Source organism: Macaca mulatta, chromosome 11 (assembly GCF_049350105.2).
Source record: "Macaca mulatta isolate MMU2019108-1 chromosome 11, T2T-MMU8v2.0, whole genome shotgun sequence".
NCBI classification, from domain to species: Eukaryota; Metazoa; Chordata; class Mammalia; order Primates; family Cercopithecidae; genus Macaca; species Macaca mulatta.
In genome coordinates, this window is record NC_133416.1 from 53,780,949 (window position 1) to 53,925,127 (window position 144,179).

The window sequence follows — 144,179 nt, forward strand, 5'->3', positions numbered from 1 at the left end:
TCGTGGTCTTGCCTTGGCCTCCCAAAGTGCTGGGATTACAGGCATGAGCCACTATGCCCGGCCTTATTTTATTCGTTTTATTTTGATTCAAGGAATGCATGTGCAGATTTGTTACATGGGTATGTTGTGTGATGCTGAGGTTTGGGCTTATAAACATCCTGCTGCCCAATTAGTGAACATAGTACCTGGTAGGTAGTTTTCCAACCCTTGCCCTCACTTCTGCCATCCCACTTTTTGGAGTCCCAGTGTTTATTGTTCCCATCTTTGTGATTGTGTATACCAAGTGTTTAGGTCTCACTTGTAAGTGAGAACATGCAGTATTTGGTTTCCTGTTTCTGCATTAATTCACTTAGGATAATGGTCTCCAGCTGCATCCATGTTGCTTCAAAGGACATGATTTTGCCCTTTTTTATTGTTGTGTAGTATTCTATGGTGTATATGTACCACATTTTCTTTATCCAATCCACCATTCACTTGCACCTGGGTTCCATGTCTTTGCTATTGTGAATAGCGCTGTGATAAACATATGAGTGCAGGTGTCTTTTTGGTAGAATGATTTATTCTCCTTTGAGTGTATAAACAGTAATGAGATTGCTGAGTTCAATGGTAATTCTATTTTCAGTTCTTCAAGATATCTCCAAATTGCTTTCCACAGGAGCTGAACTAATTTGCATTTCCACCAACAGTGTATAAGCATTCCCTTTTCTTTGGAGCCTCATCCACATGTTACTTTCTGACTTTTAAAACATTTCCATATCTACATACATTTACTGAAATCTATGAGTTCACACTATCTCCAATATAAATTCAACACCACAGTATTCATTCTAATTTTCTCCTTTCCTCTTTTCTTTTTTAACTTTTATTTCAGGTTCAGGGATACATGTGCAAGTTTTTTTTGTATACATATAATATTTCTACTGTTAAGTCAGCTCTCTCTCTCTCTCTTTCTCTCTCTCTCTCTATACACACATACACACACACACACATATATATATAATAGAAACTGCATGTCACAGGTGTTTGGAGTACAGATTATTTGTCACCCAGGTAATAAGCATATTATCCTATATGCAGTTTTTTTTTTTATCTTCACCGTCCTCCCACCCCCCACCCTTAAGTAGGCCCCAGTGTCTGATGTTGCCTTCTTTGTGTCAGTGTGTACTAAGTGTTTAGCTCCCACTTATAAATGAGAACATGTGGTATTTGGTTTTCTGTTTCTGTGATAGTTCACTTAGGATAATGGCCTCCAGCTCCATTCATGTTCCCACAAAAAACATGATTTCATTCTTATTTGTGGCTTCATAGTGTTCTACGGTGTTTATGTATCACATTTTCTTTGTCCATTCTGCCACTGATGGACACTTAGGTTGATTCCATGTCTTTATTATTGTGAATAGTGCTGCAATGAACATACACATGCTGTTTCTTGATGGTTTATGGCTTGCATCCTCATGAGTGGTGGTCTGAGATGTATCTGAAGCCCTTTGAGCCAAGGCCAGAGCTGGAGTGGCTGGGATGTGAGGAGCAGTGTACTGAGAATAAGCAGGGCAGCAGTGCCTTGGCCCCTGAAACCACTCTTTCCTCCTGGGCCTCTGTACCCATGATGGGGAGGGCTGTCCTGGAGACTTCTGAAATGGCTTTTTCCTCATTGTTTTGGATATTAGCATTTGGCTCTCTTTTGGTCATACTAATCTCTCTAGAAAGTGATTGTTCCACACCTGCTTGGATTCTTTTTCTACCAGAGCCTGACTGCAAATTTTCTGAACTTTTATGCTCTGCTTCCCTTTTAAATATGGTACAACTTTAAGTCACTTCTTTACTCCTGTACCTGATTATAGGTTGTAAGAAGCAGCCACCCTACTCCTTGAATGCTTTGCTGCTCAGATACTTCTTCCACCAAATACCTTAAATCATCACTCTTAAGTTCAAATTTCCACAGATCCTAGGATGTAGACACAATGCAACCAAGTTCTTTGCTGAGGCATAACACGGGTACCTTTGTTCCACTTCCCAATAACATCTTCAATTCCACATAAGACCACATCAGCCTGGACTTGACTGTTCATATCTCTGTCAGCATTTTGGTCACAACCATTTAACCAGTCTCTAAGAAGTTCCAAACATTCCCTCATCTTTCTCTCTTCTTCTGAGCCCTCTAAACTCCTCCAACCTCTGCCCATTACCTAGTTCCAAAGCCACTTCCACATCATCAGGTACCTTTATAGCAATACCCCACTCCTTGGTACCAATTTTCTGTGTTAGTCTGTTCTTGTGTTGCTATCAAGGAATACCTGAGACTGGGTAATTTATAAAGAAAAGTGGTCTATTTTGGCTCACAATTCTGCAGGTGAGACTGCATGGTGCTGGCATCTACTCCTGGTGAGGGCATCTGAAAGCTTACAATCATGATGGAAGGTGAAGAGGGAGCCTGCATGTCACATGACGAGAGCAAGAAAGCAAGGGAGAGGTGGCCCACTCTGAAAACAACGAGATCTTGCATAAACTAGCTGAGCAAGAACTCATTCATCACCAAGGGGATGGCGCTAAGCTATTCATGAGGGATCCACCACCATAATGCAATCACTTCCCACCAGGCCCCACTTCAAATATTGGGAATCACATTTCAACATAAGATTCAGAGGGGACAAACATCCAAACCATATCAGGGGCAGAAGCAATATTTTTGAATTTTCCCAAACTGACCAAAGATATCAAAACACATATTTTAAAGCCCTATGAGTCTAGGATAAATAGAAAGAAAACCACACCTACATATACAATAATCAAATTGTTAAGAATCAAAAAGTTTTAAAAGCAGTTCAAAGAAAGACACATTACCTTTAAAGAAATGAAAATAATCCAGAGAGCTGATTTAACAATAGAAATAATGGAATCTGGAAGACAAAGATAACATTTTCAAAGTGTTGATATCAAGTAAAAGCCAAACAAGTTTTGTACCTAAAAAAAAATGTTTTTGAAAGAACAAAGCTAGAGGCATCATATTAACTGACTTCAAACTATACTGCAAGTCTACAGTAACCAAAATAGCATTGTACTGGTACAAAAACAGACATGTAAACGAATATAACAGAATAGAGAGTCAGGATATAAAGCTGCACACCTACAATTATCTGATCTTTGACAAAGTTGAAAAAGACAAGCAATGGAGAAAGGACTCCCTATACAATAAGTCAGGCTAGGATAACTGGCAATCCATATGCAGAAGAATAAAACTGGACCATTTCCTTATACCATATACAAAAATCAACTCAAGATGGATTAAAGACTTAAATGCAAAAGCTAAAACAATAAAAATCCTAAAAGATAACCTAAGAAATACCATTCTGAACATAGGTCCTGGCCAAGATTTCATAATGAAGATGCCAAAAGCAGCTGCAACTGTATTAGTCCATTTTCACACTGCTGATAAAGACATAACCAAGACTTGGAAATTTACAAAAGAGAGAGGTTTAATAAACTTACAGTTCCTCATGGCTAGGGAGGCCTCACAATCATGGTGGAAGGTGAAAGGCACATCTGACATGGTGGCAGACAAGAGAAGAGAGCTTGTGCAGGGAAACTTCTCCTTATAAAACCATCAGATCTTCTGAGATTTATTCACTATCATGAGAACAGCATGGGAAAGACCTGGCCCCATGATTCAATTACCTCCCACCAGGTCCCTCCCATAACACGTGGGAATTCAAGATGAGATTTGGGTGGGGACACAGCCAAACCATATCAGCAACCAAAATAAAATTTGACAAATGGGGACCTAATTAAACTAAAGAGATTCTGCACAGCAAAAGAAACTATCGACAGAGTAAATAGACAACCTACAGAATGGAAGGAAATGTTTGCTAACTATGCATCCAACAGAAGTCTAATGCTCAGTATATAAAGAACTTAAACAAATTAACAAGCAAAAACCAAACAACCCCATTAAAAAGTGGGCGAAGGACATAAATGGACACTTTTCAAAAGAAGGCATACACACAGCCAACAATCATATGAAAAAATGCTCAACATCACTAATCATCAGAGAAATGCAAATCAAAACCACAATGAGATACCACCTCACACCAGTCAGAATGGCTATTACTGAAAAGTCAAAAAACAGATGCTGGAGAGGTTGCAGAGAAAGGGGAATGCTTATACACTGTTGGTGTGAATGTAAATTAGTTCAGCCAGTATGGAAAGTGGTTTGGAGATTTCTCTTTTTTTTTTTTTTTTTTTTTTGAGACGGAGTCTTGCTCTGTCACCCAGGCTGGAGTGCAGTGGCCGGATCTCAGCTCACTGCAAGCTCTGCCTCCCGGGTTCACGCCATTCTCCTGCCTCAGCCTCCCGAGTAGCTGGGACTACAGGCGCCCGCCACCACGCCCGGCTAGTTTTTTTTTGTATTTTTTAGTAGAGACGGGGTTTCACCGTGTTAGCGAGGATGGTCTCCATCTCCTGACCTCGTGATCCGCCCGTCTCGGCCTCCCAAAGTGCTGGGATTACAGGCTTGAGCCACCGCGCCCGGCCTGGTTTGGAGATTTCTCAAAGAACCTAAAACAGAACTACCATTCAACCCAGCAATCCCATTACTGGGTATATATCCAAAGGAATATAAATTGTTCTACCACCTTAATTGTAATTTTTGTCTCTCCAGGAGGTGAGATTTCTGAAAGCCTTTATCTTCTAAAGACTGTTAACCATTGCTTTCTACTTAGCTAATGCTGCTTATGCAAAACAAATGCCTCAAAGGAAAAAGTAGAGTAGACTATTGGGCTCATCTCAATGATATTGTTTTCTCTCTGGGATTTTGATCCTCAAGTCTTGACCTTCTGGATAGTTCTGCAGTTTCAAAAAGAAATTTTCAAACTTTAATCCTGCTTTTCTTGTTTTGCTTTGTGAGATGGTTGGTTTCAACAACTGTTATATTATTTTTAAATGTTTGAATAATTGAAATAAATAAATTTAAATGTTAAATGTTGTTTCAAAGTACAAATGTGTGTTACTTATTTTTTAGAAACAGTTTTCTTTTAAAAAATAGTTTTTGAATAAATGGGTCATGGTGGTTTGTGTCTATAGTCCCAGTGATCTGGGTCGCCGAGGTGGGATAATTGCTGGAGCCCAGGACTTTGAGGCCAGCATGGGCAGTATAGTGAGATACCATCTCTTAAAAAATAGTTTTTGAATAGAACTATGAGATATGTTTACCAATGTAATAAGCCATTTTATCAGAAAAATGTATAAATTTTCATGATTTCCAGTGCCCTCTTTCCCTTTCAAAACTATCCTCAGTTGGAAATACACCATTGTGTAACAAAAATAATTGTGAATTTTAAAAACAGATGCCTGATTTGAATCACTTTAGTAGAGAGTCACAGCCTGTTATGCAAGTTCACTGACCCACAGTCCCTTGAGGAAGGTCCTTGCAGTAATGTCACAAGTACATGCTATAAATATGCTTCTTAGCTTATTGTATAAAAACCAAGTGGAGTTTCCAGGAGCTCTTCTTCCATAACAAATAGGAAACATGAAGCAATATTGTGTCCATTTAACTCCCCTGTGTGACTGTGAAGTATCATGAGCTTAATCATGTGCTATCTCTAATTGCAGTGACTATTCCTGATCCCTAGTATGTGGCTATTATTCTGGTTATCAGCACCTTTCTCATTAGTCTATAGATTCCTTCTATGCTATACAAATTAATTTTTGCATCTCAATTAAACTATAACTCATATTTTAAGACAATCAACCTAGGAAAAATTAGAATCACTCCTGACTGCTCTAGCTAGCATATTCAATCAAAAATCTCTGAGTACACTCATATCATTAAATTCAGCCAAGATAAATTATATTCCTCTTGCTTCAGTCTACTCTAGCACCATTGGAATTAATTTTCTCATATTTTCACCAGTTTAGTTTTGTTATTGTTGTTTATCCTTATATATGGTAGGTTAAAGGAATGGCTGCAATTTATTTGCACCATCTGTATTAGGAGGTGGAGTGTATTATTCCACTTTTTGAAAATGAGCAGTCTTCTGACTAGCTTTAATGAATAGAATATGGAGAAAGTGATACTATACAAGTATCTAGGCTTCAAGAAGTGTGGCAGCTTCTGCTGTCACTGGGAAACATTCCACTACCATTTGAACATATCTAAGCTAGCCTTTTGCAAAAAGAGAGTATATGAATCCACTGCCATCCCAGCAATGCCAGCTAAGGACCCAGAATGTAAGCATACCCAGCCACGAATAGCTGATCCTGGCCCAGATCAGAAAGATTACCCAGCTCTTCTCAGCCCAAATTGATAACATGAACTCATGAGCTAGATAAAATTTTTATTTATTTTATTCAAGTCAATAAGTTTTGGGGTGGTGTGTTATATAGCAATAGATAAATTAGCAAAGTTTTATATTTTCTTTTTAGCATGTAAGTGTGCTCCTCTTGGATTTGACTTTGTGATTGGTCTTCAGGGGCATTCTGGAGACCAATCATGTATTGCTGTAGTTAAAAGTCTAAACACAATGAGAGGTGGTGCAGGTGGAACATGAGGAAAACAGGTCTTTTTTTCAAGAAAGGAAAGAACAATTTCAGGAAGTGAATGACAAAGTGATTATTCTGCAGTTAAAGAGTGTTCAGCAGTGTTTGGGAAAACCCGTCCCTCTCAAATATCACCATTCTAATTCTCATGGTTTCTCTCTTTTTTAGTCAATGCTCTGCTTTCACATAAGAGATGTTGTGAGACTGAATTCTCCAACTCACATGATGACACTCTGTGTCTGAGTTTTGGCAGCATCACTATTATTTTATTTTTATTTTTTATAATTTCAACTTTATTAATATTTTAGATCCAGGGGCATATGTGCAGATTTGTTACACAGGTATACTGCATGATGCTGAGATTTGGGATACGATTGATCCCATCACCCAGGTAGTCAGCATAGTACCCGATAGTTTTCAGCCCTTTCATGCCTCCTCCCCATCCCACTAGTAGTTCCCAGTGTCTATTGTTGCTATCTTTATGTCCATGAATACCCAATTTTTAGCTCCCACTTGCCACCCATGTGGTATTTGGTTTTCTGTTCCTCTGTTAATTAACCTAGGATAATGGCCTCCAGTGCATCTATGTTGCTGTCAAGGACATGCTTTTGTTCTTTTTTATTGCTATATAGTATTCCATGGTGTATATGTACCACATTTTCTTTATGCAACCCACTGTTGGTGAGTACCTAGGTTGAGTCCATGTCTTTTAGATACCTTATTCTTGAGATGAGATAAGAAATTCTTTTAGGATAACCTAAGACCCTCCCTAGTTCTCTGACCATGTCTTGATCCAAAAATTGACAATGCTGAGCCTTGAATTCTCTTTCTTTAAGCTCTGAAGTGCAGTTAGGAGCATCCAACCCTTGGTAAAGGTTTCATATTTCTTGTGCTTCTCATACTGTGCTACAGAAGTAACCTCTAGCTGCCAAAATCATTTCCCCAACACGCACTATTTCTGTATGGCTATAGGTGATAGTTTTAGGAGTTATTTTGCTGCTGCATATTGTGAATGATAAGTATTTCATTCTTCAATGGCAACTGAATCTTCACTATCCTCCAACCCAACCAGATCAGATAACCAGGCCTAGTTAGTCAAGGTACTACGGTCTGAGTAGCACATAAGAGAATCTATTCAAGGCAGTTTAAGCAGAAAGAGATTTAGCACAGAGGATAGGTGCTTATAAAATTGTGGAGGCTGAGGAAGCAGACTATAAACTCAGCTTCCAGGAATGACTCCCAAAATGATACTGCAGAAATTGCCCACCAAGTGAGCTTTTGTCCTATAACAATCAGGAAGTTGGGGAAACAAGAAGCTGCCATCATGTTTACTTGTCCACCCAAACCTCTGCCACGATGTGGACTAAGTATATGGACACCCTGCTCCTTGCCTCTCAACAGCCATAAAGCTAGGTATGGTCCTAAGTGAGCGGCTTCTCCTATAGCTGATACATCAATACCTCCAAGGCACTGTTTTCCAGCAGAAGTAACAGAAGCATAGCTTTGACCTCACTCCATAGCCTTGAATCTCCCAAATCTCATGCAGGTATGTCTGTGTGGTCCAAGCTATGGAACTAGCTGTGCTATAAAAGAATTAGCAAAACATAGTCTTTCACTCTTCACCCTCTATTTCCTGACTACACAAAGTATATCTGTGGTGCAGTGGCATAGACATCATCTATAAGGGAATAGAGATGAGCCAGCTATTCTGCAGAATGTAACACAAAGGTTAAAATGCATGTAATATGCCTGGTGCAGTGCCAGTAAGAGAGTTTACTCTCAATTCATGTTCATTGTTATTGTTTTTGTTGTTATTGCCTGGCATTGCTCATTGGTGGGGGGGGGAAAAAACCAGACACCAAGTTAAGGGGAACCTGGAGCTTCTTCAGGACAGAATAGCAACACACCTTTCCTTTTTTTTTTTTTTTTTTTTTTCTCATTTTGCTACCAATGCCTTGCTTATAAAAGACTCCCAAAATACCAGTGCTGGAAGGGGGTTAATTTTTGATGAGTAGCTTTTCATACTGTCCCCTTCGGGTTATTAACTCTCTTCATCAATTACATACTTCATCGGAAAAAAAAAAAAATCTCTGGTCTCTCTTCCCTCTTTATTCTGCTTCTCCTCTTTGTTCCTTTTTCATGTCTTAAGAATAGGATTTTTAAAAGATTTGAGCCCAGGCACAGTGGCTCACACCTGTAATCCCAACACCTTGGGAGGTCGAGACAGGTGAATCACATGAGGTCAGGAGCTCAAGACCAGCCTGACCAACATGGTGAAACCCCATCTTTACTAAAAATACAAATTAGCTGGGCATGGTGGCAGATACCTGTAATCCCAGCTACTTGGGAGGCTGAGGCAGGAGAATCGTTTGAACCCAGGAGGCGGAGGTTTCAGAGAGCTGAGATCGCACCACTGCACTCCAACCTGAGCAACAGAGCAAGAGTCCATCTCAAAACAAAACAAAACAAAACAAAATCAAAACACCCACATTAGATAGTATTAGTTTTCTAGGGTAAAGCCCTTTGAATTCACTATAATGATCTAATATTTGTAAAGAACTTAAAACACAGCCAGGCACATAGTAATCAAGGTTCAGATATTCACTTTTATTTATTTACTTTTTAAAAAATGAATGTAGTTTAGGCATACTCTGGGGCCCATCTTGCTTTATAGTGATTTTCTTTTAGAACTTCAGGAATTAAACCACTTTGGATGGTATCCAAGATAGATCTATTTTATATTAAATCTTGCTTTTCAGTGAAAAACATGAAAGACTGACTGATATACTTGATAACATGACAGTTACCAAGACTGAGATACTAAACTTCATTAATGTTGCAGCTAATATCTTACAAGGGGAATAATTTGATGCTGAACATCAGGTCTAATATTATATAACTAAACCTCAGCATTATAAATAAATGTAACTCCACTGTTTTAGAAGCTAAATTTTTTATGTTTTGTAACACCTGGTTTCACACTTACCTGTCCTTCTGCTTAACAAGATTGGATAGTGGTTTTCCAGAAAAAAAAAACAAGGAATAATTGAAAGAAAAGTGCACACCTATTCATCACATATGTATTTTATTTGGGACAATTTTAATCATCTCCTAAGTGCGGGTTTTTAAAAAGACCTTGAAGACAGCAAGAGCGCAGAGGCACACTGATAGAGAACAGGCACTTGCAAGTCTGAGAGAATATGCCAGAGGCGGTGTTCAAGGAACATTCTGCAAAGCCCGTAGACTGGAACTCCTTGTTGGTTGTGCTTTCATTTAAGACTGGCAGTGGGCAGGGGCAGGGGTTATGGGTGGAAAACCCTGAGTGTGACTCACCTGTGGTCTTCACAACTATTAGCTGCTTTCTTTTACTGAACTTCAAGCACAGTTGGGTTTAATAAGACAGTTTTATGGTCTTTTTGTCTGCTCATGCTTTCTGATGTTTTCTTCAGTTGTGACTGGCCCATGTGGACAATGTATGCAGAGCTCTCAGGCTCTGAGGTGGCCATTTTATTTCTTTAGTCCCTTCAAAGGAGGGTTTTACAACCTCTGCCTCTCAGCTTTTGAATGTTAGGAAGTGATCATTTTAAACAAAGGTCGAAATAGACCTCAAACTTGGCACCTTCTTTGTTATATTTAACTACTTCAGGAGTAAACAGGATGGAAAATAGGTAAGAATGACAATTAGCAGAAACTTGATTTAAAAACCAACAAATCCTGATGTTTGCAAACCATGCATTACACAGAAGTACATACATTGTAAAATGAGCCTTGCAGGGATGGTGATGAAAAACTATGAATGATTTGTGGCCACACAAGGATTCAGCTGTTTTCTCAGACCTAGCAGGGCTCCATTCAGTGCAGTCAGCATGACTGACAGATGGCTGCCTAACAGGATGACCATTTAGCCCCGTTTTCTGGGACAGTCCTGATTTGTGCATATTTCCTCTGCATCCATGCAGTTAATAGCCCCATTCACTCTCAAACATGTCCAGATTTGGATGAGACACCTTATGGCCAACTTACTTATAAACAAATAAGAGTCAGGAAGATGTCACATTAGGATATGGAACACCTGCTGTTACCCAATAGGGTTCGAGTAATTCTGAGTTCTGAGAAATAGTTGTGATTTCTGCTAATTGAATTGGGGACTTAATTGAATCTTAGTAACAACGGCGGAGGGAGTGGGGGCGGCAGAGTCTCTTTCACTAATCTGTACCATCCTGAGCTCTGTACCCTCCCTGCTTTCCCCTAAACTATACAGGATCGGACCACTGGCACCATTTTACTGCTTTCCTATCTCCTAGCTCCCTCTGCTTTGTCTTCTAGATCCTGTTGCTGCTGCTGCTCCTCTTCCTCCTTGAAAATATTGTTCCAAATTGTTTTAAAATTATATTTTCTATTTTAGGAATCTTTGCTCAACCATTAGAATACATGTTACAGGCCGGGCGCGGTGGCTCAAGCCTGTAATCCCAGCACTTTGGGAGGCCGAGACGGGTGGATCACGAGGTCAGGAGATCGAGACCATCCTGGCTAACACGGTGAAACCCCGTCTCTACTAAAAAAATACAAAAAAACTAGCCGGGGGAGGTGGCGGGCGCCTGTAGTCCCAGCTACTCGGGAGGCTGAAGCTGGAGAATGGCGTGAAGCCGGGAGGCGGAGCTTGCAGTGAGCTGAGATCCGGCCACTGCACTCTAGCCTGGGCTACAGAGCGAGACTCCGTCTCAAAAAAAAAAAAAAAAAAAAAAAAGAATACATGTTACAGCTGCACCGTGAGGAGTTATTTGTCTTAATCATATACTTTACTAATGACTTGTTCTCTACTTTTTGTATCCCATGTCCCGCTTTTTCTTGGATTACACTTTTATTTGAGTAATATTTTCAGAAGGATACGTGGGTGGCAAAACTTCTAAATTGATTGCATGTTGGAAATGCTCTTCGTTTTGCCTTCAGACTTGAATGATAATTCAGCTTGTAGAGTTTCCAAATCCCTTTCCTTCAGAATATCTTGGCTGTTTCTTCAGGGTTTTCTAGCGTCTCCTCTTGCTGAGCAGCAGTCTGGTGCCAGATTTATTCTAAGTCCTTTGTAACTTTCCTTCTACCCCTCCCCCTCTTTGAAGGGCTGTATCATCTTATTTTTATCCTTGGAATTCATAAAAATCACTAAAATGTGTTTCTTCATATTTGCGTGACGCACATGGTGGGCCCTTTTGATCTGAACACATACTTTTTCTTTAGCAAATGAAAAGTTCTTCCATGATTTCTTTGATTTTATTTTTCCTTCCACACTCATTTCACTAGGTAAATACTGGATCTCTGGATATTGCTTCATTTTTCTTAACTTTTCTCTCATAGCTTTCATTTTTCCTTTTAGACCATGATCTTGGAATAGTCCTTAGAGTAAGCTTCCTGGTGGCTAAATATGGCTTTAGCTCTCTCCATTCTTCGATTCAGTCCTTGTACTGAGATTTCATCTTAGCAACCAGATTTTTAACTTCCAAGAATTGTTTCGTGTTCTCAGGCTTAAATTTCACACTATTTCTTTCTCATTTAATGGATGCACTTTTATTGAATTCTCAGAAAACATTTCTGTGATTGTTAGGATTTATTTAGTTTTTTCACTAACTGTGCTTTCCTTGAGGTTAATCCCTCTATTTATGTCACTTACTGACTTGCTTTCTATTTTTTCTCAAATGTCACAGCCAGGTTCTCTTGTTAGTGAGTGGGCCTGTGTCACTGGTGGGTTTCCTCTGAAGGCCAAAGAAACTCATTTTCTGAGTTAGGGGCTCCCGGTTTACAGTGAAGCCAGAAGCAACTTGGAGCTTTACCTTACTTCTCTCTTCAGCCCCAGGGCTCATGCTGGGCATTCCTAGAACTAAACTCTTATTATTTGCAGAGGTATTCTCAGGCCTTAGACCCCTTAGACCGGGAGTAAATGCTCTACATAACTGCTTAGAAAGTGGATTTCCCACAAAAATTAGCCAGTTATGGTGGCACATGCCTGTTGTCCCAGCTACTCGGGAGGTGGAGGGAGGAGAATCACACTTGAACCTGGGAGGCAGAGGTAGCAGTGAGCCAAGATCACACCACTGCACTCCAGGTGGGTGACAGAGTGAGACTCCATCCCTTAAAAAAAAAAAAAAAAAAAGAAAGAAAGAAAAAGAAAAGAAAGAAAGAAAGAGGAAAGAAAGAAAGGAAGGAAGGAAGGAAAGAGGATTTCCCCACTCTGTCAGGTTTTGCCAATACCCAAGACCATCTGTTTTATATCTTGGAGGAATTCCTTAATATTCTGGTCTCCTAATGGCACAACTTTCTGGTTTTCCAGTGCTTCTAAGATTTGTTCTTTTTCTTCTTCTATGACATTTAGAGAAAGCAATAGGTTTTCTTTAAGACATACCAACTCAACAACTATGCTAATCCCAAATAAAGTTTGCCCAAGGTTCAGATTACACCTCTTGTAATGTGCTTCCATTTGTCATATTCTAATTGTATCTCTAATTTTTCTAAGTTCGATTCATTTGTGTTAGGACTTGTAATTCCTCCTCTCTCTCATGCTCCCTCTCCCCACCATACCTCCTGCCAAATTAGTCTGAGCTTCTGCCTAGACTTCAGCATGTTAAGTAGGAAAGTCATAGTGTTCAGGGTAAAATAACTCTATGTCAGGATCCCAGTTTCACTGCTGATTAGTTGTGTAATTTTGGCTGTTTTTGAAATTTAGTTATCTTTTACATGAAAATGAAAGTAGTAGTAAGTACCTCTCAGTGTTATGAGGAGTATATGAAAGTGAAATTGCTTGCTGCATAGGAGTCACTCAAAAACTGTTAGGGTTCTTTCCCCTTCCCATGAGGACATGATCTGTGTCTTCTGCTTTCCTTCTGTCTTCCAAATACTTAGCACGGTTCTGAAAATAACTGATTATTCAAATAGTTCCTCTTTTCCAAAAAAACTTAATTTTTAATTGCATAAAGAATTTTATTTATTTTTTAATTTTTATTATAATTTGAGAAATTATAATTGCATATATTTGTGAGACACAAAATGTGTTCCTCCTGTCTAAAATATTTTTATTTTTAATTGACAGATTGCACATATTTATGAGGTAAAATATGATGTTATGATACATGCATACAATATAGAATAATTAAATCAAACTAACATATCTATCGCCTCATGTACTTATCATTTTTGTGATGAGGACATTTGTAATTTACTCTCTTAAGAACATTGAAGTGTACAGTACAATATTATTAACTACAGTTACCACGCTGTGTGATAGATCTCAAAAACATATTCCTTCTGTCTGACTGAAACTTTGTACTCTTTGATCAACATCTTCCCTCTCCCCATTCAACCCATAGGCTTTGTTAACCACCATTCTACTTCCTGCTTCTATGAATACTACTATTTTAGATTCCACAAAAAAGTGAGATGATGTAGTAATTGTCTTTCTGTGTCAGGTTTATTTTATTTAGCATAATGTCCTCCAGATTCATCCATCTTGCCACAGATGACAGAATTTCCTTCTTTTCTAAGGCTGAATAGTATTTCATTTAGTATATATGCCACATTTTCTTTATCCATTCATCCACTGATAGACATTTAAGTTAATTTCACATCTTGGTTATTCAATATAATGCTGTAATAAACATGGGAGTGCAGATATCTCTTTGCCATATTGATCTCCTTTCTTTCCCCAGTAATGGGATTCCTCAATCTTATGGTTGTTTTCTTTTTAGTTTTGTGAGGAGCCTCCATAGAGTTTTACATAATGGCCATACTAATTTACTTTCCCAACAATAGTGTACAAGGCTCTCTTTTCTCCACATTCTCACCAATACTTGTCTTTCATTTTTTGTGATAAAAGCCATCCTGAAAGATGTGAAGTGATAGTTCATTGTGGTTCTTATCTCACACAAAATATAAAAATCAACTCAAAATGGCTTAAAGACTTAACCATAGATCTGAAATCATAACACACTAGAAGAAAACATATGTGAAAAGCTTTTGACATTGGCCGAGGCAATAATTTTTTGAATATAACTCCAAAAGAACAAGCAACTAAAGGAAAAGTAGACAAAAATACACAAATGGGATTACACCAATCTAGACAGCTACTGCATAACAGAGGAAACAATTAGCAGAATGAATTAGCAACCTATCAGTTGAAAAAAAAGTTGCAAACCATGCATCTAATAAGAAGTCAGTATCCAAAATACATAAGGAACTCAAACAATACAATAGCAAGAAAACAAATAAACTGATTTAGAAATGGGGAAAGGGCCTAAATAGATATTTTTCCATTTCTTAAAGGAAGATATAAAAAAATCAAAAAGTATGTGAAAAAACTATTAACATTACTAATCATTAGTGAAGTACAATTTGAAACCACAGAAAGTACTTTTGACTGGTTGCCTCCAGTTGCCAAATAAAAGTAAGTGTATTGTTCAGGGTTCTCTAGAGGGACAGAACTAAAAGGATATATACACACATATATATGAAAGTTTATTAAATAGTATTAACTCACACAATGGCAAGGTCTCACAATAGGCTATGTGCAAGCTGAGGAGAAAGGCAGTCAGTGCAAGTCCCAAAGCTGAAGAACTTGGAGTGCAATGCTCGAGGGCAGGAAGCACCCAGCATGGGAGAAAGATGTAGGCTGGGAGGCTAAGCCAGGCTAGCCTTTTCACGTTTTTCTTTTTTCTCTCTTTATTTTATTTTATTTTTTTTTTTTTTGAGACAGAATCTCGCTCTGTTGCCCAGGCTGGAGTGCAGTGGCTGGATCTCAGCTCACTGCAAGCTCCGCCTCCCGGCTTCACGCCATTCTCCTGCCTCAGCCTCCTGAGTAGCTGGGACTACAGATGCCCGCCACCTCGCCCGGCTAGTCTTTTCACGTTTTTCTACCTGCTTTATATTCTGGCCATGCTAGCAGCTGATTACACGGTGCCCGCCTAAATAAAGGGTGGGTCTGCCTTTCCCAGCCCACTGACTCAAATGTTAATCTCCTTTGGCCACATACTTACAGACATATCCAGGATCAGTATTTTGCATCCTTCTATCCAGTCAAGTTGACACTCAGTATTAACCATCACAAAACCACCCCTTGTCAACTTGAACCCATACACATCTCCTGAGATCATACTCTTCAAATAGAGACAATAATAAGGTCATAATTACACCTAACATAATACAACTATCCTTCATACAACCAGAAATGTACCAATCCCCAACCCAAATACTATTTACGTAACGTTAACAATACTTAAATGCTGATATGAAGTCAATAAATCTTACACCACATGATAAAGGAAAAAGGAAATAAAATGAAGATATTTTCTTAGTACAAGTGTATACATGCAAAAAATGTTTTTAACAAAAGAAGGTGGAAATACTTATGACAATTACAGTCCTTGCTTCTGCAGCTGGTCACATGGTGATAGCTGGTATTGTTGACTACCTTCTTCTACTACCCATTTTGTGTTCTCTTTGCCTTCAGCAAGCACCTCAGCAGGTCATTTTTGTTTTCGTTTTTTTTTTTTTTTTTTTTTTTTTTTCTCTGGTGGAGTGATCCAAACCTTCATTCCTGAAAGGTCTGAGTTATTTATAGCCTTGCCTGGAATAGGTTGTTGTAGTTTCCCATTGACCTTAATCACAAGGCATGGTAATACTAAGAGATGTCCTAATGGATCTCTGATATTCCATGTATACTCTTCCTTACCTTCGTTGTGGAGTAGTAGACTGATTTCATCTTGATAGTTCAGGTCAATCACCCCAACCAACACTGTAACTTCCTTCTTAGCCTGTTGACTTAAAGGTAGGAGGAGCCCAAAGTGTGCGGGTGGCAATCTTAACTTCCAGTTTAATGGAATTGTTGTTGTATCTCCTAGTGGCAGCATTCCTCTCTCTGGAACTAAGACCTCTAGGCCAGCAGAAGGGAATGTGGTGAGAACAGGAAGCAAAAATTTTGCTAGTGGATCACTAGGGGTGATGGTGAGTGGTGCCACTTCCACTTCCACCCCTTGATTCCTGGACCCATGGATCTTGGCTATGGGAGAAACAGTACCATATACTGGACACTGATTCAGAGCATACAAGACCTTCTGGATAACTTTGCCAAACCCTGCAAAGTATTGTCACCTAGTTAGCATTGTAATTGTGATTTCAGAAGGCCATTCCACCATTCTCTCAATCCAGCTGCTTCAGTATGATACGGAACATGGTAAGACCAGTGAATTCCATGAGTATGCCCACTGCCACACTTCTTTAGCCATAAAGTCAGTGCCTTGGTCAGAGGCAATGCTTGTGGAATATCGTGATGGTGGATAAGGCATTCCATGAGTCCACGGATGGTAGACTTGGCAGAAGAATTGCATGCAGGATCGGCAAGCCCATATCCATATTAACTGTCTATTCCAGTGAGGAGAAACCTCTGCCCTTTCCATGATGGAAGAGGTCCAGTGTAATTCACCTGCCACCAGGTAGCTGGCTGATCACCCCGAGGAATGGTGCCTTACTGAGGGCTCAGTCTTGGTCTCTGTTCCTGGAAAACTGGGCACTCAACAGTGGCCATAGCAAGGTCAGCCTTGATGAGTGCAAGTCCTTGTTGCTGAGCCCATGCATAACCTCCACTCCTGCCACCATGGCCACTTTGTTCATGGGCCCATTGAGCGATGACAGAGGTGTTGGGGAAAGAGGTTAAGTGGTGTCCACAGAACATGTCATCCTATCCACTTGATTATTAAAATCCTCCTCTGCTGAGGTCACCCATTGGTGAGCACTCACATGGGATACAAATATTATCACAATTTTTGACCACTCAGAGAGGTCCATCTACATACCTCTTCCCCAAATTTCTCTATCACCAATTTTCCAATCATGCTTCTTCCAAGTCCCTGAGCATCCAGCCAAACCGTTGGCTACAGCCCATGAATCAGTGTATAATCACACATCTGGCCATTTCTCCTTCAATACAAAGTGCACAACCAGGTACACTGCTTGAAGTTCTGCCTACTGGGAAGATTTCCCTTCACTGCTGTCCTTCAGGGATGTCCTAGAAAGGGGCTGCAGTGCTACAGCTGTCCACTTTTGGGTGGTGTCTGTATCTCGTGCAGAACCATATGTGACCAGGCCATAGTCTTCTTTTCCTCTATCAAATGACCATAGGGAATTCCCCATGAGGACATTGGTGCAGGCTAGGGGAGAGAAGGACGGGCAGGGGAGTGGAGACAATGGGCATATGAGCCACTTTCTCTTGTGCCTTCAGGACCTGCTCGAGCCTGATCATATATATACTGCTTGCTTTTGATGATGGAATGCTGCTGTGCATGACCCACTTTATGGTTATATAGGTCAGAAAGCACCCAGCTCATGATAGGCAGTTTAGGTCGTATGGTGACTTGATGACCCATGGCCAAACTTTCAGTTTCCACCTAAGCCCATTAAGAGGCCAAAAGCTGTCTCTCAAAAGGGGAGTAGTTATCTGCAGAAGATGGCAGGGCCTTGCTCCAAAATAGAGGCCTCCACTGTGATTCACTTATGGGGGCTTGCCAAAGGCTCCAAACAGCATCCCTATTTGTTAATAACACCTCAAGCACCATTGGATCTGCTGGGTCATATGGTCCAAGTGACAGAGCAGCTTGCACAGCAGACTGGATCTGTTGCAGAGCATTCTCTTTTTGTGGACCCCACTCAAAACCGGCAGCCTTTCAGGTCACACAAATGAGGAATATATTGCCATCACAATCCAAATAGGGCCACTAGGAATTGTGCCAAGAGGCACAATGGTTGTAGAAGGGGCCAAATGCAGCAACTTATCCTTCACTTTAGAAGGAATACCTTGACAGACCCCACATCACTGGACCCCTTGAAATTTTACTGAGGTAGGTCCCTGAATTTTAGTCGGATTTATTTTTTTTCCTCTCTCATGGAAATGTCTCACCAATCAGTCCAGTGTGTTTGCTACTTCTTGTTCATTGGATCCAATCAGTATAATGTCATCAATGTAATGGACCAGTGTGATATCTTGTGGAATCAAAATTGATCAAGGTCTCTTGGAATAAGATTATGACATAAAGCCAGAGATTTGATATAACCCTGAGACAGGACAGTAAAGGTATATTGCTGGCCTTGCCAGCTGAAGGCACATTGCTTCTGATGAGCCTTATGGACAGGAATGGAGAAAAAGGCATTTGACAAGTCAATGTCTGCATACCAGGTACCAGGAGATGGGTTAATTTGCTCAAGCGATGAAACCACATCTGGTACAGCAGCTGTAATTGGAGTCACCACATAGTTAAGCTTATGATAATCCACAGGCGTTCTCCAAGATCCATCTGTCTTCTGCACAGGCCAGATGGGAGAACTGAATGGGGATGTGGTGGGAATCACCACCCCTGCGTCTTTCAAGTCCTTGATGGTGGGACTAATCTCCACAATCCCTTTAGGAATGCAATCTTGTTTTTGATTTACCACTTTACTAGGTAGAGGCAGCTCTAATGGCTTCCATTTGGCCTTTTCCACCATCATTTCCCTCACCCTACCAGTAGGGAGTCAATGTGGGGGTTCTGCCAGCTGCTAAGTATGTCTATGCCAATTATACATTCTGGCACTGGGGAAATGACCACAGGATGATTCTGGGGACCCACTGTAAGTCAAACCTGAGCTAAAAGTTTATTAATTACTCGACCCCTTATAAGCCCCTGCTTAACTGGAGGACCACAGTGACATTTTGGTTCCCCTGGAATCAAAGTCAGCTCAGAGCCAGGGTCCAGTAGTCCCTGAAATGTCTGATCATTTTCTTTTCCCCATTGCACATGTACCCTGGTAAAATGCTGGAGGTCTCCTGGGGAAGGCTAGGAGAAAGATTAAGCGCATAAATTGTTGGTTGTGCAGTGAGGTCCTTCCTCAAGGGGACCCGGCCTCCCCTTCGTTCAAGGGGTTCTGGGTCTGTAAACTGGCTCAAGTCTGGAAATTCATTGAGGAATTTTGATTCTCTGTTTTTATAATTCAAATTAGTCTTTTGTCCATTTGACCTGGAGGTTTTCTGCTTATATAAATTAAGTAGGAATGCAAGGCCAAGAACTGCGGCTCACATCTGTAATCTCAGCACTTTGGGAGGCTGAGTCTGGCAGATCACCTGAGGTCAGAAGTTTGAAATCAGCCTAGCCAACGTGGTGAAACCCCATCTCTGCTAAAAATACAGAAAAAAAGCGGTTGTGGTTTGTGCACCTGCAGTCCCAGCTACTCAGGAGGCTGGGGCGGGTGAATTGCTTGAACCTTGGAAGCAGAGGTTTCAGTGAGCCCAGATCATACCACTGCAGTTCAGGCTGGATGACACACCGAGACTCAATCTCAAAAAAGAAAAAAAAGTTGAAATGCAGTAGGATTCCTATCAATTTCACTTCTATGAACACCATGATTAATTAACCAATGCCATAGTCTGATATGAGTCAGACTATTCTGATTGCTGCTTTGCCTGTGCTGTCTATTACAGTAGTTACACCCACTTTGCCTTTGATGGTTGATTGCCACCACTTGGCCCCTGCCACCTTGGGATTCAATTATTCCCACTGTATTTACATTTTGTAGTTGAGTGACTAGTTCCCACTGTTAGATCTGACAAACAGAAAAGAGCAATTACAGGGCTTCTCAAAACTGCAGGTGCTGCTCTCACAAATCTATTTCGCAAAGCATTGGTTATGAGTATATCTTCTAGACCCTCCCAGCAGGGATGAGTAGATCTAAAGTGACTAATCCACTCCACCATCCCAATCTCCCTAAGCCTTTGGATTCCTTCCTCTACATTAAATCAAGGGAGATAAGGCATTTCCAGCTCACTAACAGTGGGCCATCTTTTAATCTATATTTCAGCTAACCAAGAAAATAAACTGTTAGAACCTTTTTAAACTCCCCATACTGCAATGCTAAATGGAGAGTCCCTAGTTAGTGACCCCAAATCAATACATTCAGCCTGATCCAACTCTATGTTTCTTCCACCATTATCCCACACCCTTAATATCCATTCCCATGCCTGTTCTCCAGTTTTCTGCTTATATAAGTTAGAAAACTCAAACAATTATTTTTGAGTGTAGCATACCTCCTCGTGGGTCAGACTCTGAACCTCGCCTCTAGGGGCCCTCCAGGACTTTAGTCTAGTTATAGGCCTAGAAGCAAACAGAGGTGTTGGGAGTGGCTTCTGAGGAGAATCAACATTATCTTGCCTTTTAACTGCCACAGGGAAGGCCATCATTGTTGCCTCAGGCAGCCCAGGGTTTATCTCCTCATACAAAGGTGTAAAGGCTGATGGCAACATGGGTTAGGGATGTTGCCATGGGGATGAGGAAGCTGCTTCTGGCAAAAAAGGTTCATCAGAGTTTACAAGTTCAGTGTCCCCAATTTCATTAGGGTCCTCTCACCTTCCCATTCTAAGTTTCAGGGTCCCTTTCTTTTCCAATCAATGCCCTCACTTTAACAGTAGTCACCTGGCGAGGCTGTGCATGCACCTTTCATTGCAGGTCAGCCATTCACATGATGAGAGCTTATGTCTATTTTCCCACAATTTCAGCTCTTTCTCTACAGCAGATAAGACTCTCACTCAGGGCAATCTTAGCAGATTTGAGACTCATATCTCAAGTATTTGCTTCTGAAGCCAGAAGTTAGAATCTCTGTCATCATTTTCTTTCATCACTTTGTCCAGTGAACTTAGGAGCAACCAACCAACTTTTCTTCTTCATTATGTCCCTTGGTTCTCCACATATAGTCAAAGGCATTATGTGTAGAGTAACTAAACTCCTTGCCTCTCACGAGTGGTGATTCAGGCATGTCAAATGCATTTATTTTGCATAACTCTTGAAACAGTTCATACCAAGGACTATCAGTGTTCTCCATACTATTAGAAGTAGAGTCCTTAGCATTTTTGGGTCTAATCATATTAGGCAGCCAACTCCAGAAACCCCAAAACCAATGAAAAAAACTCTATCCTTAATATATATATTTTTTTATCTAGAACCACTCTTGGTAACAAAATCTGTATTATTCAGGGTTCTCTAGAGGGACAGAATTAATAGTACATATAAACTCCTATATTTATAAGAGTTTTACTAAGTAGTATTAACTCACATGATCACAAGGTCCCACAATAGGTCATCTGCAAACTGAGGAGCAAGGAAGCCAGTCTGAGTCACAAAGCTGAAGAACCTGGAGTCCAGTGTTCAAGGACAGGAAGCATCCAGCATGGGAGAAAGGTGTAGACTGGGAGGCTAAGCCAGTCTAGCCGTTTCACGATTTTCTGCCTGCTTTATATTCTAACCATGGTGGTAGCTGATTTGATGGCACCCACCCAAGTTAAGGGTGGGTGTGCCTTTCCCAGCCCACTGACTCAAATGTTAATCACCTTTGGCAACAGCCTCAAAGACACACCCAGGATCAATACTTTGCATCCTTCAATCCAATCAAGTTGACACTCAGTGTTAACCGTCACAGTAAGCATTTTTTTTCCAATATGTTTAGTTTGTGCTAGGCACCATGCTAAGTACTTCACATGCATTGACTCAGTAATCTACAAAAAGTGTTGCTACCTAGAACTTACAGTTGAGGAATTTGAGGCATAAATAATTTAGGAAAGTTTTCCAAAGTTGCAAAGGCAGTAAGTGGCAGAGTCAGTATTCCAACTCCTGCAACTTCAGTTTATAGTCCTTATGTTTAACCTCTGCACAACACTGTCTCTTTTCTAGTCAATCAAATATGTTCATCTTTAACACTTTTTTTTACTGGTTATTACCTCTATGTAGATATATGTACAAATTCCCTCTATTCCTGTCTTTCCTCACCCACCTCCCAGACTTACACTTCTCAGCCAAGCTGCATCTTTCCCCACATCACTCAAGATTCACTTTTCATTTTTTTCAAAGATGGTGGATTAGAGGCTTTTAGCATTTTTCAGCCACGTGGAAACAGCAAAATAGTGCATAAAGATCAACTCTGTGAGCTTTCATTGAAGAAAAAAAATAGTAATCCACTGGAATCATGAAGGACATCCTAGATCTCAGGGAGAAGAATATGGGCAAACAACCTCCATGACAGTGTCTAGCTGATAAAAAGAGTGTGGTGAAGCATGACCATCCTCACCCCACACCGAGGCAGATCTCCAGGCATTCAGGGCATCTGTCTATACAGTTAACAGCCTGAGGCACCCCTCTCATCCTCTGCAGAGAATTTGGTGTAGTGGGAGCCCCCTACACTTCATGCCCAGGAAGATCTCCACACGTCTGAAGTACCCATTCTCCTGTATTTTGAGTTTAGGCCACCTTGACTTCCCAGGCAGAAAAACTGGGGCCAAGGAGTCTTCCTAGCTTTATGTCTAGGCACATCTCTGGGTGCTTGGTGACCACCCACTGAATTCTCCTTCAGCACTAGTGCTTGTGACTACCATCAGGGAACTTATAGATGGTTCTGTCTGGTTCAGCTCCACCCATCTTGCCCCCACTCCTGGGCTGAGCAGGGTGCTCAGACCACTGTGCACTCCAGGATCAGCCCATTGCCTGAGGTAACAGAGAACTTCTTCCAATAGACAAGGATAAAGTATATACCCAACCCTATTGGCTGCAGCCAACTCTTACCTATAAGAATCATCTATGACTTCTAGGTCAAACTGCACAGCCCAATATAAAACCTGCCAACAGAAGTTGTTAGGGCTATAGAAACAAAGCCAAAAGACCATATCCAGGATTCTCTCCAGTTACATCCCCTAGGGAAGTGGGGAAAGAGAAAGAAAAAAAAATATTATATGGGAAAAAAGAAAGAAACCAATTTCAAGCAGATCTCTCAAAACCACTTGATTATATGAAAATTAAACAACTTGCTCCTGAATGACTTTCGGATAAATAATGAAATTAAGGCAGAAATTTTAAAAATTTTTGAAATAAATGAAAACAGAGACACAACATACCACAGTCTCTGGGATGTGGCAAAAATAGTGTTAAGAGGAAAGTTGATATTGTTAAATGCCACATCAGAAAGTTAGAAAGATCTCAAATTAACAATCTGTCATCACACATAGAGGAGGGAAAGAAACAAGAACAAACTAACCCCAAAGCTAGAAGAAGAAAAGAAATAACTAAAATCAGAATAGAATTGAATGAAATTGAGACCCTCCAAATCTAGAGAATCAATAGAACCAAAAGTTGGTGTTTTGAAAGAATAAATAAGATTAATAGACCACTAACCAGATTAACAAAGAAAAAAAGAGGGAAGATCCAAGTAACCACAATCAGAAATGACAAAGGTGAAACAGAATACATAAGATCCTCAGAGTTTTTTATGAACACCTCTACACACACAAACTAAAAAATGTAGAGGTAATGGATAAATTCCTGGAAACACACAACCTCCCAAGATTGAATCAGGAAGAAGTTGAAACTCTGAACAGACCAATAGCAAGTTCTGAAATCAAATCAGTCATAAAAACATACCAACTCCAAAAAGCCCCAGACCAGATGGATTCACAGCCAAATTCTATCAGATATACAGACAAGAACTGAATTAATTCTGCTGAAATTATTCCAAAATGTCAACAAGGAGGGACTCCTTCCTGACTCATTCTATGAAGCCAGAATCACCCTGCTACCAAAACCTGACAAAGACACAACAAAAAAAGAAAGCCACAGGCCAATATCCCTTACGAACATAAATGCAAAAATCCTCAACAAAATGCTAGCAGACTGAATTTGGTAGCACGTCAAAAAGGTAATTGACCATAATCAGGAACGCTTCATTCCTAGGATGCAAGGTTGGTTCAGCATACATATATCAATAAATGTGATTCACCACACAAACAGAATTAAAAACAGAAACCATATAATTATCTCAATTTACGTGCAAAAAGCTTTTGATAAAATCCAACATCCTTTTATGATAAAAACCTCAACAAACTAGGCAACAAAAATACAAACTTCAAAATGATAAGAGCTACCTATGACAAACTCAACCCAATATCATACTGAACAGGCAAAAACTGGAAGCATACCTCTGAGAATAAGGATGGCCACTCTCTCCACTCCTACTCAACATAATATTGAAAGTTCGAGCCAGAGCAATTAGGCAAGAGAAAGAAATAAAAGACATCCAAATAGGAAAAGTCAAATTATCTCTCTTCACTGATATGATTCTATACCTGGAAATCCCTGAAGAGTTGGCCAAAAGGCTCCTAGAACTGATAAATAACTTCAGAAAAGTTTTAGGATACAAAAATAAATGTACAAAAATCAATAGCATTTCCATATACCAATACAATTCAAGCTGAGAGCCAATTAAAGAAATACAGTCCCACTGACAATAAAATAAAATACCTAGAAATACACGCACACAAATAAAACACCTAGAAATACATCTAACCAAGGAGGTGAAAGATCTCTATGAGAACTAGATGTGAAACCCTGCTGAAAGAAATAATGAACAACACATACAAATAGAAAAACATTTCATGCTCATGGATCAGAAAAATCAATATTGTTAAAATGATCATATGGCCCAGAGCAATCTACAGATTCAAAACGATTCCTATCAAACTACCAACATCACTTTTCACAGATTAGAAAAAATTGAAGTCATATGAAACTAAAGAATTGCCTGATTAATCAAAGCAATCTTAAGCAAAAAGAACAAAGCTTAAGTCATCACATTACCTGGCTGCCAACTATACTATAAGGCTACGATAACCATAATAGCATGGTACTGGTGCAAAAACAGAAACATAGACCAATAGACAGAATAGAGAACCCAGAAGTAAGCTACATGCCTATAACTATCTGATCTTTGACAAGTTGACAAAAATAATCAGTGGATAAGGGACTCCTTGTTTAATAAATGGTGCTGAGACAGGTGGCTAGGCATTTGCAGAAGAATAAAAGTGGACACCTACCTCTCACCATATATACAAATTAACTCAAGAAGGATTAAATATTTAAACATAAGACTTCACCTGTTAGAACCCTAAAAGAAAACCTAGGAAATACCATTGTAGACATCAGCCTTATGAAAGAATTTGTGACTAAGTACCCAATGAAATTGCAACAAAACCAAAAATTGATAAGTAAGACCTAATTAAACTAAACAGCTTCTGCACACCAAAATAAACTGTCAACAGAGTAAACAGCCAACTTATAGAATGGGAAAAAATATTTACAAACCATGTATCTGACAAAAGTCTAATATCCAGAATCTGTAAGGAACTTTAACAATTCAACAAGCAAAAACCAAATAACCCCATTAAAAAAAAATAAACAAAAGAAATGATTAGACACTTCTCAAAAGAAGACATGTATGTGCTCAAGAAACATATTAAAAAATATATAACAATTGGCCGGGCCCATTGGATCACACCTGTAATCCCAGTGCTTTGGGAGGCCGAGGTGGGCAGATTGCTTGAGGCCAGAAGTTTGAGACCAGCCTGGCCAACTCGGCAAAACCCTGTCTCTAATAAAAATACAAAAATTAGCTGGCATGGTGGCAGGTGCCTGTAATCCCAGCTACTCAGGAGGCTGAGGCAGGAGAATCACTTGAATCCGGGAGGCAGAGGTTGCAGTGAGCCGGGATCCCGCCATTGTACTCCAGCCTGGGCAACAGAGCGAGACTCCGTCTCAAAACAAAACAAAACAAAACAAAACAAAAACACTAATCATCAGAGAAATGTAAATAAATCCCACAATGATATGTCATCTTAATGGCCATCAGTCAGAATGGCCATTATTAAAAATTCAAAAAATAACAGAGAAAAGGGAATGCTTATACACTGTTGGTGTGAATGTAAATTAGTTCAGCCACTGTGAAAAGTAGTTTGGAGATTTCTCAAAGCACTTAAAGCAGAACTGCCATTTGATCCAGTAATCCCATTACTGGGTATATGCCCAAAGAAAAATAAATAATTCCACCAAAAAGACACATACATTCATATGTTTCTTGCAGTACTATTCACAATAGTAAAGACATGGAGTCAGCGTAGGTGCTCATAAACAGTGGATTGGATAAAGAAAATGAGCCTATGCACACAAACTAGGAAACCTAGAAGAGATGGATAAATTCCTGGACACATATACCCTCCCAAGACTGAACCAGGAAGAAATTCATTTCCTGAACAGACCAATAATGAGCTCTGAAATTGAATCAGTAACAAATAGCTTACCAACCAAAATAAGTGCCCAGGACCAGATGGATTCACAGCCAAATTCCACCAGATGGACAAAAAAGAGCTTGTCTCATTCCTAATGAAACTATTCCAAAAAAATTGAGGAGGAGGCACTCCCCCGCAACTCATTCTATGAGGCCAGGATTATCCTGATACAAACACCTGGCAGAGACAATTAAAAAAGAGAAAACTTTAGGCCAATATCACAGATTAACTTTGATGCAAAAATCCTCAACAAAATACCTGAATCAAAATACCACAATCAACTAGGCTTCATCCCCATGATGCAATGTTGGTTCAACATATGCAAATCAATAAAAGTGATTAATCACATAAACAGAACTAAAGACAAAAAACACACGATTTTCTCAATAGATGCAGAAAACGCCTCTGATAAAATTCAACATTCCTTCATGTTAAAAACTAATAAACTAGGTATTGAAGGAACATACCTTAAAACAAATCCACAGCCAACATCATACTGAATGAACAAAGGATGAAAGCATTCCCCTTGAAAACCAGCACAAGACAAGGTTGCCCTCTCTCACTACTCCTATTCAACATAGTGTTGGAAGTCCTTGCCAGAGCAATCAGGCAAGAGAAAAATAAAGGGCATCCAAATAGGAAGAGAGGAAGTCAAACTATTCCTGTTTGCAGATGACATGATTCTATATTAGAAAACCCCATAGTCTCAGTCCAAAAGCTCCTTCAGCTGACAAACAACTTCAGCAAAGTTTCAGAATACAAAATCAATGTACAAAAATAACTGGCATTTCTATACACCAGTGATAGCCAAGGTGAGAGCCAAATCAGGAAGACAATCCCATTCACAATTGCCACAACAAGAATAAAATACCTAGGAGTAGAGCTAACCAAGGAGGATCTGTACAATGAAAATTACAAAACACTGCTCGAAAAGTCAGAGATCATACAAACAAATGGAAAAACATTCCGTGCTAATGGATAGGAAGAATCAACATCATGAAAATGGTTAGAATGCCCAAAGCAATTTTCAGATTCAATGTTATTCCTATCAAACTACCAATGATATTCTTCACATAACTAGAAAAAAACTATTTTAAAATTCATATAGAACCAAAAAAGAGTCTGAATAGCCAAGGCAATCCTAAGCAAAAAGAACAAAGCTGAAGGCATCATGTTATCCAACTTCAAACTATAATATAGGGCTATAGTAACTAAAATGCATGGTACTGGTACAAAAACAGGTACTGGTACAAAAGCAGGTACAAAGACAGGCACAAAAACAGAATAGAGAACCCAGAAATAAGGCTGCACGCCTACAACCATCTGATCTTCAACAATGCTGACAAAAACAAGCAATGAGGAAAAGATTCCCTATTCAATAAATGGTACTGGGACCACTGGCTAGCCATGTGCAGAAGATTGAAACCATACCTTTCCCTTACATCACATAGGAAAAATAACTGAGAATGGATTAAAGACTTAAATGTAAAGCCCAAAACTATAAAAACCCTTGAAGATAACTTAGGCAACACCACCCTGGACATAGAAATGGGCAATGATTTCATGACAAAGATGCCAAAAGATATAGCAACAAGAGCAAAAATGGACAAGTGGGCTCTAATTAAACTTAAGAACATCAGCACAGCAAAAGAGACTGTCAACAGAGTAAATAGACAACCTCCAGATGGGAGAAGATATTTACAAACTATGCGTCTGACAAAAGTCTATACAGCATCTATAAGGAGCTTAAACAAATGTACAAGAGAAAAACAACCACATTCGAAAGTGGGCAAAGGACATGAACAGACACTTCTCAGAAGAAGAAATACATGTGGCCAAGTATTTGAAAAAAAGCTCAATATCATTGATCATTAGAGAAATGCACATCAAAAACATCTCACATCAGTCAGAATGGCTATTAAAAAGTCAAAAAATAGCAGATACTGGTGAGGTTGTGGAGAAAAGGGAACACTTACACACTGTTTTTGGAAGTGTAAATTAGTTCAACCGTTGTGGAAAGCAGTGTGTAATTCTTCAAAGAGCTAAAAGCAGAAACACCATTTGACTCAGCAATTCCATTACTGGATATATACCCAAAGGAATATAAATACCATAAAAACACATAGATGCAAATATTCACTATAGCGCTATTCACAATAGGAAAGACGTGGAATCAGCCTAAATGCTAATCAATGACAGATTGGATAATGAAAATGTGGTACATATACAGCATGGAACGCTATACAGTCATAAAAAAGAATGAGATCATGTCTTTTATGGGAACATGGATGGATCTGGAGCCTATTATCCTTAACAAACTAACGAAGCAACAGAAAACTAAATACCACATGTTCTTACTTAAAAGTGGGAGCTAAATGACAAGAATTCGTGAATACAAAGAAGGAAACAACAGACACTAGGGTCTACTTGAGGGTGAAGGGTGGGAGGAGGGAGAGGAGCAGAAAAGATAACTATTGGGTACTAAACTTAATAATTTAGTGATGAAATAATCTGTATAGCAACCCCTCCTGCCCGTCACATGAGTTTCCCTATATAACAATCATGCGCGTGTACCCCTGAACCTAAAATACAAGTTTAAAAAAAGAACAGTTTGGCATAAATTATACTGCAACTAGAATTGTATTTGGTAGAGTTTGTCCAACATTTAATGTGTGAATATAATTAACCCTATCTGGTAGGCCAATTCTTTCATCTACCTATGAGAATACTTTTAAGATAACCCACAATAATAGGCCATTTTGTTTCCATTCTTCTAAAACCTAAAAATAAAAGTGAAATGGCCTTTTAAAATGTGGTATATGTGCACTGTGAAATACTACAGAGCTGTAAAAAGGAACAAAATCACGTCCTTTCCGGCAATATGGACGCAGCTGAAGGCTATTATCCTAAGCAAATTAACCCCAGAGCAGAAAACCAAATACATCGTGTTCTCACTTACAAGTGGTAGCTAAATGTTGGTTATCCATGGACATAAAGATGGGAACAATAGACACTGGGGACAACTAGAAGAGGGAGAAAGAACAAGGGGCAAAGGCTGAAAAACTACCTATCAGGTATATGCTGACTACCTGGGTGATGGGATCATTTGTACCACAAACCATCTCACACAAAATTCCCATGTAACAAACCTATATATGTATGCTCTGAATCTAAAATAAAAATTGAAACAAAATTTAAAAAGAATATATACAGGTAAGTATGAATGCCAAGTGTCAAAATGGCCTGAAACTGTCAAAAATAATTCTGGCAAAATCCATGTGGATTTGTAGAGAGGGATTTGGGTGGAGAACAACATAGAGCTGATATAGTAAAATTAAATAATAATCTCATTGGAATAAATTGGGAATTGGGGAGATAATGAAATCAGTTTTGGAACCGTGCAAAACTTTATCTGGCGAAGGATTGAAAGCTGAGTCTCAATAAACAAAGAAGTAGCAGTCATAATATAATTTACAGAAAGAAAACACAAACAGCAAACAAATATAGCTTTAAAATGTTCAGCCTCTCTAGTGGTTCAAGAAATAAGAATCCAAATGATCTTAAGTTACTATTTGCTACTTATTAAAATAAGAACAATAAATATATAAAAACAAATATTGTGCATATGTAAGTAAACATATGTGTATATAGTATTTATATATGTATGTATATATAATGTATATATAGTGTACCTGTATGTATGTTTGTGTGCATGTATATATGATATACTGCTAACAAGCCAGAGGGAAAATGGTATATTCAAATCCTGTTATTCACAATAAAAACAGTTACAGTTCAAAAACCAAATGAAAAGAAGAAGGATGGATGGAAGGAAGGAAGGAAGGAAGGAAGGAAGGAAGGAAGGAAGGAAGGAAGGAAGGAAGGAAGGAAGGAAGGAAGGAAAGAAGGAAGAAGGATTGGCTCACTTTCCCAGGAAGTAACCTCTGGTTTAGAGTGGGCCCCACAGCACTTCTATGCTTATCTACACCTTACATTGCTGACCTTATTACTCTTTAGTGCTATTAAGTAATGATCTGTGTGTGCTTTGTATTCCCTGAGTCTCTTCAAAGTAAATCTCTGTGCTCCCCATTTATTCCACAATTCCTTCTCCAACTCAGTTGTGACCATGATTACCTTTGTTCACTCAAAACATTCAATTACATGCTTGCTGAATAATAGGGGAAAATCTTGTGGTTATTTCCACTTAGATTTGGGAGGTAAAAGCCAAGGTAACATGATAGAAGGAGAATTTGCTCCATGTAAGAGTTTTGTATGACAGAAATGGCATTTTCAAGTCAGAGAAAAAACAACTGATTACCTATGAGGAAAAAAAGTATGCTCAATCTTGATACCATATTCAAAAATAAATTACAGATAAAGTCCTAAATATTTTTTAAAGTTTAAAACAACATATTTATTTCTTTGGGCTTGGAAGAAAAATTAAAGTAGAAAAATGATAAATTAGACCACACCAAAATAAAAAGCTACCGTATGAAAAAGGACATTTTAAAAGATGCTAAAAATCCAGAGATGGGCTTTAAGAAAATATTTGTCATATATGACAGGCAGTTATTATCCAGGATATATAAAAGTATGAATAGGTAAGAAACATTCTAGTTGGTCAGAATGTAAAATTGTGCAGCCACTATGAAAAACAGTGTGAAGTTTCCTCAAAAGATTAAAAATGGAATTACCATATGACTCAGCAATCCCACTTCTGCATTACATCCGAAAGTATTGAAAATAGGATCTCAAAGACATATTTGCACACCCATGTCCATTGTAATATTATTCACTATAGCCAAGAGGTAGAAGTAACCTAAATGTGCACAGATGAGTTAACGGATAAAGAAAATGTGGTATATACATACATATAAGGGAATATTATTCAGCCTTATAAAAGGACATCCTGTCATAGGGTACAACATGGGTAAACCTTGAGGACATTATGCAAAGTGCAATAGGCCAGTCACAAAAATGATAAACCTTGAGGACATTATGCAAAGTGAAATAGGCCAGACACAAAAAGACAAACACTGCATGATTCTATTTATATAAAGTATGAAAAGTACTCAAATTCATAGAAGCAAAAGGTAGAATGGTGGTTGCCAGGGACTGGGGATAGAAGGAAGAAAGGGGGAATTGTTCAATGGGTATAGAGTTTCAGTTTTGCAAGATGAAAAAGTTCTGGAGCTCTGTTGCACAATAAGGTGCTTACAGTTAACACTACTGTACACATAAAAATGGCAAGATAGTAATCTTTATACTGTGTGGGGTTTTTCCCACGATTAATAATCAGAGCTTTAAATCTCAGTTTGAGAGAAGTTTTCTATGTAAATACTCCAGGAAGAAGGTAACATTTGGCTTATATTCAGCCATAGATATAAATGCATGATATAAGACCTTATTCTAATAGCAGGTTTTCATACAGGAAGAATGGCTGAGAGCGTGAAACTTTGGGGCTTCTGAAAGGGTAAGTGGGTGCAACAGTGATCCAAATGGGTAAGCAAATGCCCTTGCTGATGGAGTAGGTCAGCGACGTCTGTAATGGTGAGGAGGGCACATTTAGGCATTCACCAATATGTTTGATTGGTACATCATGTTCCTACAAAATTTTCCAAGGAGTCAATGAATGTTTGGAAAATAATTTTTTTTTTGAGTCAGGGTCTTTCTCTGTCACCCAGGCTGGTGTGCAGTGCACTATCATAGCTCACTGCAGCCTCCAATTCCTGGGCTCAAGCAACACTCCAGCCTCATTCAGCCTCCTGAGTAGCTGGGACTATTGGCATGCACCACAATGCCTGGCTAATTTTTCTTTATTATTAGTAGAGACGAGGTCTTGCTATGTTACCCAAGCTGATCTCAAACCCCTGAGCTCAAGTGATCTGCCCACCTAGGCCTTCCAAAGTGCTGGGATTACAGGTGTAAGCCACCATGCCTGGCCTTGACCTGCTTTGTTTATTTTTTCAATATCCCTAGTCACCTAATTTGCTGAAAGCTAAATTTAAAAACCCTCCGCGTCACAGGATAATACTTAATGCTGTGCTAAGTGTATGTTTCCCATCGCAAAGCAGTATCATCATACTTAGTATTAAGGAGGTTATAAAATATCAAAACTTCAAATGAACTAAGAAAGTATGAAAATTATGGAATACTCACTCATCTTTTGATGGAAGAACATGAAAACGAAAACAGGACACTCAAATCAATTTTTCTTAAACTATAACTTTATTTGGGCAAGATAATTTTCCTTAAATAAAGCTATCATTTTAAAACACCTCAGGACAAACTATTTTTTCAAATAACATTTTATGTCAGCATAGTCTTGCTTCAGTAGTTGTCTATTCACCTGTCTTCTCATTATTATGAATATTTGCTTTATTGATATACATATCTCAGTTACTCCCTGTGACTAAACTGCTCTCTCTACTTGAAATCGGAAGACTTATTTTAGGTAATTTAAAGTTTATATTAACACCATGTCTGTAACAAATTGGTAATGCAGATTTATGTAAAAAAAAAAGAGGAAAAGAAGCATTCTAACAGAAAAAATGGTCAAAGAATATAAACAAGCACTTTCAATGATTAAACAATGACTGTAAATATATTGCTAAATATGTAATTAGCTTTATGCAAATTAAAACAATGAGATACTCTATCTAGCCATCATAAAGGCAAATATTAAATAATAATATTGGGGAGTTAAAAAATTGTGTGAAAAAACAACTGTTATATACTGCTGGTAAAAGAAAAAATTGATGCTTTTTTTTTTAGAATAATTTGGCGGCTTCTATTAAGTTAAAGATGTGCATGCTATATGATCCAGCTGGAGAAACACTTGCATATGTATATGTGGAGATGTGTCATGATCTGCATAATTCCATGTAGTATTTTTGTAATAATGAAAAAGTTATGAATAATGAATGATCATTACTTGAGGAATAGTTAAATAAAATGTGATATATTTATACTCTAGAATTACAGTAGTTAAAGCAATCAATTACACCTGTATACTATCAACAGAATTAAATCTCCAAAAATTATTACCAAATAAAAAAAGGAAGTTATAAAATAGATACAGTGTATAAATTTATGTTATAAAATGTCATAAAACAGAAACCAGTCTTTGGCAGCAATATAGCTGGAACTGGAGGTCATTATCCTCAGTGAAATAACCCAGAAACAAATTCAAATACCATGTATTATCACTTATAAGTGGGAGATAAACAATAGGTAAACATGGACATACAGAGTGGGATGACAGAAGACTACAAACGTAAGAGGAGATGAGGACTGAACAAATTACCTGTTGTGTACAATGTTCCCTCTTCAGATGATGGGTACACTAAAAGTCCAGAGTTCATCATGATGCAATATATGCATGTCAGAAATCTGCACTTGGACCTCCTAAATATATACACAGGAAAAATTTTAAAGTAAAAATGACATAAAATGATTGTATTTTTAATCTATGATATGAACATATAAAAAGAGGTCTGGAAGGGTGCACAGCAAATTCTTACTAGTGGCTTCCCCAGAAAGTGTGAAAGGGAAGCATCCACTTAAATGCCCAGAAGTGACACATGGTCACTTTGAATACATTCTATTGGTCAAAGCAAGTTAAGGTCAGTCCAGCTCCAAGGTGGCTTCCCCCTCTTCATGGGAGGAGCAGAAGGAGGGACATGCGCCTGCTGTGGGGTGGTGGAGTTGATGGCAACTATTTTTGTAAATTGTCTACTCTATTTTCCTTCCCCCATTTTAGGCAATTGGCATTCTCCAGCTCTTGGCTCCATTGCTTCCCTCTGTATCTCCCATCAAAGTTTGCTTTAAAGAAAGATCTTGTAGGAATGTTTTACTTGAATTGTGGATTTGAAACAAGACATGTCACTCCTAACAGGACATTTACATTTGATATCTCTCTCTGATCATGGAAAGAAATGATCTATCTCTCTTTAAGGCAAGTTCAGGCATCAGCAAGTAGAGCTTCTTGGAGTCTTGCTGTGAAGTCTCATCTCATCGTTTTCTAAGTGCTTCGCCTCCTCCACCTTCTTAAAAGTTGGCTGGAGATAAAAGGGTAATGTCACCCTGGAAGGACTGAGCTCTTAATTCACAGATGTTGCTCCAGAGCTTGAGTCCCAGCTTCTGATGAGTTGTTCATTGTTATCTGGAGCAGAACTGTCCTGTAACCACAATCCCATGGCTTTATGATCCACAATTAGGAGATTGACTATGTCAGATACCAAATAGAAGGAGAGAGATAATAAGAATTCATTTAGTAATCTAACTAAATATATTCATTGAGATCAATGTAGCTGAGAGCTATGCAAGGTACTGGGTGTACCGGTAAAAAACAAGATAGGCAGCATCTGCCCTCACAGAGCTTATGGTCTGGTGGGCTATATAGACAAGGAGAAAATATGGGTAATACATGTTAGGAATAAATAAAAAGAAATTATGAGGTGTTATGGGAAGACCATGTGGAGTCTAATTAGTGGTATGCTTAGTCTAATTACTGGCTCTACCAAAAAAAATTCAAAAAGGAAAAAAAAGAAAAAAGTTCCTGATTTATAGTGCTTGTCCATTTCCATGGTGTAAAGATTCCCACCAATTTCAAGCAGCAACATGACATCACTGAAAGGAGTTACAAAAAAAATGAACAGTGCTTTTTTCTATCCACAGGGGCTATATTCCAAGACCTCCAATGGATGCCTGAAACCATGGCTAGTACTAAACCCCATGAATACTATGTTTTTTTCTCTACATACATGCCTATGGTAAAGTTTAATTTATAAATTAGGCATAGTAAGTGGTTAACATCTTATAATGAAATAGAACAATTATAACATTATACTGTAATAAAGTTATATAAATATGGACTTTCTCTCTCTCAAAATATATTATTGGATATAATATTTTCAGACTGTGGTTGACTGTCAGTAACTGAAACTATGGAAAGTTGAACCATAGATCAGCAGGAGCTATTGTATGACCCAACAACAGGGCCCTATCGGATCTAAGCCAGTTAGGGTAGAAGAATGGGGATGTCAGGAAGGCTTTCTGGAGGAAGCACCATCTAAGATGAGAACTGAAGGATGAGGAAGAATGAGTCAGATGAAGATGGTCACAGAGAAATATTCCATGTGTCAAGGCCAGAAAGGTGAGAAAGGACCTTGTAAACCTGGAGAATGACCAATCAATGTGGATCAAGGGCATGGTGCTGAGTGATATGTGTGTGTGAAGGTAGATGGTGAGAGGCGTGTGTACATGAGCTTTGTATGTAGTGTGGTGTGTATATATGAATGAAATTGCACATATGTGTGTATAGTATGTTATGTGTGTATTGTACGTGTGCTTATGCACATGTGCATGTAGTACAATGAGAGTGTATGTGTGTGCATGCATGCTGGTGTCTTTTTTAACTCCAGCTGCCAAAACAAAATACCATACACTGGGTGATTGAACAGCAGATATTTATTTCTCACAGTTCTAGAGGGTGGGAAGTCTGAAATCAAGGGGGGTGTGGATTTGGTGCTTGGTGAGAGCCTCTTCCTGGTGTGCAATTGACTACCTTCTCACCATCTTCACATGGCAGAGAGCGAGCTGTGGTCTCTTTCTCTTCTTATAAGTACACTATTCTCATTACAGGAGCCCTACTCTCATGACCTCCTCTAAACCTGATTATCTCCCAAAAGCCCTGCTTCCAAATACCATCACTGTTATGGTTTGGCTGTGTCCCCACCCAAATCTCATCATGAACTGTAGCTTCCATAATTCACTCATGTTGCAGGAGGGACCCACTGGGAGATAATTGAATCATGGGGGTGTGGTTTCCTCCATACTTTTCTCATGGTAGTGAATAAGTTTCATGAGATCTTATGGTTTTATGAGGAAAAACCCTTTTCATTTGGTTTTCATTCTTCTTTTGTGGGCCACCATGTGAGACATGTCTTTCACCTTCTGCCATGATTGTGAGACCTCCCCAGCCATGTGGAACTGTGAATCGATTAAACCTCTTTCTTTTATAAATTGCTCAATCTTGGGTATGTCTTTATCAGCAGTGTGAAAATAAATTAATACAATAAATTGGTACCAGTAGAGTGGAGCACTGCTGAAAAGATACCCAAAAATTTGGAAGCAACTTTGGAACTGGGTAACAGAGGTTGAAACTGTTGGGAGGGCTCAGAAGAAGACAAGAAAATGTGGGAAAGTTTGAAATTTCCTAGAGATTTGTTGAATGGCTTTGACCAAAATACTGATAACAATATGAACAGTGAAATCCAGGCTGATGTAGTCTCAGATTGGGGTAAGGAACTTGGGAACTGGAGCAAAGGTGACTCTTGTTACATTTTAGCAAAGAGAGTGGCAGCATTTTGCTCCTGCCCTAGAGATTTGTGGAACTTTGAACTTGAGAGAGATGATTTAGGATTTCTGGCAGAAACAGTTTCTAAGCAGCAAAGCATTAAAGAGGTGACTTCGGTGCTGTTAAAGGCATGCAGTTTTAAAAGGGAAACAAAGCATAAAAATTTGGGAAATTTGCAGCATGGCAATGTAGTCGAAAAGAAAATCCCATTTTCAGAGGAGAAATTCAAGCCAGCTGCAGAAATTTGCATAAGTAATAAGGAACCAAAAGTTAATCCCCAAGACAATGGGGAAAATGTCTCCAGGGCATGTCAGAGACCTTTGCAGCAGCCCCTCCCATCACAGGCCCAGAGGCCTAGGAGGTAAAAATGGTTTTGTGGGCCAAGTCCAGTGTCCCTCTGCTGTGTGCAGTCTAGGGTCTTGGTGCCCTGTGTCCCAGCTGCTCCAGGCAGGACTAAAAAAGGCCAAGGTACAGCTCAGGCCGTGGTTTCAGAGGGTACAAGCTCCAAGCTTTGGCAGCTTCCACTGGTGTTGAGTCTGCAGGTGTACAGAAGTCAAGAACTGAGGTTTGGGAAGCTCTGCCTAGATTTCAGAGGATGTATGGAAATGCCTGGATGTCCAGATAGAAGTTTGCTGCAGGGGCAGGGCACTCATGGGGAACCTCTGCTAGGGCAGTCCAGAAGGGGAATGTGGGGTGGGTGCCCCAACACAGAGTCCCCACTGGGGCACTGCCTAGTGGAGCTGTGAGTAGAAGGCCACCATCCTCCAGAACCCAGAATGATAAATGCACCAACAGCTTGCACTGCTCACCTGGAAAAGTCACGGACACTTAACACCAGCCCATGAAAGCAGCTGGGAGGGAGCCTGTACCCTACAAAGCCACAGGGGTGTAGCTGTCCAAGACCATGGGCACCCACATCTTGCATCAGCATGACCCAGCTATGAGACATGGAGTCAAAGGAGATCATTATGGAACCTTAAGATTTGACTGCCTCCCTGGATTTTGGACTTGCATGGGTGTAGCCCCTTTGTTTTGGCCAATTTCTCCCATTTGGAATGGCTGTGTTTACCCAATACCTGTACCCCCATTGTATCTAGGAAATAACTAACTCGCTTTTGATTTTACAGGCTCATAGGTGGAAGAGACCTGTGCTGTCTTGGGACTGCACACTTTTGAGTTAATGTTGAAATTAGTTAGGACTTTGTGGGACTGCTGGGAAAGGCATGATTGGTTTTTAAATGTGAGGATATGAGATTTGGGAGGGATTGGGGCAGAATGGTATGGTTGGCTGTGTCCCTACCCAAATTTCATTTTAAATTTTAGCTCCCATAATTCCCTCATGTTGTGGAAGGGACCCAGTGGAGATAATTGAATCATGGGGGTGGTTTCTTCCATACTGTTCTCATGATAGTGAATAAGTCTCATGACATCTGATGGTTTTATAAGGGGAAACCAATTTCATTTGGTTTTCATTCTTCTTTTGTCTGCCACCATGTGAGAGGTGACTTTCACCTTCTGCCATGATTGTGATACCCCCCTGGCCAAGTGAAACTGTGAGTCCACTAAACCTCTTCCTTTTGTAAATTGCCCAGTCTCTGGTATGTCTTTATTAGTAGTGTGAAAAAAGACTAATACAATCACATTGGCGGGTCGTGCTTCCACATATGAATTTGGGGGAAACACAAACATTCAGTCCATAGCAGTGTATGTGTCACTGGTAAGAAAAACACAGGGCTGGGATTTGAAGAGTTGTATAAACCAGTAGGTCATATCTGGACCCTCTGCTTTAACACAAGATTCTGCCCAATCTGTGGGGCAATCTGTCTTTCAGGGAGTTATTGTTGCTGTTGCTGTTGTTGTTGTTGTTTTCTTGAGACAGAGTCTTGCTCTATCGCCCAGGGTGGAGTACAGTGGCGCAATCTTGGCTCACTGCAACTTTGCCTCCTGGGTTCAAGCGATTCTCATGCCTCAGCCTCCTGAGTAGCTGGAATTAAAGGTGCACCACCACCCCTGGCTAATTTTTGTATTTTTAGTAGAGACGGGGTTTCGCCATGTTGTCCAGGCTGGTCCCAAACTCCGGACCTCAGATGATCTGCCCACCTTGGCCTCCCAAAGTGCTGGGATTACAGGCTAGAGCCACTGCACCTGGCCTAGGTGATATTTTAAGATATCATAGGAACCCAGCTGTTTCACAACTCTCACTTGATAAATTTCCCACTAGCTGCAGCCTCCTTTTTTGACCCAGAGAGTCTCTCGGGATGATCCAGTTCAGTTCCTTGGTGTTTTCTGATGGTAGAGATTGGATGGAGGGAAGGGCTTTCCCAGGATCACCTGGCAGGAGGTGCTGACTAGCATTCAGACTTCCAGAGCCTCAATCCTTGGTTTTTTTTTTTTTTTCTTTTTCTTTTCTTCTTCTCTTTCTTTTTTCTTTTTTTTTCTTTTTGAGACAGAGTCTCTCTCTGTCACCCAGGCTGGAGTGCAATGGTGCGATCTTGGCTCACTGCAACCTCTGCCTCCCAATTCAAGCGATTCTCTTGCCTCAGCCTCCCGAGTAGCTGGAACTACATGTGCATGCCACCAGGTCCCGCTAATTTTTTGTATTTTTAGTAGAGATGGAGTTTCACTGTGTTAGCCATTCTCCTGACCTCATGATTTGTGCACCTTGGCCTCCCAAAGTGCTGGGATTACAGGCATGAACCACTGCACCCGGCCAGTCCCTGATTTTTCTACTCTCCCATCAGAAGAGCTGGAGTCAGTAGTAAAATAATATAGTTGAGTCAACCCTTGATTCTAAACAACTTTCCAAAATACTAACAAAGCATGACTAAACAGTACTTCATTTTATCACATTTTAAAATAGAAAATGGTCCATGTGATGAGTACTTTTCATAGGCAAGTAATTATTTGGTAAAATAATCCAATTTCATTTTTTCCATTTTCTGCACAGCAAAATGGGGAATTCTATTATCTTAGCAGCAGCTTTACCCTTTCATCAATCCATCAGCATAGTTTCTTGCTATGGGAACTTAGATTGCTGGCTTGAGAATTTTCCTCATTTCTTTTTTTTTTTTTTTTAATTTTTATTTTTATTTTTATTTACTTATTTTTTTGAGACAGAGTCTCTCTCTGTCGCCCAGGCTGGAGTGCAGTGGTGCCATCTTGGCTCACTGCAAGCTCTGCCTCCTGGGTTCATGCCATTCTCCTGCCTCAGCCTCCTGAGTAGCTGGGACTACAGGCACCCACCACCACACTTAGCTAATTTTTTGTATTTTTAGTAGAGATGGAGTTTCACCGTGTTAGCCGAGATGGTCTCGATCTCCTGACCTTGTGATCCGCCTGCCTTGGCCTCCCAAACTGCTGGGGTTACAGGCGTGAGCCACTGTGCCTGGTTGACTTTTCCTCATTTCTAATACAAGCATTTAGTGCTATCAGTTTTCCTCCTAGCACTGCATTGAATGCATCCTCCATATTTTAATATGTGACTTTAAAATTTTCATTCAGCTTGAGGTATTTTTAAATGTCATTTGATACTTCTTTTTTGGCCCATGGGTAATATAGAAGTGTGTTGTTTAATTTTCATTTATTTAGACATTTTGCTATTGCCTCTTACTGATTTTTAATTGATTCCCTTATGGTCAGAAAAAAACTCTATATTATTTCAATTTTTTAAAATTTGTAAGGTTTGTTTTATGTCCCAGAATATGGCCTATTATGGGAATATGAAAAAGCTGTGTTTTCCACTGTTGCTGGTAGACTGTTCCATGTTCTCTCTCTCTATATATATCAATTGGAACCTGTTGGTTGATTGTGTTGTTTATATCTTCTATATCTTTGCTAATTTTCGATCTAGTAGTTCTATTAGTTTCTGAAAGGTGGGTGTTGAAGTCCTCAACTACAATGCAGATATATCTACTTCTCCTTTCTGCTCTATCAGTTTTTGCTTCGTGTGTTTTGAAGCCTATCACTTGGTGTGTGCATACTTAGGCTTATCTCTTCCTGATTAATTGATCCTTTATTCTTATGTTCATGATAAGAGGGACACCTCTTGCCTGTAGTAATTTTATTTTCTCTAAAGTCTATTTTACCATATATTAGTATAGATACTCCTTCTTTATATTATTATTAATTTTTTAATGTATATTTTTTCCATCCTTTTATTTTCAACCAGCTATGTCATTGAATTAGAAGTAAATTTCTTATAAATGGCATATAGTTGGGTCATGGTTTTTATTCACTCTCCAATCTCTGTTGATTGGTATATTCATACCACTAGCTTATAAGGTAATTATTGATATATTAGTGTTTAGGCCTACCATTTTATTATTTGTTTTCTTTGGTTCTTGTTCCTGCTTTGCTTTTCTTGGGTTCCAGGGCGTTATTTAACATTTTTTATAAATTCATCTTAATTGATTTATAGTGTTGTTGAATGTACGTCTGTGTATAGTTTTTATAGTGGTTGTTTTGTATATTACATTAGACATATGTGACTTATTGCAGTCTATTGGTATCAGCATTTAACCACCTTGAATGAAGTGTAGACACATTACTTCTATTTAGGTCCCTTACCTTCCCCATTAAAAGAAACTTTGTCTTGAATATCAGTAATTTTTTCCAATCAAAAATGTATTTATAAAACTCATTAAGAACAGAATAGTCTTATGTATGTGCCCATATTTCTTATCTTTCCTTCGTTTCTTCTTCTTTCCTGATACTCCAACATTTGTCCTTTTATCATTTACTTTGTGTTTGAAGAACTTCCTTTAGTCAATCTTTAAGAGTAGGTGTGCAACAAATTAAAGTTTAGGATTTAAGTTTGGAGGATAGGAGGTGTATTAGTTTATTCTCATACTGCTATAAAGAAATACCAGAGACTGGATAATTTATAAAGAAAAGAGGTTTAATTGGTTCATGGTTCTGCAGGCTGTACAGGAATTATGATGCTGGCATCTGCTTAGCTTCTGGGGAGGCCTCAGGAAACTTACAATCATGATGGAAGGTGAAGAGGGAGCTGGCACTTCACAAGGCCAGAGCAGGAGGAAGAGAAAGAAGGGGGAAGTGCCACACACTTTTAAGCAATGAGATTTTGAGATCACTCACTCGCTTTCACTATGACAGTACCAAAAGGGATGGTGTTAAAGAAAAACCACCCCCCTTATCCAATCACCTCCCACCAGGCCCTACCTCCAACATTAGAGATTACAATTCTACATGAGATTTGGTGGGGACACAGATCCCTACCATATCAAGAGGCTTCTGAGGCTTCTTTTTAAAATTTCTTTTATTTTTTTCTTGGTATAGTTTTTGCCTTGTGGCTAGCTTTAACGTATGCTGATCTAGTTTGCTTTTATAAAGATGTTTAATTTAAAATAAGTTTTTCTAAGTATTATTATTATTATTATTTTTTTTTTGCATCTTGGTTAGATGATCCATTCCTACCTATATAGGCCCAGGACATCAAAACATTTAATTATGACTATACCACTCTGATTAATCTTATCTCATTAAGACATAAATTGCAAACCTTTGAGCTATACTGACCTGTCCCCAGGAAGATGTGATTAAGACACCTTTAGGAAAATAAGCAACCATACCATAGACTGGGAAAATATATTAGCAATCTGACAAAGGACATACATAGATCCATATTTAAAGAGCTTCTACAAATACACAATAAAAAGACAAAACCTAAATTTTAAAAATGGGCAAAAGATTTGAATACACACTTCACAAAAGAAGATATATGAGTGACCATTAAACACATGAAAAGCTTTCAACATTAGTTGTCAGAGAAGCAGAAATGAAAATCACAATGAGTCACCATTTCAGACCCACTAGAAAGGCTAAAGTACAAAAGACACCACCAAATGTCGTCAGGGCTGTGGAGTCAGTGGAAGTCGTATGTAGTATGGGTGGAAATGAAAATGGTAGAAACACTGTGGAAAACTATGTGGAAGTTTCTTATAAAGTTAAGCATATACTTACCCTATGACTCATCAATCCCCCTAATTTTTCATTCATAATCAATCCTTAGGACTCGCATGTTTTCCCTGCCTCCATATTTTCTCTGCTCTTTATTTTACTATTCACATGTTTCTTCTATTCTCTCATTTTCCATCTTCAATGGATTCTTTTGAACTAACCATAAAAGACTCATTTCTTCCAAATTCACTCTAAGTGGTATACATGTTATACCAAAATTATAATCATAATAATTTAGGATTAAATATCTATTTTGCCAAAATAAGATGGCAATTATTTTCATGATGATGGCTATAAATGTTAGTTTTGTGTCAAAGGTAACAATGAAAATGGAACATACACCAATATAAGAAAGACAGTATTTGGATTTTAAATTTTGTTTCATGTACAAATAACACAGCATTCTTTTAACAATAGATCAAAAATCACATCATAGTCATTTGAAAAGTTAATTTATTATATACCAATATACACTTTCTGTAATAAAAAAAGAAGCCTCCCAATACATTGAGCCATCTTATAAATGAAATAAGAAAATAAAATTTTCATCTGTTTACAAATGGGGTTAATCAGCACAAGTTATAATATGTATGTCTGCCCTGCAGTATATATTAATTTTAATCTTGGTTATGAAGAAAAAATGGTGCTTTATTATTTGGCAATATAGGATGCTCTTGAACATTCAGAAGATACCTTTTTCCATTTTCTATTTTTGTATACTCTTTAGATGAGTGAAAATGTAAATATTTCTTAATGATGCTATTTGGCAGATTTTTTTCAAATAATAGTAGCTCAAAAGTTATGATACTTTCTAGTAATGCTCAATTTCCATAGCACAGTGCACCATTTTATGGTATTATACCTCTAGAAAATAATGCATAAAATCAATATATTTTCTTAGGCACAGTCCAGAAAGTTTATTGAAATATGATTTAGTATTATCATACATGTATGATACTTGTATTTCATAATTGGCTTTACTAAAATATAAAATACGCAAGTGTTCTTACTATGATTTGAAAATAAAAGTAGTAAACTCCAGAAATTTTAGGCTGTGAGTAGGAATTTTTAAATCCATTTTATGTAAGTTTGTTATAGAAGTGAGCGAGAATGATTGTGTGCATTTCTTTGTAGTGTTAGCACTTACACTTTAATGGAGAACCACTCAACATTGTATTAAATGGCCAATGAATGTCAACAAACACCTGTGTGAGTTAAACTGAACTAAATCCTATTTTAGACATGCTAAATTAAAAGAGCAACTTTAGTATTGATAATAATTTGCAAAAAGGAACTTATTTTCTTGTAGATCATCCTATTATTGTAAATATTGAAGAAGAGCATTGCCGAACTATATATAACTTAGGTTTCAAATTTAAATTATCCCCAGACATTTGTAGACAGATACATATGAATGGATTTTTGAGCCCACCAACTTAATTCCCTGCACCCACCCCCAAAAATATAAATGCTTTGTGAAGAAAGAAAACTACACATGTAAAAAATAAAAATCAAATGTACCATACATTAACATTCTGATGACTACAGAATAAGATTATATACATAAACATATAGCAAATCACAGTTTCCTGCACTGAATATTTATCAAATAAAAATGTATCAAACAATACTGGGTAGTGTATTTCCACATGATTGTGGTCTTCTTAAAATTCTGAATGAGGATGGAAGACGAGAGGGAGAGCATTGTTCAATGACAAAAGTATGACAAGAGGATTTAGGAATAACATGAAAAAGCAGATGCTCTCTAGAACAGGCAGTTTAGCTATCAGCATTATTTTTGTTGTTGCTCTATGATTGAAATAAAACCCCTCTCTATATTTAGTGTTTTAACATTTAAATATAGATGTTTTAACGTTTACAAAAAAAAATCTATTGAATATAGAAGTCACTAACTCAATGTCACAAACAGGGTGGGCAAAATAACATTTTGCTGTTGACAGTAAGATGCTCTAGACTGGTGTCTGACCATTCATGTACCTTACAGAAACAGTTCCTAAGACATGCCTTTTGCCTCTGTTAGTAAACAGACCAGAGAGTTTGGTGCAAGACTGAGAGAAGGCGTTAAATGGTGATAGCTTTGCCACCAGGACATTTTTGTTTGATGTTCTGAGAATACAAATGTTTGGTACTTTTTTAGGGAGTGCAGGGTGAGGAGACAGCAGGGGAAAGAGTACTATCTGATGACTGTTACATGCAGTTACCCTTATTCTGCTCGTAAAGCAGCAAAAATACACCTTCATCATCTCACACTGTTCTAGTAAGACCTGGGTAGAAATGTGCACCACAGGTTTTATTTTAAACACTCACACAACCTTCCTTGACAAAAACAGTGATTTTCCTCTTCTACAGGTGCCTAGTGATATTACTGGTAAACGTCTTTGGAATCTTCCTGTTATTTCCTATGAATAACATTCCAATCAAGATAATTCAAATGTCTTTTGGAGTATAACTTGCAACCATTTCCAATAGAAACAGAAAGTATTTTTCCTTGTGTTAGTGATGCTTGGAATTTGGAGGATCATAAATCCAGTCCATTATAATGAGCGCCATGCTTCCAATCATGAAGATGATTCCAATCACAAGGAAAATTAAAGCCTATAATTCAGAGAGACTTTGTTAGGAACACAGAAACCATACTTAGTACAATTTGTTTTTTAGTTATTTACATAATATGGCAATCTGATCTATATATTGAGCCATATTATTCTTAATAGCTCAGATGCCCAGGCCTAACTGATCAGTCAATTTCGAATCCTAATTGGAGAAGGAAGACGAATACAGTGGAGAGATACAACCTATAGGTTCAACAATGGAGTAACAGTTAATTGATTTGGTACGTCAAGAAGATGGAATACCCTGTGATTATTAAAAATCAAAGAACAGAAAAAAAATTCAACAATCTAGAGAATGCTTACAACCTTTTAGGTGAAAAAGAGCAGGTTATAAAAGAATAGCCTATATGATATGATTCTAATTTTATAAAGCAAACAAAACCAAAAGCTTAAAAGATGTGGCAACAAAAAGTGTATGTGTGTGTGTGTGTGTGTGTGCATACATATAATATACACACATATATATAAAGACATATGTACATACCTACATATAAAATTCTTCAGCATTTTAACACTAGAAGAGGCCTTACATTTTATCACATACCTCCTAATTCTACATATAAGAAAGCAGCAACTAAAAATTTTTCACTAGAAAGGGTCTAGGAGGTAATTGTACTCATTTCACAACTGGCCAAACTGAAAGTAGGTCACAAACAGGACGAGTAATTTGCCAAGTTCACACTGCTGTAAAAATCCAAGCAAGATGGGCTACATAGAGTTAAAATTTGGGGGCAAGCTGCTGGATGGACCTTTTGATACCAAACTATCCTGAAGTCCCTGAAACATCCCAAAGGTAAATGACTTCAAGGGAAAAATTCAGAGTGATTCAGTAAGAAATATTCTTTTCAAGTCTTAACATGACTTTATTAAGGAGTGAAAGATAGTGTTTCCTTATTGGAAAAACAATTATTTCTAGCATTTGTTTCTATAGTAGTCTTATGGAAAAGAAATGTATACTCCCTGATTTAACAAGACCGTATTTTGTATCTAAAGAAGTTAACAGAACGATGAATGGTTCTGTGCTGGATCTTAGTCCACACCAGGGACAACAGGCACTACGGAGGGGAAAATAAAAGCAACATCTTTCTTTTGGCTTTGCAAAACTAACAACCATGACCAAAATATTTAAATTATTCCATAACACCGCTAGAGAGTCTAATTCCTTCTTGCATGATTTTCTGTGGATAGTGCAACAGCAGCTTGGTATTGGACACTGCTATGTGCCTGAAGCTCATGTGCCTGTGGGAAAGGCTACAACTATTTGACATGTATGACAGACTCAACACAGGATATTTGAATTTGAAGTAGAATCATTTGAGTTTCAGAATATATCTCCTTTCTCTGCTACCAGAGAGTTCTAGCACATTTTTGATTTTTGGTTCTTGTATATTGATTCATTTTTCTGAACTATGTTATTTTCCGGTTTATTCTAATTACTTGGAAGAACAACTAATAATGGGGGAAATTGCAAGGTTTACTTACCCCGACCTTTTGGGGTGACCTAAAAGGTTCTTTCTTGACAAGTTTAAGATAAAAAACTGCTGGAAGAATAAAAATCAGCATAGTGGCAGAAGAAGCCCCTGAGAAGACAAATACAGGGCAAGGTCAATGTCTTACCCAGCAGGTCTTAGTAAAGGAGATGCCAGCACACACTTTAAACAAACCAAATATAAAGCTATCCTATACTTAGCACTAAAAACACACATTCAAGTCACATAAGCTCATCTTGGTTATTTATTCATAGAAGATATGTTTATAGAGATAATTAAAATGTACCTAACATCAAAGCTGCATAAGTATATGCAACAAATAATAAGCAACAAGAGGCTGAATTTAACACAAATTTACAGGGGATTAGTAATATAAATACATACTAAGGTGGCTGAACTCATGACACACCTATCCACCTCTTACTTTTCAAGTTGTCTACACATGGTTCTTTTAAAGTTTTAGATTGTGTTTAAAATTTAAGTAACCCCTCAATGAGTAGAATGAAAATTAATGGACCATGCAGTTATGGGAAATACTAATAATACATTTTACATAATCAACCTCCTATTCCTCTGAAGATACCTTTTAATGTTCAGCTGATACTCATAGTATCAGAGAGCTTCTGGTAGGTAAAATCTATCTTCCTCTTTTCCTGATGACAGAGCTAATACCTAAGTCCAAATCCTGGGTCCACACCAAGGCATATGACTTGACTTCTATGAGGGTCAGTTTCCTCATCTGTCAGAAAAAGCAGCTTGACTAAATGACCTATAAGGTAGCTCCCAGTGTCACTTAGGAGGAAGAGAAAGTGACCAGCTCAATCACCAGAGCCTCACAGGGATAAAGGGAATCCGTGAGCCTGAGAAAGACGGGGATCTGGATGACCCAGCACTGGTTCCCTGTCCACCATTTAATGGGGCGTGAGTTTGGGTTGATCAAATTGAAGCCTTTCTGAAACTCACCAATGAATCCGAAGATGTATTTTATAGTTGGCACAAGGATGACCAGAACATTATTAAGTGCAATAAGCATGGCTGCAATTAGGAAATGTCGTATCCAGCTGAAGGGTCTTTTGGGAAATAACAGTGTGGTCACTGACGTACGAATCTTAAACAAGAAAGTTCAAAGGCAAGATCATTTATTTGTTTTTTACTTTATTATTTCAAATATTCTCATCACTCTAATGCATTTTCTTTCTTTTTCTTTTTCCCAGAAAAGATCTTGATGCTTTTTTTTTCAATTTTTTATTATTATAAAGCATACATAACATAGAACTTACCATCTTAACCATTTTTAAGTGTACAGTTCAGTGGTATTAAGTATGGTCATTTCAGTCAACAACAGACCACATATAAGACAGTGATACCCTAAGGTTGTAATACTGTATTTTTACTGTACCTTTTCTATGTTTGAGTACACAAATACTTAATCATTGTGTTACAGGTACTTACACTATTCAGTACAGTAACATGCTGTACAGGTTTGTAGCCTAGGAGTACTAGGCTATGCCATATAGCCTTACTGTATAGTAAACTCCACCATTTAGGCTGCAAGTACAATCTATGATGCTTGCACAATGACAGAATTGCCTAAAGATGCGTTTGTCAGAATATGTCCACATTTTAAAGTACATGACTGTACTTTCATCTTGTTGTGCAGTCTTGATGCTAACTTTTGATATTTGAGATGGAGTGTCATTTTTTCCTTAGCGTACTTTATAAGACAATATTTTATGTGTTCACTCCCTTAGTTTTCAGAATTTATTGTCAAAAATAATCTCAGTCGGAAAGAGATAACAGGTAAGACACATAATTAAGAAACACAGTAAAACCCTTGTTGATCATGAAACATGTCTCATCAGACTGGATGAAACATTAAGGGCAAGCACTGAGTTGATTTACACAAGATTGTGAAAGGAATTTTTACAAATCCAGGTTTTCCTTAATTTTGCATTTTATTTAACATTTTTAAATAAAATTTGAGGGTGGCATCTTAAAGTTTTGACGTTTTTGTGTTTGCTCCTTCCTCTTGCTCTCCTTTGTAGGTCTCCCTATCAATAGATTGTAAATCTATGAAAGGCAAGGAATAGGACCTAATAATCTAACCATTCCTCAGACTTTTTTGCTCAGTGTTGTGCACACAGCAGACACTCAATAAAAGCTTAAATTAAATTGAATAGTAGGAATCTTTTCCTTCCCTTCACGATCCTTGACAGATTTCAGCCCTACTTCAGCAGTTGAAATAAGTAGGCGAAGGGTCAAGAGAGGCTCACTTTGCAGCAGCTGCTCAAGTTACTCTGTTGTAACTGGATAAAGATCCTGTGGGCAGAGGGAGGGAGTGGCATTTGTGTTTGTACAGCTTAACAAAGTTGAAAACACTCTTATCTTTGGAATCTTTTAGAGGACACTTTTTTGACTTAGTGGAATTACTCTATCAGCTTTCCAGTAAGTGAATGCTTTGGTTAAGCCAGGAGTTCACATTTTTGGAAATGCTGTGATTGATTTTCACTTTGAAATTTTAGTTCTGAAGTCACTTAAGGTGCAGAGATGGGAACTCATTTAAAAGAAGGAAAACATCAAATATATTTTGAAACATGTATGAATGACAAAAAATTCAAACTAAATAGCTTGCAATTTCTCATGTGACATTCCTTTCATACCACTCCACCAAAAATTAAAGCCATCTGTTTAGGCTGAAAAGGCAATTTCATTTCTAAAATGACAAACCAGATAGTCTCTGGAAATAGTTTAAGAATAACTTTGTAAAGAATTTTAAAAATTGGATTAGTGAACGTTATGAAACTCATTCTGAAAAGTAAACTGAGGAAAGCAAATGGTGTGATATTGTTTTCCTCAGCAGCCTATAATTCTACATTATGATCTGCAATTAGTGCTTATTCAATATTGTCAAAACTGGTCTAATTGGTAGGCTTAAAATAAGCTTTTTATGGTATATACATAGTGCTTGAGGACAATTTGTTTCACAGTGTTAAACAGATAGAATAAACAAGTATGAAATATAGGTTCATTTTCAGAAAATAGTCACAGTTTGTTTTGTAGTCATTTGTTAAAATGGTGCATTCAGGACAATAAGCTGAGTTCGAGTGAGTTAGAGGCAGTCCTGTATGTCCAGGGCCTCTGAATGGGAAGGCAGCCTCCTGGCTCCCAGAAAGACTAACATTTGGCCTGATGATATGAGAGTACAGAAAGTTTATGGGAATAATAGGTAGAATGGTTGGAGTAAACACAAATGCTTCCTCCTCTTTGTGAATAAGGAATAAGAAAATTTCAAACAGAACTGAAGGTGGCTTCCAATGCATTCCTGAAGAGGGCAACAGAGTAAAGAGGGAGGGAGGTACTAGGCTTGTGGTGGTCGGGGGGGAAAAGATCAGGAAGGAAACGTGCTGGTCAATCCATGTTAAAGTGCTTCCCTGAGGAGTGAGCCTAGGACCAAAAGTCCCCAGCAGTTGTTTACCTTTGCCAGGGCAGGCCACTGCTGATTCCCACCGAAACTTATCTGCTCTTACACTTAGCTATGTGCCCTTTTCTTTACTGACACAAGTTGCTAGGAACCTGGAAATGTGGGTCAGATGCTGTGGGTGAGGGGAGGTCCCCAGCACCATCCAGGGCCTCTGACCCAGAATGATTCCATTAAGGTCTACACAGCTCTAGAGAAAACATCTGTTATTTCCAGAGAAAGAGTCCTGAACAGGATCCTGTTAGGTCGTGCTGTATTCTGATGCAGGGGCCCAATGTGAAGGTCAAAAATGTGGAGGCACAGGAGGAAGTGAGAGTCTTAGCTCTAACTCTTTAAAAAAAAAAAAAAAAAAAAGCCTCTCCCATTGTTTAGACAGAGCTCACACTTTGATTTTGCAGGTTTGCTTAAGGCAAGGATGTTGGAAATACCTACGAATCACTACTCCACTGCAGTTCATAGCAATATATGCTGCATTTCTATGTTGATATCTACATACACTTCAAAACAGATCTGAAGGCAACATAAGCGAAAAGAATGATTTTAACTATAAGATGAAATACAAGTAGCTAGGGATCTTTTTTCAAAGGCATAGCAGGTGAAATTTGAGTCTGTGTGTTCATGATATATCCATTAACATTATTTAGTTTCCTGTTCTTTATGGAAATATGGGAACTTTACTGCATAAAGGGAAGCATAAGCTGAAAATGGCATGATCAGTCCTCTGGAAGGAGGTGCCATTCCATAATAGATACCCTGCCCACTACTAAGAGAGAAAGAAATGTTGGGCTGCTACTGAAAACACTATCTTAATTCATTTCATATATTCACTTGTTCAACAAATCCTACAAGCAGTTACTATGCACCTTTTACTAAGAAGGAAAAAACTAACCTGATTGGAGAAAAGAAAGATAATAAATGAAGTAGAGAAAAACAAACCCCAGTCTAAAGCTGATAGATTTTAATCCAGATTAGGTTTTATTTGTTTTATTATTAATATGTGGTGATATCAAGGCAAGTAAATAAACTTCTTATTGGTCAAGAGTTCCTTAGATGAAATAAACTGTCAGGAGAAACATGCTGTGAGTCAGCATTTGACACATTGAAAATCTGAGCTCTAAGTTATATGAAATAAACAAGCAAAAGCACCAATAACAACTTTTATCATTTTACTAAAGAAAAAAATTGAATTTAGCCTCAGAAGACTTGATTGAGATCCACTCAAGGAAGCATCTCTATGTATTCATCATCTATAGGGAGGTTTGGTTCATTTAGCCCAGATCCTCAACCCAGCTGAATTCGTTTCACATGTCACCAAGGGAAAGAGTGTCTATGCTTTTGCTAGAAAAGGCAGTTTATACATTTCAAGACAAGGCAAGATTCATTTGAAGACTGTTTTTCTTCCCCAGCACGACTGAGCTCACCCTCTGTGCCAGTCACTGTGCACATCCACAAGTCCCAGGGACTTATGACTCTGTGGGGCAGTAGAGCACTTACATAGATTATTTAAATGTAACATTACAAGGGTGAGGACAGGATAATGTGCAAAATGTTTTATAAATGCTAATGTTGAGTGGAAATACATAATGAAGGATAGCAGTCATTTTTCTGAACTCTGGTTCTTATGGTCAATTTTAGTTCTAATGGCATCTAATGTTTACACACTATTGCTGTTCCTGATGGTCAGATTTATACCAGTGCTTTATTTCTCACATAGGGTAAGAATTTCTAAGGGGAGATTTGGATTTTCCATGCTGAAGTGAAATGTTCATCAATAAATGACTTCTACTTCCCATGACAATAATTGCAGCCATCAGTGTTGGGCTATGAGCTGCACTGGTTGAACTGTTACCAGCTGTCTGTGTGACAATGGCCAATTCTGGCAATCCCTTAAGACTGTGGTTTGAAAACACTATATGAATATGAATAAAGCAATACAGAAGCACATTACAGATTTCTTATGCTTTGATTCTACAATGATGTGAGTGCTTATACTGTGCCAATATTTAGTGAGTGATTTTTTTACACATAAAAAGAATGGCTCCAGATATTTTCTCAGTGAAGTTGTTTGCCTGGCAATTTTATCCTATCATATACCTTCTGTTTATAGTTATCTTCTGTCTTGTACCCAAGACAGAGCTGATTTTAGGCTAAAGGTATGTGTATGTCATCTGAAATACTTTCAGATATATTAGGGGCAAGACATGATTTAAGAGTAAAATATTAGCCACCATAGTAATACAGATCTGATTTCATGCACTCATGAAAAAGGAATGTGCCAAAATATATTTCAGCACACAAGCTGCATTTAAAGTGACCACAGTGTCATTATAGAAATAGTCTTCTTATGCCAGCCCTGTATGGAACATTATGTCCAGGACAGTGCTGGTTACTGTGTCACTTATTTTTTCCCCCTCAAATGAATGAGTAAATTCAGTGTTTATGAAAGAGGAGTTGGCAGGAGGGTGAAGACCTGTGTTTATCCTTAGGTGGTGGTTTTAACTCACACAGCCCAAATTTTCACTACCAGCTCTGCTCTGGGATCTCAGAACAAACTGAAACCAATGACAAATGCCAGGAAGGGGTGATCTGGTATGAGTCTGGCAGAGACCGCATGTGAAAGAGATATGTGATAGATAGCATAACTGTTTTTTGAAAAATTTTTTTCTGGTATATAATTTACTTAACATGAATCCCCTTTTCATTAGCCTTCAAGGCGTCAGGTTAAATAAGGCAACTTTTGGATATTATTGCAGCATGACAAACTGGAAAAAAAATGAAATGCCTTCAAAACTGTGATGAAATTCAATATGATTTGAAAGTTAACATGGTTTTGGTTTTCAAGGTTCCGAAGTTATATAAACTCCTACTCAGTTTTACTAATCCACAAGATGGAAGCTCAAGCTCCACTTTTCAAATTTGAGTTTAAAAATAAGTTTTATGATTTTTTTCTACACTATAAAAATATCACCTGAAACGACTTGCTCTATCTGCACATTAAATGGCCAATTTTAAGTGGCTCAAAATGCTATAGGAAAATAACAATATCCTCAGGCATTGCAATTGCAAACTCACCCTATAATTAAATCAAAATGAAGGTAGAACACATGTGCTAATTTATGGGGTCAAGTAGGTTTCTTTCATCAAAGTCTTATGTACTTACTGGGAACAGGACAATGGGCACAGTTAGTGTTACTGCCACAAGGACTGCCAGGCGAACCATGAGAAGAGGGATGTCGAATGTATACACTTTGCTGTAGGCATGAAGTAATTCATCTTCAGCTTCTCCTACATCAGGAAGAAGAGAATGAGCCCGCTTGGTGTTGTCAAATCAGCACGGGTCACTTATGGCAACATTTTATAGAGAGAACACAGAACAGAGGAAAAGACCTAGGTCTGGGAATCCAGGCACCTCTGGTCTTGCCTCTGAGCTCATTAGCTATGCAACCTTCATTCAAATAAACCAAGAGGTCCTGAAGCTTATAAAGTTGCAGAAGCTATAATACAAAATAAAGAGCCTCTCAAGCTCATTTACATTGTGATAAATCTATCTTTGCTGTACAGAAGCAATTACAAATCAGACAAAGACTAAGGTGTTCTTGTTGAAGGGGATGAGAGGCCCAAGCCCCATATCTTGTCTTTCCCAGCCTACCACCTCCCTTGCCCCAACCTGTGCAGCCACTCCTGATGCAGTTTACAAAGCCAGTGTGTAAACTCTAGGATGAATGATTGCTACCATTTTTTCAAGCTCAACAACTATGACTCCATCACCACCCTAAAACAGATATTTTTGGGCTTTTTCAAGTTTTTGCTTGTCTTATGAAACTCATTAAAATAAGTATAAGTAACATGCAGGGATAAATTAGTATAATCTTTACAGGGTCTCCCAACGGATACTACTCTAAGATGAAGATGCTGCCCTACTTGAAAACACATTCATTCAGGATTCCAAACACAAATAACAAGGAAATATTTATGGAATCAAATGTAGTTGGATTTCCACCTCAAGATCAGACAAAAAGGAGTGAAAATACCTTCAGTAGTATTGACCTTGACATTCATTATTTCACAACCAGCAAAAAGTTAATGCCCAATCTAAAGCACATGTTTGGTTAATAGTCAAATATTAGTCAAATAGAAAGAAAACCTAAGCAAATGGTGGCCTACTCCTGAATCTCTCCTCCACAATTTGTCATACCTTCAATTCAGTTTACCAAGTCAGTAAGAAAAAAAAAAAAATTAAGTTAAAAACCTTAAAACGAGGCTTATACAAAAATATATTTATATTGATACACTGATTCATGTAAACATATGCTACCAGGTCAATATGTGATTCCAAGAAATCTGTATATGTGGCTGCACTTCATGGAAGGAGTACAATCCTATTCCTTTTGTGAACTGTTAAGATGCCAGAGAGGAAATGTTGCAGGCATAATCTAATGTGGCCACAGTCACTTTTTTTTTGGTAGTGCATTCTCAGATTGAAGGAAATTCTGTCATGTCCTCTTTCTTAGGAAATCATTTGATATAACAAAATAGAATGGATGTGTCAGAAATTTTACCTAAAGTCCCAAGCTCCCAGATTTGATTTGACTGGTAAATAGGAGGCAAGTTGAAACTTGAGGACCTGGCAGTTTCCCTGCCATTTGCTTTGCAGTTAATAATTCCATCAAAGGAGCTTTATCACATGCAAGTGGATTCATTCTCATCACTTCTAGCCTGAGTTGGACTATGGAGTCTAGCCAAAGAAATATCATCTGTCCCTAAAGGAAAATAATTTCATTTGAGGGATATTTTTTATGAAATATGTGTTAATTCACAAATTGTTGTAACTTGTTAGCCAGGCTGAATCAGGCCCCATTTCCTCAGGTCAAGTGACAAAGCTAAAATAGTATATTAATTGAATATGTGTCATCTATAGATCATGCTTATAGAAGGCAATTAAAAAAATCATACCTACCCAGGTCAAGGATCAGCCTAACAAGGATTTGCACATAGAGAATGACTTTCACAGAGTGACCTACCATAGAAGGTTAGGTAACCAAAGAGGGCAGCAAGCAGGTACATGACAAGCATCCCCGTGATGGAAATATTTGACACTGTTTGCATTTTTCTCTGGGACCGACTGGAAAAATAAAGAACACCAAGCTTTGTTTTTTAGACTTACAAAAAAAAAATCACTTTTCAAAATTAAAATAATGAATAAAAAAGTGTATCTGTATTGTTCATCGTGAAGACATATTTCTAGTACATAAACTTATAGCTGGTTTAAATTTGTCTTAGAGAGCTAATGAGGATTCATTTCCATTTTTCTTAAACACTACTCCTTCAGTCTTAAAAACAATCATTTCCCTAGAAGAGGAACAGTCTACTTCATGTCAGTCAGTAAGCCTGCCCACTGAATAAGAATGTAATTAACATAAAGATCAAACAGGCTCCTAACATAGAAAGTTTTTGCATTTCATAATGAGATGACTTTAGATGAGGAAAAGAACCTACGAGAGTCAGCAAAGTACTACTGCCAAGAGTCCAGACTACTGGAAATCCTGACATTGTTACCTGAAAAGCTTCTGGAAATCATTCTAGAGGGAACCTGACTGCCAAAGATCAATTGTCAGGCTTCTGGAATAACTGCTACACGTGATTTTCAAAGTAAATCAAAGACATCAAAATACTTGAAAGTGTTCTGAAATTTTTTATGAGGTAAATCAGAATTTATAGGGAAAGTTTTGCTATTTAGTGAGAATGAAGACTGAGGTTACTGATGTCTAGATTAAAGAAGTTGAGAATTATTATATAATACCCTTCCTTAAGGGAAAGAGGAAAACAGCTATGAGTTCATATCCTTTGTTCCCAAGCAAATACCAACAACTTCAAAGGGAAAAGAATACAAACGAATCACAGACCATCAGCTAGAAGAAACAAGATTTTCTAGCCAGTGACTCTATTGTACAAATAAGACAACAAAGGACAGATATTGGCACATCTCTTGTAACGAATGTGTTCTAGACAAGGCTTAGGTGCTGACTGTAAATGACATCAGTGGCTTATCAAGGCTGCCCCTAACCATAAGTTTTGGTCGTCATGGTGTTTTCATTTCTAGTCCAGCTGACATCACTTCTTCCTAACAAAATTTAAATTTAAATTCCCAACACCTGCCAAAATTATTACAACCATCGGCGGCTCCTTGTCCACCTGCCATGAACCCCTCCCCCGAACCATTATGGTGGAGAGAAAGGAGAGAAAGAAGCAAATAAGGTAGTGCTGTGGTGGGCTGATTCCCACCTTTCTGATTAAAGCATGTTACTGAGGGTGGATGGAGTACATATTTTCTCTGAAGAGGAAGCTATAAACTGTTTCCTCTTAAAGAACCTTGAACATATGAGCAGATTTTCAAAGCAAATTAGAATGCTAAAATGATGGCTGCCTTACTCTTTAAGTTCACTGTAGATGGGAAGGACCTCAGGGTGGCATACAAAAGCAAATGCTAGGATAGGAATTGCATAGGCCGTCTGAAAAACAAAGACAACACCACGTGTTTAGCATTCCAACATAGATGGTGATCTCAGGCCATCTCAGTTTATTGAATAAAAACTTAGAAAACACATAACTGTACTCATTAGAAGCCTGGACCTCTCACTTACCCGGGAGTTGAATACAAAGTATTTAGGTTGACACTTGTCATCACTATGAGCTTCATACTCTACTCCACTGTCATGAAGAGAGCCCTTGGCCTGGTTCTCATCCAGCCCCGCAGGATTGCGGTGGGTATAATCCATCATGAAGTTCACATCAGAACTCTCAGAGTTGTTGGGTAACATTACTACATGCATTGGAAGCGTGTTGTTGAATGACAGATTTCCAACACTGTGATCCAAAACAGGTAGAGGGCAGGGTATTTGGAATTTCTTGTAAATCACCTAGACTCCGTCATTAAAAAAGAAAAAAATCAGCTTTTTGAGAAAAAACAATGAAATAAGAATCTATATGTGTGGCTTATGGGGTGGGGTGTGAGGGAGCTCAGTTAGGCAATCCTTTTAGACTAATGGACAAAGTAAACTCCCTCTAACCTCTGTTCTAAGGGAAGAGTTGGAGCTGTGATTGGCAGCTCTGCCTCTTAGAGTTAACAGGACAATATTTTGCATGAATCCTTCCCACCCTCCTTCATGCCCTTCCATGAGAAAGATGATCACTTCCTTATTTCTTCAAACTAAAGTGACATGGGCCTTCAAAACCTTCTTTCCTTCTCCTTTACCTCTTTGGGGAAATGCTTTGTAAATTTTGGCATTCATGATAGTGCAAGAAATTCCCTCTTTTGTCAGGGGCCTGGAGAGGAGGATTTCTTCTTTAATTCCACTGTCCTTGTCCTGTCTTAATGGGTAGAATGTGTAAGAGAGAATGGCTGATTCATGTGAATATGGCTGTAGCATTCTTCTTTCTCTTCTGGGACTCTTCTCTACTGTTCTAAATACCAGATTATTGTCATGTTCCTGCTTGAAGTGTTCCTTTTTATCCAATATATAACCAGTGTACCTAGACCAAACCATTAGTAGTAGCTTTGATGTTCCACCTCAACTATCTTTAAATTGTAGCTGCTCTTTTTTTGTTCTAAATTAGTCTACAAGAAAATCACTTGTGATACAAGAACTATTTCATATTAGTGAAGTGCTTGAACAAAATGAGGACACTAATTTAGGCACAGTAAGAATCTTATGCTAACCAACCTACAAGGGTCATGTCATCACATCACTTACCACACTAACAAAAAACACCATGCAGGTAAGAGAAAATCCACTGGTATAGCCAAGATAACCTAGAAGTTAGAAGAAGCATTTTGGAAGGTGAATATGACATCTACAATTAGCTTACCTATTTAAATGTGAAATAAAAATAAAAATATTTCCAGTTAGAAAATATCTTTACCTAAATTTTTAAGGAGTGAAAGTGGAAGAATAATTCCAACAGATACAAATATGATGAGGTAGTTGCCATTGAGGTACCATTCTCTAGAAGAGAGAGACAAGTATTTAGAATCAGAAAAGACCAAGTAGAATGAGTCACTTGATGTCACAGAGGGAACATAAGACATACCCAGTATTTTCTTCAAGTCCCATGAATGCTCTGATTACTTCAGGTAGTTCATATTTAATGATAAAGAGGTAGCTTGACATTGCTAAAATGGAAAATGTGACAGCTTAGATGGTGTGGATAGCACTGAAGTCACATGCAAGCAAGTTATGACATTTGGGATAAGTAAGATGAACATCTAATCCCCCAAATGGAAAAAAAACTCACTGTGTATTTGGCACTGCTTCCAAGTTCTCTTCCAAGATAGACATTTGACCCTCTAGCTTCTGTAGGTGGACCTTTGTTAACAGTATCAGGGCTGATTCTGTGTTAAAGCCAGCTCCAAAGTTTACAGTGAAGCTGCAGTTTTAAGGTTCTGCCCTCAGTTATAAATCATCATAGCCCATACTCAGTGTGCCTGTGTTAGTGTCTATAACTTGGGCAGTAGTCTGGCAACAAAAGGCATGGACAGCTGAGAGATGGCAGAATCAAAGGGCAGATCTGCAGAGTCAATACATCCCCTCTGGTTTTCTGCAGACGGGCATGTATCTAGTCCTCTGGGATCTGTCTGAGGAGCACACAAAGTCTCAGACCACTTATTGTCGGAACCAAAGTCTTCCCGGATGGATTATAAATTATGCTGCTATAAAGACACATGCACACGTATGTTTATTGCAGCACTATTCACAATAGCAAAGACTTGGAATCAACCCAAATGTCCATCAGTGACAGATTGGATTAAGAAAATGTGGCACATATACACCATGGAATACTATGCAGCCATAAAAAAGGATGAGTTTGAGTCCTTTGTAGGGACTTGGATGCAGCTGGAATCCATCATTCTTAGCAAACTATCACAAGAACAGAAAACCAAACACTGCATGTTCTCACTCATAGGTGGGAACTGAACAATGAGATCACTCGGACTCAGGAAGGGGAACATCACACACCGGGGCCTATCATGGGGAGGGGGGAGGGGGGAGGGATTGCATTGGGAGTTATACCTGATGTAAATGACGAGTTGATGGGTGCAGCACAGCAACATGGCACAAGTATACATATGTAACAAACCTGCACGTTATGCACATGTACCCTACAACTTAAAGTATAATAATAATAAATAAATTAAAAAAAAAAAAAATCTTAAAAAAAAAAATAAAAAATAAATAAAAAATAAAAAAAAAAAAGAAAAATAAGAAGGATATTCTAGAAACATTCTGGAAGCAAGTATTTCATAATATTTAATGATGCCATCTCATGATGGGGAATAGAATAAGTGGTCCTCTGATGAATTGCAAGTGGATGGGCAAATGAACTTTGTGGTATAAATAAAAATTGTTAAAAGAGTGAAAAAAAAAAAAAAAAAAAAAAAAGAATACAAGAGATGACTCCATCTTTGTCAAAGACGTTCCCCACCCCCGCTTCATCTTACTCTCCTTTTGACCAACTAAGGAATTATATAGTGGCAAAATTTCATGAGCATCTAGGTAAGTGATATATGAGTCATTATCTACTCTAGTGAAAGATTTCTTGATGAAATCTACAAGCCCTCTCCCAGAAAAAATGAATATGTATTCATATGCATAACATTACAATTTTCCTGCATCATGCCTTTTTCAAGCCCATCCATTTGGTGAAGGATAACGCTGATTTGTTGACACATGGCCAAAAGATTCAGTTAAAAACAGAACTCACAAATTTTACATGAAAACTTTAAGTGTGTCCTACATCCTTCCAGTGAATTTTTGCTGACAGGCACTTTAAAACACATACTTAAATTAAACTACTGAGTTTAAAAATACTTTCTTCACTTCAAATGAAAGTAACAGTGGTGATAATAATTCCCCACATTGTTTAGTCCTGCACATTACTTCATTTGATCATCTGAAAAACCCTGTGAGTTGACAAGATATATGTTGTTATTCTCATTCCACCGATGGAGATATAAAAACTCCAAGATGTTAAATTGACATGTCCACAAAAACACAGCTTGAAAAGGACGGACTACATCTAAAACAGAAGGGCTGGTGCTTCTTCTCTACTGTCAAAGTGAAACGATTTTTACAATAGCAGATGTATCTTCTGTACACATTATCTGGTTAATCTTTGCAAAGACCTTGGCTAAAGCTAAATCATACAGAGTGTGAACACAGGAGATATTTCTGATTAGCTGGCTTGGTATGGTACCATTCAATGTTAGAGCTATTAATTGCTGATTTTCAGTGATGCCAGTGATGTTAACGTGTTTGATCTTCAAAAATTCAGAATAATCCAGACATTAATCTGTTAATGTGAAAACATCTGCAGTAAATGTTAATTTTTGAGGGGATTGAGAAAATTAAATGTTCTAAATGTAGAGTTGTTAAATACAGAAATACGAGACATTTCTCTTACACCAAATATCAATTAATCAAAGAAAGTAACCAAAGTGAGGGCATTTTTTTCTGGGGTGATGTTATAACATTTCATCTTACTCCCTTAAAGTCACACCTCTTACTTGTGTGCGGCTTGACCCAGAGACTGCTTTAGAGTTTATTCCATTATTTAGAAGCATAGTAGTGGCTATACTTTGAACCACAGCTGATGCTGCTGTCACTCAGCTTGTTGAGTTCAGGGTTAATTATGCTAATACCTGGTTATTGTTAAATTAGACCAACTATAAGGCAATCCTATGAAAAGATTGATACTTTAAACCTTAATAAGTCTGAGAGTTTGAAACAAATGTAAAGTGGTCTATTTGTTGGGATTTGGGGAGCTAATATGCATATGGCTCCAAACCAGTAAAATGAGACCATTCTGATATTACTGTCAAATTCTACCCAAGATTGTAGTCTTAACATATAAAAAAATTTCCTTAAGCACAAATCATTAAGATATGGCTGAATTTTATTTATCTGCTTACCAAATATCCATTATCAGGGCAAGTATAGTTAGATTACTAAAGAAATTTCTGCATTCCAGAAATCCTCGATAACTCCAGTGAATTTATTTATTAAAATGGGTTGCCTGTTTGCAAGATCTCTGTGCAAGTTTATTTATTGTAGCATTTTTATAACAGTGAAAAATTAGAAACAATCGAACTGTTCCTCAATAAGGATACTGTAAACCAATTATGGCACATTTGTGTAATGGAAACCTCAAAAATCACTAAAAAGAATAACATGCAAATATATTCAAGGCATATTATTAAATTTAAAAAGAAAGCTGAAAATCGGTATCATAAGATGATCCAACACTAACAATACTCAATGTATTTGTTGAATTAGGCATAAGGGAAAACCTATGAGTAGTTATTTCTGAGGGTGACTGACACAAACTTTTCTTGGTAATTTATATATTTGCATAGTTTTAGTTTTTCACAATCATCATATATTTGTTTTATAATTTTTTAATGCCTATTTAAAAAATAATTCAGGCAACTCCAGAGACATGGATATGGAAGCAGAGAACCAGGGAAGAGAGAAGCATATACAGAACACTTATTATGTGCCATATGTTACCTTGTTTCATCCTCACAATGGCCTTTGTAAGGTAATTTTATACATGAAACAATTAGGCAAAGGAGTAAAGTGATCTTCCCAAGGTCACAGATAGTGACAGAAACAGACTCAAATTCAGGTCCATCAGACTCCAAAAGCTTATTCTCTACTCAAGTGTTTTAAAATATCCTTTAGAAAACAGTTACATACCAGATACATACAAACAGGACCACGAGAGCCCAGAGGAACTAGTATTTAACAGTCTAGAGAAGCAATAGGCCAGGTGAGCAAAGTGAGAGAGAAAATGTTTGTGTGTGTGTGTGTGTGTGTGTGTGTGTGTGTGTGTGTGTGTAGAGTTGGAGGACTTCGAGAGACATTCAAGGGGAGAAAATAGTCTGTGAAAAGAAGGCATGGATGATTTTTAAAAATATTAAAATTATACTGTTAGGGGACTAAATATAATTTGTTATGGTTTGACACAGGACATGTAGGGTATAGATGATGGATAAATTGATAGAGATAGATAGATACATGATAGATAGATGATAGAGAGATAGATAGATAGATAGATGATAGATAGATGATAGATAGATAATAGATAGATGATAGATAATAGATAGATAGATAGATAGATAGATAGATAGATAGATAGATAGATAGATAGATATGGGCATTGCTAGGAAAGGTTTAGAAAGATAAGCAGAAGAACTAGATGAAAATCCTGTGTCAGTCCAGTGAATTTAAGTTTTACCTTGAAAATAATGAGGGCATGCTGAAGAATTTTATGCACGACAAAAGTAGAAACAGACTTAAATTTGAGAAAGTTTATCTGGAGAACAAATTAGAGTTTATCTGGGAGCAGGGAAAACTCAAGCCAGGAAGACCAGTTAGAAGACTACTACAATAGTCTGAGCTAAAAATGGTGATCATCTGTGGTCATGTGGATGGACAGAGAGGAGAGATTCAAGAGATAAGTAAGAGATCAAATGAACAGAATTTGGCATTTGATTGGACATGCAGAGTTGGAGAAAAGGAAAGGTTTACGCTAACATCCAGATGTCTGTCCTCAGAAACTGGATGACTGCTGGTGGTATTCACTGAGAAAAGAAAGATCAGAGAAATAGAATAGCAGGTTTAGGGACTGGGTAGGAGGAGAGGGAGTAAGTGTCACTATGTGGGGAGATGGTTGGGACCATGTGCCAGGAAGCAGCCAGCGGGACATCTGAAATATGGGTCTGGATGCTTTCTGAAGGCCAAAGACACAACAGAAACCGTATGAAGCTGGTGGGCAAACACACCAATGAGAGAACACTGTTCAAAATATATATATTTCTAGGTCCTACACTGGAAATGATAATTCAGTGGGAATTATAATAATCCATAGAATCAACAAACCTGGGTTTATAGTGCATCTGATGCCTAGCCAGACTCTTGCCTTAGTAAACTTCTAGAGACTGTCTAGTGGGCTGGCTCAGTGCAGGCTGCATTTCAAGGACCATAGCATTTGGCCATGTTCCCCCAGACACCCACTTTTCAGTTTTGTAAAATGAACTCAATCACATATAGAAAACATCAACTGTTTTGGCAATGACAGAAATAAGCACAAATTCTTCAATTTTTAAGAGCAACAATTCATGTTGTAATAACATTAAAAATCAAGAAAGCTTTTATTTTATATTTTAATTCTAGAATTCAATTGGCAGGGTTTTACATGTTATTTCATTCTTAGATATTGCTGTTTTTAATTAAAGAGGGACACAAATCTATTTAAGAAACTATAGTTTTAAAATTTAAGAACTATAAGTAGCAATTTTTCTGTATCTGAAGTGCCTGTTCATTGCTGTAAGTTTTCTTATTAATTTAACATGCTATAGAAAGTTTGCATGATCCATTGAAAAGTATATCCCCTACCTCCAATGTTCTGCATTGTAATGGAAACAAAAGCTCCAATTTTCCCCGGCCATCCAAATGCCTTTTCTCCTAATTTTTCATAAATCAAAGACCCTACAATCAAAGATAAAATAGCTTTGTTAAAAATATTGTTTTAACGACTAAAATATTTTGTCATATAATTCCACACTGGAGTCTCAAACTTGTAAATAAAGATCATATAGAAATTATAAGCCCAAAAGTTGCAACCTCAAAAACCAATAAGCAATATATCAAAATGTGCCCCAAACAAGAATCAATGGCTTTATTTATTTTAACTGCATGTAGCAAATCAAAACAGTTATTTCTATCATATGTCAGAAATTTCTTTTTTTCTATTTGTCTTGAACCTGATTCAGTTGACTTTCCCTCCTGCCTCTCACTTGCCCAAACAACTAAAAGCACTGAGAGATTGTATCACTGGGCTCAGAAGAAAATGAAATGTGAAACTGACTACAATCATCCTAAGGTTATGAAGCAACAGACTGAAATACTCTTTTATGAGAATTAAAATAGAATGTGTTGAACTCAAGTGGTAGCATACCTCCTTCCTTTGCTGTTTTTAATAAAAGGTGAACTGAATACAATGATAATATTGCCACAGCAAGCAGCATGATTCTGTAAAGGGAAGAGAGAGTAGGTAATAAAGTTTCTATAATAAATAAAATGTAATTTTGTTAGATGTTACAATAAACGATCACATTCATCTTTTCAATCATAGACTTTCCAAAAGTATGTGGATTTGGGGGAGGCTGAGAAATTCTTTTCAGAACTCTACACATACCCTTTAAAGTCATAGAAATAGAATGTGCTGTATTTTACATGTCCAAATCTACTACCTGAAGTCCCTAACTTTTTTTTTTTAAATGTTACGCCGTGGTAGAATCTGGTTCACAACTTATATGCTAAGTGTGTAGCAAAATTAGCAAATGCTACATCTACTTACTCAGCACATGGGAATATGTACATCATATTTGCATGATATTCACATCAGCACTTAGAATTAAAGGGCTATTCAATAGTCTGACTAAACCTTAATCTGAAATCTAGGAATCCAAAAGCCAAAGCATGTAGTCTGAGCTGCATTACTGCTGATCCTGTGCATTAGATAACAAAACACTTTGTAAGCTAGAGGGGCAGGCAGTTGCATATATAATAGAGAAAGCAGAGAAAGCTAAGGATGGGACAGGAAAATTCCTTTTTTTTTTTTTCTTTCAGAGTCACTTCTGGTGTCAGGACCCCCACATGCATGTATAGTTTCTTTATGTTTATACTGATTGGTATTTTTCCAAATCTAAGATTTGGAGCGCAAAAATAAGAATGTTCATAGAAGCATCTACATAATAAATGGAGAAACAATGCCAACTTTTACCTCGAATTCAGAAAAAAATCTTTATCTCTATTTATTTTAAAAAAATACACTTTCCCCACAATTGATCTAATCCTTTGGTAGTTCCCAATGAAATCAGTAGTACAAATGTACATTTGGACCATGAATTATAAATTTTATAACCCCTGTAGCTATATTGTGCTCTTATTTTACATAAAGTATGTCTGCCAGAACTAACCAATGACTTAGTCCTATAATTTTCCATATGCGTTATGAACTTAACCCTTTTTAAGGAATAGTGTAATTCAGATTACATAATTTTGTTCCCTGGAAAAATAATGCACATTCCCTGCATTCTAAACATATACTTTCTCTGGCAGAAAATACTAAGAGTAAAACCAATAAAATACTGTGTCACTTGCTATAAATTAAGAGAGAAAGCTTAACCCAGTCTGTGCTACTTAGACACACAAAACACACCCCATCATGTTTAGTGATTTAATTGTTCTGACCAAATTAATCTGCTAAAAAACGAGGCCCTCATTTTAAAAAGTGGAATATTCTTCTCTCATGAAGATGATCTATGACTGTAGGATTGGGTGAAGTTTTTCCTATTTCTATTTATCAGTGATCTATAACTTCCTAATTCATTTTAATGGTATTGTATAATTAATAAGGAAGGGCAGCTTTTTTGTCTTAGAGGTAATGCACGCTACAAAAACATACAAATATATGACTATATATATGGCTATTAAAATTCAGATTATTAAAATCCTAGTTTATTTCAAAACATGGCTTACATAAAAGTAAAGTTGATATAAAAACCCATTCAGCTAAAGAATATAATACATAAAACAGTTCAAAGCACTAACACAAGATAAATATTTATAGTCCTGATCCTTAGCCCTCAAATAGCTGTATGATTACTAATCATACGTGATATTCAGAACATAAACAGCACATATTTATGATATAAATGTTGCATTCTTAGACAGTTATTTAACTCTCTAGCATTGCATTTGGGATTAGGATCTGTGTCCACAGTGGTGCCTAACATCAGACTTTATTCTTGTGAAAAATTCCACTGCTGCCAACTATATCTTGGAAAATACCAGGCTGTACATGATGCACATAAACGTCTGTTGTTGTCTGTCATAGACAGTGCAGTATCCACCCAACAGGTCAACTACCAGATGCCGCTATCCTTAGGCAGCATTTGGACAAGTTGGGTGAAAGTGCGTAGGTTTAGGAATAAGGTTTGGTCACTCAACAAATATTTCCTGTACCAGGCACTGCTCTAGATTTGGAGGTAGAGACATTGGTGAGTAGAAACAGACATGGGCTCAACTTTCTAGAGCTTATAGTCTAGCAAGAGAGACAGATATTAACCAAATGATTCAGACAAATGGCACTAAAACATTAAAACTATGGTGAGTGTATGATGTGGTGATTTGCCCCAGTCATGGAGATCAGGGCAGGCAGTATTCAGGTGAGGCTGAACTGACATATGAAGAGTTAACTAGATGAAGAAGATAGAGAAGAGGGTTCCGAGACCATGTGCAAAGGTCCAGTGGTGAGAGGGAATGTGGCATCTTCATGGGATGGAGAGAAGGCAATTGTGCCCAGTGTATCTGTCACACAGGGGCACAGGGAATGGGACATAAGGTAGGCCAGGGCATGCAGGGCCTTAGACTTAGTTGTTTCTTTCCTGAGAGTGAGATAAAATTAGATTTGCTTCTGGGAAAGATCTTTTTGGCTGCTAAACACCAAATTATTTCAAGTATCTACTGAACAACAAAATTCTTCTGGCGAGGCTGCTCCAGCACTTTGGTTGGTTGAGCACATACACTTTCTGCCATTGGGTTAGGGATGGTTGGGTGACCAAGTACCATGAGTAGCCTCCTCTGACTTTTTCCTCAGGTTGCAGTTCTATCTAAAAGCCAGAGGAATTCACTAATATTTCTCAGTTCCTTCATGTTCACAAAGATCAAACTTGAGATTGTTAATTGAAAGAGCCACCAGGTATGCATGGACTTCATCACCAAAGGTCGACATACACTTTCACTTACATAAAAAGTATGATCCCTGTGTTGGCCATGGCATAGGACAAGCCCAGGATCCCACTGCCCATGATGGCATTACTTAGGTTGAATGAAGACATTCCAAAGGAAGTGGTTCCGGGATGCTTGAAGAAGAAGGGATGCATTATAAGCAAACATTTGCCAAAGGGCAAACCTTTAGGGGTTATCCTTATTCTCACATTATATTTTCTGCAGATTACAGTCCAAAATTGAAGACTAAGATAAAATTACAGTGAGTAAAGCCATTATTCAAGATCAGTAAAAGCATGTAATTTTCAATGGAATGCAGTGCTTGGTTTTACAAAAGCAGAGGCCTTGGTAAAAATACAAATTACAAGGGGAGTCACATAAAGAAGGGAAAACATGTATGATTGCAGATTACCTTTGGGTTAGAATGATTTCCCCCCAAAACACATAAATTTCATAAATGATTTATGCAGCCATATGGCGAACAGGAAAAAACAAGCCCTTATTCCAGTAAGGGCCTGAATAAACAGAGAATGTGCTGATCAAGGCTTGGAAAATTTCAGTCACATTGTTTTCCCACAGAGACCTAGGTAGATCAGACACCCTCAGTCCCGTTTATTGCCTGAAAACATAGATTCACTTACATGTTCATCACCGTAATCTGCCAGCTTCTTTTTCCCCAAAAATCCATTTGTCAGGAATTTCTGACTTTCAGCGTCTTCGTTAGCAAATTGACTGAACAACACACACACACACACAAATAAGAAAGTGAAAACATCTATATATATGCTCTGAATCATTTGTATGTTTCAGGTGGTCTAAGTAATCAGAGGAGGAAAAATTAGATGCCCGAATTCATTTTTCTTTTCCTCCTTCACACTAGTGGTCATTCCAGACCAACAACTGAACTCCATTTACAACTATATTTTGGGATGGAAGAAGGATGTTATGAAGGAAGGAAATATTATTAAAAAATTGTTTATACCACATTTCTTCTTTCTCACATCAGCTATGCAAGAGAGTAACTACAACTAATTGTTTTCCCATTTAGAGCCCTCCCAAAGAAAGAGTATAGGGTTATGTCAGAGTTTTCTGAACTACTACCACACTATAATCAGATGATTTTATTAATTCAACAAATATTTATTAAATGCTTAGGCACTGTGATGCTCAAAATATTCCTACAGGGAACTGTGGCTCAGAAAGGTGAAGCAGCAGGCCCATACCCTCCCATACCCAGAGGGAGACCCCATTCTCCCTCCGGCACCAAGCGGTCCCAGGCAGGGCCCTATAGCTGGTATTTTCCTTTTTTTCTCTTTTTGGTACAATCATTTATACATATATCTCTTATTGGAAAGTAATTCAGTGGTAGCTCTGTGTTGTGTTGGTTGTTTCTGTGTGTGCATATGTATTTTAATTACTCTCAAAATGTGCATGGATTATTAACAGATAATGAATGAAACCAAGGAAATTATGAAAGCAATTCAATGAATTGGCAGAAGAGTTGAGAGGGAAAGAAAACTTTAATATGTCACTATCCACAGAACGTTGTGATTGTGGTTTTCTTGGACACAGGCTAGAAGCTGTACAACTTGGTCACAGAGCTGTGCTGGTCAGCTCCTGCAGTTACACGCCAGGGCTTTTGAAGCTACGGACCTAGGACCAGCCACATTTCCAAGAGGCTCAATTAATAAGGCCTGCTGCTGCCATTGCATTTTTATATTGCAAAATGTCACAGACTTTTTAGTTGTTTTTATATAAAATGCTAAACTATGTATGATTTTAAAAGTGCTTTCAAATTGATGGGTTGAAAATTTTAGGACATTTCCTACATGAAAAGAAAGATAAAATAATTAAAGATTGTTCTATTAATATAATCCTAGAGGCCAGGCATAGTGGCTCATGCCTATAATCCCAGCACTTTGGGAGGCCAAGGCGGGTGGATAACCTGAGGTCAGGAGTTCGAGACCAGCCTGGCCACCATGGTGAAACTTCGTCTCTACTAGAAATACAAAAAGTTAGCCAGGTGTGGTGGCAGGCGCCTGTAATCCCAGCTGCTCAGGAGGCTGAAGCAGGAGAATCGCTTGAACCTGGGAGGTGGAGGTTGCAGTGAGCCGAGATCGCACCATTGCACTCCAGCATGGGCCACAAGAGTGAAACTCTGTCTCAATAAATAAATAAACCTTAGAAATAAGATAGAAAAAAATTATTCTACGAGACCTGTACAAACTATTTTTTATAACAGAAACTAATCCTGAAAATAACCTGGAGACGAAAGAGGATGGTGGGGTTACTTTTTGAGAACAAAAAACAGTATGAGATGTAGATAGAAACAGCAGACAAAATCACAAAGTTTTATGTGCTTTTCTAGAACTCAAGGCATAAATAGCTCTGAGTACACAAGTTAAGAATATTTCCTGGCCTTCTCCCCATATTTCTCATAGAAAGCACAATGCCCTCAGTTGTTGCATCCTTCCATTTCCATACACACCCCCCCCACCACCACTCTTTTGTGGTTTACATTAATGGTCTGTAATTAATGTACCTGCTATGTGAAGACTGGAACCTAATGTTCACAGTTGGAGACTGAAATGACAGGATAAAATGAAGCCTAAAATAGGCCTGAGGACTATAAAAACAAAAGTACCACCTAGAATTTAAACTCTGGAATGTCCAACACTCTTTATTTTAATCAATAAACTAAAATCTGTATTCCATGAGTAGTTTTTAAAATTGAGAATTTGAAAGTAAACAGATTTTCTTTCTTTGAGGCATTTGCATGTTCTTATTTCGGCATGAGATGAGTTGTAGTCACTAAACATGCCAAGATTGTATAAAATAGATGAGAAATGTCCCCAGTATGTTAAATGTTTTGATACCAAACCCAGCATGTATTGAAAACGCAAGTATAATGATCACAAATAAATACATTATGTTGAATTTCTCAAAAATTTCCATTTAAGGGTTCAATCCAAACCACACATAGATAAAACCCATCTCTTTAAACTGATTTTTAAAACTGCAAAATGATTACCTATGTTTAAGCTAGGAGATAAAAGGTAAGTCACTGTGAGTGGTTCGGAACACATTGCATGAAGCTTAACAAAAGCATTCATGCTCTTTCCATTCTGGCTTTTGAGGATCAAGTGGAATGACGCTATGACAGTTCTTAGGAGGGTGTCCCCTTCAGCTCTGTCAACCTCGGCAGAGCTCATATTTGTGTACATCCCTCTCAGAAACAAGCATCCTCAGGTTTGAATCAATTTACTGAGGGTAATGCAGTGAAGGAAAAGTAATAAAAAAGTATTGGATGTCATCTGTATTCTGGGCACCCATCTCATCCTTGAAAAGTAGCTGTTGGTTTGCCATTTTACATTTTCCACTGAAGCTCAAAGAGGACAAAGAGCTTCTCTACAGTCAGGCAACTACTTGCAGACTCCAAAGCCCTATCTTCTACCACCCTAGTGTTTCCTCAAGGGTCACCTGATTTAGAAAATGCCATAATTTACATCTCAGTGGCCTCCCTAGTCCAACATCCCTAAAGTTCATTGCACTGAGCTACTTGAAGGAAGAACAGTGCTTTCTCCTGATGGATTTTTCTGGGTGTTGTGGATAAAATGAGAAGTCTTTGAGCATAATATTCTCTATTTCAGGCCTAGATTTGGTCAAAAATTCCCCTCTGAGCATCCTGAATCATGTACAACTCAATATAACATTTTGTGGGAAATCAATTGACTTATCAAATAACTATTGTGCACTTACTATGCACCAGACAATGTGGCAGGTGGTGGGACCACAGAGGCCATTAACCTGTAGTAGTGATGTAATTAACATCTGCACAAGGAGAGGGTACACAAAGGAGGGGCGGTCACTTCTACGTGGGGGAGTAGAGTAATTTGGAAAAGGCTGCATAGGAGACCTAACGTTGAGCTGATTCTTGAAGGACAAGAGGCGTCAACACGGAGAAAGGGGGAGCAGGTGACTGATTCCAGGCAGTTGGAGCAGAATGAGTGAAGGCAACAAGTAACAGATAAGGAGAGGGCAAAAAACAGGACAGGAGCAGCAGGTCAAGAACAGATCACAAAGGACCTTATGTGCCCAGCAGTGTGTAATCTACTTTCTCTTATTGCTATTGGAGAGGTGCAGAAGGGCTTTATCTAAGGATGGAAATTGATTCAATTTGCAATTGTAAGAGATTACTCTTGCAGGAGGGTAGAGGGCTAGACAGAGGAGAGCAAAATGTAAGACAGGGAGACAAATCAGGACTCTCCCTATCTCGCATTTAATGCAGGCCTAAGGTAAGACCACAGTAGAATGGGTACAGAAAAGTGGGTGTATTTGAAGCATTAATAAGGTCAAACCAACTGGGTATGACTGACCATTGGCTATGTGGGTCAAAGTTTACACCTAGGGGCTTTTGAGTGAGTTGCTAGATGACAGCAGTGATTTTCACTACGATGGGGATTACTAGAGGAGGAGCTGGTTTTGAAGAGAAAGATAGGAGTTCAATATTAGACATTACAGGTTTAACTTTATAAATGAGGCAATTCAGACACAGTAGTGGTCCAGTAGAGATGTGTAGTAGACAGCCAGATATAATGATCTGAAATATTCAATAGAGAAATTTAACAGGCTGGGGATATGGCATATATTCAGTTGGTGAGGCCATAATAGTTGTGAGTGAGCTTGCCCAGAGGATACTTTTAGAGAGAAAAGAATCCCTACAGAAACCAGGAGGTGTAGCAACAAAGAGGAATCTGAGAAAGGTAAGAGGAGCAAGAGGCTAATATAATTAAAATTATTACACATTATTAATAGAGACAAGGACATTGTAACCTCAATTCTAAATAGTCACAAAATAGATTGACATTATCAGTGTATTTCAGGACCAGGGAATTGATGTGCTAGCATCAATATCATTGTTATCTCAAATTTACCTGTAATAAATCCAATTCGTCCCATCAAGACCCTTGTTTTCCATGTCCACATCTTGTCTTATTTTTCCATGGAACCTAGTAATTTTTAACCCCATACCTGCTCATTGCTGCCTTTTCTGAATTTCCTATCCTGATGTAGCTATCTGGAACACTCTCTCCGCTGCTGCTCTCATCATCTGGTTCGATGTTGACATTTCTCAGTTCCATGGGATCCATTTGAGCTGTCAGCGCTTTCTTGTCCACACACAAGCCCCTTCAGTGTAAATAATATACTGTACGTTCAGCTTAAGGTTCTTCCACTTTGTGTTGATGTTCAGAACACTCTGTTCTGCAAACAGAACACAACATACATCATTATAATTTTATTTAAATGAAATAAGTGAATATGAATCATCTACATTTTGTATGCTCTCTGTAAAAGGGAGGAAGGAAGGTAACTCCTGAAAATTTTACGTAAGCAAATCCTGAAAGGTTCCTTTACCCAATACAAGAAAGAAAAAATGGAAGAGAAGAAAGGAAATTACTAATAATTGCTGAATTAGCAGATATTTATAGAGTGTCTATGTGTAATGAAAATGGCAGGTCTTACTAGTCACTATAGAAAAAAAAATCTTAAGACATGGCAGCAGTCTTCAAGGAAATTTAGGTATTTGTGAGTGGGATGCATGTTTTAAAAGAAAGGAAGACAAAAGTAAATTCTTGACAAAGGAAGGTCTGCCAAGGCAGAATCTACCAGTGTCTCTACTAGCAATAACTAGAAAGAAAATTACTGCTTTAATTTAATTGGACAGAAAAGAATTAACACCAGCAAATGCTTGATAATATGCAACATAGGTGAGGATCAAGTTTAGGAAGTCACTTTCTAGGCACTTGGATCCTGAAACCAAAGTTAAGAACAGTAACAAAAGAAAGTTCAGATTTCCCTCTGGGTCAGCATCAGTCATCATCTATGTCAAATTAAAATGTATTTTAACAGCAAAGAGATCTAGATTTTAGGCTCTGCTCTGCCTTTAATTCATTGGATCTCAGCATAAGTCATTTAACATTTGGGGACCTCATTTTCCTCAACTGTAAAGTGAAAAGGGGTGGACTGGCATTGTGTTTTTGAAAAATGCCCTGAATCTACTATATGTTGTTGATATAATTTCTTCTGAAATTCTTACCGTTAGATTCATTCAGTTATCATTGAACCATTATATTAGGAGAAACACTATCACTCTTGAAAGGTGTGGTCCTGAAATGTGCAATACCCATTTGATAAGGAAATCTTGAGCAGAGAAACTAACATAAAAATTGCTCCAGAAGTCACAAAATCTGCAATTCCTCTGACAAACAGAAACTACCACATGGGAATACCTCCACAACCCAGTGCCATGGCAGTACTTTTTTGGAAGATAACTCATACCTGGGAAAAGCTCACATCCTCAAATTACAAAACATATAAAACACACATGGAAACTCACTAGTAAGAGTGCCGGTAGGCGCAAGAAATGATAAAATTCACATATAAGGAACTACAAATAACAAAGCAATTTAAAAGGGACTTTTACATTATTATAATGAAAAGTAAAAGAAAACATTCAAAATAAGAGAATAACTTTCACAGAATAAAAACATAAAGGAATATAAAAGGAGAACAGGCTAGTTGGAAAAAGAGTCAAAAAAGGAATTCTAAAAAAAAAAAGAAAAAATAGAATCATTGAAATAAAAAAAAAACTCAGCTGAAGGAAGAGTCATAAAATTGAAAGATGAATGGAAAACACTCAAATTATAGCACGAAGAGATTAAAAAATGGAAAATACAAACAAGAAGTTAAGAGGAATGGGGGAAATAAGAATTACAAGTTCAAACACATACTAATAGTCATTCCAATATAGACAATTGTAAGACTAGGGTGAGACAAAACAGAAAGAGATAATGGCAGAGAATTGTCCAGAAATAAAGAAAGCAGTTCTCAGAATTTAAAAAAATAGCACACAGTGTTTTAAGCAGGAGGAACAAAAATGAATCTATTATTAATATAAGGCAGCCTAAGTGTATGTACATAAAAGATCTAAAGAAACAGGTTAGGCTGGGCGCGGTGGCTCAAGCCTGTAATCCCAGGACTTTGGGAGGCCGAGATGGGTGGATCACGAGGTCAGAAGATCGAGACCATCCTGGCTAACACGGTGAAACCCCGTCTCTACTAAAAAATACAAAAAACTAGCCGGGCGAGGTGGCGGGCGCCTGTAGTCCCAGCTACTCGGGAGGCTGAAGCAGGAGAATGGCGGGAACCTGGGAGGCGGGGCTTGCAGTGAGCTGAGATCCGGCCACTGCACTCCAGCCTGGGCGACAGAGCGAGACTCCGTCTCAAAAAAAAAAAAAAAAAAAAAAAAAAAAAAAAGAAGAAACAGGTTAAAAGCTAAGAGAGAATAGAAGTAAGACTTGCATATGGTTAAGAGAAAAAAAAAAAAAGAAACTCACTAAATGAGTACAAAGGTTTCTCTCACTCTTCACACAGCACCAGTCTCACTTCCCAGCAGCAACCACTGTTGATGGTTTCTGCTTTTAGCTTGTCATTTAAAATGAGCCATTCTAGATCTAAATAATTCACTAAAGCTTTTTAGACTTGGTTTGCTGATTTTAGACTGGTTACCTATAAAAAATAAGGATATTAGCATACTTTTTCTTTTCTTCCTTCCCCTACACTCATAATTATTTTAGTTAATAACATGCTTTTACAATTTGAAGATCATAATATTTTCATCTTGTTCTGTGAAACAAATGTGTCATAACTTGCTTGTAGGTTGTTTCTAAACATGTAAAACCAATAAGCAGCAATTACAGTATTATCATTATATGAATAGTATGCCCTAAAGACAAAGTGGGATATTTGACACAAATAAAATATAATTCTATATTACCAAAACTTTGAAAGCAAATTTTCTATGCTCTTTCTCATTCTGAATGGCTTCCTCCTCCAACCTCTGAGTCTTTCTCAGCTGCTAGTTTCTTGAACGCCATTCTATCTTCTTTCTGCAGTTTATTTTGCATTATGCTAAAATAATGCCTTGAATAACTTTTTTCACAGAATGAGCCTATGTCCGTAAATAGAATTTCTGAGTTGTTTCATGTTGGAAAATGTCTTTATTTTGCCTTCAAACTTTATCAATTGTTTGAATTCTAGATTCAGAAGCATTTTCCTTTAGAATATTGAAGAAATTTCTCCACTCTAGCTTCTATAGATGAGTCTTGTTCTTATTTCTTTATAGATAACTTATCAATGTTTTTCTGAGGATTTTAGAATTTTTATCCTTATCTTTTTATTACGACGTAACTAGATGTGAGTTGCTTTTAAAATTCATCATACTCAGCATGCAGAGGGCCCATTCAATCAAAAGGCTTGTGTCTGTCTTCTGTAGAAGACACATGTTCTTCTAAAAATAAAAAAAGTTCTACTATTTAAAAAGAAAACTATTTCTTCCCCTTTGTTTGCTCCTAAAACTCTTATTAATCAGGTATTGGACCTCTTGATCCATATTGCTAAGCTTTTCTGTTTATGTTCGATCTGTTCATTATTGCTCGATGTCCAGGAATATTTCCTCAATGTCACATCCAAAATAACAAATTTCACCTTCAGCTATATCCGTTTCATTTTTCAACTTGTCAGCTGACTGTTTTTCTCAATCACGCTCTTAATTTCTAATAATTTGCTCTTATCCTCTTTCTCTTTTTTCATATCACTTTCTTTGTTTTATGGATACAATATTGTCTCAGATTTTTCTAAGGATATTGATGTGAGGTTTTCAGAAGTTCCTTTTGTTCCCTAAATTATGTTTCTTCTGAAGTTAGTTGTTCTGTTTGTTCCCTTTGGTCCTTCTCTTCCATGCTGCTCGTTTTCCTTAGTTTCGAGTGTCCTAGGTTATCTGTTCATATTTGTGAATGACGGAGCGCATTAATTAGCTTGGACAGCTGGTACTCAGAGCTTCTCTGAAATTGTGTGGGCCCATTTCACTGATGGGCTGCTCCGTTGTAGGTTCTGTGCAAGCGGCTCTTCTGCTGCTTGTCTGTGGGAGGAGCATCCCACTCCCAGACACAGCTGCCACTCCAGGAGTGGTTACTCTGGGAGTGAAGCATTTTAATGTATCTTCTTTTTGGTAGTGCTTCCATTCCTGCTTGTTATACCTCTTTGTCTGCAGTAGAGGCCCTAATACTTATACTAGCATCCTTCCTTGAGCTTTCTTTACAGAATGGATCACAGCTTTATCCTATAGTCAAAAACAGTATCCCAAACAGACTATCATGTCTAAACTGAGGTTCCTTGGTGGATATCTGATCACTGGTTACCCATGATCTATGCCTCCTCTTTGTCTATATATACTTAACTTGAAGCTAACTACAGGGCACCCTATGGGAAAAAACACACTTATCTTGGTTCCTTTTCTCTTAGATTTTCCAACCCTATCTTCTTTCTGCCTTCCAGGAATTCTCAAAAATTTCTCTTTGCTGATGACACCACTATTACTTTTCACAGTTTTTGTGGTTTGTCCTTTTAAAAATATGATTTTGTGTGAAGTTTCATTGCTTGACTTCCTTAAAGCTAGATCTTAAGTCCCATTCTTCCAATCCACTCCCAAGACTTCATATAATGTGATGGTTAATTTTATATGTCATTGTGGCTGTGTTAAAGGATGGGAAGATAGCAAGTAAAACTTTATATTGGGGTGTGTCTGTGAGGGTGTTTCTGGAAAAGATTACCTTTTGAATCAATAGACTGAGTAAAAAAGATCCACTCTCCCCACTGAAGGTGAGCATCCTCCAACCACTCCAGGTTCCAGATAGAACAAAAAGGCAGAGAAAGGGCAAATTTACTCTCTCTGCTTGAGCTAGGACATCCATCTTCTCCTGCCTTCTCTTGCCCTTGAACACTGGAGCTCCTGTGTCCCAGATCTTGCAATTCTGATACTTATACCAGCAGCATCCTGTTTCTCAGCCTTCGGCCTCAGATTAAATTATACCACCAGCTTTTCCGGCTCTCCAGCTTGCAGATGCTATATTTTGAGACCTCTTAGCTCCATAATCATGAAAGCCAATTCCCATGATAAATGTCATCTTATATCTATATACCTCTATACCTGTCTGTCTATCTATTTATCTCCACTTGGTTCTGTTTCTCTGGAGAACTCCGACAAATACATATAACAAAGACTCCTCAAGTTACATCAGCCTAGGCTTCTCCTGGGCCCTCGAGTTCCATGTGTTCGGGGGCCTAAATGTCATCTATATATCTCAAAAGCAGTTTAAATTCAATGTGTCCAAAGTCTACTTGTGATAGGCCCTCTTCTTCCAATGTTTCCGCTCCAAAGAATGTTGTCACCATTTATCCAGTTATTCAAGTCAAAAGCATAAGAGCCTTCTATTATAAATTTTTCTTTATTACCTTCCACATCCAGTTCTTTACAAAAGCCTGGTTGACTTTTACAATGAATTGAAGTATTTCTCAAGTTAGTCTTTTTCTTTTCATCTCTTTCACCTTCACTCTTGTCCACGCTACTATCATGTCTACTGTAAAAATCTCCTAATTGATCTTGAATTCTCTTTTGCCTTCCTTAACTGCCCCTACCATTCATTCTTTATCCCATAGCCAGAGGGATATTTGAAACATAACAGCAACAACACAGATGATATCCTTTATTTGCTTAAAACCCTGTAATGTCTTCACTTTACTCTGAGGATAAAGTCCAAAATTCTTAACACTCCTAGTAACATTCTACCTAGTCCACTCACATCTCTGATCTCATCTCCTTCCACACTCTCCTCACCTTAGTGTTCTAGCTACACTAGTCTTTCCATTCCAGAAATTCACCGTGTTCTCTACATCTCAGGTCATTTGCACATGTGGGTCACAGTGACTGGCATGCTTCCCTCCTTCCCCCATCCTTAATTTATCCAGCCCCTGTAAGGGGCCATAGCAGTGTCTTTCATAGTATCCAACTTAGTCTAGGAGATCAGGGAAGGGTTCTCTGAGGAAGGGGCAGTGGGGCTGAGATCTTTGCTGCTGTTAGTATACATGACTGCAGTCCAGAAGCTTCAGTTACAGTCTGTTCTACTTTGTATATTAATAAGAACCTCATTCATTTCATTTGCATTAAGCCATGCTAATCCAAGAATTTTTTTAAAGAAGATACATCAAACACTCATATGGCCCTTACCACATGCCAGCCACTGTTTTAAGGCCTTGCGTCTATCAATTCTTCAGAGCGGTCCTCTCAGGTGAGTACAATTTTTTTCTTATTCCCATTGTACAGATGAGTTAATGGAGGCACCAAGTTGAGTGGCCTCCATGCTATGCCACCTTTGTATTGCTGTCTCTACTACAGAGGACTAAAGCCTAATCAGGGAACAGGAACTATGGCTTTGGCAGTAAGCAAAACTGGGTATAAATCCTGGCTACATTAACTAACTTCTGTCTTTTCCATCTTCTATGAAATGAAGGTAATATTATTTACCACAAAGCAGAGTTGTGAGAATGTAAATGAGATAATGAGTGTCAAAGTTTGGCATATAGTAGGCCTTCAATAAATTTAAATCTGTTTTCTCTCTTCCAGTAATCAGAATTGAATTGATGTCTTTATCTACCTGCAAACATACATAGTATTTCATATGCAAAATTAGACACTTACAAGAGGACTTTGAAGTCTCAAAACTCTCACAAACATTATGAGTGAGGTAGGTGCCCCTTCACAAATGCACAAATTAAGACCTAATTTTACACTGTTTTAGCATATATAAAATATTTATTGGGGGTGGGCATGGTAGTTTACGTCTGTAATCCCAGTGCTTTGGGAGGCTGAGGAGGGTCTATCTCCTGAGGTCAGGAGTTTGAGACCAGCCTGGCCAACATGGTGAAACTCCATCTCGACTAAAAATACAAAAATTAGCTGGGCGTGGTGGTGCATGCCTGTAGTCCCAGCTAATCAGGAGGCTGAGGCAGGAGAATGGCTTGAACCGGGATTGGAGGTTGCAGTGAGCAGAGATTGCACCACTACATTCCAGCCTGGGTGACAAAGGAAGATTCCGTCTCAAAAAAAAAGAAAAAAGTATTCCATTTTTGCCTTGGCCAAGGGAGCTCTCACAAAAGTTGGGACATGTTTTCATAGCTTATATCTTAACTTTGAAGATGATATTACTGATCTATTTTAAGGGAACAATGTTAAATGCACAATTCAAAAAGAATTAGCACATTATGAGAAACTAAATATTCTGAATCATCTGTGTACAGCACAAAGTATATACCTTGAAGCCTTTAGACTATATCATAATTGCTAAAATTTAATCAGAAACTGTGGAAGACACAGAGGATGAATAAAACAGACTCCTTGCACCTGAGGAACTCAGCCTACTAAAACAGATTTTGAGCAAACTCTTAGAGCATAATATAATTAATATTTTTACCTTTTTCTTGGAATAAATATGTATTGAATTAATCAAAGAATTGTTGCATGAGTAGGATAGAAAAGAATATTGCTGGCAAATACTGTAATTGAAACGTAAAATTTTCATAGGCATAGATTCTTCTGCTGTTTACCATCTCAGAACATGGTACCTTCATTCACCCAACCGCTCACTGGGCAGACCTGCCTGTCCCATTCTCTATCCTTCACCCGCTACTCATGTCCAGTGTATCACCAAGTCCTATCAGTCCTTCTTTCAACATTTATTTAGAATTCATCCACTTCTATCTCCATGACCACTATGTTATTCTGAATGGCTGCCCTACTGAAGGCCCTATTGTGATTTTGTCATCACTTTTAGACGAAAGTCAAATTTCCTAATACACTGGAAGCTCTATATACTTCAACCCAGACATGGCTCTTTCATCTCATACTGAATCCCATCTGAATATACTGGGCTTCTTTCATCTCCCCATTGCCACTGCAGGACCTCTTAAGGCACTGTTCCCTCTGCTTGGACTGCCGTTCCCCACATTCTTAGCCAGGTCCCTCCTAATGTTAACTAAACCAACCTGAAAATCTTTAAAGGCCAATTGGTCAGAGTGTCCTTCTCTGACCCCACATTACACTACATCTGCCACTATATGCTTTCCTCCCCTGCGTAGTATTTATCACACTTTCTACTTACTCTTTTAGTTGCCTATTTGATAATTAGCTGTCTTAGGCAGGAAACTTCATGAGAATAGGAATGGTGCTGGGGTTGTGTATTCTACATATTCCTGGCATCTAACACAGTGCCTAGTGTTACATTCCACTAAGATAAGTGCAATTTTATATGATCTGTGTTATATTAATAGATAGAGGTATGCTTTTTGATTACAGTTTTATAGGATAATGCTTCAAAATGAAATGAAAATGCTCTCCTCTGATTGCCAGGAGAAAGAATAGTTTTGTTGCACAGAGAATGTTCAAAACGCTTCTAAAAGAAAAGTCAAATTGAGTTCAACAGAATTTTCTGTAGTCTAGCCCTTCTCCTCATTAAAGTTAAGTTTCTCTGTGATACAAAGAGGTCTTGCAGAAACAGACTGGATTTTCCAGCACAGCAGTGCTCAACTGCATTGTTAATTCAATTCACTCTTCATGAAAATACAAAGTCAAAACTTGAAACCAAGTATTTAGAATATTATCATATTAGAATAATTTCATTTTTATCATATTTATTAAAAGGTATCTAAGTGTCTGAGTAGTTAATTCTTTATATCCAAATTCTAATTATTAAACATTGTAATGTCTTGTTCTTTGGATGGGTGCCTAAGACATTCAGGGTGTAAGAGTGTCAAAATAGTAAATTTCTTAAATTTTACCTATATGGTTCAACTTCAAAGAAAGATATCAAATCTGGAAAGCGAAACAGTCCTTGAGTCGAGAAGCAAAAGTTCTGACCTTCCCTAGTTACTGTAAACATTTATTTTACCTGATAAGTGAAAGTGAAAAAGGGAGCTAATATTGCCAGAGCAGATTTCCCAGCATTGCTATCTGTCTCATCTTTCATGCCTACCCAGTACTGACAAATTCACTTTGAAATTTAGGTTTAGGTAGCAGATAGCCTCACCTATCATTTACCCTTTGGTTGAGCAAGGGTCATGCAACTTCTAAAAGCCAAATCATCTTGTATACAAGGAACTTATTTAAATCTACATCCACACTGTACCACAGATAAATGAATGTAGCTTTCACACTACAATCTAATATTACCTTTATATTAAATTCTCTTAATTTCCCCAACAATGCCATTCTTGTCATATTTTGTCAGTGAGAGCGCTTGTTGGTCTATAGCATGAGTTCTCACAGAAATTAGCTTCCATAAAAGTATTCAGTCTGAGGTAGCTCTTAAAGAAGAAACCAACAATAACAGAAGAACTGTACTTACTTGACTATTTCCCATTGCTAGTGCTAATATTTTAGCATTTCCTTCCCCCCCCCCCACTCAGATATAGCTTACAGGTAATATCTAGGAAAAACTAGAAAAGTTAAGATAAATAACCAACTACTGGGTATTTTCCCATTGCTGAAAAGATTACATGCTTGCTAATATAAGAATTAAAGCATCCATTTGATGAGGTATAAAGGACTGGTCATAAGATTTGAATATGCGATTTTGTTTACAGACTTTCTAGCTCTGATCTTAGAAGAAAATATAGTAATCTTAAACATAAATTGCCACATAAATTTTAGTTCATATTTTCCCAAACAGTAGTTTCCAGAATGCACAGGGATATGTAGCATACATGATATTAACATAGTGAACTCTTTATGCTCCACATTTTAATGCATGATACCTAATCTGTCATGAACTCTGGATGCAGTAAGTTCCATTCATTATAATAGTAACTGGACCACTCCCAGAGGTACTTTTTCTCTGGAATAATTATTTTCACTTTCTTTAAACTAATTCACATAACTAAAAAATAGCTCCAATAACCTTAAAGCACACTGTATAACATGTTTAAAGAAAACTCAAAAGTTGAGTCATTAAAGCTACATTTTTCAGATCTTAAATGTTGCTTACATACTTCTTAGGAGTATAAATGTAAATACTTTCAAGAAAATCCCAGAACACTATCTAAATATAAATCGGAACTGGAGGATCTTGAATTATAAACTAAATGGCAATCTTTTATTAAAAACACACCTAAATTTCTTTACTTTGTCAAAACTAAAACTTTTAGCCCAGTGTTCATGAATGTGATATATATCATCAATTCAAATATTCTTCCACTGAGTTACAAAACACTCTTAGTTTTACTATACCCTGGGCATTTAACTAAAACCATCCACATATGCTCTCTAAGATACTCAAGGTATAGGAATACGTAAATCCACTGGGAATTCTCCTCTGTCTGATTAATAAATTTGAGGAGAACACCTCTACTTTTAGATAACTGACTCTACTCCTTCAAAATCTAAAGTTAGGCTTATATTCCATTCAATTCCCTAGTTTCTTTTAGTAACTTTGTTCTAAAAATACTCCTTAACTAAAATGGTCAAATTAAGAAGAAAAGGTAAGACACAACAGTTTTTCTTTTTCATTTGATAATGGTGCAGCCCAAACTCTTAGCCATTCACATGTGCTGCACTAAAGTGATGTTCCTTCTTTGATTAGTCAAAAATTTTGTGAGTTTTTTGTTTGTTTTCAAGATAAACAAAAATCTTTAATAGAGTAATATTGTGAATGTACTTCCAAACTTTCATATTTTTTCCTAAGACAAATTGTGTCAATTCTTCATTACAGTCCATGATCAACATGGAGATATAAATAACTAAACACATTTTACTGGTTGTATTTGCAATGTTTCCCTTTCTTATTATTCACTGTCCTAATTTTATGCTTAAACCTAAAATTATCTGCAAAAGAAAACTGCAATCAGGACCTGGGTAAATAATTTCAGTGTTTGACATTGTACTGAATTGGTCATTTCTAAAATGAGAAAAAGAAGTTAGTATTTTCAAACATTTTAATTTGTAATGAATAAACAATCAACACAATAAAAATAAGAAAGTAAGCATTATTTTAGCACTGCAAATATTCACGTAAAAACGGCTGTACCTTAATTATTTATCCAGTCCTGTGCAGGCTTTCCTGACTTGTTTGGAATGGCAGTCCTGTGTAACAGCTTTAACTTCTATGAACCTTTAGAGATCTAGACATTGATTTAAAGACCAGTGGGAGTGAACGAGACAAGCCAATCAACACCACCACCTCACCCCAACACCTCCTTCTGTCCAACTTGCGTCAGCTCTTGAAAAAAAAAAAGAGAAGCTAAGTCAGTTTACCGTTGTACATTTGGATTAAACATCAGTTACACCAATTTCTATTTGCTTTTAGAATTTTGGCTTTTATACAATAAAATAATCACTGGAAGTTTTAGCATGGTTGGTGTCATTCTCTATTAAAATTCTACTAGGTTGGTTGACTGATGAATACAGAAATATTCCTTTTTCAAAAGACTTATGAGTTGAAGTCAAAGTAAAACAATACAATAACAATAGTTATGAGGTCAGATTGTTTAATGAAACATTATAATCAAAATCTCCAGAAAATATTGATTACATAGTGAAAGAGTTATTTTCTTTTGAGTTGTTGACCTTTTCAGAAAAAATTTTACAGAATAACAAACACTTCCAAACAGTACCCAAGATGCCATGAAGCTGGAAATCACAGGCCAATATCAGCCACCACTCTTACACCAAAGGCAGTGTGCTGAGTAGGCAAAAGGCTGTTTGGCATTTTAAAAGAATTTTTAAGTAGCTATTTTCTCCATTAAAAAAAAATCTACTTGGCTCTCCACATGTCAGAGGTAGACAGAGGTAGAGTTTTTAACTCTACCATATTGTATATGTTGGCAAATCATTTATTTATTCTGCTATTAAGATGTATCAACTAGACACTACTCTGAAAGTGAGGCAAGAGAAACAAATCACAAACCAATCAAGAATTGAGAGTTCTTTGCCTTTTAAGTATTTATGACATGAATGAACAATCTAATAACCAATCAGAAGCAATGCTAGATTACAGCAGATGTGTCAATTCCTATTTCTATAAAAGAAAACTAAACATTGCTCCTTGAGTAAAACATTCTTAAGTCGATGCAAAACATTAAACATTAAACAAAATGTGTAGTTAACTATTTTTTTTTCCTTTCCAAATGTGCCTGTTTGGTCTATTAACTGCTTAGTATAGTAAACTTACTTTTACTTGTCTCTTAGCTCATTGTCTATTTTTTAGAGTTACCCCATAGTTTTGTCTTTTATTAGATGAGAAGTATTATGGTCTAGGGGAACAGTGATAATAACAAATGTACCAATTTTAATGGTAGAGAAATCTCAAAAAAATTCTTTTAAAATTTCTATTTCCATCATTTAATAGTGATGCTTCCAATTTAAGACTTCTTTCTGTTTGCAGTTATCAGAAAAATATAAGATTAACCATGCAAAAAATTGCAATAATTGTTAGAAAATCAAATCTATTCTGTTAAAATTTCATTTGATAGTGGGTCAATCGAACAAGAATGAACGCACTCCAATATGTTAATTTTACATTAAATTATAATATCATATAAAATAGGGTGGAGATAAATGTATAGATCCTTAAAGTTTTACTCTTGCTAAAATTGTAAGCTTTGGCTTTGTTGTAATTCTGATCTTCAAGTATAGTAAATAATTATAGTAAATTAGCATTGGATAAAAATTAAAAGCACACATTAGAGACTTCTATTGAAGAGTTTAATCATGTTTCTTTTAAACCTACTCTACATAGCAAAATTCTTATTACAAAACTTTTCTAACACTGACTTAAAAATCAAATATACACACATGAAAACTAATTTGGCAAAAGTTAATAAATTAAAATAATAATGTATCTGGTTAATTGTTTGACTATTTTTTTCCCTAGATCATTTGACATTTTCAGATGTGGCCAAAATTAATGAAATATATGATCTGCTCTCAACAAAACTCACAATAACTTTTCTTTCATAAGCACAACACAGACTCAAGCATTATAATTTAATGTTTTGAATATTTATTAAAATCATACCACAATGTAATCTCATGCACATTTGGTAATAGACTTGTGCTATTTGAATTTTAATGCATGGCACATGCAACAGATTCAGTTAGGCTCAGGCTTGGTTCATGTATCGTGATAGAAAGAGCTAATCATCAGAATATGGGCAGACCTTAAAAATGAATAAAATGAAAAATACATAAGTAGTGAATAATGAAACAAGTCTGGGAATGAGATGACAAACACTTTAACCTGACCTTCACATAAGAAATTCAAATATGTGCCACCATGAATAGATATATGAGATTTGGTCTGTGTGTCTATAGGGGTAGGGGCTGGGGGTAAGATACATCCACATAAAGGGAGACTTGGTTTCCCAGACTAGAACCTAATTAGTGTTAGCAGAACTGCACAGCATGCTCCAGGACTCCAGGAAATAAAGAGTCCCTAGGGGCTGAGGACATTGAAGATTTCAGAGAGCCTGCAGACCTTGAGCCAGCTCTTAAAAGTCCATGTGAGATCCTAGTAGGTGGAGAGGAAAAGGAAAGACATCCTAGATGAAAAATATCCTTGTAATTCTGATCTTCAAGTATACTAAACAGTTACAGTAAATTAGCATGTTGGATTAAAATTAAAAGCTAAAAATTAAAATGCCAGAAGTATATTCTGGCAACAGTGAGAATCATTCTGGCTGCAGTAGAGACCTTCTGGAGCAAAATAGGAGAACGGAATGGAATAGTACAGACTGCAAAAGGTGTTAAGTCTAGGGAACTCAGATTTTTAGTGATGAAGATCTTTTGAAAGCTTCTGAAGAAAGTAAGAAAATCAGCACAGTAAAAATGTAGGAGAGATGATGGGATGGAGGTGGGGGTGGAGGTGCAGGTAGGTACAGGGAGGCCACTAGGAAGGTTGGCTGATAGTTTGGGTTTGGTGATGTTTGCCTATCTGAGAATAATGGCAGAAGGAAAGGTGGACAAATGAACAAAATTTAAATTGGAGCCAATGGTAATTTGAATCTTTTTCTTGTATTCCTATTTCTTTTTATCACGTTCACTAGCTCACAATGCTATGAATTTTAAGTGATCATTTTAAGAAAAACAAGAACAAGCAATAAAAATCTTCATTTTCCTTACATAGAGTAAGAGAGTATGGTGATAATTCATTCATTTCCACACCCCTTTCATCAATCTATGACTATCATCTTCAAATAGTACAAAGAAGGTCTTAGAATGTACATCCCAATGTAATGTTATCTATTGAAAATACAAGACTGTTGGCTCAAAATACAGTGATTCAGATTATACCTGTACATTGAATAAGAAATTTTCTTATACTTATTTAAAATCATTGATTATATGGTTTAAAATTTCTAACTCCAAAGGTGTCCTTAAAGAGAAAGTTACAGTGGGATCAAGTTAAAATTAGTCAACAAATAAATAAAAAAAAATCTCTTAGAACATCAGGGTATTTCGCAATGACATTGGGAGAGATAACCTGTTGTTCTCATCATGACTATACACAAATTTCTAATTTAGTCATAGGACAAAATAATATTTGAAAATAGAATTTGGTTGTAGCCAAATTGGAAGAAGACGTTTAGAAACAGTAGTGACTAAGAACCAAATTACCTATTTTTTAATACTTTTGTAATGCCTTTGTTTCTGTATTCATTGCTTTTCTTTGCTCTCACTTCAGTTTCCCTTTAGGTCATCTCCCTTTTTTTCTTGCTTCCATTTCTTGTTAACTTTTCTATACGACATTGTATTTATGATGCCTTATTCTCCAACTAGTTACCTTTCATTATAGATTCATAAACTCAAAATCTAATTGATTTTTTTATCACATCGTAGGTAAATGTCTATCTGACCTCCCAGGTCTTTCCTAAAAAGTGGAAGATATTAGCAGGACTGCAGAAAGAAGCAATATTTTGATTACTTCTTTTTAATATAGATTTGCCATCTGCCTTTTGGTTTTCAGACTTACAGCATTAAAGAGAATTTGTGATCTTTTTTGATGCCATTGTTTTGGCACTTCAAATTCTTCATTTTATTTCTCTTTTAATATAGATATTTGCAAAAAAAAGAAAAAGAAAGAAAGAAAAATAGAGATAATCCATAGAAAAATGTTACAGAGGCCGGGCGCGGTGGCTCAAGCCTGTAATCCCAGCACTTTGGGAGGCCGAGACGGGCGGATCACGAGGTCAGGAGATCGAGACCATCCTGGCTAACCCGGTGAAACCCCGTCTCTAGTAAAAAAAATACAAAAAAATAGCCGGGCGAGGTGGCGAGCATCTGTAGTCCCAGCTACTCGGGAGGCTGAGGCAGGAGAATGGCGTAAACCCGGGAGGCGGAGCTTGCGGTGAGCCGAGATCCGGCCACTGCACTCCCGGCTGGGCGACAGAGCGAGACTCCGTCTCAAAAAAAAAAATAAAAAAAAAAAATGTTACAGAAATCTTCCTAAATTATTCAAATAGCAGAATTCTCTGCCATGATGAAGGGGAGTCAAGCACTTCTATACCTGGGCTACCATATTATTTTTATCACTTGTAGAGTAATGAAAACATAGGTATACTATAGGTATCTCTTTACATGGTTCTATAATTATTAACCTCAACTTACAAAATAAAAAATTAGAAATAAAAGAAGAGATAATGTAGTGTTATCCCCCAAAAGCCACATATCAAAGTAATTGCAAACAGAGAAGTAAAGATTAATAATTTTCTAATTCACCTTGGCAAAGCCTCTCAGATTTCCATGGAAGCCTGAGCCACTTCTATTTTTTAAGACACCAGATATGCATATATATCTTTAAATTGTTTTAATCCAAAATGGGATTACTAAAATGTAGTGCATTTTAAATATTTCTACTTAACAAAATAACATCTCAACACACATACAATACAAATGACTATAGGATTAGGCTCATTTGATGATACTTTCAAAAAATCTAGAGTTGAGACCCTCTCAAATATGAAGCCCTAAAGGATTTTCAGCCCAGGCCCCTGGGAGAGGCTCTGATTTTCCATTCTCAGAAACCTCACCAAGTGAAATGCAATGACCCATGAGTTTTGAGGAAATTGCTTAGTTGATCGCATGCCACTCTCTTCTACCCAACCTAAACCACCTTTACAGTTATATAATGGAGCATTTTGGAAATGTTTGAATAGTCAACTACTATGTTGCAAAATTAGCAAACAAGGTTGGTTCAGGTTGACAAATTTATTGACTTTGTCACAGACCTAAATAGAAAATTGCTTTTACTCTCGGCTGACAAAACAAGAAAATTAAATTTAAAAAATTCTGGTTAGACAACAGCCCATGATGTCTATATTTTGCCTCTGCCTTTCACCTTTGAAAAAGATCCTTCTGGTCCATTTCATTTATTGATCCCACACTGAAATGATACAGGGAAAAGTATCACAAGTTCATTTCAGACTTCTACCTAAGCAGAAATATAATGTAACAAGGTCTATAAGACTTATGAGTGATTACAACTTAAATAATGTACTGAAATTCTAAATGTTAAATTAGAACTTTTAGAGCCTTGCTTTAAAGAATAATTTCTAGTCTTTAAAATGCCTGCTTGAGAAAACAGAACTGCTAAGAGATATATAATTATAATAACAATACTTCCTGAAAACTGACTCACCTTGTTAATGTAAAGTTCTTCATACAGAATACATATTATAGCAGTGCTGGGCTGGGTTGACTCTCTTTCTAGTTCATAGCAATTGATAGTTTAAAAAAATTACATTCTTCTTAGATCACAGCATATTAATTTCCATGGCTGTCTTTCACATTCCTGCCTGTCCCTACCAGAACAATTTTGATGCATTTTGATTTTGTAATTTCATTAGTGATTGGACTTTGTAAACCTGTTATCATCTTGCTTAAATTTGGACTTTTGGTAATTTAAGCTGTGACCCAGTATGCTGTGTGGCTAGACTTTAAAAGCAAGGGGGCCCTTCTAACTGGTGATAATGTGAACGTATGCTTCAAAGAATCAGTATCCCTACTAACCAAAAATATGTTCAGGCTGGCCTTTTTACTATCCTATCCAGAATGTTGAAATAAGAAATGCATATTCACTAGAAAATGTCTTTCAAAGGAATATGAGCAGAGAGAGATATTATTATAGAGACACTATAATAATAGTGTCATTGACATTTCCTAATTCACTTTTTAATGAACTCGGGAGGATTTCCGAGTCAGGACTCCTCGGCAGAGAAGAGGGCATGCTTCTGCCTGCAAAGCTTATTTCTACTGCTGGACTCCAAGCAACTTCCAGGGTAGGGCCATGGTGTAGTCAGAGCCCTTCACAGGGACACTTGTTGCCTAATGCACTCATTCTTTGCCACAGGAGTTTGCAGTGCCCAGCATGGGAACATTAACTGAGCGTTTTGTACTTTATGGCTGCTTGAGTTAGGAATTATAATTCCTGGAAGGCTGGGTATAAAATTGGTAGCACCAGGCTTTCTTTGAATATAGGAAAAAGTAAATTCAGAATAGAATGCAATTTCTACTCAGAAAAGTAAACGTTTTGACTTCATTCGGTGGGACAGCAGCAGAGGGCAGACTTTGGGCAGATGGTATATTTAGGTTTGGGATGGAATCAAGTATGTTTAGATGTAATCAAGTATGTTTATAAGTAATCTCTTTTCTTGTTTACCTTGATTAATATTAGACTATGCCTTGTGTATAATAGGTATTATATAAACACTGAATGAATGAAAATCTTTATTACAGGCACTGATTCAATTTGTGCATTCAAAATCTTTCTTTAAAACTTATGTATGAGGTTGCAGCGAGAGACATTCTAATATTCAGTTGAAGGGTTCTGCTATGTATTAAAATGCAGTAGTTTCTTCTTAGCCTCAGAACCAATTGTGAAACAGTCAATATTCATGCTATATGCAAGGACCCATTAGTTGCTTTAGAGAGAGCTGCCTTACTTCAATATTAAGCAGTAATTACAAATGTTGTGTTCAAATAAATTAGGACATAGGGAAATTATAGTTAAAATAAGTTTTAAATGGTGAGATAGAAAAATCTAATAATAATAAGGTCCCTATGTTGTTTTGAAGATTATGTTGTTCTCACTCATAAGTGGGAGCTGAACAATGAGAATACATGGACATAGGGAGGAGAACATCACACACCGGTGCCTGTCGAGGGATAGGGGACTAGGGGAGGGATAATTACATTAGGAGAAATACCTAATGTAGGTGACAGGTTGATGGGTGTGGCAAACCACCATGGCATGTGTATACCTATGTAACAAAACTGCACATTCTCCACATGTACTCCAGAACTTAAAGTATAATATAAATAATAAATAAATAAATAAATAAATAAAATAAAAATTATGTACACAACATATAAAATAGATGCAAAGAGAAATCGTGTATATCAAAATGTTAATCGTGGTTATTTCCAAAATGTGGAAATGTAGATAGTGTTTAGTTTATTTCATCTATATTAGCCGGCTAACCTTTAAAAAATACGGATTACTTTTATTATCAAAAAAGAATAAACAGAATTAGAAACAAAAGTAACAAAACAAAGAGTTCCTATTGTAGGTTTTTCAACAATTGTTAATCAAATTTTGGGCATTAGCCACTAGCTAAATCTCTATTTTGGGGTACTTAACCAGCAAACAATCAACTCCCTTAAAAAGTCTTTGATTCTGAATGGGCATTTGTGAGCTATTTAGAATCTAGATAAAATTATACATCTCCAGTTTGTTCTGAAAGAATGGAAAAAAATCGATTGTTTTTTCCCCATCTGCAAGAGATATTCTAAATAGATCTCAAAATATTGTTGAGAAAAATGGGCATATAATATGTAACAGGATGCACAAAATGTCCATGGCATCTGAGGGGTAGGAGAAGTGTGGTACCCAACTCAGCTTGCGAGGGGCAGAGAAGCTTCTGGAGGAAGTGACAGCTGGGCTAAAGCCGAAAGAACAAATAGAAGGTTGGCAGGAGAAATGCGATGGGGAGCAGACTGCAGGCAGAGCAGATAGCACAAGCAAAGGCAAGGAGGCAAGAAGCAGTTCCTGGCAGCTGGGTGTTTCTGAAAGAATGGAAAACACCACTGGAAAGGTCACTGCAGGGATCACAGAGGGCTGTGGATACCATGTCTTTTCTTTGTTATGTTTAATTCATATGAGTTCATAAAAGAAGTCCAGCTCAGCAGCTCCACATAGAGCTCGAGATTTCAGATATTTGAAGAAAATGTGTTTTGTTGAAATTGTGATAATAAAGGTTACGACTAACAGTGAAAACCACCCGGGTAGCATGAGGCAAATCCTTCCTACGTTGCATCCCTAGAGAGTTTATGTGGACCTGGGCTTCTGCTTTGTGTTTGGACCATCAGGATTGTTGTATTAGGCTAAGAACAGAAAAGCTTAGGTTCATGAAGTATTTTGTTTCAAATGATGTAAACTATGTCAAAAAATAGTTAATTGCAAGTTTTATAGGAGTTGAATCTTTAACTATAGAAATCCTGACTCTTCCTTCCTAGATATTTGAAGTTGATTTTTTAAGTTAGACTCTAAAATTCCACATATTTCAATTTGTCTTAATTATTTTAAAATCTACTTAGGTGAAGATCAATACTTGTTAATTATATATGAGCAATTTTCCAGTAATATTAATATCTTAATTTGCAAGCATTTATATTCCTTAATTATTTCTTAATAGGGTCTTGTATAGTGTCAAAAGTAACAATTGAAAGATTGATTCGTGCTTATTTGGATGGGTAGTCTGATTTTTACATGTGAATAAGACAATCTTACTGACTTAAATAGTTTTGCTTGCATCTTTTCTTTCTCTTTAAATTAAAGGCTGATGGCATTTCATTTGATGTTTACTTAAGACTTTCACCATTAGCTTTTCTGAGGAATCCTGAGAGGAGCTTCACTGTTTTTGTCTTGAAACTTTCTGTTTATCCCTTTTTATCTACATGAGAAGTCTTCTGACACCCGATTGAAAGTCTTCTCTTGTTCTGAACAATGTTCTCTTCTGTTATGCTAACACTCAGTGCTGGACTTTGATTCAGAAGATCTGGGTTCTAATTCTGACTCCATTAATTACTAGCTGTACTATCAACAACTTGGTAAACTCTATGAGCTTTTTCTCATTTATAAAATAGTACATAGTTCCTAGGGTGACAACAGAACTATTGGTGGCAGCAGATAAAATGTACACATTTTTTTTATTTTAGTAAATTAAAACAAGGAATTTTACAAACCTAAAGTAAACTATAAACATGACTGGAGTTCAAACTAGCCAAATTTCTTTCTCCCTGTGGAACTCTTTTTTGCCATTGTTTGGATTAAAAACCTTAGCAATGTCAGTAAGTAGTAACTACACTTAAAAAGAGGTCAGAGAAATATCAAAGTGGTCATCCAAAAGAAATGTTGGACATAAAATTCTGACATGTTGATATGAAATCTCAATTCTGAATGTTTCAATTTCACTAATTCCCCTTGCAAAATTTTCACCAAATGTGAATTGGAATGAGCTGTCTTTAGTATTTTTTTAAATTCCCTTTCCCGTTTTTAATCAATTAGTCAATTAACCAATTATTCCATCAGTGAGTAATCTTTGAATATCTATTATGCACCCAGAATGGTTGACATCAGTGTCTCCATGTCTTTTGGCTTTCCTTCTGCCTCCTCACATTGGCCCCGTTTTATTCTGACAGACCATAAGCCTTAAGATAACCCGGGCGCTTTACAGCTGAGCTGATATTCACAAGAGTTCTGTTGACATATACATATGCATATTAATTTATTAATTATATCTTATATAAACAAAGACATCTGCATACCTATATCTGTGTCTGTATTTATATTTATTACAAAGCGCAGTCCTTTATTTTCTGTTCAGATGAGCTCAGCTTTCATCCTGTGTTCAGATGCTATGTTCCTCTTAGTTCGCTATTGTTTTCTCACTGTAATTCCAAACTCTTTTTCTCAAATATGATCTGCCCAGTGAAATGGAGAACACATTGACTCTGGAGTTCAAACTCAAGGACTCGGATCCAATCGCCACTCTGCCGCCTAGGAGCTGAGAGACTTTAGATAAGTCAAGTTAACCCCTTCCTCCTTTGTGTTGCTTGTGCCTCTTGCAAGCCTCACTGTTGAGCTTAAGTGCTGCACTGTAAAACGTTTGTTTACATGTCTGCCCTTCTTGACTCTGAAGTCTTCAAACACAGACACTGTGTCTTATTCAGCACAGCACAGAGTTAAATAGTACAGATTCTGGAGCCCCACTGCCTAGACTTAAATCTGACTTCTGTCTTTTATCCTTTTATCCTGTCTGGGCAAGTTATTTGCCATTTCTGTGCCTCAGTTTCCTCATCTACAAGAAGGAAATAATAATAGTGCCTACCGCACACTGCTGTTATGACGATTAAGTAAGTTAATATTTGTAGGGCATTGAGAAGAGCATCTGGCACACAGTGAACATTTGTGAGTATTTGTTATATATGCATATTTAAAGAATTGTCTCCATCTTCAATACCTAATATGATATCTACTTAATAAGTCTTTTTTGAATAAGTAAAGTCATGCAAATATTCTGGAACTCAGTTTTCTCTTTAATACTGGGTCTAATGGAAACTTAGACAAGGTTACTGTGAGGGTTAAATGAGGTATTGGACATATAGCATTATAAACATACAAGGTATTTCTATTGTTCTTTGTTTACAAAAGTGAAACGACATTAGCAAAATTGATTATAGAATTAAATTAGCTTCAACACTTTTTCCTTTGAAAGTGTATTGTTACTGTGTATTAGACTATTATTTCACTTGTTATACTATTGATTAGCACTGTGGAAAAGGTGAAAAATGTGAGGTTTTGACTCTGACCCCTGGAATCTCAGAAAACAACCTCGTAACAAGGCACAGTTTGCAATATGTGTTTGTTTAATATTAACCAACCTGTGAAGCTGAACAGCCCCATGGTACATATTTACCCCTGAACCTGTCATCAGAGCCAGTGTTTAAACATGCAAGTGTACTAGCAGATTTTAGGGGGTTGGCTGGCTTTGCTTTGGGTTAATCTTTTTTGTGAGACTGATAAAATATGAAGACCAAAGATGTACCATGACACACTTTCCAAATGCCAAAGTAAGTGACCTACATTTCACTTACACTGTACCATTTGATGTTGCTGAGCATTTTAGTACTAATTGCCAAAACAGCTAGCCACACAGTTTTGGTCTAATCACATTCAGTAGAACCAAATATAAGACACTTTTAATCATTATGAATCAGTGTATGGATTAACTGGCAGCACGAATGGATGACTGGCTCTCTTTGAGGCAGTTTCTTGATCAAACAAGACCACATACTTGTCTTGGGATAAGATACATGGGAATCTCCCATCTTTACATCTCTTAAATTCAAGGCAGTCTTGCAAGCATGCATACATGCTACTTCTCATTAATTTGAGGTTAACCTGGCTAAGAGTGCTTAGAATTTGAGTTGTAGACTAAAAGGTTGTGGTGTCAAATACTTTATTGGGTCCAGTTTCACTCATTCTTTGATATTTAGAAATGAGGAGTTTTATTCATTTCAGTGTGCAGAAATAGATCATGTACCATGGCTTTGTGGCACATGAGTTTTCACCTAAAACGCTTAAGAAACAATTTTCTTCCAAAGCTTTGCATTATCTCATGTAATCACAGTTATTCTATGTTATGGCTGCTAAAATTATTTGGGAATAATTGAATAGAAGATCTATATGAGATAGTATACTGTATTAACCAGATTTTTGGTCAAAATTACTTTTCAAGGATTAAAAATGGCTAAAAGATATATACACACACACACACACACACACACACACACACACACACACATAGAGAGAGAGAGAGAGAGAGAATATGAATCATATTGAGATGGCCTTCCTTTTATTTCTTAGGTAGATTGGTAAATTAAGACCATTTTCTGCTTGTTATTCAACTCCTCCCTCTCTTCCTCTCTTCCATCCCTCCCTTTCTTCCTTTTTTATTTTTGCACAGAGCAGTAGCTTAGTAAAGAAGGCATGTGTCTTCTTTATTTACTTTTCTTCAATGAGATAATTTACAACCTTAGAACATGGCCTGGGATAGAGTAAGAGCTAAATACATATTAGTTGCTGTTGTTGTTGGCTGTATGTTTTTAAATCAGTGGGCTCCATAAAATAGCCTAGGCACACAATATGTTTATGGGAATCTATTCATAAAATAATCTATAAGCAGTAGATTATTTTGAATTCAACATAATAATCAATATTAAATAACTAAACTCCAATTCAAAAATTTAATTCTGTATTTCTTGGCTGAAAATCAGATGACAAATTTAATTCATAGGCCTCCTGGCAAACATTTCAGGAATGGTTCCCAATTTTTGTTATTAATAATATTAATAGGTACCCAAGAGAGATGGCATCCTTTAGTGGGTTCCTTAAAATATCCAGCCACTTGGGCATTAGCATTCCTTGTCTTGTGTTAACTTGTTAAGGAGTTAACATTTCACACATAGGAGGCCCTGAAAAAATATATATTCAAAGAGAAAGGCTGACATGGTCTTAATTCTTCCAGCACTGCTGCAACATCTGTTAACTGTGGTCTGACATTTAATAAAATATATGGATTTGCCATAGCAACGTCTGCAACACAAAGCATATATGTGTTTCTAAGATAAGGAGAACTTTTTCTTTTAAAGAAACATACAAAAATCTGTTAGTGATAGGTACCATTGAGATATTCTGCAAAACAGAAATATGTATAGCAGCAATATTTTAATATGAGACCATAGAATACTTCTAAACCTTTTACTTAGAAAATGTCTAAGTTACTTGTTACTATTATTTTACAAAAGGAATCTTAAAGGGTGATATTTAGATGCATAATATTGACTCTGGCGAAAAAAACACAAAACCATACATGTAAGAATTTGGGGTCATGACTGTCACTTTGGACAAAGCATAATACATAAATATAATGTCTTTATTTTATTTTGCCTGACACTTTCTGTATGTCTGAAGTATAATTTGTGAAAAGTGAACCTCAAAAAACTTTAAAAAACAGACAAACAAAAAACATTCTGTACCTATTTCTAAACTATATGTGTAAAATGTTACTTCAATTTTTATAGATATAAAAATATGGGCAGCTTATTAGGCCTTCTTTTGGCCTCAATCAGCATATTTGGTGGCCTAAACCCTGTAGTGAATTTGAAGCCTACCACGCTTAACTATTTCCCCACTTTCCCTATTTAGAAGGTGTGCACTCATTTATTTTTTTCTCAGTTAATTCTAGTGGAGAATAAAGGAGTAATAAAAATGAATTCACATGGACTATTGAACAGTTTTCTAATTTTTTTTGCAAAACAAAATAGTTATAATGGTAGAAACTCAGAAACATATGCATATATATTAGTCTTACTGAGAGAATTACAAAGGGACACCAAATAGGCTTTTAATTTCAATTCTGATCCAAAAATTTAGAAAGTAACCATATAGAAAGCAACAATCCAGAGGTACTGGGAGATCTTGGCATAGAATAACCTCTTACCCAGTTGAGGGAATCAAATTCCTGAAAAGTCCATGACCGGAAAATTTCAGGTTGAGTAGCTTAATAGCTTAAAGGGAAGATATGGTTTACACAGTTGGGGCCAGGCTTGTGTATATCTGTAAAACATTTTCACACAAATAGAAGTTTAAAAAAAAATAACCAATGATATTTTTACATAGTTTTAAGTGACAATAATAAATAAAATTAAATTTTGAGTTATCACCTTTTGCTCACTAAAAAAGTTTCTAGAGTGGTTCTGTACAAGAGTTCCAACAACTGCAAACTCATACTACTTTGTTGTAGATAAACACATACCAGGGGACATGTTTGGCCTTTTTCTATCAAGACATCCAATGCCTTTTTGATTTTATGGATTAGAGGAATTATCTCCTGCTTGCTAACCCCAGTGTTGATCCAGGAACAGGACTCACTTAGATGCTTGACAAGGAGAAACTTCTGATAACTTTAATTGACCTAATTGACCTACTAGGTCTAGATGAGTAGATATTTCTCAAACTTGTTCCTCTGCCTCTCAAAGCAGAGGTTTTTAACCTGGTGCACGAAAACGATATCACAAGGCACAAATTGCCAACCCTTCTTGCACTTATTGTTGCTGCCTCCCCTCAAACCAAAACCCAGTTCTAAGGCCTTACCTGAAGCCCCAGGAGCCTCTTATGTCTTCTAAGTCTTTAGACAAAAGGATCTCCTCTCACTGTGCTTCCATTTATATTCCCTTTCTATCATTGAGCCCCTGGTCCTTACTCTTTTTCTCTTATTCTCAATCAGACTGACTGGGATTTGCATATATGATGTTAAATTCATGCAACTTCATAAAAGACACATTGAAGCAAATTCATACTATGATTTTTGCATAGCTGATTGCAGTTAAAATTAATTCCTTTTGGTAAAATTACTTAGATATACTAATAAAGTAATAGAAAATTATTATTAACAAAGGTTATATGTTCTTTAAAAATATTTTCTAGTATAGGTGAATAGTGTAAGCATAAAGTGTTAAATTCTCTTATTTTTTCAAGAGTTGAATATAATAGAGAGAAATAATACTAAAGTGAGAAGATGACAGACTTTTGTAAAAGTTTTCTTTTGACTTTCGCCTTGGGAAAATAAGACCTGCATGTTCATCTGTCATTGTAGTAGGGAGATCATGTAAGTGTGACCTTCATAATCCATGCTAGCATTTGTTTCTTATGAGATAATCCAGTGGTTTGTGTCTTGCTGTCTCTCGTCTTCTGGGAGTATTCTGTAAACTACTGGTAAGTTACTGGGGCATGTCAATGAGCTCTGCCACACTAGAGTCTTAAGAGAAGCAGCTTAGACAAAACCTATGAACCACTTCTATATGAGTCATATTTTCATTCATTCCAAACCAGTTCCCTGTTTTATTTAAATGTTATTTATATGCTGATTATTTTAGCTAGATCAGATTTGCAGAATGAGAAAAGCAAGTAAATTGTTCCTTAAACATGATTTTTTCATGATCCTTGGCAAAAGTATTATAATCTAGACCCCAAAATGAAATGTCTGATTACTTAGTTTTGGTAATATAGTACAACTCATTTTTACTTCTTTATTATGGGAAAAAATTTAAATTTAAACATAAGTAGATGGAATAATATAAGGAACCCTCAGCTGGCATTATCTAATATCAACTGTGGCCAGTCATTGCATCTAAACCACTGTGCCCCCTCTCCCATTATTTTAAGGTAAATCCCAGATACATAATTGCGTAACAAATATTTCTATGTATATCAGTAATCGAAAAATACTTTTAAAATGTAGCCATGTGAGACAATTTTAAAAATCAAAACAACACCTAGTGTTTACTGGTTATATCTTGCAGTCTTACAGAAAGCTGAGCAAGTGCCTCTGGGTGAGTAGATGAGCACACATTTTGAAACCTGGCTGAAAGGACACTCCAAAAAGGCTAAGTTCTTTCAGGAAGAAATGTTAGGTAAATCATGGGTATTAAAGTGAAATTGATCAAAATTAGGCAACATATAGCCTGGAGGATCCTCAGGGCAACAGAAAAAGAAATGACAAGTTGCAATTTAAAAAAAAGGGGAATCAATTTTATGTGGGTTAGACTGAAGAAGGCAGGATTTTGGAGTTTGAGAATGACATTTTAAAAGTCATGTAAATCAACACAATTCAGAATATGGGTAATTCTGTAGGACAAATAACTAGATTTCATCATCAAATAAATTGCAAGATGTGGAAAAAAAGACCTGAGAGGTTATTGACTCTAAGGACTGAAAGAGACTTAAAAGACTTAACAACCAATGAGAGTGGGAACCCTGTTTGGATTCTGATTCAAACTAAGTGGAGGGAGGGAGGGAGAGAGAGAGAGAGAGAGAAAGAATATGAGAAATAAATGAACACTGCATGAATACTGATAATATTAAGAAAATGTTGGTTTGATGAATATGGTAATTACCCAGATTTGATCATTACACATTATATATATGTATCAATATATCACTCTGTACCAATTATTAAATACCAATTAAAAATTAAAATAAGAAAATAAATGTTGGTTATATTTAAGATGTGATGATATTTTAGTTATTCTTAAAGACTTATCTTCTTGAGATACATAGTGATCATTCATGGATCAGATTATATGATGACTTAGATCGGCTTGGAAATAATTTAGTAGTGATTGTGGTGGGGCAGCAGAGCACAAAAGATATGAGTATAGATAAACTACAACAGACAAGTATTGATTATTGTTGAAACCAAGTGAAGCTGGAGATTCATTACACTATTCTCTGTACTTGGGAATGTTGAAAACTTTCCCAATTGAAAAGATTCGTGTAAATTTCCTAGTTTGGAAATACCAAACATAGTTTTCTTGGTAGTTCCCCCAGAATTTGAAGAAAGAAGACACTATAAATTCCTTCAGTCAACCGGAAGTATTAATTAACTAGCACTTTTGAGTTATGCCATTATAGATGAAGTTTATAGTGATGACTCTGAAACATTGAAAAGTTAAATTATGTGCAATAAAATTTTGATTTTAAAGTGGGCCTCATGTGTTGTTTTAACAGCTTTATTGAGGTATGACTGACAAATCATACATACTTAATGTATACAATGATAAGTTTGGACATGTCTATACACCTGTGAAACTGTCACCATGATCAATGTAATAGACATATCCATCACCTCCAAAAGTTTCTTTGTGTCCTTTTGTTTACTTTTGTTTGTGGTAAGAACACTTAACATGAAATCTACTCTACTAACAACACTTTAGTGCCTAATGATAGGCATTATGCTATACAGCCAATCTCTAGAACTAACCCATCTTGCATAACTGAAACTTTATGCCAATTTAACTGCAACTCTGCATTCCCCACTTCTTCCAGCCCCTGGTAACCACCAGTCTATTTTCTGCTTCTGAGTTGGACTACTCTAGCTGCTTCATATTAAGTGGAGTCGTGCAGGATTCGTCCTTCTGTGACTGGCTTATTTCACTTAGCACATTGTTCTCTAGGTTCATCCATGTTGTCACAAATAGCAGGATTTCCTTCTTTATCAAGGCTGAGTAATATTTCATTTTATGGATACACCACATTTTCTTTATCTATTCATCTGTCAGTGGACATTTGGGTTGTTTCAATAACTCGGCTATTGTGAATAGCGCAGCAATGAACATGGGAGTGCAAGTATCGCTCTGAGATTTTGATTTCAATTATTTTGGATATATACCCAGAAAGTGGGATTGTTGGATCATATTGTTGGTTCTATTTTTAATTTTTTTAGGAAACTCCATACTGTTTTCCATATTGCCTGTACTAATTTATATCCACACCAACAGTGTACAAGAGTTCCCTTTTCTCCACATGCTTGCTAACATTTGCTATCTTTTGTGTTTTTGATGATAGCCATACTAATGTGTGTGTGGTGATATTTCATTGTGATTTTAATTTGCATTTCTTTATGACTACTGATGTTGAGCATCTTTTCATATATGTGTTGGTCATTTGTATGTCTTTTTGAATAAATGTCTATTCAAGTCCTTTGATCCTTTTTTAAAATCATGTTATTTGTTATGCAGGTCTGTTCCTTATATATTTTGGATATTCAATTCGTCAGACACATGGTTTGCAAATACTTTCTCCCATTCCATAGGTTGCCTTTTCATCCTATTGATTATTTCCTTTGCTGTGCAGAAGCCTTTTAGTTTGATGTAGTATTGTGTGTCTATTTTTGCTTTGTTGCCTGTGCTTTTGGTGTCATATCCAGTAAATCACTACTAAGACCAATGTTAAAAAGATTTTCCCTATATTTTCTTCTAGGAGTTTTATGGTTTCCAGTCTTACATTCAAGTTTTTAATCCATTTTTAGTTTTTTGTTGTTTGTTTAAGATGTAAGATAAAGATGAAGAGGCCTTCTTTTCCCTATTGTGTGCTCTTGGGACCCTTGTTGAAGATCAGTTGACCATATATGTGTGGGCTTAATTCCAGGCTCTCTATGCCATTCTATTGATCTATCACTCTCTTTATACCAATACCATACTGCTTTTGTTGTTTTGTTTTTTTTTTGGTACCATATTGTTTCAGTTACTATAGCTTTGTAATGTATTTTGAAGTCAGGAAGTATGATGGCTCCAGCTTTGTTCTTTCATAAAATCACTTTGGCTATTTTGAGTCTTTCATGGTTCCATATAAATTTTACAATTATTTTTCCTATTTCTGTAAAAAAATGCCATTGGGATTTTGATGAGGACAGCATTGAATTTGTTGCTCACCATGGATAGTATGGGCATTTTAACAATGTTAAGTCTTCCATTCCATTAACCCAAGATGTGTTTCCATTTATTTGCTGCTTTAATTTCTTTCATTGACCTTTTATAGTTTTCAGTATACAGGACTTTTACCTCTTTAATTACATTCATTCCTAAGTATTTTATTATTTTTGATGTTACTATAAATGTGATTGTTTTGTTAATTTCCTTTCAGAATAGTTCATTGTCAACATATAGAAATCTAACTGATTTTGTATGTTGATTTTGTGTCCTGCAACTTTACTGAATTTGCTTACTAGATTCAAGAGTTTATTGTGGAGTCTTTAGGATTCTTCTACGTGTAAGATCATGAAATGTATGCATACGAAATGTGCATGTATGCACCACACCCCTTAATTAGTTTTTTTGACATCTTTGGGAGGGTGTTATTTTGACACACATGTATACATAGGGTTCCAATCACTTAACAAAGGGTAATTATTTAAGATACAGTCACAGGAATAGAATAAAGCTAGAATCTCTTACCAAAAATAAAATCTGCCAAACATACATATTTTTATGAGACCTAAGAAGGGAAAACTCCTATTTGTGTCTATCTCAGCGAGTGGGCAACTGGAGATTCTCTCTTCCTAGTTGATAGGCGTAAAGCCTACCCCTTCTTATGACAGCAATTAGGGTTGAGAGACAACTTACTCAAAGACCAAAGCTAATAAGGTCCTGGCATGATGACTGAACCAAAACTCACAACCCACTGTCTAACTTCTGAGCCCAGCTGCTAAGACAGTCCATTACCATTGGGTACCTACTTTATGTTGAACATGATTCATAAGATAGGATCCTTGTCTCCAAGACCTGTGGAACCGAACTGGAGAGCTGGGGCAAATAGAGTAGATTTTGTGTAGGAAGAATGGTGTGACTTCAGAGACAGAAGACTGGATTCCAGGCAGGGGACATGGGATCAGAAGTTTGACCTTGGTAACACCAAACAAGAGTCTACTTCAGCTCAAATAGAATGTTTGTGTAGAGTTTGGTTGAGGTTGATCTTAACTACCAGGTTAAGAAGTTTGAACTTTAAGGAATTTTGGTATAAAGAATAATGGAAAGCATTATATTTGGTTTAATTATTCAATGTGGACACCATGATAATATTATGAAATCGTTTTAAAGTAATTATGCAACATATGCAGTTTAACATATAGTTTAAAAGTAATTATACAATGCACATAAGGCATTTCTAGTTTACTTTTCTTTCAAAAACTGTATTACTTCTCTTCAAAGAAAAAGCTTTAAAAAAAATTAGAAAACAGCCCTCCCATCCCCCTGTAAAAAACAATGCCTGCAATGTTGAGAATTATAGTAAACATATTTACATGTCTTATCACACCTTCCTAATGACTGTCATCATTAGTCAAATAAGTAAGCAGTTTAAGAGTGGTATACAAAATTCAGTAGGTCTTTTGTTTGGTCTTGTGACTTACAGAGAAGTGTTCATTCCCTCAAGATTATAGGATTAAATTATCTGCCCTGCCCAGACACAGAGGAGATATGACCCAGAAGAACAGCCTGCAAAGTGATGTGAGGTATTTAATGTTTACTTAAAATAAAACACATTATGAAGACAACACAAATGATTCTATTCCATTTCAAAAGACTCAGAAAAGCAGATCGGCCTATAAAAAGAGTTATACATTATTTTAGCTATGATGTTTCTTCATGTTGAGACTTTGGAACCACCATTGCCAGCTACACTCCATCCTTTCCCAAGATTTAGGACAAGGAATATGTTTCTGGTAACAGAAATCATTAAAATGGAGTCTCAGGGCAGTGCATTCAGTTAAACTCAAATCTAGTCAGGGCTCCAGACTGAGTGTTTCATTCTGTGAACTGACAATATGTCTCTGAAATTCCAGAATGTGAAATTCTGAAACCTCAAAGGGATGTTTACAAATACTTTCAGATAGTAGTGGATATTTTGTTCTCTCCTGTCTTTGGAGGTGGGTGGAGTTCTCCAATGGGTTCTGGCTGAAGGGAGGGATTTAGCCTAAGTCTTCCAGGTACTATTCAGAAGTGATGCATTTCCCTTGGCTAGTTACAGCCTCCAGTTTCCAGGTTTCTCATGCTTGTGAGCATGCAGACAAAGAATAACATTTCATTTTAAAACCTGACTTGAAGGGACCTCTGGGAGGCCTCCTCCCAGCAGCAGATGAGGTGGAGGTCAGAGGAGTGTAACACTGACAGTCTCTGAACCTGAACATCTGCCTTTGATAGTTGCCCTTGGGCTAAAGGTGCTGTTTTGGGCTCTAGGTGACCCCTGTCAAACCCAAGAGCTACTCACTGTCATTTCCAGCCATGCCTCTTTCTCTCAGTTGGCAGTATGTGTCTGAGCATAGATTGGCAGGGAACTTCCAATTGCAGAGGCATTGTTTTGATTCATTTCAAGAACTCTGAAATGTCTTAACTAAGGTAAAGTCACAGATTACTGTACGGCTGTAGAAATTTTAAAAGGTACTAGATTTTATACCTTATTGTCTAACTACGTACTTTTTTTCTGTCCTGTTCCTTTTCTCCTTTCCAATCCTCCAGTGTTTTAAATGAAGATGGAGTGTATACATCCTTTTGCCCTAACACACACAAATGTCATTTTGAAAATAAAAATATTCACATTTGTCCTCATACTTCTCTCCTCTCCAAGTGCCCTCCAGTACCTCCTCAATCCCACTGAATTTCCAAGTTTCACGGATTTAAAAAGCAAAGGAAAAAGTGCAGCACTAGATAGAGTCAAACAACTGGAATACTACTCAGCATGAAAAACGACCAAACTATCCATCTACTAAATAACTTGCATGGATCTCAAGAACATCAAGCTGAGTGAAAAAAGAAAAAACTCAGTCTCAAAAAGATCACAGGCAGTATGATTCCATTTCCATAACAGTTTCAGAACGATGAAAATATAGAGATGGAAAACAAGTGGTTGCCAGGGGTAGCGAGGAGGAGGTGGAGATAATGTTAACGAGGTGGAACAAGGGACATCTCGTGGAAGATACTGGTGGGAGTTCTGCATCTTGACTGGCCTATAGTGGGTCAGATTGCACAAATCCACATATGTGGCAAAATGACATAGAAACTATACACACATTATTCCAGTGTCAGCTTCCTGGGTTTAATATTGTACTAAAGTGTGTCAGATGTAACCACTGGAGGAAACCAGGTGAAAGGTTTAGGTGGTCTCTCTGTGCAACTGGATGCAAATCTATAATTACTTTAATATACAAAGTTTAAATATATATATTATATATATTTACATATATTCTTTATAGATGCCTCTGTACAGAAAGAATAATGAAATATAGCATAGTGGCACATGCCAAAAATGTGTCAGATACTTTTTTTAAAGCATACTGTTACTAAAGAATTAGTAAAGTTTTGCTTCAAAAGATAAGAAGGAATAAAACAGTAATGACTGTATTCTCAGGACTGCAATAAAATAACTCTGTTTCCCAGTGTTCTCAACCTTTGGATTGCTTTTCAGGCATTCACAAAGCAAGGTTGGAAACACGAACGCTTTTAGTTAGATCACTTTAACAATAGAGGTCAGTTTGGTCATACGGTTTTAAAGAATATTCTGCATCCATGAAACACATTCCTCCCATTTGGAAAAATTTCGGAAACAAGACTATAGCCTAAATAGCACCATTTGGCATGCACGAAACGCTTCTTAAAAGCAAGGACTGCCACAGCCTCTCTTCTTAATGAATCCCTCCCACCTGCTTGGTTTTTCAGTGCTTTGCAGTATGTCTTTTTCTCTTTCTCCCTCCACCTTCGTCTCACCCGCTCTCCTGGTCCCTGTAACCAAGTTGCCACGCAAAAGCAGCAAGCAAACCTGTGTGAGTGAGGTGTCCCGAGGCGGCAGCCTCCCGCGGTCCTCCGTGCACGCCACCACCCGGCTCATGCTCCAGGCGCTGCGCACACCCCAGTGGCCTCCCAGGACGTGTGGTCACTGGAGAGCTCCCAGCCACGCCTCTAGATGCTGCTGGGCGGCCTGCAGGAGTACCAACACTGCAGACAGAACAGCGACCCATCCCTCTGTAAGCCAAAGTTGCCTGTTGATAAATTGCATCTTTTTTCTTTTTCTTCTTTTTTTTTTTTTTTTTTTTTTTTTTTTTTTTTTTTTTTTTTTTTTTGAGACGGAGTCTCGCTGTGTCTCCCTGGCTGGAGTGCAGTGGCGTGATCTTGGCTCACTGCAAGCTCCGCCTCCCGGGTTCACGCCATTCTCCCGCCTCAGCCTCCCAAGTAGCTGAGACTACAGGCGCCCGCCACCACGCCCGGCTAGTTTTTTCTTCTTTAACATTTTTATAGTACCGCGAGTGTACCCAGTGTTATTAAATTGTGCCAAAACAAAAAGCAAAGTCCCTGCCCTTAGGAGTGTGCAGTGTAAAATGAACAAATGACACAAGGCAAAATGACAGGACGAACATAGGGTGGGTAGAAAGAGTTATAAATGAAAGGGAAGGTAGAATCAATACGACTTTCACTGGACCAAAAATGGAAAGGCTATTAGGGCCCCAAATCCTCATAGCAGATTATAGAAATGAAGAATTGCAATAATATCTATAGTAGCAATCCTACTTTATTGAGCCTTTATGTGCCATGCAGTATCATCATCACAATAATTCTATACCATAGCTGCTATTTTTAGAAGTGTCAGATATGATTCTAAATGTTTTACAAATATTCACTCATGTGATCCTCCTAAAATCCCTGTGATGTAGGAACTATTGTTTTCCCCATTTCAGAGATGAGTGAAGCAGTAAGGTGGACTGACTTGCTCAAGGTAACTCAGGTGAAAAGGGGGAGAGTCAAAATTGGAAGCCAGGAAGTTGGATGATAGAATCAAGATCTGAGCCCAGGAAGCCCAATTTTATAATGGTATTAGGATTCGTATCCACATTGCCTTGCCTACCAAGCTCATACTCTTAATCATGTGCAACCATGCAAATTAAATAAACAATTTAAAATTATTTATATTGACTATAAACAATACACAAAATCATTTTGCAAAGGCCTTTAATAGGTCCATGAAAAAAGTGTTTATTTGAAGAATATTTTCTGTCAAAAAACAGAGAAAGAAACAGGTTTTCCTTCCTTCCTTCATTCATTCAAAAACATGTACCAGTGTCTGTTTATACCAGGCATTGTGTGAGGCACCAGGGTGACAGTAGTGAACAAAAGAGACAAACTTAAGGGGAAACCAGGGAACTGAGATGGTAGTCATTTTAATGATGAATCCACATTAGGTTTATTGGGAGCAATAGGCGGAAATAGCCAACAAGAAATAATCATATACAGGAAACGACATTCTCTAGGCTGGACTGTCTGGCATGAGTATTATTTAGTCCTTTTTTCTGTCTCCTCTCCTTTTTCCTTTATTTTAGTTATGATAGAGGAAATCGTGCTATCACAAAACATTTCATATGGACATTTGTTAACATTTCACTTAATGCTTTGGGTGGTAGAAGTAATTGAATTCCCTTCCTAATAACATTATGACCAACAGTATTTTACAAGCATGGATATGGTAAAGAGGTATGCAGACCTCTGAGCTTGGAATAAAAATCTGGAATAATAGATCCTTACAAAACAAAAGTTGTCAAAGTCTATTATGAAAATCCAGGATCTTGACTGGCATAAACATCTACTAAAAAGATAAAAGGATAGCATTTGTTACTGTCATTCAATTCCCTACCTCACCTTTTTTAAATACGTTTTTACTTTCTGACTCAGATATAATATACAAAATGAAAAATATAGCCATTAAAAACTAAAATCAGAAGATAAATCCCCTCCACCTCTCCCCTCATAAAAGCATAGAAGAACATTTGTTTGGATTTTGTTGTATGTTTTTGTAAATTTTGTCTATGCTAAAATAGAATACGCCCTTAAGAACCAGAAAAATAATTTGGTTTCCCTTCAAATGGAAAGATAAGACTTTGTTGTTTTATCTTTCCATTTGAGCACTAGTTCTAAATCCTAACATTAAAAGCAATCAAAAAAAGCTATATGCTTTCTATTATGGGACCACAATAAAATAATAAAATATATTGCTAATTCTTGCATTCAATTACTTTGTTCTGTTAGCACAAGTAACTTTCAAAATTCAAGGGAGGGGCAGAGCTAAGGGACACTTGCAGAGAGAATATGCAAGGACCTCCATGACCACACCTCCCTCCCCAGTCTCCTCCCAAGCATTCTCTACTGACTAAGAGTATTGAACTCTCAAATTCCTGAACTGACTCCCCTCCTTATCCTTTCTCAGTCTGGTCTCTCCACTGAGAGTCCTTTCCTCACATTCTCCAATTCTTTGCCTGGCTAACTTTTATTTCTACTTCAAAACCTTGCTCAGGTACCACCTGGTCTTGAAATGTTCTCTGACCCTTTTCCTAAGTCAGGTTCTCTGGTAGAGTATTCAAATCTGATTTTTTGTTGTTGTTGTTGTTATTTGTTTGTTTGCTTGAGACGGAGTCTCGCTCTGTTGCCCAAGCTGGAATGCAATGGCATGATCTCAGCTCCCTGCAACCTCTGCCTCCTGGGTTCAAGCAATTCTCCTGCCTCAGCCTCTCGAGTAGCTGAGACTACAGGTGCATGTCACCACACCCAGCTAATTTTTGTAATTTTAGTAGAGGTGGGGTTTTACCATATTGGTCAGGCTGGTCTGGAACTCCTGACCTCAGGTGATCCATCTGCCTCAGCCTCCCAAAGTGCTGGGATTACAGGCATGAACCATGGTGCCAAGACTTTTTCCCGGTTTTTAATCATGCTGTATTGCAAATGTTTCTTTGTCTATTCTTTCCTCCAGTAGACTCATTCATTGTTCCACAAATATTTCTTGAGCACCTGGTGTTTGCCCAGCACTGTGCTAGGTGCTAGGGAGATAGGAATAAAAGAAACTCCCTAATGTAGTTTCTTGAAGATAGTAACACTTGATAATTATTTGTGGAATGAATGAGTGAAATTAGGTCATTACATACATAGTGGAAGGAAGAACTAAGACATGGAAGTGATTCTGTTTTTCCATTTCTCCCATCTCTCACACCGCATTGTGTTATGTAACACATTTCTAACACCCTTGTTTCCTTAAGTTTTTGTTCTCCTCCCTCTGGTTGTCTTTATTTTACTACTGTCTTTATTGCAACAAGCAGGAGCTTTTGCCTAGGATGAATTTGATTCTAATACCAGCATTGTTACTTACTAGCCATATGACTCTTGGCTCTTTCCTTAACCTCTTCAATTTCCTGTCTGTGAAACAGAGATAACAAATACCTATAGAATAGAATATCGTGTGAAGATTAAATGAGATTCATATTAAAGAGCTTAGTATGAAGCCTGGCTCTTAAAGCACCTTTCCTTTCATTTGTCCCTCCCCTACTTCTACCCCTTATCCTTCCCACAGGACATCATCAGGGCACTAGTGGCTTGCAAGATGATTTCAAGTGATACATGGAAGCACATTTTTTAAAACTGTGTAATTATTTTGATACATTATTGTTTTGATATATATAAAATATGTAACTAAGCCTTTGATTTTTATAGAAATCTTTGCTTTGGATATGTAAAAAATAAAGAAAGGAGGAGGATTAAGGTTCTAAAAATAGCATAAGGCAAAAAGAAAAAAAACCTGATACATAGATGCCTGAAAACACTGCAGAAATGAGCAAAGACAATGCCATATAAGAAGAAAAACATTAATCACAAAGTCCACAAGCTGTTATGTGCATTGTGATTGTCCTCACCACATGTTTGTGCTGACAAACTGACATGGAACACAGGTACACTATTCCTTTCTCAAATGTCACTTATGTAGAAAAAATCCAGTCCTGAGACTGCAAAGACTCCAGAGACTTCAGCTGCATGATCATGTCCTTAGCTTGCTTGGAATAGGATTAGTCAGTAATAGAATAAGAAGCCAGCCCCAGGTCCCTAGAAGTCACCTGTCTAGCTCCCCTCCATGATAAAGAACAAAGTGAAAGACAATTGCTCGTTTATGTTTATGAATAATTAATGCCCAAGTAGAACTTCCAAAATATTTTGTGTTCTTCACACTGTGTATCTTCATTTTCTGACCTATAAATTGGGTAAAATAATAGAATCTATCTCATAAGATTGTTATGAAAGTCAAATGTTAACATAAAGGAAGCACTTAGAAACATATGATGTAAAAGTTCCTACATATGTGTGAGCCAGAATTACCATTAATCTAGTTGAGACCAGCCTCCAGTTTGCCTCCTGTCCTAGCAGCCTCCAAAGAAAGTTATTCATCTCTTTACACCACCAATCTTCCAGCCTTTTGTTGCTTTGTGATAAAATCAGCCTGATAAAAAGCTTCCTGTCTTTGGACACTGGTATTCAGAAATATGGAAAGATCAGATATTCTTTTCAGTGTCTCTATTTTTACAGACTTCTAACCAAAACTTAGATTTTCTATATATTTATTTGTTAGAATTTGAGAGATTATCTCTCTCTGTCTGTCTGTCTCTGTCAGACGCGCGCGCGCGCGCGCGCACACACACACACACACACACACACACACACACTCTTCTTGTGTTGCACAGGAGAGAGTTCACCAATTTCAGCGACTTTTTAGGAGACTTGTTTGTAGTGGGAACAACAACAACATAAAACATGGGTTGATTTCCCCCACCTCCTGCTTGGCCCTGGAAATTGAGATCTATGTGTAAGATGCTCTCTGTACAACGTAACACAGTTTAGCCCTAATGATTATGTCACAGCTGCCCAGAAGCAAAAAAGGATGGCTATAGGATAGCTAGAAATTGGGAACAGGCCATCCACTGCTGAAGCCCTGGACTCTTCCCGCTTCCTTTAAGGTGAGAAGCTGCCTGCCCACCCGCCCCCGCCCCCACAACAAAGTGGATAACCAAACAGTAGGTCCTTTAGCCTTGGAGGATGGGGCTCCGGGCTAGGTAGAGTCTGCGGGAAGTGCCTGCCCAGATGGGCTTATTGCTCTAGGGCCACTCCTACTCCCTTCACACTGTGCATTTAAGATCTCGGCATTTACTATCTCCCTGAGACAGGTAGATATGCAGCTTTTTCTCTAAGAAATAGACAAGTGCCAACCTATCCTTCTCCAGTGTAATCTGGCCCAAGCATCTAAAGGCTCAACTAAGGACCGCGGCCCGGGAATCTCCCGGATTCACAAGTGCCCAAATTCACAAGTTTCAGAAGCGCCCGCATCACTGCCTCCTGCACTCCTCTGCAAATGCCCTGGCACACCCGCGACCACGTACCCCTGAGTTTCCTAGCTTAGTTCGCCCCTTTTCCTCCAAGTCAGCAGCCCAGTGAGCATTCCAGGGTCAGTCCTGGTGCTCACAGTAAGGGCAATCTCCCACCTCTCCCTGCTGGATCACAAAGAGGAGCTGGGACATTTGCCGTTTTCCCCCACAACCCGCACCCTGCGCTGGCCCAGAGCGCAGCGCCCACCTGTGCCACCGCTAGATGAAGAGTCCCTCACCGCTCGCTGCCTGGGCGCACGGCTGGTGTGCCGCGCTCACCACCTCTACTGGACTCAAGGGTGCTCCCGGCTCACGCTTCTCGGGGCTTCCTGCGTCCGGGTTCCCTCTCCCCCTACTCGCTTTCTTCCTTCATTCGCTCTTCTCTCAATTTTTCCTCCTGTCCTTACCCCATCAACTCTAACATTTAATCAATTCCCGGGCTCCTCCTCCCTGGGCTTCTCTTAGCTCGGTTCCAGCGACCCCGCTATCCGTCCCGGCTCGCATTTCTGCACCGCACTGCCCTTCACTCCAGCACGCAGCAGGCCCGGCGCTCCGACCGCGCGGGAAGCCCCCTTCGGAACCGCTGGCGCAGTTTTCAGACTCGCCCGCAGCCCAGAGACCAGGTGCCCACATCCAGCTCTGCTCTCGCCTTCTCCCTTGAAAGAGACTCCTTGGGGGCTCCCCAGGCCAGAGTTCCCCGCCCGGGGAATCATGCTGGTCTCTGGGGTGACCCAGCTGTCAGAGAGGACAGGTCTATTTTAAGCCTTCCACCCAGTGTCCCAGTCCTGAGGACGCGGGCGCGGGCCCAGGGACTTGGGTAACACCTTGCCAGCACGATCCCAAGCGGTGGTGGAGCCAGCTCCCCCGGCGGGAGTCCGGCCTTTCAGCCAGGCAGGCGGCGCGGCCACGGAACACAGTCTCAATACAACCAACTCGAAATCCAAGAGCCCAGGGAATCCCAGGGCGGTGGGCGGAGGTGCCCCATGCCCCAGCCCCCTGGGAATAGGCTACCTTGGCACAACCGCTTTTCCTTGAAAAGAAGTCACACATGAGCCCGCCCAATCAATCTCTTCCCTCCGTGTGCCCTAGTTTACGTTATTTCTAGTCAACCGAGTCATTAGCCTGCAATAACCCACCCAAAGCGTGACTTTTTGGAAAATAATAAGAATTAGGAACTATGAGCACGTCATGAAGAGGCCGACATCAGCCCCAGGCGATTGAGAGACCGGGCTACACACGTGTGCGTGTCCCCCGTGCATACACACAAGCACCCATCCCATAGACTGAGATCCAGCTGCAAATTTGGACATTGACGCGTCTCTAAGTCTAACAGGAAATACCAAAAAAAAAAAAAAAAATTTCACTCACCCGCCTCTTTTACTACCCTTTCCAGACCGGGATTCAGGGGAAGTGTCAGAAAGGGATGGATGGAGAGACCCTTCTTTCTTTTCTTTTCGCCTTTCTAAAAAAGAGTGGCAATTTCCATCACGTGATAGGAGCAGCATCCCCAGTGTCGCGTTTCCTGCGGACCCTCCCTTCCAGGCCAGCCACCAATCGTCAGGCGGCAACCTGAGAAGTAGTCCAAAGCATCCTCCCAGGTGGGGCCGAGATGTCCAGCTGTCCTTCAGGGGTGAAGCCTGCCCAGACCCTGCTCCCTCTTTCCTGGGTCCGGGATAACCGAGAAGATCCTGGTGTGGGTTTATTTTTCGACGGTTAGATTTCTTCCATGCGTCAAGGTTGCATTTATGGGATCTGTCCTATAAGCTAAGTACATGTGGATCTTTATTTTAAAGTCTGTAAAACAGTGTCCACGGTAGGTAACTCACTAAATTTCCTCCTGGTATGGAGGTGACAAACGTGAACTTTACATAAAGAAAAAGAAACATTTGGGGAAACAGTACAAATGAAAAACCTGTAATTCACAGTAAACATCACTTTATGCATTAAAGAAATGGGATAACTTGCTGGTGCTTAAGAGTGGGTCTTTGGTGATAATTTTTTTTTTCTAGAAATCCAGTTTAAGCATAATCCTCAGTATACATGAAGAAGGAATTAAGCTATAATAATAAATAGCACTCAAATTTCAATTCTGTTTATTAAAGTTACAACCTACCATTGTACGGAAAATTGTTTACGTTAAAACTATTTTCTAGTATTAAACCTTCTTTGTTTCAAAGAAGTCCCATGTAACAAATACGTTCACAATCCCCCATTTATTTAGTAGTGACTTGTTATTCTTTAGGGAAGGAAATTTATCCTATGGAGACCTTGACCCCACAGTGTAACTAACTCACCAGGCAACACAATTTACCTTCTGAATTCTCACACATCCAATTTGACTTTATTTAGAAGGGCAAGTCTCACTGCCTGTCCATATCATGAACACTTAGAACCTTCTCGTTTTATAGTTCCCAGTAACTGTAACACCAGCAACAACTTAGTGCTTTAAAAAAATAATATAACAGCAGAAACTCACCTGGATAATGCATAATAATCAGAAACACTAAGAACACTGCATTAATGCACACACACATACACATCAAACTGTACTAGGACCATCTGACAATACAGATTCAATAGAAGGATGATGTAACATATTTTCACTGGAGCTACAATTTTAGAACCTAAAAAAATTATATAAAAATGTTTGTTTTATAAAAACTGAGTTTCTTCTGAGCCCCCAAGCAAATATGGTAAACCTTTCTATCATAGCAAGAAGTTTACATTTTGTGGAATTAGACTATATCAGAATAGTTTTGAATTCCCTATAAGCATGTTGAAACTAGATTCTCTTCACATTATCACACTTCTCCATTGATTCTCATTTTATAAACATCTTTTATAAAGCTACTAAAATGTCAAAATTGCTAGGATTTGGAGAGAATTAGTGAGATCAAGGTAGATACACATTTCTCTTTTTCTAACCTGCAATTTAGTAAAAGCAAGACTCAGGTTTATAAGACAAAAAGCCATTCCAGAGAAGGAAGACTCAAATGAAGATAAGACCATTTGAGTCTTCTCAAGATAAGTAATTCCAAGACACAAACTGGCTTACTGTGCAACTGCTCAACTTTTAAATGGACAGCTTCTTTAATCAGTTCTTGACATCTATATCTTAGCTAGCATAGAAGAGATCAAAAGCAGTGGTTCATGGTCTAATGTAATAGAGAACTATGAGTTATGCATTTATATATGCTAATAATATTAATCAGGTGTGGGCTGAGGTTAAATGAGACTTGTATTCATCTATAAAACAATAAAATTATGGATATTATACATCAACAGAGTCTGAGAAGATCTAAAGCAATGCCTGGGTAGGATGCGACAACTGACAACTCTTTATTTTCTGTGTTACAATAAAAAATTTGAACCATTAATGGCCACATTGAATCTGCTCACCAATCCTCAAGAGTTTCTTTTAAACTTGTGTTTGAAAGGATGGGAAGCAATTCTAACCAATGACATGAGTATTCCTGAGGGCCACATTGTGAAACACATTTTGGTTTCTCCTCAGATCATTCACTGGCTGTAGAGTACATAGCTTGATTTAGAATCTCAGAGTCGCCACCTACTAGCTATAGAACCTTGGACAAGTCTCTTAAGCTCTTAGTGGCTCAGTTTCTCATCTGAAAAATACAGAATGTTTCCTGATACATTGCTTTCCTGACTTAAGAGGAAACTACAAACACAATTGTAGTTTTTATTGTGTTAAGCACTTATTGTCACATAGTGCTTATTGTCACTTAAGAGGGTACTACAAACACACTTAGTGATGGAGAAAAACAGAAGCTTATAGAACAGTTAGAAGTTACTCATCATTTTGAAAAGCTGAATTGATTGGAACTCTCTAAAATTATTTTAACACTCTGGGTTTAGGAGTGGTCATTGGTTTTGTTGTGGTTGCTTTTGTTTTAAGAAAAATCTATATTTAAAAACTTATGAAATATATTTTTCAGAACTGAAGCTAATACTTGTAGAGTTCTATGCTGCAAAAAGTTTAAAAAACACTGTTACAATTATCATGATTCCTCAAAGGTTTTATTTTTTAAATAGACGTACATATTATCTGAAGCACATGTGATAATTTAATACATTCATATAATTTGTAAAGATCAAATCAGTGTAATTGGGCTATGTATTACCTTAAATATTTGTCTTTTCTTTATACTAGAAGCATTCAAATTATTCTCTTCTAGCTATTTTGAAATACACAATCAATTATTATTGTTAACTATAGTCATCCTACTAATCTACTACATGCTAGGGCTTATTCCCTCTATTTAACTGCACTTTTATACCCACCAATCTTCTATTTTTATGAGATCCACTTTTTTAGCTCCCATATGTCACTGAGAAAATGCAATATTTGTCTTTCTGTGTATGGCTTACTTTAATTAGTATAATGACCTCCAGTTTTATCCATGTTACTGCAAATGACAGGATTTCATTCTTTTTGCAGCTGAATAATATTCCCTTGTGTATACGTTCCACATTTTCTTTATCCATTCTTCCGTCGATGGACACCTAGATTGATTCCATATTTTGGCAATTTTGAGTATTGTCACAAAAAACATGGAAGTTCAGATATGCCTTCAATATATTGATTTCCTTTCTTTTGGATATATACCCAGAAGTGGAGCTGTTGGATTATATGGTAGTTCTATTTTTAGTTTTATGAGGAACCTCCATACAGTTTTTCATAATGGCTATACTAGTTTATATTTCCACAATAGTGCATGAGGGTTCCCCTTTTTCCACTTTCTTGCCAGCATCTGTTACTTCCTATCTTTTTGATAAAAGCCATTTAAGTAGGGCGAGAGGACATCATTTTTTAAGAAAAGATTAAATGTAGTTATATATATGTTTTTCTAAGTTATTTTTTAAGTTCGGGGTACATGTGCAGGATGTGCAAGTTTGTTACATTGGTAAACGTGTGTCATGGGGGTTTGTTGTATCAATTACTTCATCACCCAAGTATTAAGCCTAGTAGCCATTAGTTATTTTTCCTGATTCTCTCCCTCATCCCACTCTTCATCCTCTGATAGGCCCCAGTGTGTGTGGTTCCCCTCTATAGGACCATATGTTCTCACAATTTAGCTCCCACTTAAAAGTGAGAACATGCAGTATTTGGTTTTCTGTTCCTGCATTGGTTTGCTAAGGCTAATGGCCACCAGCTCCATCCATGTCACTGCAAAGGACATGATCTCATTCTTTTTTATGGCTGCATAGTGCTTATTGTCATTTTGATTTGTATTTCTCTGATGATTAGTGATATTGAGCATTTTTTCATATGCCTGTCGGCCATTTGTATGTCTTCTTTTGAAAATTTTCTATTTAGACCCTTTGCTCATTTTTAAATTTTAGGGGTTTTTTTTTTGTTGTTGTGTTGTTTACTATTGAGTTATTTGAGCTTCTTGCATACTCTGGTTATTAATTCCTTGTCAGAAGGATAGTTTGCAAATATTTTCTCCCATTCTGTGAGTTTTCTCTTCCCTTTGTTGATTCGTTGTTGCTGTTTGCCATGCAGAACCTTTTAGCTTGATATAATCTCGTTTGCCTATTTTGGCTTTTGTTGCCTGTGCTTTTTCGGTCTTGCACAAAAACTCTTCGTCCAGACTGATGTCTTGGAGAATTTACCCCATTGTTTTCTTCTAGTAGTTTCATAGTTTCAGGCCTTAGATTTAAGTTTTTAATCCATTTTGATTTGATTTTTGTATATGGTGAGAGATTGGGATCTAGTTTCATTCTTCTGCATTTATATATATCCAGTTTTCCCAGCACCAATTCTTGAAGACTGTCCCTTCCCCAGTGTATGCTCTTGGTTCTTTTATCAAGAACATGTTGGCTGTAAATGTGTAGATTTATTTCTGGGTTATCTATTATGTTCCATTGGCCTCTATGTCTATTTTTATGCCAGTACTATGCAGATTTGGTTACTATAGCTTTGTAGTATATTTTGAAATCAGGTAGTGTGATGCCTCTAGCTTTGTTCTTTTCACCCAGGATTGCTTTGGCTATTTGGGGTGTCTTGTTCTTTGAGGTTTTTAATTAGTCAAAAGCTCGATGACACTCTTAAGTTGGGATAGAGCATGCAGTATTTCTCCATGATCATGATTTGCAATATTAATAGACTTTAACATAAACATACGCCTTAGGAAGGACATAGAACATAATTATTATTTAAACACCATATGACAGTGCTGTGAAGTTCATTGGTTTATGGATTATCACTGTGAAGTCTTGTTGCAGTGATTTTAGTAGTCTTTTGTATAATTAATGTTTTATTTGACAGTAGAGTTTTAACATGAATTATTTTTCAAGAATAACTATCATAACTAGTAAAGTTGCTTTAGGTTTCAAAGTATCTTCACGTGTATTATGCTACTTTATACCAAAACAACCCTGTCATGTAGGTATTTTTATTTTCCCCTTTCAATGGGAGAGGAAATTGGGTTCAGAGAGGTTAAGTGCCTTTTCCAAAGACATGGAGCCAATAAATGACAAAACGAAAGTATGTACTAGGTTTTCTGACTCCAAATTCACAACACTGCTTCCACAGCTCACTTCCCTTTTCTTCTGAGCATTTTCTTTACTAATACTCATTATTGCTTTTCTGTCTACAGTGGTGCCAACCCCAAATGGCACGTTTAGCCATAAAATTATGATTTTAAAAATAAATTTCTATAAAGTAATTCTTTTGCTTTGTCATAACTGCAGGAACCTCTAAAAGTCTTCTAATGATAGCAAAATGTTTTTATTTTATATGAATTTGGATTTGATTTATGTTGAAACCTTAGTTCAAGAGAGATGGCTAACTGATCCTTATACTTGAATGGTCTTCATAGCCTACAATTGTTCCAATTCTGCGTATTTGCTTCTTTTATTCCTTGGTTGCCAAAATTAAGCTCCAGTTTCCTATTTTTGCCTTCTGAAGAGATAGAGAATATTAATCTATTTTCTAATTTTCACAAGGCTAAATCTAAAATGGAACAAAACTTGCAAAATTCTACAGAAACATTCAACTTTTCATCTTCAAATGCAGGAGATGGGTGTCATGAAAGGGGTCAGAATCAGGTGCTCATTTTCATCCACTCCAGTATTTAGTTGCTCAGTGCTGCAGTGCTGTTTCTATTCTGTCTCATCATGTAATCAGTTGTTTGCATGGTTCCTCTTGAGGCTGCAAGTCCTGTAGATGCTTTGTCAGAACATTTTTGCTGAATAAATCAGTGAATGGATGGATGGATAAATCAATTCAAGCTTCTCTACTTTTCAGAAGTTTCGCTCAGTAAATAATGTTATTAAAGATGCGAGTATAATAGTATCAAACAAAATATTTTTGATTGAAATACTACTATGAAAAAGACTTTGGACAGTAGAGGTTCTAAAATTACAACATAATTTGATGAGGGGCCTTACCTTACTTTGGTCTGGAAGGAAGAAACCTTCCTAACCTATGTGGTACACTGGAGAATTTGAATCTGATTGGAGTCGTCTTCTGTGCCTCTTCATGCAACAGTCATTGACCAGGAACCATTCTGCCTCCTACTCCACTTGGGGGACCAGTGCCCTTCCAGTCCTTTCTCTGATGAGACTCTCAGGAAGGTGGAAGGTCTGGTTCTGGCCCTTGTCTCTCATTGCCGTCCTGCCTGATCAGCCCACAAATGCAGGACTCTACATAATGCCAAGTTCTGAAGAGTGAAACACATCTCAGGGGTATTCCAGAATAGAAAAGTAAACTTGAAATTCTGGCTAATTTGGCTGCACAAAGGAAGGCCCTAGCACAAACACCTTCTTAAGGAGGTTGTGCCTCTCAGACACTGACCTCCCTTGAGATGTCTCTCATTCTGGGCTCGGCCTGCCCATAGGTAGCCCCCTATTCAAGTCTGATGACCCCATCTCCTCCTCTGATACAACAGTTATTTATTGGGTACCTGCTAAAAGCTAGATGCTAGGAACAGAATAGTGAGCAAAACCAGGAGCAGTCCCCATCTTTGTGGAGTTTATAAGTTGGTAGAAGCAAATATTTTAATCAAAAAGTGACAGGAATAAATACAGGATGACAAAACTTCAGGGATGAAAAGATACACTGGGTCTGGGGAGAGATTTCACTGAGGAAATGACTCAAAGATGAGTATGAGAAAATGTTTGTTTCTTAAAGACGATTGCAACTTAGCATATTTATAAGCTGTAGGAAGCCTGCAGTTGAAGCGGGTTATGAGCTGGTGCTCCTGAGATGGTGGGATGATGGGGGTTCATCTCAGTGGAGCAGTTGCCTTAGCAGCAAAAGGGACACCTGACCTGCTCAGCTGTTCTCTACTCATTTTCTCCAGAGTCAGACAAGCTCTAGTCCCCAAAATGGGATAAATGTGGAACTAAGATTCCAGTTCTGTCCCCCTACCATAGGCTGGTCTGTGTGACTAGGTTTCCTGTGAATCCATATACCTCTCACTCACTACTTTTCCAGAGATAGCCAGGGTTACTTTTATTACCCCGGCCCTACTTAATAGCGGAAAGTCTCATCCACCCTCAATACAGTGCTTTTGTCTTTGCCCTGCCCTAGGTCAGCCACATAGCTCTAAACATCAGAGTGCACTACTTGTCAGTGGTTGCTCCCTTTGCTGTCTGGCAGAAATGATCCAGCTCGGTGGAATCTTTTTGATATCGGATCCTCCACTGATGAGCAAGATGGGGCATGAAGGAATTTGTTAATTCAACTTGCCACAAAGGGTTCAGAAAAAAAAAGTCTGGCCCTTATAATAAACCAGACTGTGAACTGGAAAAAGCTTCTGAGTGAGTCAGAAAGGAATGAGCCTCAGATGCAAGGCCAGAGTACCTCCACTTTAAGGAAGATTTGGTACATGATGTCAAGAGAGGTTCCTTTAACCCTTAGACACAAAAACAAACAAAAAAGTGGGAAAGTCAATATGAAACTGAGATTAACATGCAGTCCTACATTTGTTCTTCAGTTTGTGTTGACATATTGCAGCATGTAGTATGTTAGGAAAGACGTGTTGCAAGATCCTGCAATATTTAATGTGTAAAGGACAAAGTCACACCTTAATTCTAAGTTTTGATTTTATGTTTTTTAATGCAACCAGTTTTCATTCTACCAGCATAATTTGTGTCATAAATGGTAAATCCCACTGGATAAACTCAAGTATCGCCTTTTAAAGGTATGAGCTAGTATCTGAGTTTCTCTAGATGATCATGGCATTTCATATCCAAATATAAATTCCCAACATCCTCATCAAATGGAGTCTTCTCCTCATCAATCCATTATTCTATTACCCTTGCTTTCAGTTTAAAATTATCCCACCATGGAGAGTCCCTACCCTTTACCTAAGCACAGCCCTCTTTAGGTTGGTGATAAACAGAAGAGTAAGTTGGATGGAGGGTGACTTTGGCACACTGTCCAACCTTCTCCTTTAAGTGTCTTTCCTTTTCCTCTTGTCCCTTGATGCCTGTCCACTGCCCTATTTCCTATTTCTTGCAGCGCAAAAAAGTTAATTCTACCAAGTGTGAAAGCAAATTCTCTGCTCTTTCTCTGGGTGTAGTGTCTCAATCTCTAGATACTCCATCAAAATTTAGTGTCCTCTCATTTTATCAGGAGCTCGTTCTTACTTAGATATCAGCAGACTGAATATCTAGGGGAAGCAAGCCTTTAGGCACTATGAAAACCAAAACCCACAGGGCGGTTACCTCTTCTGTGTGCCTCCAGAGTAAGCCCTGCAAAGACCTATATTATGGGCAGCCTAGGAGGTATCCTGATATGAAACAGGCTCACCCTTTCCAGAGCTGACCTAGAAAAAAATATGACCATTTGACATCTGTCTAATATGTCTTCAGTTTTCTCTTGCCCCCATGACAGATGGCATCCCAGAGTTCTTATGTTCTCATTCTTTTTTTATTCTCTATTAAAACCTGTTCAGAGAAAAAGTCCTGATAAGCCCACTGGATTAAGATGTGAGAATAAAGCCACTATCTTCTGCTTATTAAGCCACGATTTTTTTGAACACTTACATGCTGGATAATGTAAGATACAGAGACAAATTAGAAGCTCTCTATTTTTAAGACTGTAGTCTGATGGAGGGGCGTGTTATGTAAAAAGAAGTATTCTACATGAAGGTAATTGTGAGGATGGCAGGGAACAGTGCTAAGAAATATGTACATATTCTTATTTCAAATTCTACATTCCTACAAAGGAATGTAGAGCTAAGTAGCCTCATGGTTCCAACTGAGACATTGTTGGAACATACCTAAATACCCTCCCAAAAGCAACATGGTTGTGTTTAATGTCAATTATTACTATCCTTTGGTATTTGAAGGATTCCTCTTTCCCAAGAATGTTTGCATGTTAACAGAATAATAAAATAACCTTCAGGCCAAAGGGATGAATCTCAGGTACCAGGAAGTAATATGAATATCCTTTTAGTTTCGAATTGCTGACAGAGCAACCACAGGTTTGCATCACATTTATCTGCAGCATGGAGTAAAATAGAAACTCCCACACTCCATTCTGGAGAAGATGGTTCAGTAATAATGTTGGGTTGTGGCCCTTGAATCTATATTTTCATGGCATACCACAGGTCATTATAATGGGTAACCAGATTTGTAAACCACTGTTGTATCTCTTGAAATGCATAAAATTAAACCAGGTCAGAAGGATGCCTATTTGGGAGGCAAGCTCTCACCACTTCCTAGGACCCTATCTTAATGTCAGGGAATGACTTGGGCCCAGAGATCCTTGTGTTCTTTGTGCTTCAGTGTCAATACCTGCTGTATGGCTCCTGCTTGCTCCTAAGACCAGGTCCATGAATTTCAGCAGCCGGCACCAACTGGCCTGAAGCCTGCACCAGGTCAGTGTTTTGTAAAGTAAGCTCCCAGGATGGCACCTTGAATGAGAATGTAAAACATTACCTAGTCTCACTGTAGACTTACTGAATTATAATTTCTGGGATGAGCCCAGGGATTTACATTTCTAACAGGTTCCCCAAGTGGTTCCTGCTCCCACTAAACTGGGACTATCTAGACCAAGCTCACCCACTGAGGAGACAGATTTGAGGGGTGCATTGAGAGGGTGGCAGGTCTACCAGGTCACACAACCCAGAGATCTGGGAACAACCAGTCATAATGTGGAGGAGGAGAACTGAGCAAGGGGAGTGAATCACGGTCTTTACCTCTAGGCAGAATTCGGAAATTCTAGGCAGTGGTGTGGAGGTAGTGGAGAAGAGACCTGAGATAGGAAACTCCAGGGCACTTTGGTCATGGACTTCTCTTACCATGGTTCTGGAAATTGGGGACAGGATACCAGTCCCTCCAAGGAAACTGTAGTCCAAGGCAGGTTCCAGAGGAAAGAACTTAGATTAGATGAAACAATACAAAAACCTATTGTCAATTCTGGCTACCCAAGTGACTCAAGGAAGAATCCCTGAATATAAGATTCCTCTGGCCTAAGGTGAAACTGATTCAGTAGGTGGAAAATAACATGGCCGCTATGAGTAAAGGGAGGCTAAAGGCAAGGTAGGACAGCACTTGATCACACTACATTGCCCTGGGAAAAAGGAGGATGGCCACAGCATCCTCCCTGCTGGAGGAAGAAATTCATACACCTGAACTTGCATGTAATCATTCTATAATATGTTCTCATAGTACCCCAGTCTTAATGAGGAAATAATTACAAAGAAAACAGAATGCTGATTAGCTGCAAAAAAACATTCAATTCTATTTTCATTTATGAAAACCAGCTGTTTTATGTAGCCAGCAAAATTAATTTGCATAACTTTTGCTTATTTTAGTAACAAAAGAAAGTGGAATAAAAGAAAGTAAAGGATAGTACATGACCAAGAAATGTACATAAACTTTAGTTAAAACAATTCCATGCTGGAGATGCTTTATAAAAACTGGTATTTTTTCAGCAACTTGTTATGTGAATTATAATAAATAGCAATTTTTAAAAATGTGAAATCGTGCAGAAGGATAAACTCATCCATTGTCTCTTTCTATACACAAGGGACTATACCGAATGTAGTAAAGCATTAACTGTTCATTCGTCAATATTTAGTGCCTATCCATTCTAAGATACAAAGTTCCATTCCTATATAAGCTTAAATGTAATAGAGGATAATATAATATGCGTGATGTGATATGGTATGATATTGTATAACATAACCTAACATAATATAATTTTGTTATTTATATGTAATATATGCAATATCCTATGAAAGCAACACTAGGACCTGGTTCCTCTGTTTCAAAACACCCCTAATTATTTCTAAGTGTATCCAGTGAGAGAACCTCTCACATGCCTATAGACCAGCTTGTCAGCAGCAGTTGTCCCCTGATTCTCTTCCTATGTTCTGGCACCTACTTCATTCCAGGTGTTGATGGAATCACTTGGAAAAGTTCAGAGAGGGACACCCTTGCCCATCCCCAAAGTGTGGTTGCCAAGAATTCCCAAGCTTCTGTCCCAAGGACTCCCCCATCTGGATGGGCTGGGCAGTGGTAGGGAGAAAGGAATCCTTAGTTCCTTAGGACCCAGGGCAGGAACCAGAGGCCATGCTAGCCCCTACATCCTCCTCTTCTTCCTTTTTGCTCTGCCCTTTCCTCATCCTGCCATAAAAGCCTCTCCTACATGTTAATGTCAAGAAATTAGTTGAGTGCAGAAGAGAGAAAGGAGCTAGGGCCTGGCAGTTCCTGCGTTAGCAGTATCCAAGCCCAAAGCCTCCGTTGTGAGTTTCTCAACTGCTGGACTCATGCCTAGGCTATGATTTAGCACTGGGGAGAGCAATCTTTTTCTGCATACTTCTTTAGGACAGTTATCAAGGAGTATTGACTCTCACTCCTATGGTTTTGGAGGCAAATATTGCTTTTGGGCAAACATTGTTTAAACTCTATGTGGAACAGGAAGAGAGGCAGGTAATTTGTAAGTATTTAGAATGCCAATATTTAATGAAGGAATATGACACCAGAAGATATTAACTGAATTTTTCTCTTCTGGTAAATTATCTGTTTGCATTACTTTGTGAAACACATGCAAAAGTTGGCTATTAAGTTTTCTTTAAAAGACGCTGGGAATGTGGCTTCCCATTACTATATATTACCACCTCACCAATAAGTACAGTAGCTAGTGACTTCACTCTGACAAAACAATTGGTGCAATTGTGGGGTCTGTGATATGTTTAGCATTTGTTTAGCATCAGGAGATGCTGGAGGGAAAGACATTAGCAGACCTCAGGCTTCCACTTTAGGAAGCTGAGGCCCCCAGGCCTGGCCTCTCAGAGAGAAACTTGTTCTCCCCTTCCTCTTTCTGGGCCAGAAGGCTAAAGGATCTATTTAGATTTCAGAGCAGTGGAGGTGATACTGGGAGGGATAGGGCAGAGGAGGGAAGATGGGAGGAGCTTGCTCTGCTCACTTGGCCTCACACTGGGTGGCTTTGGGGTTGCAGTGGCTTCAGGTCATCTGAGACCACAGTTCTTGGTTCTCTGCCATGATTAGAGACAAATCTTCATGGTCTAGGAACATTTACTTTTCTCCACCCCCAGGAGCCCACCCTTGTGCCCTGAAGATTAGGCACAGCTGTGCCCTGAAGTTAACAAAAAAGACTGAGATCCATGGCCACTAAAAACAGGGGATGTATATACAAAATTTCTCTTACATTTAAAAACAGGGAGCTTTTCAGGGGCTCCTGATAAAGAAAGAGCATAAGAATCACATAATTCTCAGTATTTCCCCTCTCCCCCACCCTTCCACCCATCTCATGTAGGCACTAAAAAGAAATTTGAAAATTTGCTCCACTGATAACATATGTGCTTGGGCCTTGTGGTGAAAGATGCCTCAAAGACGCAGAGCTGGAATTTCCAAGCTGCAATCACAAATCCCTACATAACTTCTTTCATGGAGACATTAATAACATACAGTATATGCTGGAGAAAGAGGAGGAATCTGAAGAACTCCATTCCCTGTTTGCAAAGTGAAAAGTTAAATTTTTCTATTTATTCAATGAACATTTCTTGAATATCTGAATTCTCTATGCCAGATGACATGATACACACATGAGAATGGAGCTAATAGTCTTTGAGGATGACAGGCTCTAGTGGGTTTTCAAGGTGGTTAGTACAGTGACAGAGGTCAGCTAAGTAAAAAGTGTGTGTTCAGAGGCAGGACACTCCACTCCACCTGGGGAAAAAGAGAGTGAGGAGAGACTTCCTAAGGAGGTAACGCCTAACCTGAGGCTTAAAGAATTATGAGAGAAGGAACTAAGACAGCATGATCTTGCTGACAGATGATGGTTGATTAAGAATGTTACATGCGGCTGGCCAGATGCAGTGGCTCATGCCTATAATCCCAACAGTTTGGGAGGCCAAGGTGGGAGGATCACTTCAGGTCAGGAGTTCGAGACCAGCCTGGCCAACATCTCTACCAAAATGTAAGAAATCCCATCTCTACTAAAAATGTAAGAAATTAGCTGGGTGTGGTGGCATGTGCTTGTAATCCCAGCTACTTGGGAGGCTGAGGGAGGAGAATCGCTTGACTCCAGGAGGTGGAGGTTGCAGCGAGCCGAGATCGTGCCACTGCACTCCAGTCTGGGCAACAGAGCAAGACTCTATCTCACAAAAAAAAAAGTACATGCTGTTCACCTTGTTCTGATACTGCCCATGAGATATGAACTCTACTGTTCCATTTTACAGGTAATTGAAGGCTCACACAGAAATTTCCACCGAGAAAACTACTTACTTCCTCTTTCAGAACATGGCTACTATGCCTTTGATATTATTCCTTTAATATTATTTATCCCATTAATAATTCTAATTATTTTAAATGATTTATACATCTTATTCTACTTCATTTGTAGTTAGATCGGATACATCCTTGTTTAAAAAGGGTCTTTTGATACAGTATCTCACTGGAGTCTTAGCCAAGCTTTGCAGTGCAGTGGCTCTTGGACAACCTGCCTGGGCTTGTAGCCTGGTTCCATCACTTAGGACCTGAGTAAGCTGTGTTACTTCTCTGTGCTTCCCTCAGTAAAATTAGGATAATAATGGTGTATCTCATTACCATTACATTGTCAAAGTATGGAACAAGATGATACTTAACATGGAACAAAATGGCAACTGGCATGTGGTAAATAGTCAGCAAATATTAGTTATTAATATTATTGTTATTATTCTTATTAACTATGATTGCTTTTTGCCTTTTGCAATTAATATCCTCTCTATATAAAATATGTTGTTTGGAGGAGGGTGGGGAAGGCAATGAGGGTTGAAAGCCTGGGCAACAGAGCCAGACTCCATCTCATTAAAAAAAAAAAAAAAGGAAAGAAAATATTGGGTGCAATGTTCACTATTAGGCGATGGGTTCATTAGAAACCCAAACCTTACCACTAGGTAATTATCCATATAACAAACCTGCACATATACCCTGTGAGTCTAAAATAAAATATGTTCTATTTCCTACCATCTGCCTCTAGATTTTCTATTTATCTGTAGAACACAAATCATATGTACTTTCCCCTTTGAAGCCTTTCTTGATCCATATTTCATTTAGAGTCACACCTAAAGTTTGTTATGTACATCTTTGATATCACTTATTGCTCTATGTTAGGTAATTGCTTACGTATCTATCTTACTAATAACTATGAGCTCATTAAGATCAGGGGCCATGTCTTGTTTATCATTTCAGTTTCAGCAAATAGCTTGTAGATATCCAAAGAATTTCAATTAATTAATGGATGATGAGTTAACAATAATGGAGGAATGATATTGACTTTTAAAATAAACTCTATGTATCAGAGTAGGAAAATATCTTTAAAAAATTTAGTCCGGTCTCATCATCCTATCCTTTACAGATGAGAAAATCGAGGTAGATCCAAAAAGGCAAGACTTACCTAAGGTCGTACTGCTAGTAAGTGGCCAGAATATATAAGTCGTAGTATTCGGTGTTTGGCAGGTAATTGGAAATAGTAGTCAAATAAGAAATAAAATTTTTAAACTATATTTTTTCATCATTAGGCATTGTATCAGTGAGGATGCTTTCGGCTACAAACAAAGAAAACTCAACGCAAATTGGTTTAAATAATAAAGGCTTCTTTTGGCTCTTATAATGGGAAAACACAGAAGTAAGGTGTACTTCTTGGATGGTGTTATTCTGCACAGTTCTGTAATGTCATGAGTGACCTGGTTTCTTTCTCCATGTTGCCTCCTGTAGTTTCAGCTTACTACAAGGTTTCCTTCTTTTTAAGGTCCTACAGTGGCAGACAACAACTACAGTCTTTGACATTCACAGCCAGAAATAAAGATAGAAAGTTGTAAAGGATTTTAAAAAATAAATGGAAATTCTGAAGACAAAAGGTAAAAGAACTGAAATAAAAATTTCAATGGAGGAACTCAATAATTGTTTCTAACTAGCAGAAGAAGGAATTAGAAAACTTGAAGATAGATTAAAAGAGATTATGTAATATGAAGAAGAGAGGAAAGAGAATGAAGAAAAATAAACAGAGCCTTAGAGAAATGTGCAATACTGCTAAGCATGCCAGCATGTGTGTAATAAAAGTACCAGAAGGAGAGGAAAAAAGTGGGGTACTAAAAAATACTTGAATAAAGGTTGGAAACTTCTCAAAATTTGATTTTTAAAAAAAATCTGTACATCCAACTCAAAAAACTTCAAGTAGAATAAGCACAAAGAGATACACACTCAGACATTATACTCAAAATCTTGAAAGCGCAAGACAAAGTTTTGAAAGTTGCAAGAGAAAAGTATTCATTATGTACAAGGGAAAAACAATGAGATAAACAGCCTACTTCCCATCAAACACAATAGATACTCTGAAGTCAATGGGATGACATGAATAGTGTTCAAAATGCAAAGCTGTCTATCAATAATTTTATATTCAGCAAAATTATCTTTCAAAAATGCAGTTAAAATAAAAGCATTTCTAGATAATTAAAAACTGAGATAAATTGTTATTAGCAAATTCAATTTACAAGAAGTAATAAAACAAATTTGTTAGGTTCAAAGTAAGTGACCTCCAGATAGCATTTTGAATCTTCACAAAAACAAAAACAAAAAAAGTTCATATGGAACCAAAAAAGAGCCCGCATCTCCAAGACAATCCTAAGTCAAAAGAACAAAGCTGGAGGCATCACGCTACCTGACTTCAAACTATACTACAAGGCTACAGTAACCAAAACAGCATGGTACTGGTACCAAAACAGAGATATAGACCAATGGAACAGAACAGAGTCCTCAGAAATAATACCACACATCTACAGCCATCTGATCTTTGACAAACCTGAGAGAAACAAGAAATGGGGAAAGGATTCCCTATTTAATAAATGGTGCTGGGAAAATTGGCTAGCCATAAGTAGAAAGCTGAAACTGGATCCATTCCTTACTCCTTATACGAAAATTAATTCAAGATGGATTAGAGACTTAAATGTTAGACCTAATACCATAAAAATCCTAGAGGAAAACCTAGGTAGTACCATTCAGGACATAGGCATGGGCAAAGACTTCATGTCTAAAACACCAAAAGCAACGGCAGCAAAAGCCAAAATTGACAAATGGGATCTCATTAAACTAAAGAGCTTCTGCACAGCAAAAGAAACTACCATCAGAGTGAACAGGCAACCTACAGAATGGGAGAAAATTTTTGCAATCTACTCATCTGACAAAGGGCTAATATCCAGAACCTACAAAGAACTCAAACAAATTTACAAGAAAAAAACAAACAACCCCATCAAAAAGTGGGCAAACGATATGAACAGACATTTCTCAAAAGAAGACTTTCATACAGCCAACAGACACATGAAAAAATGTTCATCATCACTGGCCATCAGAGAAATGCAAATCAAAACCACAATGAGATACCATCTCACACCAGTTACAATGGCGATCATTAAAAAGTCAGGAAACAACAGGTGCTGGAGAGGATGTGTAGAAATAGGAACACTTTTACACTGTTGGTGGGATTGTAAACTAGTTCAACCATTATGGAAAACAGTATGGCGATTCCTCAAGGATCTAGAACTAGATGTACCATATGACCCAGCCATCCCATTACTGGGTATATACCCAAAGGATTATAAATTATGCTGCTATAAAGACACATGCACACGTATGTTTATTGCAGCACTATTCACAATAGCAAAGACTTGGAATCAACCCAAATGTCCATCAGTGACAGATTGGATTAAGAAAATGTGGCACATATACACCATGGAATACTATGCAGCCATCAAAAAGGATGAGTTTGCGTCCTTTGTAGGGACATGGATGCAGCTGGAAACCATCATTCTTAGCAAACTATCACAAGAACAGAAAACCAAACACTGCATGTTCTCACTCATAGGTGGGAACTGAACAATAAGATCACTTGGACTCAGGAAGGGGAACATCACACACAGGGGCCTATCATGGGGAGGGGGGAGGGGGGAGGGATTGCATTGGGAGTTATACCTGATGTAAATGATGAGTTGATGGGTGCAGCACACCAACATGGCACAAGTATACATATGTAACAAACCTGCATGTTATGCACATGTACCCTACAACTTAAAGTATAATAATAATAAATAAATTAAAAAAAAAAAAACAAAAAAAAACAAAAGCCCTTCCCTCCTCCCTCGAGTTACCTCTATGCTGAATTTTATGAAATCCAATTTCTGCAGTATTTATTACATAGCTTTACTACCTAATTGTTCACTACTAAAATATAGTTGAATTTTGCCTGTTTTTTGAACTTCATATAAATAGAACAATAAAATACTCATTATACTAAAAAAAAAAAAAAAAAAAAAACAAAGAGTACTGGCAAGTATAATTATGTAAATATAAAGACAGTACAAATGCATATTTATTCTTTGTTCTTATTTTAACTGATTTCAAAAACAATTGTTTGAAATAATATATATTATATTAAAACATATAGAAATGTAGTATATTTGACAAAAACAAAAGGGGATTGGGAGGAAGACTGTATTAAGCTAAGGAAATTACTCCAGATGGTAACTCAAATCCATAGGAACAAATGAAAAGAACTAGAAATGGGAAATAAGGAGGTTAATATAACATACTCTATAAACATATTATTGATCTCCTCTATTCTCTAGGCTTATTAAAAAGACAAAACTATATATAGTAATAATTATAACCACATATTTTTGGGTTTGTAACATATATGGATGTAATACACATAACAATAATAACACATACAGAGGGAAAAGGGAATAGAGCTACACAGGAGGAATGTTTCTATAGCTTACTAAAATTAAGCTAGTATAAGTCTGAAGTAGATTCTAATAAGTAGCATGTATATGATGAGCTCTAGAGTCTTACAGGTCATTAAGGCAATTAAAATATTACACTAGAAAATATTTGCTCAGTACAAAAGAAAGCAGTAGAGGAGGAATAGAGGAACAAAAAGTATGAGATATATAGAAAGAAGTAAAGGAACAGACAAAAATCCAACTATTAAAACTACTATAATGCAAAGTTTGTATGGATTAAACAATCTAATAAAAAGGCAGAAACTGCCAGACTGAATTAGATAAACACAAGATTCAATTGTATGCTGTCTACAGTAGACACACTTTAGATTCAAATATACACATTGATTGGAAGTAAAAGACTGGAAAAAGTTATATCATACAAACAGGAATCATAAGAAATCTGGAGTGGCTATATTAATATCAGAGACAAGACTACAAAATGCTACGAGAGACAGGGAGATATTCTATAATAATAAAAGGGTCAATCCATCAAAAAGCTATAACAATTATTAATACATATGCACCTAACAATAGAGTCCCAAAATGCATGAAGCAAACTGGCAGAATTGAGGAGAGAAGTAGCCTATGCAACAATAATAGTTGGAAACTTCAATACCTCTAACAGATACCTATATAACATTCTGCCCAACAAAAGCAAAATACATATTCTTCTCAAGTACACATGAAATATTCTCCAAAATAAACTATACATTAGGCTATTAAATGTCTTTATAAGTTCTTCAATAATGGTTCCACAAAGGTAACTTTATCCTAATTCCTGGAAACCACGAATGTGTCCTGTTACATGGCAAGGGGAAAATTAAGTTCAGATGGGATTATGTCTCCTAATCAGCTGACCTTAAGGTAAAGAGATTATACTGGATGATCCAGGTGGGCCAGGTAAAAATAAGTGTCCTTAAATGGAGTAGAAGGAAATGAAATACAGGCATATTGTATTTTATTGTGCCTCACTTTTTTGTGATTTGCAGATATTGTGTTTTCTTCAAAGTGAAGGTTTAAGGCAACCCTGTATCAAGACTATCCATGCCATTTTTTTCGACAGCATATGCTTATTTTATATCTCTGTGTCAGCATTTTGTAGCAATAAAATATTTTTAAAGTATTTACATTGCTTAGACATAATGCTATTGCACACTTAATGGACCACGGTATAGTGAAAACATAACTTTTATATGTACTGGGAAACAAAAAAAAAGTGTGTGACTCATTTTTTTGCAATATTCACTTTGTTTTGGTGGTCTAGAACCAAACCTACAATATTTCCAAAGTATATCTATAATTAAGACCAGAGAATTCCCATTGTGAGAAAGACGAAGGGGAGCCACAGGCCAAGAAGTGTGGAGGGCCTGAGGAGCTGGAAAAAGGCAAGAAAACAGATTCTTCCCTAGATCTTTGGAAAGAAACACAGCTCTGCAAAACTTTAAATTTAGCCCATTGTAACCATTTCAGACTTCTGACATTCAAAGTTGAAAGATAATATATTTGTGATGTTCAAAGCAAGTAGGTTTGTGGTAACTTTTTGACAGCAGCAATAGGAAACTAACAGAAGGAGGAAATACTTCCCAACTATTTCTAGGAGGCCAGTATTACCCTGATACCAAAACCAGAAAAAAGACATTATACGAAAGAAAACTACAGGTCAACATCTCCTATTAATGCAGATGCAAAATCCTCAAACAAAATACTAGTAAACCAAATCTAGCAACACATAAAAAGTATACACCATGACCAAGTGAGATTTATCCTAGGCATGCAATGTAGGATGAACATCCAAGAATCAATATAATACATATTATGAATAGAAAGAAGGACAAAACCTATGTGATTATCTCATAGATGCAGAGAAAACATTTGGTAAAATCCAACACCTCTTTATGGTAAAAATACTCAATAAACTAGGAATATAAGGGAACATCGTTAATGTTAGAGCATTGATGAGAAACTCACAGCTAACGTCACAATTAATGATAAAAGACAGAATGTTTTACACCTAAAATCGGTAACAAAGGTATCTACTCTTGCCACTTTTATTCAATATTGTACTAAAGGTTTCATCCTGGGCAATTAGGCAAGAAAACGAAGTAAAAAACATCTAGATTGAAAAGAAAGTAAAACTATCTCTATTTGAAGATGATGTAATCTTGTGTAAAGAAAATCCAAAATAATAATGGAAAAACACCTTATGTTACTGGAATAGAAGACCCAACATTAAGATGACAGCAATACTCTGTAAATTGATATACAGATTCCATGCAATTCCTATCAAAGTTCCTACTGTCTTCTTTGCAGAAACTGACAAGCTGACTCTAAAATTCATATGAAATTCAAGAGGTCACAATAGTCAAAACAATCTTGAAGAACAAACTTACAGAGCTTACACCTTCAATTAGTAAAGACAATGTGGTAGTTATAAATGAAGATATATGCCATCAATGGAACAGATTGATGACATAGATTCCATTGATGGCATACCTCTACTTTTATAGAAGGAAAAGAATCTAACTTTTCTACTTTTTTAATCTTCTTACCTCCAAACCTTTGGCAACCACCATTCTGCTCCATGCTTCTATGGATTCAACTTTTTGGATTCCATATATTGGTGAGATCATGCAATATTTGTCTTTCTGTGCCTGGCTTATGCCAGTTAGCATAATGTCCTCCAGGTTCATCCATGTTGTTGCAGATGGCAGGATTTTCTTCTTTTTCAAAGCTGAATACTATTCCATTGTGTATATATTCCATGTTTTCTTTATCCACTCACCTGTTGATGAACACTTAATTTGATTGCATATCTTGGCTATTGTGAGTACTGCTATAATGAACATGGGAGTGCAGATATCTTTACAACATACTGACTTCATTTCCTTTGGCTACATACCCAGATGTGGGATTGCTGGATCAAATAGTAGTTTCATTTCATAATTTTTTGAAGAACCTTCATACTGTTTACCATAACGGCTATAGGAATTTACATTCCCGTCAACAGTGTACAAAGGTTTCTTTTTCTTCACATCCTCACCTTAACACTTGTTATCTATTGCCTTTTTGATAATAGCCATTCTAACAGGTATGAAGCACTATCTCATTGTGGTTTTAATTTGTACTTCACTTATGATTAGAGATATTGAGCATTTTTTCATATACCTCTTGTCCTTTTGTATGTCTTCTCTTGAGAAATGTTTATTTAGGTCCTTTGGCCACTTTTAAATCAGATTAGTTGTTTTCTTGCTATTGAGTTGTTTAAGTTCTTATATACTTTTGATGTTATATTTCTTATCAGATATATGCTTTACAAATGGTTTTCTATTCTGTAATAGATTATCTCTTTATTCTGTTGTTTGTTATCATTGCTGTGCAGAAGCTTTAGTTTGATGCAGTCTAATTTTTCTATTTTTGCTTTTGTTGCTTATGCTTTTAGGGTCATACCCAAAAATAATTGCCCTGACCAATGTCAAGAAGCTTTTTTCCTATGTTGCATCTAGTAGTTTTACAGTTTCAGGCCTTACATTTAAATCTTTGATCTATTTTGAGTTAATTTTTATATGGTATGAGAAAAGAGTCTAATTCCATTCTTCTGCATGTGGATATCCAGTTTTCCCAACACTATTTATTGAAACAGACTTATTTTCCTGTTGTGCATTCTTGGCACCTTTTCAAAGATTTGTGAACCCTGAAAATCTGAGACAGGTCTCAGTTAATTTAGAACGTTTATTTTGCCAAGGTCGAGAATGCACACCCATGACACAGCCTCAGGATGTCCTGACAACATGTGCCCAAGGTGGTCAGAGTGCAGTTTGGTTTTATACATATTAGGGAGACAGGAGACATCAATCAACATATGTAAGATGAAAATTGGTTCAGTCTGGAAAGACAGGACAACTCAAGGAGGGAGGGGGCTTCCAGGTCATAAGTAGATACAAGACAAAGTGTTGCATTCTTTTGAGTTTCTGACTAGCCTTTGCAAAGGAGGAAATCGCATGTGCATTTATCTCAATGAGCAGAGGGGTGACATTGAATAGAATGGGAGACAGGTTTGCCCTAAGCAGTTCTCAGCTTGAATTTTCTTTCTAATTTAGCGATTTGGGGTGCCCAAGATATTTTCCTTTCACATTTACCCCCTTTTCTTTTTTAAAATCTTTCGGGGAAAGCATTTTAGAAGAAAATTAGTCTGCAGTCTCAGGTTTCATCTGATCTGTCATGGCTAGGAAGTATATATGCACCAAGCTATTAGAAAAGTTCGTTTTTAGATGGTTGTGAACTTTCATGTCCTATGAAGAGGAAATAACGGGAGGAAGGAAGAAAAACAACAAACAAGAGAACAATCCTGGAAAATCAATATAGGCCACATTACTCTGAAGTCCATACATCAGTAGGTGGATATGAAAGTGGCTTATGGTCAGGTGCAGTGGCTCATGCCTGTAATCGCAGCACTTTGGGAGGCCAAGGCAGGTGGATCACAAGGTCAGGAGTTCTAGACCAGCCTGGCCAATATGGTTAAACCCTGTCTCTGCTAAAAATACAAAAAAAAAAAAAAAAAAAAAAAACTAGCTGGGCATGGTGGTGTGCACCTGTAGTCCCAGCGTCTTGGGAAGCTGAAGCAGGAGAATTGCTTGAACCCAGGAGATGGAAGTTAGAGTGAACTGAGATTGCACTCCTGCACTCCAACCTGGGCAATAGAAGGAGACTTCGTCTCAAAAAAAGAAAAAAGAAAGTAGCTTACGTTTGTAAATAGGTTGCTGTTATTTTCTTCTGAAGTTTAAATAGTCTAGCTTTAGTTCGCAGGGCTTTACAAAAGCACAGTTTAGTTTTCAGTGACTCCAAATTAGGAAAAATGTGGGGAAAACAAGCAAAAAAATTAAAACATTATTTTGAAGACTTGTAACCAAGAAAAATTAGAATTTGATCCAAAGTGTAGAAAATAATAAAAATTGAAAAACACTGGGCGAGACTAGAATCTAATAACAGGTGTACTATAGTTTTTGAAACATAACTTTTCTCTCTCCAGTTGCCCATTTTCACTAAAGACAAGTCATGGTGGGACTGGTATGCTTTTTTATATTTGGCCTAATTGTTTTTATACAGTGCAGCAAGAATAATTTTTTTTTTTTTTTTTTACATAGGCTTTTAAATTGGCTTTGTGGTAACTTTGTTCCATAGAAGGAATCTCAGATAAGATTTTTTTTTTTTTTTTTTTTTGAGACGGAGTCTCGCTCTGTTGCCCAGGCTGGAGTGCAGTGGCACAATCTCGGCTCACTGCAAACTCTGCCTCCCAGGTTCACGCCATTATCCCACCTCGGCCTCCCAAGTAGCTGGGACTATAGAGACATTTTTAAAAGCTGAGCCCAGCTATGGATTTGTACAATTAAATACCTATAAGTTGGGTGAATTCTTCTCCTTTTGAGGTTCCAAGATAAACTTGGGGATCCTGGGCCTGTCAGAAAGTGATATTCTTTACTTATCACATGTCACAACCCTGGACAGGCACTGTGTAGACAGGGTATGAAGCCAGCTTTTCCAAGTGGCTTTTATTGGCTTCATAAGTCAAATTTAATTCCTTAAAGGAAAGCACACCATTCCAGTCAAAGCCTTGGTGAAATAACCAGTTTCTCCAATTGTTCCCTGTTACAAATGAAAACAGATTATTACTGCACTTATGTAAATAACTGTATTGTTGTAAGTAAAGAATACTCACAAATAGTTTCCAAATTCTGTAGAAATCAGGTAGAGAGAAACAAATAGGCTCCAAATTTTGTTCACAGGAGTATAATTTACTCAATTGTTGACAGCTGTAAATAGCTTAGAAAGAAGTTTTCTTGACTCTGAAAAACAAAACAAAGGGTCAGCAACATTTTAAGCAAAAAGTTAAAAAAAAATTACTTCAGACTTCTATTAGTTTAGTCCATGCAGTTATTTCCTGTTCTGCTTGATATTCATGAACATTTCAGCTCTCCATGAGTCCTAAAAGTTTTTCCTCTATTCTGATGTCACAATCTACAAAGTTATCAGAAACCTGCAATCAGTTTTATAGATGATTATAAAACCACCTTCTAAAGAGGACCAAAACAAGACAACTGTCCAAGTATGACAAAAAGTTTTAGGGCAGCCATAGTCAAAGACACAATTGACAAGGAAGTTTGTTACCTCCATGACGCACAATAATTTAACATAACCATTACAATTATTACTGATGATGTACATTAAGTCCTATCAGAATTATAGGAGTTTCCCATGATTTTGGGACACATACCAATAACATATTTTTACAAGTATAGCACAAAGAAAACCAAACACCATTTTATATTTGACAATACTTCCTGTAAAATGTTTATACCAAATAAGCCAAATCTGTCATTTTTGGACTTGAGCCTATTAATAATATCTTAAAGGATTAATTCGGTCAGAAAAAGACATAATTTATAATTTGATTTGGGAAGATTTGTGAAACATCAATGGTTTAAAACACTTGATGCTAAAAACTAGGATCACAGGCCATGGTAAAATTAGCCATTCATTTAACCAAAGTGATAACTCAAAGATTTCAAAAAATGGTGAAAGTCTTTATTCTTTGAGAGAGGAGATTTAATTTCCCAAACAATAAGCCCTATAAAAACAGCATGAAGTCAATTAAATTTGTTTTCCAAATTTTATAAACAATCTATAAAATTTTCATCTTGATCATAGGATATAACTTCCATAAGCCTTTATAACCTTTATAACTTTATTAAGGAGTCCATTAATGCTTCAAGAAAACCTTATTAATCTGACATAAGTTGGTCTTACATCAGTTGGTCTTACATCAGTATGCCTTTTATATTAATGATTAAGTTGGTCTTATATCAGTATGCCTTTGACATTAATGATTAATTTATAGAGAAACTGAACTTATTTTATCTCTTAAAATCAGCCATCACAGTCTCACACACCTACCTCTTCTGCGATAGTCCCTGGGCCTTGAAGAATTGAATAGCTTTAACTTCTGGCCCTGTGTTTCAGGAAGGCAGTTTATTTTGATTGACATCTTCTACCAGGCCTGAAGATGAGGTTTCAATTGCTTCAGTGTTTAAGATTTAGCAGGACTTGGTGTTCATTTTAGACCCAGGAGTCAAAGCCCTGTAACTCAATGTCAGAAGGACTTTAAAAGCACATACAGGAAGACACAAGGATGTATAATCCTAATTTTAAAAAATTTAATCTCAGTTTTCCCCGAGCAAACCAAACTTAATAATAATGGCATAGGAATTATTTTGATGAAATGTAAAATCTGTTAGGTTGTTGTGGGATCAGGAGGACCAGACAGAGACCTTCGGGTATATACAATAAAAATATCCTTTTTTATTGAGTGCACTTAGGTCCAGCGGACTTAACATTCAAAGACTGGGCCCAGAACAAAGACAGCACTTCACTTTTATACACACTTCAAAAAGGGGGTGGTGGACTATCTTGAAGCAGGCTTACAGTGGTGCAAAAGCAGGGATACAGAGGCAGGACAAAGATGGTTAATCAAACTGTAACAGGTTCATAACTCAGGATTACACATGACTATTGCCAAGCAACCCAGATGTCTGTTATCTATGTTTTGCTCTAAAGAGCCTTTTACTGATTTATCTCAAAATCTTCACTATGGTGCCCAGACAACTGTAGTTTAGGCTTGCTTAGGCTTCTCATGACCTTCACAGTACTTCTTAGATAAAACAGAATACTTGATGTTACTAGTTACAGAGAACAAGAATTTATAAACTCATACCATAAAACAGGAAAATTTGTTTCTCTTCTCTCTATGTTGAGGGAGTGCTGGGAGAGTCTCCAGAACACATTCCTTTGTGTCCTAGCTTCTCAGATAGTATTATCAAGACTTTCCCTGGGTCTGGGCTGTGCCCATTGCTGCCTCTGGGACAAGTCAGCCTAATACAGGAAAGCTTATTTCTTTCTTGTTTTAATTTTATTTTTATTTTTTTTTTTCATTTCCCACCTCAAGGTCAGTTACCAAAAGGCAAAAGAAAAGACCTTTTGAAGTGCACAGAATATTATTTTGGAAGAAAACATTTCCTTTAGGCCTTTAAGAAAACATTTGTTAGCCACAAAAAACAGAACCCAAAAAGGATTAAAAAAAACTTACATAAACTGAAAATGACTTGAAGGAGAATGTCACTATTTCACACATTTTGAAAGAGGAGAGAAAACCAAAACCAGCAAGATGGAATAAAAGTTTAACTTGGGGTTAAAAGAAATTAAAATCTTTTATAATTTATTAGGAGTAAACCAACTCCTTATGAAAAATTTATTGTTCTAACCAATTCTTTAGTGTATAAGTATTTTTTGATCAAACCGAATTTCTAGAAAGACCATTATAATTTCTCTTTTATCATGGATAACTTGATCATATAAAAGTTTTTGTGTTTTTTAAAATAAATCCTATTATTGTGACACACGCAGACCATTCATGACATGCTTGGACTTTCCAGTTGGTCCTGAACTTAAACAACTATTCATTTTACTCTAGGACTAAATTTACCATACAAGATTCTTTCTCATATGGAATTATTTACCTTTACACTTTCTTACCAAAAGCAAAAATAAAAAAAAACCTCTATTTTCATAACTTTTTCACATCTTTTTTATTTCCTGGTTCCTGTTACCTTGTTTAAACGTGACCTTTAAATGACCTTTAAATAAGCTTTGAATTAGACAAAAATGTTCACCTTTTTTTAAAGGACACACTTTTTTTTTTTTTTTGAAAGAATGTTTTCCTACAAATATATTTTTATTGGAAAATACCCAAATAATAATTTTTTTATTTTATTTAACATATTTTTAGTTTCTAAATTGTAAGTTTCTCTACAAGTATTTTTCCTATTACATTTACCTAATTATTTTATTTTGATTATTTATCTAGATTATTTATAAAAACTGTGATTGTCATTATTTAAAGTTATGGAACTGCCATTGCAAAGTTATAACTGAGACAGTGAAAAAGATTTGATGTAACTGACTCTGTCTTCCTTCTAACCTCCAAGATGTTCTTGTTCATTCCTGGGAGTAGACCCAACTAACTATGAGAGGAACATACTTCATATTTTTTCTTCAAAACAAAGATGATAACAGTCCTTTCCCAAAACAAACCTGACTGCCTGTAGACTAGACTGCATAAAGCCACAAGATTAGAAGTTATAGTAATCTTACTAAATTCAAGATGGAGCTGTTTTTATCAAATCAATATCAATGTCTTATTTATTAAAGATTACACAAGCAAAGATCATTCTGTCTTCACTGGGTTTTTAGTTTTGTAACCCCTGTGCCAAATTTTGACACCTTATATTTGTGAACCCCTAAAATCTAAGACAGGTTGTAGTTAATCTAGAAAGTTTATTTTGCCAAAGTTGAGGACCCATGCCTGTGACACAGCCTCAGGAGGTTCTGCCAACGTGTGGCCAAGGTGATAAGAGCACAACTTGGTTTTATACATTTCAGGGAGACATGAGACATCAATCAACAAATGTGAAATGAACATTGGTTTTTTCCAGAAAGGCAAGACAACTTGAAGCAAAAGCTGGACAACTCAAAACAGGGAGGGGTTTCAGGGCGCAGGTAGATGAGAGACAAATTGTTGCATTCTTTTGAGTTTCTGGTCAGCCTTTCCAAAGGAGACATTCAGATATGCACATATGCATATATATCTTGGATGTTAGGTTTTAATTTAGTTGACTTTAACCACTGATCTTCTTTTAAAAGATCTTTTTTAAATCTCATTACCATATTTCAGCTAGGACAAGTTTCTGCTATTTCAGAAGTACAGCCATTGCTATTTCAGTTTGGCCTAGCTAGCAAAAACATGGCCTTATTATGTAAATAAAGCCCCTTAGTAGTCAAAATAAAAAATCTTTTTTTTTTCCTTTTGCTGGACTTTATTCAACCCCTACCACGTCACCTTTGTGTGTGTGTGTGTGTGTGTGTGTGTGTGTGTGTGTGTGTGCATGTGTAGGAATTTAGCAACTTCAGAGGCCTTGTTTCTCGTAATTTGGAACTTCCTTCCTTTGGATTTGATCAAGTCAGATCGTTTGGATTTAATCAAGTAGGATAGAGTTGATCAAACCCACTGGGAAAAAGACCAAAACAACAACAAAAACAGAAACAACAACCAAAAACAAAGTTAAGTAAAACAAATGATTGCACAACTTATATGATTACTGAGGTTTCTAATGGTAAGAAGAAATTAAGACCAGCTGGTTGTTAATCTTAACTTTAGAAAAGACAAACCCCAATTCAGTTGCTTACCTAGGGATGGGTCTCAGGCTGAAGATGGCTCTCTACCATCCTAGAAGCAGGAAAAAAACTCTTATCTTCCCTGTCGAAAGCAAGCTCAAACTCCATAAAGGAGTTACCTGACTTCCATTGTCACAGTACACTTGCCTTCCTTGTATTGGAAGCAAGTAAAACTCCAAAAATAAAAGGAGTTATATAGCAAAATAAACTTTAGATCTCAACCAAATTTTGGGAGATCAGGGATTCTCTGGAGGGGGTACTTCCAGGCCTCCACAAATTGTCCTATTGGTTTGAGCCATAAAGATAGCTCAAGCTGGTACCAAGCACCTATAGAGGATTTGTCAAATGTTGGGGCACCTACACTCAGAATCCCATTGGGTTACCAAAATGTGAACTCCAAATATCTGAGACAGGTCTCAGTTTGTTTAGAAAGTTTATTTTGCCAAGGTTGAGGACGTGCACCCCGACACAGTCTCAGGAGGTCCTGATGACATGTGCCCAAGGTGCTCACAGCACAGTTCAGCTTTATACATTTTAGGGAGTGTATTAGAGTTCTCTAGAGGGACAGAACTAATTATATGTGTGTGTGTGTATGTGTGTGTGTGTGTGTATGTGTATGTATATATACACATTATTAAGTTTATTAAGTATTAACTCACACAATCAGAAAGTCCAACAATAGGCTGTCTGCAGGCTGAGGAGCAAGAAAAGCCAGTCTGAGTTCCAAAACTGAAGAACTTGGAGTCCGATGTTCCAGGGCAGGAAGCATCCAGCATGGGAGAAAGATGTAGGCTGGGAGGCTAGACCAGACTCTCTTTTCATATTTTTATGCTTGCTTATATTCTAACCTCACTAACAGCTGATTAGATTGTGCCCACTCAGATTAAGGGTAGGTCTGCCTTTTCCAGCCCACTGACTGAAATGTTAGTCTCCTTTGGCAACACCCTCACAGACACAGCCAGGATCAGTACTTTGCATCCTTCAATCCAATCAAGTTGGCACTCAGTATTAACCACCACAAGTCCACCCCTTGTCAACTTGAACCCATATACATCTCCTGAGATCATACATAATCTTCAAATAAAGACATTAATAAGGTCATAATTATGCCTAACATGATACAACTATCCTTTACACAACCAGAAACACCAATCTCCAACCCAAATACTATTACTTAACATTAACAATACTTAAATGCTGACGTGAAGTCAATAAATCTTATGGCACATGATAAAAGAGAAAGGAAATAAAATGAAGATATTTTCTTGGTACAAATATATACATGCACAAACCTATTTTTAACAAAAGAAGGAGGAAACACTCATGAGAATTACAGTCCTTGTTTCTGCAACTGGTCATGTGGTCATAGCCAGTATTGATGAGTACCTTCTTCTACTACCTATTCTGTATTCCCTTTGCCTTCAGCAAGCACCTCAGCAGGTCGTGGTTTTTTTCCTGGTGGAGTAACCCAAACCTTCATTCTTGAAGGGTCTGGGTCATTTGTAGTCCTGCCTGAATTGGACTGTTGTAGTTTCCCATTGACCCTAATCACAGGGCATGGAAATACTAAGCGACACCCTAATGGATCTCCTGTATTCCATGCATACTCTTCCTTACCTCCTTTGTAGAGTAGTAAACTGATTTCATCTTGATAGTCCGGGTTAGTCACCCCAGCCAACACTGTAACTCCCATCTTAGCCTGTTGTCTTAAAGGTAGGAGAAGCCCAAAGTGTCCAGGTGGCAATTTTAACTTCCAGTTTAATGGAATCATTGTTGTATCTCCTGGTGGTAGCATCCCTCCCTCTGGAACTAAGATGCCTAGGCCAGCAGAACTTAATGTCGTGAGAACAGGAAGCAAAAATTTTGCTAGTGAATCACTAAGGGAGATGGTGAGTGGTGCCACTTCCACTTCCACCCCTTGATTCCTGGGCCCATAAATCCTGGCTATGGGGAAAATAGTACCATATATTGGACACCGATTCAGGGCATACATGGCCTTCTGGATAACTTTGTCGCAGTCCTGCAAAGTATTGTCACATAGTTGGCATTGTAATTGTGACTTCAAAAGGCCATTCCACTATTCAGTCAGTCCAGCTGCTTCAGGATGATGGGGAACATGGTAAGACCAATGAATTCCATGAGCATGAGCCCACCACTGAACTTCTTTAGTTATAAAGTGAGTGCCTTGGTAAGAAGCAATGCTGTGCAGAATACTATGATGGTGGATAAGGCATTCCGTGAGTCCACAGATGGTAGTCTTAGCAGAAGCATTGCTTGCAGGATAAGCAAAACCATATCCAGAGTAAGTGTCTATTCCAGTGAAGACAAATCTGTGCCCTTTCAATGGTGGAAGAGGTCCAATATGATCAACCTGCTATCAGGTAGCTGGCCGATCACCCCAAGCAATTGTGCCATATTGAGGGCTCAGTGTTGGTCTCTGTTGCTGGCAAATTGGGCACTCAACAGTGGCTGTAGCCAGATCAGCCTTGGTGAGTGGAAGTCTGTTGCTGAGCCCATGTAGAAGCTCCATCACTGTCACCATGGCCATTTTGTTCATGGGCCCATTAAGTGATTACAGGGGTGGTTGGGGAAAGAGGCTGAGCAGTGTCCACAGAACAGGTCATCCTATCCAGTTGATTGTTAAAATCCTCCTCTGCTGAGGTCACCCATTGGTGGGCACTCACATGGGATACAAATATTATCACAGTTTTTGACCACTTAGAGAGGTCCATCCACATACCTCTTCCCCAAATTTGTCTATCATCAATTTTCCAATCATGCTTCTTCCAAGTCCCTGACCATCCAGCCAAACCGTTGGCTACAATCAATGAATCAGTATATACTTGCACATCTGGCCATTTCTCCTTTCATGCAAAGTGCACAACCAGGTGCACTGCTCAAAGTTCTGCCCATTGAGGTTTCCCTTCACTATTGTCCTTCAAGGATGTCCTAGAAAGGGGTTACAGTGCTGCAGTTGTCCACTTTTGGGTGGTGCCTGCGTATCGTGCAGAACCGTCTGTGACCAGGCCCTAGTCTTCTCTTCCTCTGTCAACTGAGAATAGGGACCTCCTCATGAGGACATTAGTGCAGGCTAGGGGAGAGAAGGCAGGGTGGCAGGAGTGGAGACCATGAGCAGTTGAACCACCTTCTCATGTAACTTACTTGTGCCTTCAGGAACTGCTCGAGCCTGATCACATATTTATCACTTGTGTTTGATGATGGAATGCTGCTGTGCATGTCTCACTTTATGGCTAGATGGGTCAGAAAGCACCCAGTTCATGATAGGCAGTTCAGGTCACATGGTGACTTGGTAATCTGTAGTCAAATGTTCAATTTCCACCAAAACCCAGTAACAGGCCAAAAGCTTTCTCTCAAAAGGACAGTAGTTATCTGCAGAAGATGGCAGCGCCTTGCTCCAAAATCCTGGAGGTCTCCACTGTGATTCACCCATGGGAGCCTGCCAAAGGCTCCAAACAGTATCTCTATCTGCCATTGACATGTCAAGCACCATTGGATCTGCTAGGTCATATGGTTCAAGGGGCAAAGCAGCTTGCACAGCAGCCTAGACCTGTTGCAGAGCCTTCTACTGTT

At 37.6% G+C, this 144,179-nt stretch overlaps 1 protein-coding gene across 6 annotated transcripts; it reads right to left on the minus strand.

The window, feature by feature from the left end:
• Positions 1–43,466: 43,466 nt before the first annotated feature.
• On the minus strand, positions 43,467–112,574 carry SLC38A4 (solute carrier family 38 member 4). 6 transcript variants are annotated; one of them, XM_015151527.3, is made up of 17 exons: positions 112,411–112,552; positions 83,460–83,651; positions 72,517–72,747; positions 68,127–68,217; positions 67,504–67,619; positions 64,649–64,722; positions 64,087–64,179; positions 58,721–58,802; positions 58,553–58,635; positions 58,384–58,442; positions 57,274–57,549; positions 57,062–57,141; positions 55,654–55,754; positions 53,793–53,917; positions 48,118–48,262; positions 47,147–47,244; positions 43,467–45,647 (listed from the first exon to the last, which is right to left on the minus strand). In XM_015151527.3, exons 3-17 carry the CDS (start codon positions 72,633–72,635, stop codon positions 45,546–45,548), a joined length of 1,644 nt encoding a protein of 547 aa, XP_015007013.1. In that variant the 5' UTR covers positions 72,636–72,747; positions 83,460–83,651; positions 112,411–112,552; the 3' UTR covers positions 43,467–45,545. The 6 variants fall into 6 exon arrangements, 5 of the variants coding, with proteins under 5 accessions (XP_015007013.1, XP_077809315.1, XP_015007014.1 ...); XM_077953189.1 differs by lacking the exon at positions 112,411–112,552 and adding an exon at positions 89,067–89,303; XM_015151528.3 differs by lacking the exon at positions 83,460–83,651 and having other exon boundaries at positions 112,411–112,574.
• Positions 112,575–144,179: the final 31,605 nt, after the last annotated feature.

Bases quoted from the DNA above. Each gene is read 5' to 3' on its own strand.
- SLC38A4 (XM_015151528.3), bottom strand. From the start codon at position 72,635: ATGGATCCCATGGAACTGAGAAATGTCAACATCGAACCAGATGATGAG. The intron at 57,550-58,383 runs GTAAGTGATGTG...GACGGAGTCTAG, and splicing joins TGGTGTTTTTTGTTAGTGTG to GTGATTTACAAGAAATTCCA. The intron at 48,263-53,792 runs GTAAGTACATAA...TTCTTGTTTAAG, and splicing joins TGCCCATTGTCCTGTTCCCA to ATTCGTACGTCAGTGACCAC.